Source organism: Chrysemys picta, chromosome 1 (assembly GCF_011386835.1).
Source record: "Chrysemys picta bellii isolate R12L10 chromosome 1, ASM1138683v2, whole genome shotgun sequence".
Classification (NCBI taxonomy): Eukaryota; Metazoa; Chordata; order Testudines; family Emydidae; genus Chrysemys; species Chrysemys picta.
The window spans coordinates 246,648,380-246,792,558 of record NC_088791.1 but is presented as its reverse complement, the minus strand read 5'-3'; the positions used below and the strand labels follow the sequence as shown (position 1 = coordinate 246,792,558).

Here is a 144,179-nt window from a genome sequence, read left to right as displayed (position 1 = left end):
TCCACGCTTGATACAAAGTTGATGAACACTGCAACCTATTTTTGCATTGAGATTTTGTTTAGTATCTGTTGCTGCTAGAGCATAAATTCATAACTGACTATTCCCCAGCAGAGCCTTGTTACAGATGCAGGACTGACACGTTCATTATAATTATTTCGTGAAAAAAATCAGGTACAAAACATTACAGACAATAAAATAATTAAAAAAGAGAACCTCTAGTTAAAAATATTGATATATTCTAGTCTGGTTTATTTTATATAATGAATGCATCTTAACACAGAAATAAACCGACCTTTGAAATGAGAAGGTAAATAAGGTGAATTAAGGTTAAGATTAATGTAAATGAAGATGAGAGAACTGTCACTATGTATTTTTACAGCATCTGCTATTCTTGCATTAACTTCATTTAGACCTTTTAATCCTTGATTTTCATGTGGTTTTGTGGTCACCTCGGCTGAATTAGATTTCAATCTAGAAAACAGAAGTGTGTTCAATATCAAGATGCATAGCTGAATATTATTTATTTATCTTTTAAACAGTCTTGGTTGCAGAATAGAACTGATGACTTTTGATTGTCTAAGATAAACTGAAGGAAAAAATGTGTTGAAATAATTTTCAATTATCATAATAACCAATGTCACAAATTGCAACACACATTGTGTGGGTAATTATCTGAAGAAAATTGCATCACAGAGTGTCCTTCTTTTACTCTTCTGATCCTTATGCTAGCTGAAACTTTGCAGGTTTGGGTTAACTGCTCTTTTCTACTGCTCTATGCAAATTGCATCTCTCAAGTTCGAAAATTTAGCACAAAGCCTGTCACCACTTTGTAGTTTCTCATTATTTCAGCTCTTGAAAATTAAGAGCTTGTTTGCAGGTGATTGCTTGTATGATGCCAAAATATAAGATTTTCGAATTTCAATTTTTAATTGCATTTTGAGCTTTCAATACACATTTCATGATCAATTTTCTTGAGTCCACATACTGTACAGAAAATGAACTGCCTCAGAGTATTTTTATTAATACAGTACTTAGTTTTTCAACTCTTTAAGGGTCAGATTGGTAAAAACCGAAACTTTAATGTATAACAATGTTAGTAATAAAAACTCGCATACCTAATATTCACACTGCATCTTTAAATGTAGAAATTCAAATGTAAATACTTCATTTTGAAATATAAATCTTATTACTTATGCTTAGGGTTTATGCCATGTAAAAGACCTCCAGTTTCTCCATTTTGCAATGTGCTACAGGCCATCAACGTTCTATAGTAGTGATTCATCTTATTTCACTAAGGCTTTTTGTGATAGTCATTGAAACAACATTTTTCTTGATTTTGGGCCCCCAGCTATAGTACAAGTACTTTAAAAAAATCTAGTGCAGAATACTAGGATTGCCACTTCTGTAGAGTTAAAAAAGGGTACCAAAATAGGGACTCAGCTAGGAAACAGGCAGAAATAAATTCTTCCTCCCACCATTACAAAAATAAACTGGGGTGTGTGTGTAATTTTTCCACTGTTTTGAACCGTGTGTTGTCCTTTGCAGATGTGCAAAGTGAGTGGAAAATTCTTCCATTCTGATTGGGTAGTGTTTTACACTCTGCACAAGTGCAAATCAGTGAAGGATCAGACTCTAGCTATTTAGGTTGGGATACTTGGTTAGGTAACATCCTCCCACCAAATGACTTTGACATCACTGTCCTGATGGTAAACATTAGAAAAAAAAATAGACATATATTTTTGTCCTGGGTGTTGTAGAGTATTCAGCGGAGGGTTTAGAAACTTGCCCCATTCCTTGAGAACTGGAGAAAAGTCCCTTGAAATGTAAAATCATTTCTGTTCTGAAAACTTGTGTTTGTGTAATAGAAGAGACCATATCTTTTTGTCACCTACCTGGATATCTTTTCTTTTTGTAATCTCACCTTCTATTAATTTCATTTATTACTATTAATGCCACTTCCTGATTTCCCAATCTATTCCATTACTCACATATTGCTGTAACTACTTTGAAATCGGATCTACACCAGGAGAAGTGATGGGACACATGGGGTGTCAGGCCCAGTGTCTTAGAGTAAAACAGGTTTAAAAAGCTTTTTCAGATCTTCTCTTTTATTGTCAAACATTACAGTGTCAAAGTTGTATGACTCTTCTTTAATGTCATGTAATCTAGTCTTCTTTGCAATTATGGTGGTTAGGGGTAAAAAACAACATTTACCCTAGTTGTCACACTGTAGTTCCTGAAGTACCAGCGATTTCCACATAATTAGAACAGGAAGTAATTATACTGTCTCAGGTTCCAATGAAGGTAAATATTGACTTTTTAATGGCAACTACTGTTCACTGCAGGGTTGGGAACCAAACTCAGATCCTGATAACCAGTATGAAGCTCTAAACATCCTCCTTTCCCTCCCCCACACCAGCATTTATACAGTAAGTTTTTCACATAATGTTTACATGGAGGCAAAAGCACACTTTATATTCTTATCAATCACCAAGGATAGAAAGTCTATACAGGATGACATAAATTATATTTTAGCACTCCATAAAACACAAAACCAAGTATCTTAGGAATTGGTTAGTGTGTATAATGAATGTACAAAACTCTTCAAATCAAATATGTTGGAGGCCTGGCAAAACACCTCTTGTTTTTGTGTTTGGGAGCTGATCTCTTCAACACCTGGCGTTTGTTCTGGCCTTCCATCAAGCAACTAAATTTTCTAAACATATAAAATATATCCAGAAAATCATATGACCTGTACTTCCCAATTAACATTCCTGGTATAAACTGACATTCCACTGCTTTTGGTCACAGATTTAACCAAACAAATACAAATGAGTGAACTTCAGAAAGTTCAGGAAGGCTAAAGTGGAATTTATTTTTGTTTGAATTTTATACTTACCTTACTACACTGTGTTTTATTATCTATTACTGTAACTGACACTCAATAAATACTTAAAATGCACAGGGGACCACTGATTTAAAATTGGTGTTATAGACTGAAACATTTCTACTCAGAAGCAAAGATATATGGAGAGCAATTTTACAACTATTTTGCTAGTTTATGAGAAGAAACATAATGATTAGCTTTAAAAAGAAATTGAATAATAATAGCAGAACACTGAAACCAGATTTTTAAATCTGAATGAGACTCTACATGAGTGTTACATGGCCTACAATCAGCTGGTATTTGGATTGTTTTATCAGAAATAAGAATCCATTATAGCTACACTGATTAAAATTACAAAGGTGGAACACCAAGTACTTTGGAGTTTTAGATATAGTATGCTAGGTCTTAAAGATTGAGACCATGGTCTTACTTTGGGGTTGGATCAAAACCAGGAAGGAGAGCCTATTTTCTGGGTATCCATCTGCAATCACCTAGAACTTGTTCAAATGAAATCTCCACCATTTTGAGCCAAAATCTTGTGAAAATAGCTTTTGAAATTTAGTTAATATTGAACCAAAGCATAAGCTCTAGCACTGATTTAGTTTAAAATCTGAACAATAGCCTTAAATCTAATCCAAAGTTTAACAGCATTTCCTCGGTCCATTTTAACTGCCACTTAAAATATCTGAATTTGCATGCTGACAAGATGTTCTTGGAAATTATCTTTATGATGTAGGCCCAGTCTAAGTTAACACTGCTATATCACCTTCAAATTCTGTCCGGTCAGGTCTTTGTAGTGAGGCTTGGATGAATAGGAGAAAGTAGACATTGATTCTCTTTCTCCATGTTCCTCAACTTTGAATGTGTAGCTGAGAAAGATGAACTTGAAAGATATTTTTAAAGCTAAAACAAAGTACTTAATTTAATAAGTGAACTTGTTATTTGGAACGTGCATTCACTTTGTCCATAGAAATTATGCTTTTGTGCATAAAAAAATGTGTCTTGGATGGCAGCATGGCAAAAGGATAAATTCTGTTTTTCAAAAAAACAAAAACAAACAACCCCCCCTCCCCCAAGAAATCTTTAAACTGTGAGTTTGTGTGTGCAGAATAAATTTTGTTGGTTTTAAAAGCATGGCTTATTGGGAAATATAGATCTAGTAGCAATCAAAGAACCTGGAACTAAAAAAAGTGTGTGTTAATTAAAAGGCATCTGATATTTCCATCCAAGAACCAGTGTTGAAATTGGCAACACTGCACAGTACGCTACATTTTTAAAACTTCATGTCAAATATTTTCAAAGAATGTGTCTTTCCATGGGAATTACACATCATTTTTCAGATTGGTTATGTGTTTTTAAAGCCTCTCTCTCTGTCTATCATGGTCAAAGGTGTCCAAACAGAGCATTCATTGTGACAAAAGAAAACAACAAGTGATAGTTAACATTGGAGCAAATACACACGAAAGCAATGCCATCAGTGCACAGTTTGTGAGCTGGTTTTCAGATGCGAGAAGACAAAGAAAGTTCCAAAATACTACTCCTGTATGGTGCATTGGAGATTCTATTCAAGTTTCATGATACAGGCAATGAATATAGCTGCTGTCCCGGCAACACAGTCCTAATCCCGGTAGGTGGAAGGGAGGTCTGGGGTGGTGGTGTGTGGAGCTGGAGAGTAAGCCTGCCTTCAACTTGCCCTCAGCGGTGGCTTCTGTCATGCGGGGTTGGGCCTGGCTCCCTGGTTAGAGCCTCAGTGGCCGGGCCAAGCCTGAGCAGTGCTGTGACCTCGTGTGCCAGGTCACAACACCCTGAGCAGGGAGCCAGGTCCACAGGACAGAAGACACTACTGTGGGGGAGGGGAGGTGACTGCAGGTTGGGCATGCTCTCCAGCCCCCTTTCCCTCCCCGCACCTGCCCCATAGCCTTACCTCCACACCAAGCCAGGATTAAGGTTGCAGCGTGGGGGCGGAAGGTGCTGTTGCGGTGGTTGGTGTCCCCAGGTCACACTGTCCAAGAGTGGGAAGCTGGGCCCAGCCCACTAGGACATAAGACCCCGCTGAGGAGTTTCTGTGCATGTAGTTGTAACCATGAACCCCTGCTAACACTGCACCTGCAGGCTCAGTACCTCTAGTTTGGGTTTATGCGAAGGTACATGTCTCCATGAGGTCTCTGACAAGTAGCTATAGCTTGCTGAGATGATGCCAAGGCACAGGCATTTATGAAGTTTCTGCCTCTCACTCCTAACTTGTAGGGCTGATGTTAAAGCACAGGTCTTTGTGCAGTTACAGATTCAGTTTAGTACAGAACATTTTGTGGCTGCTGTATTTGCCTGGATCTACTGACACTTGTTGCTCTGCAATAACCTGAGTGTGAAAGGTGAAATATGAAACCAAATTCTATTTTATTCTAAAGTTAAGGGAAATTCTTCAGTATCTGATAAGATCATTTTGAAGAAAAATAGTGTTCTTAGGAAATATCTAAATACCTGGATAGGAAATATCTGGCATTTTTTATTTATTGTTTTTTTTAAAAAAGCCGCACCTCATGGAAATGTAAGAGGAGCAGAGTGCATCTTCTGAATTTCACCAAACTGTCTGGTGGAGCCCCGTGTTAATATGTAAAAATGCCATCTTTTTTCAGAACTGATGGCAGTGCTCTATTTTCAATACTTATTAACTGGTTCAAACCAATCCAGTTCAGACAGTTTCAACAGTAATTGTGGAATTAACTTATGATTGACAGTGAAGTGGCTAGAGCAACTAGCTGTAAAAATGCCAATAATAACTTTATGTCTTGCTTTGGAACCTTACAATCAGAGGAGAGATTGTTAGTGTACTTATAATTATCACCTGGAATCCAGGACCTATACATTAGCAGAAGTACTGTGGCACAAAGCACCCCTGTCTTCACACTCTCCTCACAATTGCAATCATCTTTGTACAAAATATGCCTTGTGAGGTATCATTTGAAGACGAATAACTCCCTGATCATTAATATTCTTTTGTGATGTATGCACGCAGTGGGTATTAAGAATTATGAATATATGCTGGAATTATGACTAACGTGTGTGTAAACCAGCCAACTCAGAGGGAGGAATTAAACAGGTCTATCCTAAACAAAGGAATGTGTGTTTACCTCAATCTACACATAAGCAGTAAACCTACCCATCAAGCTAACAAGGAGTACAGGCAAACTTCACACTAGAAGACGGCTAAGTGTCTACACTCAGCAGGAAAGAGAACTTTGGTTTGGTTTAACTTTTCAGAAGAATCCATTTCAAAGGTTCATTGGTCTATAAAGACAGGGGGGGCCAGTGCTTTGTACTTTTGTGGAAGGTACTGACTGAGGGAAAGTCAGCCATGGCTGGGAAGAAGAATGAATGGTGAAAGAAACCATCTTGAACAAAGCCTGTAGCTTGCTAGGTTAAGTTTTAGACTTTTAGATGTGTATTTTCATTTTATTTGCTTGTAACTCTTTCTAACTTTATTCCTTTTACTTGGCATCACTTAAGCCTATATATATTTTGTTAATAAATTTCTTTCAGTTTTACCATAATCCAACTTAGTGCTGCGTTTAAAGGGAAGGATGTATTCATCCTAGTTAGTTGTGATGTATTTTTGTGTCTTTAAAGGAACAAATGAAACATTATTTCCCTGAGCTGTCCAGTAGAGGGCTGGACACATCAAGGCATATGGTTTTGGGGTTGGGAGTGTGTTGGGGTCACTGTGCTGGTTGTAACCCAGGCTGGCAGAAACCAGAGTGGGACTGTGGGGCTGTAGACAGGCTGCTGAGATCAGAGCGGCTGAACTAGGGGTGCCTAGCACATAGACACTCAGGGTGTGACCTGCATGCTGGTAGGCTGATTATGAGCAGCCCAGGTTGGGAGCTAAGCAGCAAAGCATTGTGAGGCACCCAGGTTATAGGGTAGGCAGAGACACAAACCGTCACTGAGGTGGATTGCCTCCTGAACCATGACACCCTGTGACAAGTAGCTTCTGTTTTTTGAAATGTGTTGGACCTAATTAGTATTACTGGATGATTTTGTATGCATTAGCTTGAAGGAGCTAAGTTTTTAATCACAGCTATATAAGAGGTTCATAATGGATTCCAACATCTGTTAGAAACAATTAGCTCTGATTTATAAATGGGAGGTTTATTACAGTTGACAATGAAAATAATTTTATTTTTCATTAAGACAGCCTAAGAAGTTGTTTTTTATTTTATTTGATCAGTTTCGGGACAGGCTGAAAGATATTCTAATTAATGGTGACCGGCTTATTAAAATGAGTAGTGATTGTAATCAATAATGAGCAAGGAAAATACCATGGGGAAATAGAGGCCTCTGCAATTACCAAAGAAAGATGCTACGTACATAATATTAAGGGTGACACTAATAAAAACAGAAACATTCAAAATTTAAAGCTGCAATGGAGCCCTATATTCAGGACCTTATTGTGTATTTATGATCTTTGCAAACCAGTCCCATTGATAACAATGGGAGCTGCTTTTGCAGATTTGGTTTCTTATGCCTATGCATTTCAGCAGATGTGGGATTGTGTTTCATGAAAATAAAATTGAAAATGTGAAGTGAGCATGTAACAGTCCTATTTCAATAATGTATGTGGCTCTATAACATGTTGCATATGTATTTGTTTATAGAGTGTGAGAAATTCACAGGTTTAAGCTGATTTTTTCCCCTCGTATGTGAGCTTTCATGATTTTTTCTGCAGACCTCACATGCAATGTGGATTCTGTGCACTTTGCCTGCATCCATAAAATCTAGTTTCCCCAACTCATAAATGGAAGAAAAAAATCTGTGCTTGTATTGTCTGTGACAACACAGCTCCCCTACGTTTGAGTAACATGGAAGCTCATTTATTGTTGCTAACTATGGCCAGTATTAATTATAAAATGGGAAATGTCTAATTGATTTGTCTTTCAATTTTTTTAAGCACCAAAGAGAATGAATTAATTGAGTGAGTGGATTCAGACCCCAATTCCACAAACATTTCTGCACATGTTTAGCTTTCAGCACAGGAATTGTCCTAATGATGTCAACGGGATTGCTCACAGACTTAGGTAAGCATACATGTAAGAGTTTGCAGGACTAGGGCCTTATAGCATGATTCATTGTCAATTGAATTTAATAGCAGGATTCCCATTCACTTCAGTGGATACTGGATGAAGTCTTGGTGCTTGCTAAATTGCATTTTACTTTTCCATTAGAAGTTTAATTTTCTGCAAATGTGATAAATCTCTCATAGAATAAAAAGCCATTTGTAGCTATTCATAGATTCATAGATTCTAGGACTGGAAGGGACCTTGAGAGGTCATCGAGTCCAGTCCCCTGCCCGCATGGCAGGACCAAATACCGTCTAGACCATCCCTGATAGACATTTATCTAACCTACTCTTAAATATCTCCAGAGATGGAGATTCCACAACCTCCCTAGGCAATTTATTCCAGTGTTTAACCACCCTGACAGTTAGGAACTTTTTCCTAATGTCCAACCTAGACCTCCCTTGCTGCAGTTTAAACCCATTGCTTCTGGTTCTATCCTTAGAGGCTAAGGTGAACAAGTTTTCTCCCTCCTCCTTATGACACCCTTTTAAATACCTGAAAACTGCTATCATGTCCCCTCTCAGTCTTCTCTTTTCCAAACAAAACAAACCCAATTCTTTCAGCCTTCCTTCATAGGTCATGTTCTCAAGACCTTTAATCATTCTTGTTGCTCTTCTCTGGACCCTTTCCAATTTCTCCACATCTTTTTTAAAATGCGGTGCCCAGAACTGGACACAATACTCCAGCTGAGGCCTAACCAGAGCAGAGTAGAGCGGAAGAATGACTTCTCGTGTCTTGCTCACAACACACCTGTTAATACATCCCAGAATCATGTTTGCTTTTTTTGCAACAGCATCACACTGTTGACTCATATTTAGCTTGTGGTCCACTATAACCCCTAGATCCCTTTCTGCCGTACTCCTTCCTAGACAGTCTCTTCCCATTCTGTATGTGTGAAACTGATTTTTCCTTCCTAAGTGGAGCACGTTGCATTTGTCTTTGTTAAACTTCATCCTGTTTACCTCAGCCCATTTCTCCAATTTGTCCAGATCATTTTGAATTATGACCCTGTCCTCCAAAGCAGTTGCAATCCCTCCCAGTTTGGTATCATCCGCAAACTTAATAAGCGCCGGTACCCCCTGCGGTGCCCCACTCGTTATGCCTTTCCAGCAGGATTGGGAACCATTAATAACAACTCTCTGAGTACGGTTATCCAGCCAGTTATGCACCCACCTTATAGTAGCCCCATCTAAATTGTATTTGCCTAGTTTATCGATAAGAATATCATGCGAGACTGTATCAAATGCCTTACTAAAGTCTAGGTATACCACATCCACAGCTTCACCCGTATCCACAAGGCTCGTTATCCTATCAAAGAAAGCTATCAGATTGGTTTGACATGATTTGTTCTTCACAAATCCATGCTGGCTGTTCCCTATCACCTTACCACCTTCCAAGTGTTTGCAGATGATTTCCTTAATTACTTGCTCCATTATCTTCCCTGGCACAGAAGTTAAACTAACTGGTCTGTAGTTTCCTGGGTTGTTTTTATTTCCCTTTTTATAGATGGGCACTATATTTGCCCTTTTCCAGTCTTCTGGAATCTCTCCCGTCTCCCATGATTTTCCAAAGATAATAGCTAGAGGCTCAGATACCTCCTCTATTAGCTCCTTGAGTATTCTAGGATGCATTTCATCAGGCCCTGGTGACTTGCAGGCATCTAACTTTTCTAAGTGATTTTTAACTTGTTCTTTTTGTATTTTATCTGCTAAACCTACCCCCTTCCCATTAGCATTCACTATGTTAGGCATTCCTTCAGACTTCTCGGTGAAGACCGAAACAAAGAAGTCATTAAGCATCTCCGCCATTTCCAAGTTTCCTGTTACTGTTTCTCCCTCTTCACTAAGCAGTGGGCCTACCCTGTCTTTGGTCTTCCTCTTGCTTCTAATGTATTGATAAAAAGTCTTCTTGTTTCCCTTTATTACCGTAGCTAGTTTGAGCTCATTTTGTGCCTTTGCCTTTCTAATCTTGCCCCTGCATTCCTGTGTTGTTTGCCTATATTCATCCTTTGTAATCTGTCCCAGTTTCCATTTTTTATATGACTCCTTTTTATTTTTTAGATCATGCAAGATCTCGTGGTTAAGCCAAGGTGGTCTTTTGCCACATTTTCTATCTTTCCTAACCAGCGGAATAGCTTGCTTTTGGGGTTTTAAAATTAAATTAATGGAGATGTCCCATCTCCTAGAACTGGAAGGGAAAGGTCATTGAGTCCAGCCTCCTGCCTTCACTAGCAGGACCAAGTACTGATTTTGCTGCAGATCCCAAAGTGGCCCCCTCAAGGATTGAACTCCTAACCCTGGGTTTAGGAGGCCAATGCTCAAGCCACTGAGCTATCCCTCCCCCTATGAATCCTTATTGCTGTTACCTCCTCTTGTAATGTATAATTAGCACTCAGGGGTTAGGCTGGTCAGGAGAGATGGCACAGCATTGTATTATCTGTGGACAGACTCTGCCAACGTTACTCGTACACCAAGTAGCACCTCAGTTAGGCCTGGTCTACACCTAAAACTTAGGCTGACCTGGTTATGTTGCTCAGGGGTGTGAAAAATTAACACCCCTGCGAGATGTAGCTAAGCTGACCTAAGCTCTGGTGTAGACACTGCTAGGTGGATGGAAGAGTTCTTTCATCAACCATCTCCTGAGGGGCTGGATTTAGTACTGTGATGCAACAAACCCTTCCATCGCTGTAGTGTCCACACTACAGTGCTATAGCAGCATAATTGCAGCACTGCAGCTGTAGCGCATGTAGTATAGACATACTGTTAGGCCACGTCTGTACTACAAACTTTGGTCAATGCAAGTTATGTTGGCATAAAGCACAATGCCTTTAGGGGAATTTTTGTTATCTGTACACAAATCACACAGGGGTGGGATGGGAGCAGGAGGTCAAGTTCCCATTATGCAACTTTCTCATCCCATAACAACACCCTATCTCTGAATTTTCTTGCCTTTTTTTAAAAATCCCACAAACTCGCCTGGCACTCTTCACTGTCCACCATCTCTGACAGAAGCATGGAGTCTGCACAGCTCTGCCCGATTGTCATGAACATTGCAAACACAGGACAAGTGACCATCCGGTATTTGCAGAGCCACAGGAAGTACTGCAACAATGGGGGACGAGATGATTACTCTGAGGACAGATTGCTAAGGACATAGAGAAAAACAATTCAATGTTGTTGTTGGGGTTCAGGGAGCAGCTGCACGTAGTGGAGCGCTGCTTCTGGGCCCAAGAAACAAGCACTGACTGGTGGGATCACATTGTAACCCTGGTTTGGGATGACGAGCAGTGGCTGCAGAACTTTTGGATGCAACAGATGACATTCCTGGAACTGTTTGCCGAGCTCACCCCAAAACTTCAGCACAGGGACACCACCAGAATAGCCCCACCCCTCTGCCCTACCCCTTTCCCAAGGCCCTGCCCCCACTCACTACATTCCCCCTCCCTTGGTGGCTCACTCTCCCTCACCCTCACTCATATTCATTGGGCAGGGGGTTGGGTGCAGGAGGGGGTGAGGGCTCTAAATGAGGGTGTGGGCTCTGGGGTGGGGCCAGAAATGGGGAGTTCACAGTGCGGGAGGAAGCTCCAGGCTGGGTCAGGGAGTTGGGGTGCGGGAGGGGGTGAGGGCTCCGGCTGTGGGTGTGGGCTCTGGGGTGTGGCCAGGGATGAGAGGTTTGAGATGCAGGAGGGGGCTCCAGGCTGGGGGGTGGGGCTAAGGGACTCAGAGTGCCGGAGGGGGCTGTGTTTTGAGGCGGGGGTTGGGGTGCAGGAGGAATTGAGGGCTCTAGTGTGGGGCCGGGGATGAGGGATTCAGGATATGGGAGGGGGCTTTGGTCTGGGGCTGGGGGTTGGGGTACGGGAGGGGGTATGGGCTCTGGGCTGGGGGTGCAGGCTCTGGGGTGGGGCCGGGGATGAGGGGTTTGGGATGCAGGAGGAGGCTCCAGGTTTGGGGGGGCTCCCTGTGCACATAAATAAACTTCTCCATAAGAACATAAGAACGGCCGTACTGGGTCAGACCAAAGGTCCATCTAGCCCAGTATCCTGTCTACCGGCAGTGACCCTCTCCCCCACATAACCCTACAGGGGAATGAAAAGCAGATAATGATCCCGCCTCTGTTTTTTGTACCACTATCTCTTCTCATATGGGTAAAACAATTCAAAGTAGATACCCGTGTCATGCTGTGGTGTTTAGATGCTGCTTGTATTATTGGAACTGGGAGCACTGGCTGTTGGGAGTCTGAAAGGACAGGAAACAGGAAGGACGGGGGAGGAGTTGAGGTGGCTGAGTGAGAGTTACAGAGGGTGCAGCTGCAGCTTGGTAAAGAGGTTTCTACTGTAAAAATAAAGTCCTGTTGAAGCTTGCCTGGCTGATACAACATTTTGGCGACGAGGCTGGGATCTTCTGCCTCTGAACCCACCTGCACCCTTTCTTCAAAGCCCAGGTGAGCCTCCAATTGCTTTTACTGTCTGGATCTGTATGTTTGAGACTTATCTGCTTGCAATCAGAGCTACAGAGGTTCTGAAGTAAGAAACAACAGAGAGTCCTGTGGCACCTTTAAGACTAAGAGACGTATTAGAGCATAAGCTTTCATGGGTGAATACCCACTTCGTCAGATGTATTCACCCACAAAAGCTTATGCTCCAATACATCTGTTAGTTTTAAAGGTGCCACAGGACTCTGTTGCTTTTTACAGATCCAGACTAACACAGCTACCCCTCTGATATCTGAAGTAAGAAAGAGTGCTCTGCTAATCCACTGCCTTGGAGCAGAAGGGCAGCGTATATTTTACACTGTTCCCCTTGCAGATGATAAATATGAGACTGCACTCACTGCATTAAAGAACTTTTTTGTGCCAAAAGTGAACGTAGAAGCTAATTGCTACAGATTTCGCCAGCGTGAGCAGAAACCAGGGGAGACTATAATAAAGTATATTGCTTCCCTGAGGAGTCTGATTGTAATTTGTGACTTTGGGAATATGGCAGATGAGATGATTAGAGACCAGCTCATTGAGAAAACAACCATGCTTCGTGTAAGAGAACGCTTTCTTCTAGAACCACAACTTACACTAGAAAAAGCAATAACCATTGCTACTCAGATTGAGTCAGCTACAGCTGAAGCCAAAATAATGAGCAGGGATACAGTCCAGGCTGTGACTTCTTTGCAGAAAAGTTCACTATCGCCTCAGACAAACAATTGCAAGAGGAAAATTAATGAAAAGCTACTGAATCAGCAAATTCAAAATACAGTAAAAGCATGCTTTTGCTGTGGATCCCCACAACATCTTGCAAGCTACACAGGATGTCCAGCAAAAGTAGCTGCAATCATTGCAAAAAGATTGGGCATTTTGCTAAAGTATGTCGCAGTAGCCAGTTCAATCAACAGGTGCATGCAGTTAAAATACCAGATGTTACTGTGCTGAGCATGGACAAAACCACTACTGCAGATATTCCAGAACAGATAAAGTGCACTGTAAACATTTCCGCCATACCCTCAGGCAAATCACACCCTATTCAGTTAATGTTGGACACTGGCTCAGTAGTATCTATACTACCTGATTCCATCTATTTGCATTACTTTAAAGATGTGCCTCTTACTGAACCCAAACTTCAGTTGGTGTGCTATTTGAAAAACCATATTCCAGTACATGGCTGCCTGCCAGCAATAGTTACTTTTGGTGATTGCTGTGTAACTGCAGAGTTCTACATTGTCCACAAAGGCACTCCTGTCCTTGGCAGAGATTTATTGGCTGCTTTAAATCTCAGGGTAGTTAATGGAGGAATTAATCTTCATCAGCTCAATTTAAACCAGAAATGACTAAAATACATCTTTGACTGGATCTATGAATAAATCTATGACTGGGTTTGGACAGTACTTGCTTTTTAGGCAAAACAATGAATGATGCAATCTGAAGCTGGTATTGCATCATACATTATATGAATTGCATCATGTTATTCCTAGAAGTCAGGGATGATGCAATCATAACAAAGCTTACATCACTCTGCTGAACAAATTGGCCTATATCAGCTCTAGAAATCATAAAATGTCGTGCTCTCTTATTTGTCAGTGTTTGATTTTGCAAAGGGACACATTTCTGTTTAGCCAAAGTGAGCAGAGATGCCTCATACTTGTGTGAACAGTGCAGATAACTTCTGCTATGTTTGTGGTGAAGTGACTTTTGCATCACAAAAGCGCAGTATAACCACTATGGTTAAGAAAGCCTATCACCTTCAATTTGGCTGCAAAATTGGAGATCAGGACAATAGGTGTGCCCCACACATATGCTGCAACACTTGTGCAACAAATCTTCGCCAGTGGTTGAACAGGAAAAGGAAATCTATGCCTTTTGCAGTGCCAATGATTTGGAGAGAGCCAACAGATCATACCAGCAATTGTTACTTCTGCATGGTGCCTCCAGTTGGGAAAGGTGTGTCAAAGAAGAAAAAGTGGACTGTGCATTATCCAAACATTCCATCAGCTATACGCCCAGTACCCCATGGAGAAGGACTGCCGGTTCCTGATGCACCAGAATCATTCTCACGTGAGTCAGACGAGGAAGAGGAAGAGGATGAAACTTCTGGTCCTGAACCATCAATGTCACAGGACCCACATTTTCTTCCATCCTCCTCCTCTGAACCACACCTCATAACACAAGGTGAACTGAATGACCTTGTCAGGGATTTGGAACTACCCAAGAGTAAGGCAGTGCTGTTGGGCTCCAGACTACAGCAGTGGAATCTCCTGGCAGGTGATGTTAGGGTTTCCATGTTCCGTGACCGTCAAAAGGATCTTGTCCCATTCTTCTTTATGGAAGGTGATCTTGTAGCATGCAACAACATCGATGGTGTGATGGCAGACCTCAACATCGTTCACGATCCAGATGAGTGGAGATTGTTCGTTGATTCATCGAAGACGAGTCTTAAAGCTGTTTTACTGCATAATGGCAATGTTTTGCCATCAATTCCAGTTGGTCATGCAGTCCATATGAAGGAAACCTATGACAACATGAAACAACTTTTGAGGTGCATAAACTATTACCAACATCAGTGGCAGCTTTGTGGCGATTTGAAGGTTGTTGCTCTCTTGCTTGGTCTGCAGACTGGATACACAAAGTACTGCTGTTTTCTCTGCGAATGGGATAGTCATGCAAGAGATTCCCACTACATCAAGAAAGATTGGCCACTCCGACAGTCATTGGAGCCTGGGAGGAAAAGTGTTCAGCATCCACCACTTGTTGCATCAAGGAAGATTTTGTTACCAACCTTACACATCAAGCTGGGTCTGATGAAGAACTTTGTCAAGACCATTGACAAAACACAGGCAGCTTTCAAGTACCTCCGTGGAAAATTTCCAAGCTTAAGTGAAGCTAAGATAAAGGAAGGTGTCTTTGTTGGTCCTCAGATTCATGAACTTCTTCGAGATGATGCATTTGACCATGCACTGCGTGGCAAGGAAAAGACGGCATGAAAAGCCTTCCAGTTAGTGGCAATACATTTTCTCGGAAACAACAAGGCAGACAACTACAGGTTGTTGGTGGAAAACCTCCTCAAGGCATACAAAAGCCTTGGTTGCAACATGTCACTAAAGATACATTTTTTGCACTCTCTTCTAGATTTTTTTCCACCGAACTGCGGAGCAGTGAGTGACGAGCACGGCGAGCGATTTCACCAGGACATTGCAACAATGGAGAAACGCTATCAGGGCAAATGGAGCCCATCAATGCTTGCAGACTATTGCTGGACAGTGACAAGAGATGCTCCATTTAATGAATACAAGAGACAAGCCAAGAAGCGCCAAGTAGACACTGAATAGGACTAAACTATGTACATAATAGTTTTTTGCCTTTTGTTTCATAATAAATTTTATTTATATAACCCTTTTGCTGATTTTTAAAGTTGACATAAACAGGACAGGTGAAATATTATCATGTAAAGCAACCATCAACACATGAAAAGACCTAGGTTTACAATTTATGATTAAAACTCTACTATCTACACAATATACATAGACATAAAATGTAAAAACTTAAATATCTTAGAAACAGTAGCCAATCAGTTGTTTTAATTGTCATATTTGAATTCAGCACATCAAAATACATAATAAATAGCACATTTTATCTCTGAAGCAGACGACTTCTCAAAAATTGTAGACCAGTGTAACAGGATGTGGTGGTGAGGGGGTGGGGTGGCTTCCAATCTCTGTGATCCCTGGACAATTGTGACCAGCGAGGTCACTGTTGGCCATTGTGGAACAGCTGCTGGAGGACTGTAAGGGTTAGCATAGGTCATGCACTATCTGCATTCACACTGCATCTACCGTAGTCTGTTGACCCTGGCTGAACACCTTTCTGGGAGGTGATGTTACTGTGTTGTTGTATCAGGGAGCTTACATTGGCAGGAGACAAATTTGAGTGTAGACACGTGCACAAATAAGTCAACGCAAGGTGGTTTACATTGACCTAACTTTATAGTTTAGACCAGGGCCTAGTGAATAGTCCAAGTAAAATCAGTAGGATTACTCACCAAGTAAAGTACTATTCATTGTGAACAACGGAGACAGTCTGGTTCTGTCTGAGCACTCACCTTATTCTGATTCTGCTCAGGCTTCTGGAAACAGCTAGGTCTTGAGTCTCCATTCATTACACCAATTATATTCTGGTGAAACTGCAAGGAAGTTGGTGCAGTTATATTGGTGCAACAAACAATGTAACAGTGTGTAGAATCAGGCCCAAAGGGTTAGCACATGTATTAGCATAGGATTAAGAGTGGCTAATATACATTTAGTTTAATTTGGCAAATGAAGATAAATTAATTTAAGATGGATTTAATTAAGTGTATCAACACAAGGGGATTTAAAAACTGATTGATTAAATTGGTGCAATATCTGCGTGTGGACCAGGCCATAACCCTAAAAGTAGCGACAGTTCGCTTACAGTACAAGATCAGAACTGGCAGCTAATGTAATTTAAAATACCTTAACTAATTATGAACAATGCTTTGAAAGCAGTTTTGAGTTGCTTTGAACTTGTGAAAATTGACAGAAACAAGCAGTTATTGAAGAAAGTCAGTGTTTCAGGCAGGATGGATTTTTTCCCTGCTGTCTTCATTAGGACTGGTTTGCGTTAATTGCAGACATAGTCCTCAAACATCATAGGTTTTAAACTTATTCACAGACTTGAACCTTTCTGAAAGATTTTGTTTCATGAAAATACATTTTAAAATAATTTCCCCAGCAGCCATAACATCCAATATATGATGAGGATTAACCAACGCTAGCACCTCAAAGCGTTATTGTAACAACACACTGAACTTGCCAGAAACTAGGATCTCGTCAAAATGTAGCACTAACATATGGAGAGTTTCATGGAAATGGAAAGGGGTTCACTTTGGGGGAAAATAAAATGGAGTGGGCACAGAGAGGGAAAAGCAAATGTCTTGGAACAAAACATAATACTTAATGCTTACAAATTATTATTTACTTGACAGTAGCATCTCGAAACTCCAATCAGAGCCCCATTTTGTTAGGTGCTGTACAGACAAGTAACAAAGGCAGTTATGCCCCAGAGTACTCACAGGCTACGTGCCAGACAAGGAGGTGACATGTGGATGAAACAGACAACCACGGTGCGTGTGGGCAGGAACATGAGGTAACAAACATGAAACAAACAAGAGTTTAACTGAAAAGCAGTTAGGCTCAGCTCACCAGTTGCCTAACCACTGCCCAAGGAGAGTGATTTAGGGACATCATGGCAGAAGTCGGTTTTAAAGAGGGATTTAAAAGGGAATAAAGTGGCAGTTTTATGAATTTTGATAGGGAGATTTTCCCATGCATGGGGGGCAGCATGGTAGAAAATGCAGAGGTGCTTGGGGAAGAAGCAGACAAGTATTTGGTTGAGATTAGGGTGATCAGATAGCAAGTGTGAAAAATTGGGACACTTTCTTTTTTGGGGGTGGGGAGGGTCCTGCCTGTATAAGACAAAAGTTCCTAATATCCAGATGGTCCAATAATTTTGGGATGTCTGGTCACCATAGTTGAGACTGACATCACTGGCAGAAAGATAGTCAATAGCTTGATAAGATAATACATCTGATAAGGTGGGGCTAAATGCTGGCAGGACTTAAAGGCAAAGATTAGGAGATTGTGTTGGATGTGGTGAAGAAAGGGGAGCAGTGGAGGGGGCTGATGTGGTCAGAGTGACAAGCCATGACGATGATCCCCACATTGATTTGAATAGATTTGAAGGGGAGTGAGGTGGCTGGTGTCAAGGCCACAGGGAAGGAGATTCCAGTGGTTGAAACATGAGATGATGTGGGCCTGAACAAGAGCCTTGGTAGTGTGGATAGACAGGAGAAGCTGAATTTTTGAAATATTAAGAAGGTAGAAGTGGCAAGACGTGGATATATATGGCTGTCCAACATCTTGACAGATGAAAGGATTCGTGACAAAGTCCATCTGTGTGTGGTACTTAGCCATGGTATGGGAAAGAGCCTGGTGTGCACGTGGCAAACCTTCCCACAATGTCTACGGGTCACTCGCCAGATGGAAATTGAAACACACTCTGCTTTCTGGCTTGCCTGCAGGCTTCAGCCTGGGCTCTCTGATGGTGCTCCATGGTGACTGCATCAGTCTTAATCCAGCTTCTCCAGATTGAACAATTGGAGCAGGATTTAATCCCAGTGGCCAGTGGTAATGCTGAATTTCTTGAGGCCTTGCTTGACTTTGTTGCTGTATTGGAGCTTTGGCTTTCCTCTGCATCGCGGGTGGTTCTTAAGTTGGCCATAGAGTGCCTATGGTAGACAATCTTGAGGCATGTGCTCCACGTTCCAACCAGCGAAGCCTGAGCATGTCCAGTGTAGTCTGCATAGACCGTAGGCTGGTTCTCTCATGGATCTTGATATTGGTGATCCGTTGGTCTCAGCAGAGGTGGAAACTGTTCAATCTCTGCTCCTGATTACTGTACATAACCCAGCTTTCCTAACCATAAAGGAGGGTACTAAGGACATAAGCCTGATAAACACACACCTTTGTGTTCAGGGTTAGCAACCTGTTGTTCCAAACATGTGAGGTAAGTTTGCCATAGGGAACAGGAGCTTTGCCGATTCCAGAATCAAGTTTCCTATCAAGGTTAAGTAAGTTGGTAACAATTGAGCTGAGATAGCAGAAGTGATCTACATTGTCCAGAACGTCATATGACCTGGATATATGTGCCTAGTGAAAGGGCAAGTTGAAGGTCGCTGAGAAACTCGAAGGATGGTGTTGGTATTCATGGTGACAGAAAAAGTGGAGTGAGGTCAAATGAATTTACGAACATTTTCAATCTTGGGAGCCTAAAGTTAGGCTCCTAAGACCATATTTAGGCACCCCCAAAAAAGTGTCCTGGTTTTCAAAGATGCTGAGCACCTCCAATTCTCACTGACTTCAGTGGGAGCTAGAGGTGGCTCAGCATTGTTGAATATCAGGATACTTTTCTTTAAGCATTTAAGTGTGGATTTGGGAGCTTAACTTTAGGTGCCCAAGTAAGAAAATGTTGGCACTGTATTTTCAAAGCACAGTAGAAATACATTAAAGATTGTGAGGTACTCAGAAACTTTATTAATGGGACCATTTAAATACCTGAAATAGATATAAATATGAATTCTCAGAACATCTCTGTGAAGTAGTTAAGTATTGTCCCCATTTTACAGATGAGAAAACAAAGAAAAAGAGTTTAAGGGAAGGTTTAGATTTAAACCGCTGGATTGGCACAGCTGCAATGAAGGTGCTCTATGCTGACGGGAGAGAGCTCTGCGAGAAGTGGTAGCTATGTTGGCGGGAGAAGATCTCCTGCTGATATAGCACTGTCTACACCGTGCTTAGTTTAGTATAACTACATTGCACAGGGCTGTGGCTTATTCATATCCCCAAGCGATATAATTATAACGAACTAATTCTGTAGTGTAGACCAGAGCTTAGACTCCAATTCAGCAAAGCACTTGTGAAATTTAAGCACGTGAAGCAGTCCCACTGACTTCAATTACATTACTTGTGCTTAAAGTTACACTTGAACTTGTGTTTTGCTGAATCAGGGCCACAGTGTCTTGCCCAGGATGAAAGAAGATCCACAGAATGGCTTCCAACAGGAATAAAATTGACTATGACACATAGATCCTGTAACATGACTCTTTTTGGTTCATATTGTTGTTTTCACAATGCTGTGAGGAAATGAAAGGCTGGGTGGCATGATTTTATGCGTGTTTTGCAATGATTTTATTACAATGTATAGTTTATTGCATTCTAATGAATCCATGCTTTGCAAATTAAATATTAATTAAATGAAAGTAGTTTCAATATGATAATCCTACTTGATACAGTATAATTTAAGCTAATTAAAACGTTTCTTATAACAACACTTTTTGCAGTATTTTAAAGAAAATTGAAGATCAGTAGAACTATTTCACAATTTACTTATCTACACTCCCCATGATTCATGAACAATACAGCACTCTCATCCCACTCCTCAACAAAGTGTGCACTAGAAGTGCCAGATTTCCAATTAGGCGCAGTAGGCACATGCCTAGAGGCATCATTTTTAGCTGTCGGTTTCCCGGGGGTTTTAGCAGCTGTGAGTTGCAGTATTTTGGTGCCCTGCTGCTACTGGCCACGCTGCTCGGGAGTTCTCTGGAGGGAGGGAACTTCCTGATCTGCCCCGCCCCCTGCCAAGATGCCCCACACGCCATTTGTCTCAGGTTGTGCCCCCTTCCCTTAGGTGACGTTTGCAGTATGCGCAGAATTCTTGTCCAAGAGAGGCAGAATTTTTTTCCCCCTGCAGATACTATGTTGCAGTTCACCTTTCACCCACCAGAGGCCACTGTGCTGGCAGAACAGCCTGAGCTGGCTGAGGTTAACTGGTCTGGTGGGCAGCGGCAAACAGCTAGCAGACGGGTGGCGGGTGCATTTTTTCCTCAAGTGAAAAGTCATAGCAGCCTTCTCGGAGCCAGGTTAGGAGGCAGAGCGGGCCACACAGGGCTGATGGGGTGCCACAGGGCCACATGGGGATACGGGAGGGGACTCCAGGCAGAGCCACATGGGCGGGGGCGGAAGCACTGAAGATGCTGTGCTTAAGGGCACAAAAGGTGTAAATCTGGCCCTGTGCATTAGTGAGTTTCTACTGCAGTGATGTGTAATGGATTACCCAGCATTTGTATGTACCGTTGCTCTTGTCATAAACAGACAGTTAAGGGTTAATTCCTCTTTTACCTGTAAATGGTTAAGAAGTTCACATAGCCTAGCTGACACCTGACCAGAGGAACCAATGGGGGGGACAAGATATTTTCAAAGAGGGAGGAGGGAAATCAGTCTTTTGTCTGTTCAGAAAAGTTTGTGCTGGAGTGAAGGATCCAGGAATCAGCCATCTAACATTTCTTAAAAGTAGTAAGTGTTTAGAGAAGGAATATATTAGATTATGTTTATTTTCTTTTGTGACTTATTTTTGCATAGAGGGAGAATCAAATTGAGTTTCTTTGTGTAACTAAGATTTTGCCCAGAGAGACATCCTCTGTGTTTTGAGTCTGTTGTCTGTGAGAGTAGCTTGCATGCTAATCTCCCAGAGGTATTCCTTTCACCCTTTTTCTTTAATGAAAAGTCTTCTTTTAAGAACCTGATTGATTTTTCCTGGTTTAAGATCTAAGGGTTTTGTGGATCTGGGCTCACCAGGAATTGGTGGGAGGTGAATCAGTCTCAATCCTGCCAGGAAAAGGGGGATAAAGACTTGGGAAATATTTGGGGGGAAGACAGAGTTTCCAAATGACTCTCCCATAAATGTTTGTTTAAACTATTTGGTGGTGGCAGCTACTAGATCTAAACTGGTAAATAAGCTTAAGGGTTATCTCATGCAGGTCCCCACATCTGTACCCTAAAGTTCAGAGTGGGGGTGACACCTTGACATGGTAGGCAGCGAAGTGGGATTCATTTTGAACCAAAAGCCAATAAGATTTTTTTTCTCTCCTTTTGGGCTGCTTGGCAAGCAGTGAAGAGAGACATAGATCGTTATCACTCTTTGCCTGAAGCAGGGCTGGCTCCAGGCACCAGCCTGGCAAGCAGGTGCTTGGGGCAGCCGCTCTGGAGAGGGGCGGCACGTCCAGATATTCGGTGGCAATTCGGCGGACGGTCCCTCACTCCCGCTGGGATCAAAGGACCTCCCGCCGAATTGCCGCCGCAGATCGTGATTGCGATCACGGCTTTTTTTTTTTTTTTGGCTGGTTGGGGTGGCCAAAATCCTGGAGCCAGCCCTGGCCTGAAGGCACAGAGGTTAAGTTTTCTAACAAGGGCTTTTGTTAGAGGAAAGTTTCCAGCTGTGAACAGCTGGAGAGTAATTAACTTTTAAGAAATGTTAGATGGCTGATTCCTGGATCCTTCACTCCGGCACAAACTTTTCTGAACAGACAAGACTGATTTCCCTCCTCCCTCTTTGAAAACAACTTGTCCCCTCATTGGTTCCGCTGGTCAGGTGTCAGCTAGGCTAGGTGAACTTCTTAACCCTTTACAGGTAAAAGAGGAATTAACCCTTAACTGTCTGTTTATGACAGCTCTATAATAGCTTGTTTACAAAAATAATGTCCCCTACTCATATTGGCCAGAGATTCTGCTTTTGCTCAAGTAGTAGAGCTCTGTATTTTGTAGCCATCAAACTTGGATTTTATCTCTGCTGCTGAGCTTACAGTGACCAGATCTCATAAGTTTCATAGATTTGCTTTGGTTTCAGCTAAGTATACAAAAGGTCAGGTGCTTGTTTAAATGTATGCATACTTTTGGGGCCTAAATACAGTAGATTTTAGGCCTTACAAATAAATAAAAGTTTAATAATTTACATAAGCAACTACCAACACTGTGTAGGACTTGATAAAATCATATTCCATTTAGGTTTTGAGCTTTTAAAAAATGTTTTTAAAATTTTTTAAATAAAATTGAAGAACATTTCAGAATGAAAAGTCATTTCTAATTGAAAAGTCAGAATATCTCATTTTAAAAATATCAAAATGAAATTTTAATATTTAAAAAAAATTGTTTATTTTTTCTGACTGAAACAATTCAGCAAATTGAACACAAATTTGCAAAACATTTCAGTCTACCTGAATCTGCATTTTTCATCAAAAAAATTCAGTAAAAAAAGTTTCATAGCTCCAGATGGATTTTATTTCTATCCTGGTTCTACGAGGCTGTAGCTAGAGAAAGATAAAGGAGTTCCACTGAAAGAATCAGTGTTTCTTTGTATCATCAATTAGAGCACATCACTTTTCATGGACTTGTCTATAGTTCTTAATTTGGTTTGTTGTATCAGATGGAAGATATTGCTGTTGGAAATACAAGTTTACCAGAACTGTTAGAATGTAAACTCTTCGGAGCAGAGATTCTATTATTTTGATATGATGTTTACTTTAGGTAACATACTATGTACTTATAGCCCTACACAATGATAGTATACGATCCTTTTTCATAAAAAGTTGTGGTTTAATAGTTAGACATGTGTAGAAGTAAATTTTTTATATGCATTTTTCCTTCGTCTTGCCAATTTCCCTCCAAAAAGTGTGTAATAAATTGACTTAATGCTGGTGTTGCACTGGCCTGTTTTGATGGCCATCATAAAAAGTATGGAGAAGGTATTCCAATGTGGTGCTAGTGAGCAGAATAAATAACAGCACCCTTCTCAGTGTAACTGCACATACACCTCTACCTCGACATAGCGCTGTCCTCGGGAGCCAAAACATCTTACCGCGTTATAGGTGAAATCACATTATATTGAACTTGCTTTGATCCACCGGAGTGCGCAGCCCTGCCCCCCTGGAGCACTGCTTTACCGCGTTATATCCGAATTCATGTTATAATGGGTCACATTATATCGAGGAAGTGGTGTATTTCATTTTATGGTTCTTTATGGCCAAGAATAAATTCAGCAATGGAAATAGGTAGAATTCAATTTCCTTTTTGTATCTTAATTAAACCAGATATTTTTACCTATCTGGATTCAAGCAAGACTCCCAAGTTTCTACAAAATAGTTAAAGTACTATAGGTCTAAATTCTATTTCTTACAGAGTCACTTGACAGTAGCTGTCAAGACTACACTGCACAATCTAATTTAAATAATGGCTGAAACAATGGCTGTGAGCGTGAATCCCTGTGTCTTTCTTATATTGCTTTCATTCATTGCAATGAGGAAGCCACATGGCACACCATGCCAAGGCATTCCAATATTAAACAGACACTTCAGCTGCTTTTCTGAATTGTCTATATGTGTGGGAAAAGTCCTATAGTTTCTCAGTATTACAGCGAGTCCTGTTGCTTCTGAGTCTATATGGCCGTGATGATAGAACTGCTATTGCTAGACCCAGAAGCATTTCTGAACAATACTTCATCCCTCTTTTCTAAGTCTAAAGTTAACCTAATGAGCCACAGGAGAAGGATATGTAACTGGCTGACTTCTTGGCCATATGTCAGTAATAAAACATATGTCTCCTACCCAAATCTCCTGTTTCCCTCATCAGCCACCCTCTCTTCATTCCACATAGCTGTGCCAGATGTTCTCATCTGAGTATCCCTCATCTCCCCAGGGGCAATTGCCACCGTTGATCTTTCAGCACAAATCCCCTTCCCCTCTAAATTCTGATTTAAGCTCCTGATTTCAGAGACTCCCAGGACTATCAGCATTTTTAAATTCCCCACAGCCTGCTGATAAGAAAGCTGTCAATGGGCCTGATCCAAAGCTCGTTGAAGCCAATATGAGTCTTTCCATCAACTTCAGTGATTTTTGGATCAGCCAGTTCACAGAAGATAGAGAGAGAGTCTCCTGCCCTTCGTAGTGCTGAGGACAAGCAGATGGAGGAGCTAGTGACACATCTGGACTCTCTACTATCTACTCTGCTCCTGGCCCAGGAGGGATTAGTCACAGATGACCAGGAGCCAACAGAAAAATGTGAGTTTCTAATGATGCCACAGGGGGCTAAAAGCTATGAAGGCCCCGGATGGGCTGTTCCCCTATTCCCACACCCAAAAGCTTCACTGTCACTGGCATGCAACTTTAGGCTCCCAGAGGTTTGGCCTTGCCCCTAGGAAACATTCTTCCAGGGAGCTGCTAGGAGCTTTATGTCCTTGGAGATGTTCCTTCTGCTGCTGGGATTTTGGCCCTATAGAAGCGATGAGTGATGAGACTGTGGCCTAACAGCACATATGCCCTGCTCAGATTACCAACATTTCCCCACTGAGCCATGTATATTTTACAGTAAGTACAGTGTCACGTGGATTGTTCTGGCTCAGGACTCCTAAATGCTGAGATTAAGTACCTGCATTGGGGAGAGTCTACTGATAAGAGTACTCTGTATGAGAGATTTTTGAATTAGAATGAATACAGGCCACTTCTGATTTCATGTTAATAACTATTTTTAAAAACATGTGTGAATTCTAGTCATATAATTATGGCATGTTAATATTTACAGAAAGCAATGAGTTTGTTAATAGCCATATGTAGTTAACATTAGCAATCAATTTTGAAAGTGCTGATTTTTTAGTCACAGATTCTTTAAAGTGACAGTAACCCATAGTATAGAGCTGTGGTTCCCAACCTTATTACACAGGAGGGCCACATAAACCTAAGCACAACCTCGTGTGGACCAAAGAGATTCTACATATTTTAATGAGATTTAAAGTCATTTATATTGATTTACATTTTAGTTCAGCCTGTTTCATTGTATTTAGACAGACAATACTGTAATAGAAACAACCCATTTAAAAACAAATCAAGAAATCAGTGCATAAAATTTGCACATGACAACAAAACGCTAATGAATCAGTAGTTAGTATATTGTGTTGAAGCAGGTCTTGGGCTTTACGCAATGCTCTGGTGGGCCGTATATGGCCCGCGGGTTGTAGGTTGGGCACACCTGGTATAGAATATTATGTGTGCAAGGTCCATGAAGACAATGACTATTTTCTTTTTTACTTCTAAACAAATTAATTGATTTTCATATATTTTCAGCATCAAATAAAAAGCCATGTTTTTGGAATGAACGCTTGACATTATTCCCCAGAGGTTTTAATAGACGTAGGTGGATGCTTGTGGATATTGCCTTATTTGTCCTGGACTAAGAACATACATTTAAGATTCTATTTAGTGATTTATATTGTGCTCCTCACTGTAGGATAGAAGTGCCTTGATCAAAGACCCCCCCAAAGTTTTAAAAAATATATATATAGCACAAAAATGTTATTAAAAAGTTGAGGAATATTCAGATAGGTGTAAAGTAACTGGGGTTCAGTACCTGAGATTCAAATCAAGTGCTCAAATCAGTATGGCTAGGGAAGCTCTTTTGTGTGTGGAAGAGGTTGCAGAAGTCCGTATGGGAACTAGATGTGCATGTGTGGTATCCATAGAAATATTGCCTCCAGATAAAGTACTTCCAGAAAATAATGTTGAGCACTCAAAAACTGATTGATTGATTGACTGATGGTGTGACATTATTCTTGGCAATACACTTCAGAAACAAAGTTAGTTTGGCTCTGCAGGAATCCTGTAGATCTTTCTGGGTATTCCTGTCTGGCAGGTGTTTTGAATCTGTCCCATCACTATAGAAATGAAATGGCAAAAAATTTAGTTAACACAGAGTTAAAGTTGCCCAGATATGGTTTGTGCCCTTCTAGAATGTCGAGTTCAGCAAAACTCAAACTTCTGAAAACCAGGAAACCATACTTAAGGCATGTGCCCATGCAACCTTAACTCAGCCCCCCTGGAGCTGGCAAAAGTCATATTAGCTTCATGTACTCCAGCTGCATTCACTGTGGTAGGTATAGCCATAATCAATGGTGGAGGAATAAATTAAAGCATCTTGAAAGAGTTGTGATTCTGACGTGAGGAGATCTGGGTCTGAGTCTCCTGTGTATTGTTTGTAAGGGCTAAAAGAGTTAAAGATGTTTATGTGACAGGTTGTCATGTCATCCCTGGGGTGCAGTCTGGGGGCCATGGGAATCGCTTTGCCCTCTAACCCTTCAGCTGGGCAGGCCTTTCTTACAGTGCTTTGATGGAAACAGCCACACTTTCCTGGCCCTGTTTTCACCCAACTTGATAGCAGGTGGTGCCACACACCCAACTGAATTATCTGAGTGCTTTACCTATGCCACTCAAGGACATACAGACAATTTCCCAGCTTCCCAGACTTGCATCCCTGCTGAAGTTAAAACCCAGAATTATACCATCTTACACTGCACAGGGATCTGTACAAGGTAAGCTCATTAATATAGTTTCCCTTCCCCTCGATGTGGGAAAGATATGCAACAGCCTTTGCTCACAGAGCTGAGATTTTCCCCAGACACTTCACTTAAAGGCACACTGGTTTAGATAAAACATAAAACAAGTTTATTAACTACTGAAAGATAGATTTTAAGTGATTATAAGTGATAGCAAGTTACCTAGGAAATTAAATAAAACACAAACTAAGCCTAAAATACTAGATAGGATTTGAATCAGTAATCTCTCACTCTGACTGATGATACAAGCAGTCCACCAAGTTTCCATACGCAGGCTAGAAATCCCTGTAGCCTGGGACTAGCACTTCCCCCAGTTCAGTCTTTGTTTCTCAGGTGTTTCCAGGTGTTCTCTTGTATGCAAAGTGAGGCCAAGAGATGATGTCACTCCCCACCTTATATAGCTTTTCCATATGGTGGGAATCCTTTGTTCCAAGCTCAGTTCCCAGTCCAGTTTGTGGAAAAATACAGGTACCGAAGTGGAGTTCAGTGTGATGTGGTCTGATCACATGCCCTAGCATGCCCTGCTGAGTCACGGCAGGCTGTCTGGAGCATTCACAGGAAGGCTAAGCTCTTCCATGGTCCATTGTCTTTGCTGATGGGCCATCAGCACTGTCTAGCTCAGGGGTGGCCAACTTGAGCCTGAGAAGGAGCCAGAATTTACCAATGTACATTGCCAAAGACCCACAGTAATAGGTCAGCAGCCCCCGCATCAGCTCCCCCGCCCCCAACTCCCAGTGCCTCCCACCCACCAGCAGCTCCGCCAATCAGTGCCACCCCCTCCTTTCCCGCACTTCCCGATAAGCTGTATTGTGGCATGCAGGAGGCTCTTTGTGGGGGGGAGTGAGGGTATGGCTGGCTCAGGGGAGGGGATGGGAAGGGGTGGAGTGAGGGCAGAGCCAGGGGTTGAGCAGTGAGCACCCATTGGAAAGTTGGCGCCTGTAGCTCCAGCCCAAGAGTCGATGCCTATACCAGGAGCTGCATATTAACCTCTGAAGAGCATGTGGCTCCGGAGCCACAGGTTGGCCACCCCTGGTCTAGCTTCTTTATTGTTGTACCTGAAAGGCTGGTTATGGGTGTTACCCAGAGTAAGCACATTTGAAATACAGATACATAGTCAATATTAATAATTTCAGATACAAAAAATGATTCATGCACACAGATAGGATAATCATATTTGGCAAATAACTTTTCTAATGACATGATCCATCCTGTACAAAATGCATCATAATTATGCCATAATCATACCATAATGATGAATATGCAGTGCAATGTCACAGTCTATACCCCCCCTTTTTTTTTTACTGTTTAATACTGTTCTTACAGTTAGGAAAAACTTCCAAACTGTAAGAACAGTAGGACAATGAATCAAATGACTAGGGAGGTCTTGGAAACTCCTTCACTGGAGGTTTTCAAATGGAGGCTGGATAGCCAATCATCTTGGATAGTTTAGACACAACAAATCCTGCATCCTGGCAGAGGATTAGGCCCGGTGACCCTTGTGGTCCCTTTTAATCCTATGATTCTATGATTTAAACAGTGATAGTTAGATTTGGAGTTTTTTTAATAGAGTTTTTGGTTATTTGCTTTGTTTGGCAAACACTAAAGTATTTAGTTTAAAGTTTATTGTTTAAATACAAGAAAGAACAAGAACTTAAAACAAGCATTTATATTGAAACTGAAATTGAGTGATTATGTAAAACAAACCATTAAAACTTATTAATGTTTGTTTTGGAGGAAAACATTAAGAGTTTTTTATTTTTTATTAACCACTTTTATTTTGTGAGAAGGAAAGGTACATTTTATTTTTAGGTTTGGTGTGTGAAGGGTATTTACTTTTTTGTTTGTAAACAAGCAGACAGACCCAAGATAGAGGAGAGACACGATAGAAAAGGTGGGGAAAATAAGGCTTTTTGGATGTTCTTTGAACATTAGACAGCTGGTCAATTATGAATTAATACTTTGACTGGTAGGTTGATTATGACACTTGTTGCTTGGACTTTGATTTATATTTTGGTTAGGGATTTTTGTTGTTGTTGATGCAGTACAGTTGATTTTAGGATTTGATGTAAAGCCAAGAGAGTCCTGCACTTAGGACGGAAGAATCCCATGTACTGCTACAAGCTGGGGACCGACTGGCTAAGCGGCAGTTCTGCAGAAAAGGACCTGGGGATTACAGTGGACAAGAAGCTGGATATGAGTCAACAATGTGCCCTTGTTGCCAAGAAGGCTAATGGCATATTGGGCTGCATTAGTAGGAGCATTGCCAGCAGATCGAGGAAAGTGATTATTCCCCTCTATTCGGCACTGGTGAGGCCACATCTGAAGTATCACATCCAGTTTTGGGCCCCCCACTACAGAAAGGATGTGGACAAATTGGAGATTCCAACGGAGGGCAACGAAAATGATTAGGGAGCTGGGGCACATGACTTATGAGAAGAGGCTGAGGAACTGGGCTTATTTAGTCTGCAGAAGAGAAGAGTGAGGAGGGATTTGATAGCAGTCTTCAACTACCTGAAGGGGGATTCCAAAGAGAATGGAGCTAGGTCAGGGATGGGCAAACTACGGCCTGTGGGCCGGATCCGGCCCCTCAGGGCTTTGGATCCAGCCCGCGGGATTGCCCCCCGTGTCGCTGCGGGCCCCGTGCCACTCTCGGAAGCAGCCGTCACCACTTCCCTGCAGCCCCCGGGCGGGGGGGGGGGCAGAGGGCTCCGTGTCTTCCTTTGCCTCCAGGCCCCGCTCCCCGCAGCTCCCATTGGCCGGGAATAGGGAACCCTGGCCAATGGGTGCTTCGGGGGAGGTACCTGGAGGCACAGCAAGGGCAGCGCACGTGGAGCTCTTGCCCCGCCCCCCCCAAGGGGCCATAGTGCTTCCTGGAGCGGCGCGGCTTGGGGTCAGGGCAGGCATGCAGGGAGCCTGCCCTGGCCCCGGTGTGCGCCGCTGCCACCCTGGAGCCGCTTTAGGTAAGCAGCCCCAGGCTGGAGCCCAAACCCCTCCTGCACCCCACCCCCAACTCCCTACCCTAAGCCTCCTGCCTGCACCTTGCATGTCTCCTGCACCCCAACTCCCTGCCCTGAGTCTCCTCATACACCCCGTACCCCTCCTGCACCTCAACCCCCTTCCCTGAGCTCCCTGCTGCACCCCTCTGCACCCTTCTCTGAGCCCCCTGCCGCACCCCGCACCCCTCCTGCACTCCAACCACTTGCCCTGAGCCCCCTCCCGCAGTCCACACCCCTCCTGCACCCCAACCTTTTCCCTGAGCCCCCTCATACACCCCGTACCCCTCCTCTGCCCCAATCCCTTGCCCTGAGCCCCTTCCTGCACACCGCACCTCCTCCCACACCCCGCACTCCCTCCCACACCCCAACCCCCTGCCCCAGCCCTGCATACAATTTCCCTACCCAGATGTGGCCCTTGGCCCAAAAAGTTTGCCCACGCCTGAGCTAGGCTGTTCTCAGTGGTGGCAGAGGACAGAACAAGGAGAAATGGTCTCAAGTTGCAATGGGGGAGGTCTAGGTTGGATATTAGGAAACACTATTTCACTAGGAGGGTGGTGAAGCACTGGAATGGGTTACCTAGGGAGGTGGTGGAATCTCCTTCCTTAGAAGAGACAGTATCTCTGTGCTGCTTGAACACTGAAGGGCAAACTTTCTAAGCATAAGCAAGGGATCCCCAGCTGTTTGGCTTGGGTTAGGCCTAGAGGACTTACAGAGCTTGCATATGACATCAGCTTCTATTACTCATTTCTTTTTCTTATAAATCTCTAGTTGATTTATTATAGGATTGACTTTTTTACAGGATCTGAGGTGCAATTGACCTGGGGTAAGTGAACAATACTTTGGGATGTGGAGTAACCCAAACATTGTTGTGATTTTTGGTGTAAGGGACCATCTATCACAAAAGCAAGCTTACCTGGGTGGCAAGACAGACCAGAGTACCCAAGGGGACTGTCCATGACTCTGTAGTTAGGTTGTTATAGCACTTGAGGAGTTTATAGCTGATAGGTGAAATTTAAGTATAGAACTCACAACCATTTTGGGATTGTGCCTTACTTCTTTCCAGTCTGCCTGGAAGTTGGTTCTCATGCTCATGAGCCACTCCAGACAGCTTGACACCCCTACCCCTTGCTGCAGATCACAACCTCTCTCCCCTGTTCCCATTTACTCTTCCACCCCTAATCACCCCCTAGTGAGCATTCACATGTGTAATTTATTTTCTTTTCAAAAATAGTTTCAGCACCTTCTGAATATTCTGCTGTACTCAGATTACATTTCATAAAAAAACCAAAAACTCAACCTTCACAGAAGCAGATTTTCCCCAAATGTTTAGAGTTCACTTTCAGATTTCTGCTTAGGGTGGGTTTCAAACTTCAGAATTGCTAGTCTCTGTGAACTTAATTAAATGCTTTTTTCCCTCTGGGGGGCTGTATCTGGGGGAACCACTTGCTCAAATGACCCCTTCTTTGGATCACTTACCTTCCCCTACACTCCCATGAGGCGTAACAAATTGCAAGACCGTTCGTGTAAGCACGCAGATTTTAGAGCACTTAAAAGAATTGTCCTTTTATTTATTGTCCCAGTTCCTGGCTTATATGAGAAGGGTAGAGAGAGGGGCTCAGACACCCTCAGAAAGGCAAGCCCTCCCCACCGGGCTTACATGAGGAGGGGCAGGAAGGGTGGTTAGACCCCCCAGATACTGACACACACACACACACACACACACACACACACACACACAGGAGGGAAGGGAGTGGGGCTCAGATACCCCCAGAAAGGCAAGCCTCCTTTAGAAGAACCTGGCTCACATGAGGGGACAGACCCTCATCAAAGGGCAGGGGCCTCCCAGATCCTGGCATAGATATGGGGCCAAGGAGCAGGGCTCTGACACTTCCAGAATGGCAAGGCTGCCACATATCCCAGCTCCCATGGGGAGGCAGGGAGAAGGACTCAGACCCCCCTCTGTCCAGGAAGGTAAGAGCCCCAGAACCTGGATCACATGAGGGGACACATAAAAGGGGGTCAGACCCCATAGATGGGCAGGAGTTTTTAGATCCTGGCACACACCCAGAGGTAGGGAGACAGCCTCAGACACCCCAGATCTTGTCATACACACAGAAGGGAGAATACAGGGCTGACAGGTGCTGCTGCCACTGTTCTCCCCAAGTCCACATGCCACTCACCCCCATTTTCCCTGTCCCACCCCACCCCTCCCTTCCCACTCCCCCCAGACATTCACATTTCCCCCCCGCATAATCACCCCCAGTCCCTCTCCCCTAGTCTCACCTACTCATCCAACCCAATCACCCTCCTCTCCTTCCCAGTGAGTATTTGCGTGATATTTATTTTCTTTAAAAAAAATAATAGTTCCAGTGCTTTCTCAATATTCTGCTGTACTCAGATTATATTTCCCCCCAATAAAAATCCCCCTTTCACAGAGGCAGATTGGAGCAACATGATTAGTTGTTGTGGTTTTTAAATTCTGGTTTCTATCCTGCTTTGGATGGGAACTCAGTGTACCTGGCGTGAAGCTCAAAATTGGTGACTCATATATCCTCAGAACCATGCAGGTCCACTGAGCGAGAGGTAGTTTTCCAGACAGTTAGCGTCTCTCTGCATGTGCACAGTATAATCATTTAGGCCTGTGAGCCTAGGTTTGGTGCGTTTCTAACTGAAGAAGCAAACTCTTTTCAAATAATGTTTTAATTTGATTCCCCCTGAGGGCTGGTGGTTGGCTTGCACATTGTAGGGGTAACCCTCAAGCATTTGAGATCCTGGTGTAATGTTTACCTGTGTGCAAAAAAAGTTGCCAAAAATGTCAACTTTAAGAAAAGCTGTTTTTGCTGGCGTCTGTATTTTGGAAATCTCTTAGGGCTTGTCTACACTACAAAATTAAGTTGACTTTATCTAATTCGACCTTGAGCCTCCGAATTAATTAAGTCGATTGTGCGTGGCTACACCGTGCTTATTATCTCGATGGAGCGTCTCCTCACTAGCAGTGCCTGAATCGATGCACAAAGCAGTGCATCATGGATAACTATCCCAAAGTGCAACTTGCCGCAGTGTGTTTTGGGAAGTTTGTGCAATGCCTCATGGGACCAAAACATTGTTGCAGGGGTGAATGGGAACATTGCGTCGGCATCCTATGATGCATTGTGCTCAATGGAAAACAACCCAGTGGTTTTCACACCTTAAAACCGCTGCATGTACGCCATAACCCCTGAAGCATGGAGCCTGCTCAGTTGTGCACTCTTGCTGTGAGCATCTCAAACACCTCGCGCCTTCCCCTGCAGTATTTCCAGAGCTGAAGTAGGGTCCGCTGTGCGGAACATACCAATGTCCTGCAAGCAGCCCTGCTGAAAGCCATTGAAAAAAACAATTCACAGTTGCTGCTGGCAGTCACAGAGCAGTTGCACTCAGTTGAGCACCTTTTCTGGTCCCGTGAAACCAGCACTGACTTGTGGGACCACATCGTTTTGCAGCTATGGGATGACGAGCAGTGGCTGCAGAACTTTTGAATGTGGAAGGCCATCTTACAGGAACTTTGTGCAGAGCTTTTCCCTTTCCTGCAGTTCAGCAATACAAAAATGAGAGCTGCTCTGACAGTGGAGAAGCAAGTGGCGATTGCTGTTTGGAAGCGTGCAACCCCAGAGAGTTACCTGTCAGTGGGGAATCAATTCGGAGTAGGTAAATCAACAGTGGGAGCTGCTGTGCTCCAAGTGTGTAGGGCCATTAATCAACTTCTGCTATGAAGGGTAGTGAGTCTGGGAAACGAGCAGGACATAGTGGATGGTTTTGCTGCGATGGGGTTTCCTAATTGTGGTGGGGCAACAGATGGCACGCATATCCCCCTCTTGGCACCAGATCACCTTGCCAAAGAGTACATAAACTGAAAGGGATATTTTTCAATGGTGTTGCAAGTGCTGATGGATCACAGGTGGCATTTCACTGATATCAGTGTAGGATGGTCGGGAAAGGTTTATGATGCATGCATCTTTAGGAACTCGTGTCTGTTCAAAAAGCTGCAATCTGGGACTTTCTTTAGAGACCACAAAATGAACATTGACAACGTTGAGATGCCTATAGTTATCCTGGGGGACCCAGCCTACCCCTTGCTCTCATGGCTCATGAAACCATACACTGGCTGTCTGGACAGCAGTATGGAATGGTTCAACTATAGGCTTAGCAAGTGCAGAATGGTGGTTGAATGTACCTTTGGTCATTTGAAAGGGTGCTGGAGAAGTTTGCTAACAAGGTTGGACCTTAGTGAAGAGAACATCCCCATTGTTACAGCTACCTGCTGTGTGCTCCATAATATCTGTGGGAAAAAAGGCGGGAAGTTTTCTGCAGGGGTGGGCAGCCATTTTTGAGCAGCCAGACACCAGGGCAATTAGAAGAGCACAGCAAGGGGTACTGTGTATTCACGAGGCTTTGAAAAGCTGTTTCAATAATAAGTTACAGTAACGTGAGCTGCTTGTCTGCATTGTGCTTTCCCAAACCTTCGCCTGCCTTGTGTCACTGTCCCCATAAAGCCAACCCTCCACCCCCGCCTACTGCTTCTACTCAATAAAGAAGATTTATTTCTTGAATCCATTTACTTTATTTAACAAACAAGTAAAGAGGGAGAACAGGAAAAAAGGTAACCTTGGGGAAAAGGGGTTGTAAAGTTGGAACGGGAGAAACATTTTCAGCTGTGTAACATAACACCGCATTCCAGACCATCAAAGGTCTGTGTATGGGTGCCTTCTGTTCCTTGTACCCTTCCCCTGAGTTAAGTGAAAGGGATAATGGACTTTTCCGCCCATGCCACAGGGAACACTTGGGACAGGATGATTCTGCGCCAGGCGATGCTGGCTGGCTGTCCACCAGGGTCTGCAGAGGGACTCTACCCTCCTGCTTCTGTTCCTGCAGTTCAACCCGATGCCTCAAGATGTCTGCTTGGTCCCTCATAATCCCATTCATCTCATCCTGCACTGCACGCTCTTGCTCATTGGAAGCTTTCCTGCTCTCCATGTCCATGTCTAACTTCTCAGACATGGAAATCCTCCACGCTCTCAGCTCTATGTCAGCTGTCATGGAGGCGTTCATTATCTCGGTGAATGTGTCCTCCCGTGTTCTCTTTCTCCTCCTTATAATCAGCGAAAGTCTGCTTTCAGGTTTTGATGACACTGTGACGTTATTGATATCATCTGGGACCATATAGATCATTGTTGCAATCAGGGTCCTGTAGTGGCCCCCAATTCTTGTATAAAGGGGGTCAAATGGGGTGTCTAAGACAAGGTTATGGTTTACTGGTTATGATTATGCTGTCTATATGTGTGTATCAATTTTGTAGTTGAAGTTATGAATATTGGCTCTATACTGTCTGTATTTCAAACTTATGCTTTGCTGCTGGGTGACATCCCAGACAAACTGGTGTTAGCTCTGCCTAGCCTGCTTGATGGCCCATTAAGGACCATTAGCTATACAATGGACCCACTGAGAGAAGGCAAATATGCCTTGAGACTCAGCAAAGTATGCAGGAACTTGCCCATGTGACTCCAGACTCCATTTTGCTGTAATTTTCCACAGTAAGAACAAAGAGGTGTCCTTACACCTGGAAAAGACTATATAAGGCTGATGCCTCATCTCCATCTTGTCTTCAATCCTGCTTCATACCTCTGGAGGAACTTTGTTACAAGCTGAAGCTTTGAACAAAGGACTGAGGACCCATCCCAGCGGGGGATGTATTCCAGAGACTTGATTTGAACCTGCAGTTTATTTTATCGCTGCTGCAAGCCTGAACCAAGAACTTTGCCATTACTGTATGTAATTGATTCCATTTAACCAATTCTAACTCTCATCTCTATCTTTTTCCTTTTATGAATAAACCTTTAGATTTTAGATTCTAAAGGATTGGCAACAGCGTGATTTGTGGGTAAGATCTGATTTGTATATTGACCTGGGTCTGGGGTTTGGTCCTTTGGGATCAGGAGAACCTTTTTCTTTTACTTGGGTATTGGTTTTCATAACCATTTGTCCCCATAACGAGTGGCACTGGTGGTAATACTGGGAAACTGGAGTGTCTACGGAGATTGCTTGTGAGACTTACGGTTAGCCAGTGGGGTGAGACTGAAGTCCTCTTAGTCTGGCTGGTTTGGTTTGCCTTAGGGGTGGAAAAAACCCCAGCCTTGGGCTGTAACTGCCCTGTTTGAGCAATTTGTCCTGAGTTGGCACTCTCAGTTGGGTTTCACCAGAACTGCATTGTCACAGACACGCCGAAGGACACATTTCCAGCTGTCAGTCATGGGGAAAAATAAAGGAGCCATTGTACATGAATAGAATGTTTCCATAGCAAGGCCATTTTCATAAAAAAACCCTTATTACACTAGGTGCAAGCCATAATGTAATCAGAATCTGTAACTGTTCACTGTGCCATTTTGCTGCTCCAGCCATGGTGAGTAGGCTCCCCCTGGGTCATGGATGACTGCACTTTTAATGAAGTTTATGGTAGGCTCAGGTCGGGAGCAGAGGTAGCTATCAGCCACTTCAAACTACTTGCTGACCCATGCCAAGCACAATAAAGGTACATTAGCAGCCGTGTGGTTTGGTGATCTGAAATGTGTGTGTGTGTGTGTGTGTGTTGCCCCTAGGCGACCCTATGTGATATCAGTCTCCTGAGGGTAACAGAGGTGGAAAGGGAGGAGATGCTGCAAGCGTCTGGGTATAGACCCAGTCCTTATGCTGCTATGCTGTGTACCGCAATGATGCCAGCAGAATTAATTCAGGAGTTGCATGGAAAGTGTCCTACTATGGTGGAAGAAATAAGATTGCCCTGCCCAGAAACCTTCTGCAAAGGATTGCAGAGTACCTCCATGAACATTTCCTAGAGATATCCATGGAGGATTCCCAGGTATCCCAATCCACATAAATAGTCTTTTTAGGGGGGCCACCCTCTGCGTAGCTGGAGCAGCCTCTTGTAAGCAGAGAACCATAGCACCTCGCTTTTTCTTCACAGTAAACATGCAATACCACTGAATGTGTGTGCCTGCTAAAGTTTAACTTGACTTTAATTGTAACTATATATTCACCAGAGGTACCTTCCCAGGCATTGCGGTCGACCACTGTGATGTCCTGTGACCCACAGGGCTCCAGGGTTAAAAATATTTCCTGGCTCTCAGGGAGAATGGATCCACCACTCGCCTGTCTCCAATTCTCCTCCTCCTCCTCATCTACCATATCGTCCTCCTTGTTGTCCCTAGACTCATACCCTATGAGGTGTCGACATTGCTTGTGGGGATGCTGGTAGGGTCACCCCCGAGAATCACGTGCAGCTCATTGTAGACCTGGCATATGTGGGGTTCAGCATCAGAATGACTGTTCACCTCCCTTGCCTTCTGGTACGCTTGGTGAAGTTCTTTTATTTTCACACGGTAATGCTGTGTGTCCCTCATGTAGCGCTTCTCTCCCATTCCACGAGCGATCTTTGCATAGATATCAGCATTTCTTCTGCTGGGTTGGAGCTCTGCCTGCACAGACTCTTCTTCCCACACAGTGATGAGATCCACCACCTCCTATGCAGACCAGGCTGGAGAGCATTTGGGGCATGTAGTCTCAATGATCAGCTGTGTTCAAGCTGGCATGCATCCAATGCTGATCAAACAGGAAATGGGAAATCAAAAATTCCCTGGCTTTAGCAAGAAATGGGCTATTTCCTGTGTACCTGGCTGCAGTGCAGCAGAGTTGAGAATGATCTCCAGAGCGGTCACAGATGAGCATTGTGGGACATCACCTGGAGGCCAATTAAGTCGAATTACACAACGCTGCATCTGCACCACCTCACAGTCGACCCATGAAAATCAATTAAGTGCTAAACCTCTTGCAGAGGTGGATTACAGAAGTCGACATTAGAGGCAACTTAGGTCGGCATAAAGCACTCGGTAGTGTAGACACATACATTAAACAGGTCGACTTAAGGCAGCTTCCTTCGACCTAACTTTTTAATGTAGGCCAGGCCTTAGTTAAATGCCCCCAAATTTGGAGCACTGACTGTACTCCAGAGCTCGATGAGGCACACCATATTTCAAGACCATCGATGTACCAAATGGATTTTAGAGCTCTTAGACCAGTCAAGATTTAAACTTAACTATAGCAATGTGACAGCTTTGCTATAACTGTACAAATCTTGTACTATGAAATTAAAATAAAAATATACTGTAGTTCGTTTTTAATACCTCATTTTAATTATTTGTTTCAAAATATATAACATGATAATTATAATGTATATATCATTATTGGGATGTTTGTTATGTAGCAGAATATTCCTGAGATGTATCTGGAAAGAAGTACCCTAGATAACAATTAAAAATTTTCAAAGACTCCTAAAACACTTAGGAGCTCACGTTCCATGGAAAGTAAGTGACTTAGACTCCTAAGTCCCACTGAAGTACCTCTTAAAAATCAACCCAAAGTTGCTAAATTCCCTCTGTTGCATTCTGAGCAGAAGTCCAGGAATTTCAGCCTCTTATATTCCTCTTAGTTTTAGATCAGTGATGCAACTTCACATTGCTCCATTTTTCAGGTGTTTGCTTTCCCCATCTCTACCATTTCGGTCGGTGAGGCAATTTTTTCTTACATTGTTTGTTTCCCTTTCTGCCTGTGTTATATTGTAGGGTCTGAAACCCAGGGTATGATTCACCACTGCGTGACCCCACTATTATGCCAGTGTAACACCACTGAAATCAATGGAGTGACACTGGCATAAAACTGGCGCCACACAGTGGTGAATCAGGCTCCTAATTCTAGTTTTGAAGCTCTGAGAGTGCCATTAAATTCAACTGACCTGAATGAATTTGAGTATATAGAGAAATAGGCATAGTTATAGCTAAGTAGAGCACTTAGCTTTGAAACCTGGATAGCATTTAATCATCATCCATTGCTATAAAATGGTCTCTTGTATGCATTTCTGCTATTTGATCAAAAGGGAAAATACCACTTTTAAATAATTTCTTAATGAATATCAGCTTGTGGGGTTTTCTGTACATGTGCTAACTGCCTTATATATACATCAAGTTAAAAAACGTGCTGTGCTTACAGTTATAAGATTTTACTTCTAAAAACAACATGTTTCTCTACAGCAAGAAGCCCAGAAACAAAATTTTATAGCCATTTTGTTGTGGGCAAGTATACAGACTCAAGCTATGAGCAATAGCTAAGGAGACCAGCTCATACAATCTACAGTAAAAGAGGTACCTAGAACTAAAGTGAAAAAAGCAATATGTTAGATACGTCTGAAAGAACTGAGGGTAAAGGAACAACTAAGAAAAATTAATGACAAAGAGCTTAAAAATACAAAGAAGCAGCACGGCATTGACATTTCCTTTATTTGCTGCATTTAATAGCCATGGGGATGGAGCAGTTGCTCAGCAATTCCACAAATGGACAAGCAGATTCAGAAATTTCTTGGCTGCACTTGAAACTGGAAATTCAAAGTAACACAAGATGTGGGTGGAGGCGGCAAATGACATCTGTGGTTAACCTCTCAACAATACATCTAGTAGAAATAAAGATCCCCTTTCACGGAGCCCTTAGTGTTTTCACTGTGACCACTGATGTAGTTTACAAAACATTTGGTTTCAGACATTTGACACAAGAACCAGGTGAGACATAGACCAGGTTTATACCAGGTAACATCAGCCAGCATTCACATGACAGTTTGCTATCTTGGATGGTGAAATCAACATGCAAACTGCAACATTGGTCATTGACCAAGCTCTTACGGAGCCACAGCTTACATGTCACTGAACTTTGAATGTACAATGAACTATGGAAGCAGCAAAGTTGTAGGCCCTGAGCATGGAAAACCAAGTACAGCTGTATATGTTTGCTAACTGCACACGAGTCTACGGTTTCAGTGGACCAAATCTCATGAAAGAAGATTGGGTCTCAAAACAGTTGTAGAATATGTGGTGTCATATTGCTACCCTGAAAGATACTTAACTTGTTCAGCCTTCAGAAATGAATGTCATAAATAGGGCAAGAAAAGCCAGTTCTGGCACAGTATCAGTCCCAGATGACCAAATTCAAACCCAAGGAAGGAAAAAGTGTTTTTTGGAATATACATGTGCAAAGGAAGCACACACAGAAAAAGGTGCTGTGAAGATGTTGAAAGTCAAAGAGAAGTAGCTAGAAGATGTGTGACAAAACAGAATGAATACTTCAGGCAGTTGCAAATTGAAAAGGGAATGCTTGAAAAGGAGCTCTGGAAGGTGAGTTTTTTCCTGTAATGGGCCTGGGAAAAGATGCTAACAATATGTAGAGATTCAGAATGTAAGTGAAGGTGAAGATCCAATGGCAAACACAGACAAAGTTAAAAAAAGAAAAACAAACTGCTACTGGAGGAGCTCTTGATTAGAGCTGGATGGGAAGCAGATTTCCCATACCGCAAAACTTTTCAAGATTTCTGAGATGTCCCTGTTCCTATTCAAACTGTCATCTAGGAAACTAAGACCTTGGGTGGAATGGTGAAGCAGGATGAGAAAGACATCAGAGAGAGGCAGAGCTCCTTCCATTGGAAAATAGCCAGTGGCCTGATGGTTAGGGCACTCACCTTGTAGCTGAGGCACTCAGGTTCAAGCCCTTGCTCTGAATCCCAACCAGCTCTACTTTTGATGTGCATTGATGGTCAGCAGGGTAGAGACAGATCCATCCAGGAGGACAAATACAGCCTACCTCTCATTCAGGATAATTCAATGACCCCCAAAAAGAAAATATGTGAGTTCTTTATGGAGGAAAAAATGCATAGACTCCAGGAAAACAGCCAGTGGTAAAATGACTGTCTCATACGACTCCATTAGAAACTCTGGAAAAGTAAGCCTCCTTAACTTATTGGACGTGGCAATGTTCTGAATCTGACCATAGTAAGATGACAAGCAGTGGAAATTTGCAGGACTATAATGCTTTGTAAGAGAACAAAACTGTATTGACCAAATCCTAAAGTTTAGTCCATCTGAGCTATACTTATTACAATATTCAGTCACCAGTGGGCAGACAGAATGACATTTTGGAATCTCCTCAAGAAAACATGCATGATGTAATTATGAAATTGTGTACTACTTGCTGTATCCTGTTGCTAAGTAGACATATGGCACTCAACCCAGAGAGAAATGTTTATAGGAACCTCCATACCCTCACTCTATTAATATTGTACCATCAACAAAACCTTCAGAAAACTAAAGAAAAACACTTTAGTTTCCCCTAGCTCATGCAGCCTTCTTATTTCTCACAGCAACCAGCTATTGGGAATCTATGAAGAAACACCGTCTGCTGCCCCTCTATCCAAATGTTCTCAGCCCTATTCACTATACTTCTAAAATTTCATACACAAAATTTAGAGAGAAAAAACCCTCTGAAAATAATTATTCCATTTGTTATTGGTGTATGTGAGTGGGGTTTACTTGAGATAACACATACCATATAGCCATTTTGGGAAACTAGTTGCTGGAATGTTATAAAGACAGTAGTTATCCAGGAACATGGGTTGATACAGTAAGGACAATGACTAAAACAAACTTGTGTATGTTTTAATGGATAGTTTTTTTACTAGTAGTTTGAACTACTTTGCTTAACCTGTTGGTGATAAGCAAGAAGCATGTCCTGTCAGATAGCTATCATAATACTAGTAGGTTTGGGGACAGTTGAAGATTTTTGAACTAGGGTTAAGCCTAAACTATATTGGCTCCATCAATAGGGTACTTAAGTTATTGTGATCAGGAAAGTTATATTATAGTTTGTTGAAAATTAGCTTGCATTTTCCATCAGCTGAATTTTGGGGTTGTTCTTGTTCATCTTCATTTTTAGGCTATATGTAAATTTGTTGTCTTAAAATATTGATTTCATTTACAATTTGTGCACTTGATTCTGAACTCGGTGTTACTTTGTTGATTTCCATAGAGTTATTCCTAATTCATAGTGGGATAAGTGAGATCAGAATCAGGTGTTTTGTCTGTAAAATCCTAGAGAGGAAGGATGGCACTGGGCTTGAGCACTAGTGTAGGATGAGAGACTTAGGCTTAACTGCCTGCTCTTCCTCAAACTTCCTGTGTGACCTTGGATGAGTTATGTAGCCTTGCTTTACCTCAATTCCCCATCTGTAAAATGGGAATAGTAGCAAGTATCTACCTCAGAGAGGTGTTATAAGGATAAATATATTAAAGTTTGTGAGGTGTTCAGATACTACAGGGGTCATATAAGTGCATAAAATAGATAAAACCTTGCTTTAACACTGCTCCATAGTTATAACTCATTATCTTTACCTCATTGCTGTTTGTGTTCATTAAAGTGCTTTGATGGGTTTAGGTTTATTTTAAGGAGTTTCACTACACTGGAGAGACATTGTATATTATGTACCATTGCGTAGAACTGCATTGACCGTCTTTCCTTTTCCCACCTCACGGAGCATAGCTGCAAGAGATTGTGTGCCCTTTGTCACATATTTGCTTGATGACTTGTTAATCTGCATTTTCATTTTTGCTACTTACCTGCCAGGTGCTTCTGCAGGGTAGATATGCATATACTGTACTTGGTAACGTAGATGCTTGCCTGATGCATCCACACAACAATTAGTGAGATATAGAAATTCACAAACATTATGATTACATACTTCTATCATATTGTTCAATATTTTTATAATTCCACATTTGATATGTATTTATTGCTCCATTTTAACATTAATTTGTCTTAAGCACAATTTGAATTACATTTAATTCATTTCAGAGTCTGTTCTGACACATCTGACATTTACAGCATCTTTACCGGGGATTCAAGAAAATATTGCATTAAGTATACAGTAGATGCAGAGCAACTGAAAAACCCTGTGTTTAAAAAACAGACAAACATACACAAAGAAGTTCAAAGGCTTTATAATCAATTCCCAGGTTGAACACTGAGTGGATAATAGGGAAAACCCCAGGTGTTACATCTGCTACTATACTTTCAGAAGTTTTATTAAAAATATAATTATGCATTTTTTTTTTTTAAAGCTTTCAGTCCAATCATAAAATTGGAAGTGATGGAAATTGTTGACTTTTACATACAGCTTTCTGTCATCTGAATCCTTGATCTTCCTGGTTTCCTCTGTCTCAGTTACTATGAACATTAAAAATTATTTTCTTGCGACTAGTCAGGTGCCATTTCCCCTTAAGTAGCAGGCATTGCTCATTTAATAGGCCATATGTGCCCCTTTGTGACCTCTCTAACTATTGCACTACACCAAATCTATAATTTCTTTCTTTGGCTTTGGAAAAAGTTGTTGCTAACTTATGGGCACAGGATGTTAGGCCCCCCCCTCATGCAAATACCCTTGTGAGTAACTACGAGTATGGACAGTCCCACTGAATCCTGAAAATGTTTGCAGACTGTAAGATCTCTACATATTAGACAGACAATATGGGTGAGACGAGAGTATCTTTTACTGGATAAGCTTCTGTTGGAGAGAGAGAAGCTTTCAAGCTTACAGAGTTCTTCTCTTTGTAAACTTAAAAGCTCATCTCTGTCACCAATAGAAGCTGGTCCAGTAAAAGATATTACCTCACCCACCTTGTCTCTCTAAATCCAGAGACCAACATGGCTACAACACTGCATACAGATCTCTGGATAGACAGAGTCCTCCCCAGACAGGTCACTTAGTTCAGACTCTTGTCTCCAAGACAATTCTTCCTCTACAGCTGGCTCCAGACAGGGGAATGATTCTTCCTTTCCTCCTTCTGCACCCCATCTGATGGTAAGGAAAAACAAAACAATATTTTGTGATGTTGCAAGCAGCTCGTCCAGGCTTTACTTGAGGGGTGCCAGGCTGCTGTGTTGGTGCTACTGTGGGTTAAATACCACCAAGCAGTTATATTGCAGTTTGCCACCAGATATTTCAAAGCACATAAAGGTTCAGCATGCCATGTGCCAGCAGTGTGCTAGAATTGCTGATTGTATTAGGCTTTCACCCAAAGCTTCTCCAATTTCTCCCTCCTTAGTTCTCTCCTATGGCCCCCACCCTCTTCTCTCTCAATCTGCCAAGATTAAAGGGTCTTTGTGTTCTGCTGTTGAGGCAAATGCAAAGAGAAACCATTATTTATATGCATGCTTCTTGCACTATTCCAGATTAAGAATATTAATAGATGTGAGTGTAGGCCATTGCTTGCCTGCGTCTGTTGGATCAGTAGTGGAGGAGCCAAACTATTTCTTCCTACAGAATTTCTTCCTCTCTCCCTTTTGCATACTTTATGGCAGGTAATATGTTCAACCTAAATTATTGCAGTGCTCCTCTAAATGAAAACATTGTATATAGTGAGGAGTATCTATGTGCCAAGTCCCTTTAATGAACTGCATTTCTTTGGGCCACTTCCCCATAGCTCATCTTAATTGAGTCCTAGCAGCCTGCCAGGAGCTATCCCCTCACTTTCCTGGTCCCTGTTAGCAACTACCTGCCTTAGCTCTTTCAGCCAGCCAGAAGCACCTCTTCCTCCTCTAGTCCCTTCAAGTAGACTGAACTCACCTTAGCCCTGCAGCTCCTTTTATATGAGCCTGCTGGTACCTCATTGGCTGCTCCCTGCAGACTCTCTGATTGGCTGCTTCCCCTGCAGCCACTCTAGCCCACTAAGAGGACCTCTCCACTGCTCCTTTCCTGGCCTGGGTGTGGCAGGATCCTGAGGCCTCCAGCAAGAGGCCTTTGGGCCTAGTCCACCCCATCACAGGGACCCTTACTTAAACTAATATCTTATTCCAGGAAATCAATATGACTGCTCATGAAGTAAGATACTACTAAGTGGGAATGTGTCGCAATCTGCCTGACAATGATTTGGAGTTTAGAATCTATTTTTTTTCAAATGTCAGACTGTGGATTTAAAAAGCATAATATAGCCCCACATTTGGGCTGGGGCTAAAGTATGGGCCACACAAGAATATGCATGGTGACAAAGTTCTTTCATAGAACCTACTGGACTCCAGGTCCAATATTTAAGATGTGTTTAACTGGAAATTATTGTTGCTTGAAATGTGTAAGGTGTGCTAGTGAGCTAACCAAGATCATAAGAATTTGTCCATAGATTACAATATTCTGTAATGAAATAGTAAATGTAATCAGGAATATTTGGGAAGTCCAGCCTATCAGAACTGGCACAGATCTTTCTGATATGACTAAGGGAGTAATATTTAACAATGGATGACAATATCTTTTTCTTGCATCAAGATACTATTTTTTTCACACAGATGGAGAACTGATGTGATGACACCAAGGGAGAGAGTTTGAGGTACTATATCAAATGGAGAAACAAACAGACACAAAACAATCACAACAAGGTGCCTTCATAATGATATTGCATGGCAACAAGTGGTGATGTCACAATAGCAAATCATCATGTTGTAAGGGCCAGAATGTCTTCCTGTGATTATTTTACGGCTCTTTTTTATTCCATTTGAAGACAAAGAGGTTTTTGTAGCTCTTCAATTTTGAGTAGCACCGTGATAGAGAAAACCACTTCAGGTGAATAAGTAACAAGGCTAAGCTGAAAACAATGGGAACAATCTCTTGCAGATGAACTGTAGGCAGAAGCAGAAGGACTGAGCCTGTAGTTGTTGGCCATACATGTAATATTTTCCTTTCTAATAAAATCAAGGGACTAAATCACTTCAAGTGGTAGAAGTTGTACATGAGACTAAAGGTCCAGTGGAATTGGGAGAGGTAGAGTGAGAGGTCTTATTGAATGGTGTATAGTAGGTATGTTGGGTCCTAAGTGGTACTTGTAGGTTCATAACCCCATATTCCCTTGTTCCCTTATGCCTATATTTATGATTAAGGATGGTTCAGTGGTTAGGGCAGTAGCCTGAGGCTTAGGAATCCAGGTTTAGTTCCCTGCTCTGTCACAGGCTGACTGTGGGCAAATCATTTAGTCTCTCTGTGCCACAATTCCCTGTCTGAAAATGGGAATCATAGCACTTTCCTACCTCACAGGGGTGTTGTGAGGATAAATACATTAACGATTGTGAGGTGCTCAGATACTATGGCAATGGGAGCCTGTGATGGGGTGTTCATCCCACACTAGCCTAGAAGGTGCTAATGAGTCTGAGAAGGGGCCAATTAAGCAGATAAGGTACACTTGAGGGGAATTAGGTGGCCTAAGTAACCCCTGATTGATGATGGAGGCCAGATGAGAAGGAACAGGTGTGAGTAGTATAAAGCCAGGAAGTTTGCAGCAGAAAAGGGCTACACTGTAGAATCCTCCAGCTATTCCCTGAGCGGTAGAGAGGGAAAGGAGGAAACAAATGGGGAGAATAGAAATGCAGGGGATCCAGACTCTGAAGGAAGAGTTTACCCCAAAGGGAAATAGAGCAGAAGCCTGAGAGAGCTGGAAAGAGAAATGGCAGCAAGGTGGGAGGTTATAGACCTTGGCTGCTGATTAGATTGTCCCTGAGCTGAAACCCAGAGTAGAGAGTGGGCCTGGGTTTCCCTGCCACACACTGGGGAAGTGGCACAGTCCAGACAGTGAATGGGAAGACTGCTTAAGACAGTTTTTATGGAGACACTTTTATACTCCAGAAGGGGCAAAACGTGTAGTGACCTGGCTGGAGGGCCAAGTGACAAAGAGAGTGCAGCCTGAGTCACAGAGAGAAAAGCAGTAGGGCGTGCAAAACAAGTGACAGAAGGGGGCATTGAATCTGGAAGGAGCTAATCCCCACAGCAGCCAGGTAGAGACATCCCAGCGGTGAGTAAACACCATGACAGGGCTATATTCATATCGAAGGTAGATGTGGCATTTAGGCTTTTTACAAGAGTGTCTTGCTGATGGTCATAAAAGCAAAAGGCGTGGCTGGGGCTATAGGAAAAAGATGGTGTGGCCTTAATGTGGTATCCCCTAGAAAAGCAAACTTTGATTTGGTTCTTAGTTTTGCTCTTCTTTTGGGGTATAACCATGTTTTGCTCTGTGGGCTATTTTAACTACCGGTGAGCAACCACCCACTTGTGATAGTAGAGTGGAGAAGCATTTAGCTGTGGAACAATATATTTCATACATAAAACCTATTTCTGTTCAGTTCACCCATATGCTTCCCCCAATGCGGTATTCTAACTATTGTCTTATCTCTAGCCTTCCTTTTCTCAAACACAAATGAGAGACAGTAAGAAAATGTGGCTGAATAAAATTCAGTGACTATATTTGACAAATTTCACAGGTATTTGTCAAATAACTTATTCAACAAATACTACAGCTGGCCAAATACTATTTGGAGAATATATCATTTGAGGGACACCAGTGATCATTGAATGATATGTTAAATCTTTATTTTTGTTATTCTATCAGCACTAGATTAAATTTGTAAATATTTAAGCCAAGATCTGTATGCCGGGGTGCCTAAAGTTGGGCTCCTAAATTGGTATTTAGGCACCAAATGAAGTGGCTGAGGACCCAGAATCTCTCATTGAAGTAAATAAGTTAGGGCTATGGGAATGGCTGGGTGCAAAGCACCTTTGAAAGCCTTACCACTACTTTAGTCATGTCAATATTGATTGAGGAGTCTTACTTTAGACACCTATTTTCTGGGTATCTTGCCATTATCAAATAGAAAGTTGGTTGTGAATCTTAAAATCAAAGATTGTGTACACTGCAGTGGAGGTGTGAGGTTATGAGAAGTGGTAGCACAGATATTTTCAGCCAGACTAGGAGGCATTGGGTAAAGTTTTCAAGACCTGGTTAAATATATAGGGTCATACAGAAAGTTCCTATGAGTACTTATTGAATTTGGCTGACTTGGGCTGCAAAGATAGCTACATAGCAGTGGTGGATGGAGTGAATCTTGTGTGTTGTTTACTGTTCATAACTTATGTCCCAATAAATGTATATGGGACTCTACAAAATATATATTTCAGTTTAAAGGCTGGATTTTGTGTGTGCGAAGAGATGGAGATGGATGCAACACTTTTGCTTATGCCTGTATGACTCACATAAAAGGCCAATGCAATTGCAGTCTCTGTGCTCAGAGGAGTGCAGGGTGTTCTTTCTCCATGTGCTACTTGTGGGGAAGCAGCTAAAGCAATCAGAAAAGAGGCAAGATCCACCTTTCCCTGTGCTTTTTGCCTGGGGAGCAGTCTGGGTGCAACAGGGAGGGAGGGAAAGGGGTCTTCTGATCTCTACCTAATGGTGGTGTTAATATGAGAGATGCAGCCTCACATTACGTGCAATTTCCCCCCTCTTAACTAAGACTCCCATTAATGATGCCCCAGCTGGATTGTGTGTGGGGAATGAACCTGGGATCTCTAGATCTAAAGCATGAGCCTCTGCAACCAGAGTTATTCGCTTAGGGGTGGTAGTAGATTCATAAACCTTTGTACATGGTCCAGCCTCTAGAAAGGGACAAAATCCACCTTGGGTGAATATGGGTTACCTTGAGAGGCAGGGTGGGCTGGTGGACAGGCCCTGGACAGGGGGTCAAGAGACTTGGGCATCACATCCAGCTCTGCCACTGACTGGCTGTGCAAGTCACTTCCCTCCCAAATGTTCCCCTTCCCACCCTTTGTCTCTTTTCTACTTGCACAGTAAGCTCTTCAGGCTCAGGACTGTCCTTTACTATGTTTTTGTGGCGTAAAAGGACCCCATTCTTGGTTGTGGCTAATAATAATAATAATTAATACTAGTTACATGAGTATATTAGCATTAGCAGAAAATTGGCTAATTGTTTCATCACAATCCATTTCTGGCACTGCAGGACTAGACTAGTTGAAAATTGCCTGAGTCCATTGTTGAGGTGACTAGGAAGATACAGATACACACAGCTGGATGCTTATGAAATTTATTGCTAATAACCAAAAATATCAAACATTAACAAGCCCCAGTTTATAAATATTTTGATTTTTTTTTTAATTATTAAAGGCAGAGTGAATCTGCCATGGAATGGAAGTGGAAGATTATTTCCCCCAAACCAGAGTTATCTAGAGAAACAAGAGCAAGGTGGGTGTTGGGGGGGGGGGCGGTAAAGTCCTATGGGAGGAAGAAGGACTGTAGCTTAGAATATTCTAGAATGGCCGGGCGGGGGAGGGGAGAGAAATACACATTTTCTTTTTAAACAATATCAACTCTAAGTGGTTTTTTTATATCTTTGGCAATATCTGATTGTACTATAATTTGAGGGAGCTCTCTGAGATGATCTACAGAAAGTCCTGATAAGCCCATTTCAGCTCCATAGGATAGGTTCATTGAAATTAATTTACATTTTGAATGTTGCACATTCCATAATAGCTCAGGTACAATAGGCTTTGGAGTGATATGCTGGTTACAAAATTCAGGGGGGTGGGGTGCAGAAGAGGGAGTGGGCTCCTGTGTGGGGCTGGGGATGAAGGGTTTTGGGGGCAGGAGGGGGCACCGGGCTGGAGCCAAGGGGTTTGGACTATGGGAGTGGGCTCAGGGCTGGTGGCTGGGGGTGTGGGCTCTGGGATTAGGATGGGGGGTGTTGGGGTGCTGGCAGGGCCGGCACTTCCACTAGGCAACCCTAGGCTGTTGCCTAGGGTGGCAGGATTTGGGGGGCGGCATTTTGCCGCCCTCGGCGGAAATTCGGCAGTGGGGGGTCCTTCCGCTCCAGATCTTCAGCGGAAATTAGGTGGCGGGTCCTTCACTCGCTCTGGGACCCGCCGCCAAAGTGCCCCGAAGACGCGGAGCGGAAGGACCCCTGCCGCCGAATGCTCAGAGGAGGAGCGCTGCTGCCTAGGGTGGCAAAAACCCTGGTGCCGCTCCTGGGTGCAGGAAGGGACTCAGGGCTGGTGCAGGTGGTTGGGGTGCGGGATCTGGGAGGGAGTTTGGGTGTGGGAGTGGGCTCAGGGCTGGGGCTGAGATACAGACCTCTATGCAGTGACCCCTGCATTAGTAGCCTCAGGACTTGAATGTTGAGGCTGGAAATGGAGCCACCCAATCTGAAAAGAGTTCTAACTGGTGTAAAACAGAGCAGCCCTCCTGCTCAGCTACACAGGTTACCATGAACAAATCACTGTTGGGCTCTGCTCTTTGCATTGCTTCCCCGTTAAATACAAAGTCTAGTTCAAGGTTTCTGTCATGAGTGACCTGTTCTGACTAGCTTTACTTGGATTATCTTTTTCCTGCTGAAAAGTTAATCTCTTCATTGAAGACCAAACATGTTTTGCCCACTATTTTTTAGTTTTGGAGATCTTGGTTTTTTCAATGAAAATTTTCAAGGAAAGTAGACGCTTTCTGAAAAAAGATTCGAAGCCCTACATGGGACTGGCTCTAATCACTGGAAAGATTGCCTCGCCCTCCCTGACCATTATATCTCATGATATCTCAATTGCCTTGAAACAATTAAACTAGTCATTAAAAGGGGATGGTTCATAAGCACTGAAGGCAAAACTTTAGCAGGAGTTGAACCTAGACTAGGGAACTCAGTTTTTCCATAGAGGAGAATGACCACTGACCTCATCACTTCCAGAACAAAATGCAAAACTTATTTCTTCAACTTAACTTTTCCTCATGCACATCTGCACAGACTCTTAAAAACTCGCAAACTAATCAAACTACTTCTTGCTGGGAAGGAAGAAAGAGGTTGCTACTGACATTTCTATTCTTAAATACTTGGATTGTGCTCAAGGTACATTGGTGATAAGGGCCATATGAACATAGGGATTTGTATTTCATAGAGTCCTTCAATTTGCAATTAAGTGTGTTCCCTTTTAACATCTTGGGACTTGATCCTGCACTTCTTCCACAGTTCATAATTCCCATTTATTTTAATAGGAGTAAAAAGAAGGTGGTATGAGCCCTTATTCCCATGCCTTCTGGCATCCCTTGGTTAAGGCCTCAGGCTCTGGATTCTATTCTGCAGTGTGTGTACTCCTCATTCCCAGATTGAACTGACTTGTTCACAGATTGCCCGCGCCTTCAGTGAAAGGACGTGGTTGCTGCTGTTAATGGGCTTCTGTAATTAAAAGAACTTGCACTTGTTAATAAGTAGAATAGGTCTCTTTAATAAGCTCATATATTAACTGTATTTCCTTTTATTGTGAATGGCCTTAATATATTCTAGTAGCACCACGCGGATTAGTAAAGGGGAAATTGAGAATGTGGCTCAAACCATATAGAACCGGAAGGGACCTTGAGAGGTCATCTAGTCCATTCCCCTGCACTCAAGGCAGGACTAAGCATTATCTAGACCATCCTCGACAAGTGTTTGTCCAACCTGCTCTTAAAAATCCCCAATGTTGGAGATTTTACCACCTCCCTAAGCAATTTATTCCAGGTTCTTATTTAACCACTATATATCTATATCCTAGATATACGCACATTTTAGGGAAGAATCTCTGCATAGCTTTCAGAGTAGCAGCCGTGTTAGTCTGTATCCGCAAAAAGAACAGGAGTACTTGTGGCACCTTAGAGACTAACAAATTTATTAGAGCATAAGCTTTCGTGGACTACAGCCCACTTCTTCGGATGCAACCGAAGAAGTGGGCTGTAGTTCACGAAAGCTTATGCTCTAATAAATTTGTTAGTCTCTAAGGTGCCACAAGTACTCCTGTTCTTTCTGCATAGCTTGACAATTAAAGGGTCCATCATTATTTTCTCCAGGCAGAACTTCTAGTCCTGTCTCTTATGTTAAATAGTAAATATTGCATAGCTGTGATTCCCTCTCTCCCCCGCCCCCATGCTTTATGCTAAACTAAAAGATCAGCATATCTTGTGTAAGATAAGGTGTTCTAAAACAGTAATTAATAACTTCTTATGCACAGTGAAAGATTGTACAGTTCTAAATAATGTTTTTTTAATATTGCAGCAGGACCCAAATAGCCATTTAAAAGTTGAAAATCCTACCAGCAAACTGAGGAACTGATTTACTAAGTGGTTACCAACTAACATCAGCATGATATTGTACAGGATAAATACAGCATAGCATTCCTTCTTTCGTCATTAGTACTTCTAGGATGAAAAGACACATTTTAAAGATAAATCAAAAAGTTAAATCCTAGGAAGGGCTATTTCTTCCTAGAAACTCAGTGCAAAGTATATTTTCAATAGTGTCCTACACCCTCATCCTGAAATCCGATCCACACATGTGGCCCCTTGCAGAGTCCCATTACCCTGGTCTGTTCTTGAATGTGTGCTTAATTAAGATGTAGTACTGCAATTATTGTATCTTCTAAATACAGATATTATATAAATGAACTATATTCTGTTATGTATACTGGCAAAAAACAGCTAATGTATTTTCTATCATTTCATATTAGTAGGCTGCATTAGATATGTAATCTTCCAGAAATTGGAATACCAGAAACACTTGTAAGTTTCTTCTCCTGAATATGGTTCCATTTATGTAAAGACCTAAATATATGTTTACATGTGTGTCATGATGACATAAATATTTGACATTTGTAATTTACACTAGTTGTAACAGGGCAGCCTGCCCCTCTAAGGGCTAGGAGATCTGGGTCCAGTCAGCCCTGTTCAGTTAGCCCTGTCCTGCTACACTTATCCTGGTGGTTGGACCTAAGAGAAGGAAATCCCAGCAGTTAGGCTGCTCCAGTGTGGGGCAGGAAGGCTGAGCTTGAGTGGGAGCTGGCTGAGGGACAAGGCCTGACAGAGGCCCCAGGTATACCTGACCCAGATGGTTGGGTTGATTGGTGCCAGTGGTTAGACAGACAGGATGTTGTTGCTGGAAACCTGCCTGCAAGGAAGATTGCTGAAGGCTGACCCCAACAGGGCCAGGTTGTTTAGGTGTTTTTGGACTTGGAGTAAGTGACTCTGTTTACTCCAGAAGAGGTTGAATGCTTTAAAGTGGCTTAGCCTCAGGGCAAGTCATAGTTATGGCTGGAGTAGGCCAAAGAGCATGATGGGGTAGCTGAGGTAGAAGTACGACAATACTACACAGTGAGGGGGCGCTTTGGGATAGTGAGTTGTTGTACATTATGTGCAAACACTTTAAAACTTTATTTAAGATTGTTTTGGTTTTTGGGAGGGGATGGGGGGGGTGAAAAGGACTCTCATCTATTTCTAGGATTTTAAGTTTTGGACTTCTAGATAACCAGTTTAGTCACAAACAGAACCAAATGTACTTCTCTCATATTAATGAAGTCCAGTCTAATTAGACTATATCTTGCCTTAATGCTCTCTAGATAGTGTCTTTAATTTCAATTTTTCTTGCTTATCATGTAACACAATAAATATGGTACAGATGTGACATTCCAGGATTGTGTGAATACATGGTGAAAGAACATGCCATCTGCACAACTGTTTTTCTTATTGTGTGCACTGTTGACAGTCATATGCTCAAACAGTCGCAGCACACTCTAAAATCCACAGATATGCAACAGATTTTTGGATGCATATGAAGTTCACAATTTCTTCACTTTACTATTCTTAGATTGTAATCTCTTTGGGGACTGTGACTATCACTTACCATGTGTTTGTACAATGCGACCAACACCCTAATGGGGGGCCTCTAGCTGCTGTCACAGTAGAAAGAATAACTTCCATACTCCTGTGAGCATACTTGTCAGCACCTCACAAGGTGTGCAGTGTGCATTTGTGTAATCAGCCACAGTGGCTGTGGGAAAAGGAACTATTCTCAGTTCTTAAGTTCACTTTTAATTTAGACCAAAAGGAAGAAATGGAAACGTACATTTTCTGAGACAGACCAAGTTTTGACGTTCTTTAAAAACAAGTTTCTTACAGAAGTAACACTTGCAGAGTCTCCTTCTGAGATATCATTACTTTAATCAGAAGCAATATAAATTTGAGTTGTTCTAGCTTTTCAGGGAGTAGTAGTGAATATAGCATTTAATCAGTTTGGGTGAGAAATTAGCCAATTTGTTTGGAGAGGTATTGACTCAAAAGTAAATGGGTGTAAGGCTTTTAGGTACAGTTTGGTATAGATAGGCTCTGCCTCATCTCCAGACCTCAAAATGAACATAAGGAAACACATGCTTTCTTATTCTGGTAATAAACTCTGAATCAACTTAAAATGTGACAAATGCTGCTTGTATTTCATTTTGTGAAGTAAGCCCAAATAGGGAGTGAAATCCTGAAGGGTGCATAGGCCCCCATTTTCTGCATAGAGCTAATCTTTGCATCAGCTGAACCAATTTTCAGAAGAGGGTGCAGAATAGCTAGTCTGATCCTTGGTCACATCTTGCAAAGTCCCAGAAGAGGACTTTGCTCATACAGTTTGCTCATACAGATTAACTCCTCATTGCCTTCACTGGCCTGTGTATATCTTGATTCCTTTTTCTCATATGGAGTGAGTTTTGCTTTGAAAATTCATCGTAAAATTAATGGAGACTGGAATTGAAATATATGGTTGTACAAAAGCTCAATTTTCCTTAATAGAAAAGTTCTAGAAAATGTAATAGTGATGAAACCAAGAGGGTTCTACAGTAAGTATTCTAACCATTAGTCTACAATTGAATAGGAATTATATCTCTGCTAGAGAATTCACTAGGTTGGTCTAAAGTTATAGCAAGGTTATCATTCCCTATTAAATTTGGCAGCTTTTTGTAAGGGTGGTGCACTCTAATAAATACTTCTTTCCTAAATGCCCACATTTAAAATAAATCTACTGAAGTTCCTAATTGTTTGTAATACAGGCATTTTACTGAATAGTGTGAATAGAAAAGTGGCACTAGTCAGTATTTAACGGGAGAAATGCAGAAGGTTAGCACATTTTGAGAATAAAGCTCTCATTGATTAGAAATTTGTGAAGGTCGCCGCCATCTAGTGATGAGATCTTGAAGATGTTGCTGAGAGCTAAACTGTACCAATATACTACTAGATATTAGTGGGCCCCTTTGTTTTTATACTCGCTTATCAGATTAGTTGCACACTGGACAATAGAACCATTGCTTCTTTTCTCTTATGTGCCTTCTGGCAGAAGAATTATTTGAGAAAGGGAGAGACTGGAAAAAGGTTTAAGGTATCTATACATGAGGATGAAGATTTTTTTTTTTTTTAGATACTCCTTAGTATCCTTACAATCCTAAACAGAAAGGAACTTTGTTTTAGTTGTGGGTTATTGACAAAAAAAATACTGTTCTGTTCCAAATTCTAAATCTTTAAGTAAGAAATGGTTAATAACAATACAAAGTGATAACCTAACTATATAAATACTGTTGTAAGGCAAGTCCTGAAGATGCTCACAAACAGAGAACTGATAATAAAAATCATAATTATAAGCTGCCCCCTACTGAAAGACTTGGGGAAACTTCACAATATAATGCAAACAAATATAATTAAATCTCTTTGGGGTCTTGATCCAGCAAAGCACTTTTAAGTACCTGCTTTGCTTTAAGGATGTGAGAAATCACAGTGCTTAACTGCTTTGGTGAAGCAGGGCCTAACATTTAAACAAAACTAATCAATGTTAATACAAAGAGAATATGATGTGTATAGGAATAGGGTAGTATCCCTTTAAATAGTTTGAGCCCTCTAATGGCATACTCTGCTTCAGAAGCTGTCAAGAACTAGTCAGAGCAGTAGTATGTGTGCAGTTAGGCCTTGCATGTTTGTAAATGTTTAGTAAACAGTTATTTGGGACCCAATTGTGCTGGTGTGATTTCTTCATTTGTCTTTTGTTGTGTAAAGAGCAAAAGACACAACGGAGAAGAAAACAAGGAGAGTGGTGCAAAGAGTTTGTGAAATATAAGACCATCAGTCGTCATACTAGAAACATCCTCACAAAAGAGGTTGAGGTAACTTTCAGATATGGAAGAAGATGAATTCAAGAATGTTAATGCAAACTGAGTTCTGTGCTCTATGGCTGCAGTGGGCCTATGCCACATTTGCCCGTGGACCTAAGATGTGAGGAATCCTCAAAAGATAAAAGGTGTCTGAACATTGATACCGATCAGGTATCCAGGAGAATTTTGTGGCTGTACAGCCCAGATCGAACTTTGCGACGTGGCTTTTTTTGTGCCTCCAGAGCGTTGCTCCAATTCAGAGGCCTCCTTAGGCATTGACTGTAGAGCTGCTCCGTTAAGAGATCTGAAGACCGTGTTGTCTCAAAGTCTGTCCATCATTTTATAGACCAAGTAAGAACTGAGGGTGAACATAAGGTTGTGGCTGCTCACACCAGTGAGCAAATGTGCTGCTGCATTCAGAACAAGCAGCAGGAATTGGAGATGTGCTGCTACGAGAGAATTACAATCATCATGCCTCATGACCACAAGGGATAATATGCTACTGTTGCTAGGTCATAGTGATCTAAATAAGGCTGCAACTTGTGCATCTGAAATCTACTTGCTTGCCAAAGCTGATGACCACCTGCCAGCCAATGTCTGCTGACCTTTGCATGAAAATGACATGATCAAAAGTATCACCACGAGGCTTCGGTTCATTCATTATCTCAAAATGAGTCCCTTCATAGCCAGGATATGAAGGAATAGAGCATCCTCAGAGCAATGGCCTTGACCAACCAACAAGACTTCTGAATTCCCGCGGTATGTATCCGAGCAATGTAATTTGGTCTAGTTTGTATATTTAGTCTAAATGTATTATAATTGATTTGCATTTCTGCCTGTGGCCCAAACATCTTGTCTTAACTTTCCTCTAGGTCAGACACTGGATGTGCAGGACCAAAGGGATGCTAAAGTGTGATGGAGACTATAGTCTCTTGGAACTGTCTGTAGGGAACCCAGATTTGTTTTTGGCAGTCTCTGTGATGCTGCACACCCCTGTGCGCATTGTTGGCAACAGGGATTGAATCTGGGATTTCTGTATCTAAAACACAAGTCTGTTACCTGAGCTAAAACACCAACCTCTATTAACCAGGACTGCAGCAGGCTTGACAACCTCTGTCTGTGGTCCAGTGACCACTAGAGCGGGACATAGCACCACATTGAATGGGTTACACCTACAGTACCTTTTCTAGTGTTTCTTCCAGTCCATGTAGCTAAACTTCTAGTGGCAATAATTTTATTAGGGAACAACATGCCTTCAACAGCATGAGAGGGTTACAGCCCACCACTGGCTTGGGTTCCCAGAAAAGACTGTAGGCATTACCAACAGGAGATCTAAGGAGCATTGGCCACCTGGTCCATATCTCATAGAATCATAGAATATCAGGGTTGGAAGGGACCTCAAGAGGTCATCTTGTCCAACCCCCTACTCAAAGCAGGACCAATTCCCAACTAAATCATCCCAGCCAGGGCTTTGTCAAGCTGGGCCTTAAAAACCTCCAAGGAAGGAGACTCCACCACCTCCCTAGGTAACGCATTCCAGTGTTTCACCACCCTCCTAGTGAAATAGTTTTTCCTAATATCCAACCTGGACCTCCCCCACTGCAACTTGAGACCATTGCTCCTTGTTCTGTCATCTGCCACCACTGAGAACAGCCGAGCTCCATCCTCTTTGGAACCCCCCTTCAGGTAGTTGAAGGCTGCTATCAAATCCCCCCTCATTCTTCTCTTCTGGAGACTAAACAATCCCAGTTCCCTCAGCCTCTCCTCATAAGTCATGTGCTCCAGACCCCCTAATCATTTTTGTTGCCCTCCGTTGGACTCTTTCCAATTTTTCCACATCCTTCTTGTAGTGTGGGGCCCAAAACTGGACACAGTATTCCAGATGAGGCCTCACCAATGTCAAATAAAGGGGAACAATCACGTTCCTCGATCTGCTGGCAATGCCCCTACTTATACAGCCCAAAATGCCATTAGCCTTCTTGGCAACAAGAGCACACTGTTGACTCATATCCAGCTTCTCGTCCACTGTGACCCCTAGGTCCTTTTCTGCAGAACTGCTACCTAGCCATTCGGTCCCTAGTCTGTAGCAGTGCATGGGATTCTTCCGTCCTAAGTGCAGGACTCTGCACTTGTCCTTGTTGAACCTCATCAGGTTTTTTTTGGCCCAATCCTCTAATTTGTCTAGGTCTCTCTGTATCCGATCTCTACCCTCTAGCGTATCTACCACGCCTCCTAGTTTAGTATCATCTGCAAACTTGCTGAGAGTGCAGTCCACACCATCCTCCAGATCATTAATAAAGATATTAAACAAAACCGGCCCCAGGACCAACCCTTGGGGCACTCCGCTTGAAACCGGCTGCCAACTAGACATGGAGCCATTGATCACTACGCGTTGAGCCCGACGATCCAGCCAGCTTTCTATCCACCTTACAGTCCATTCATCCAGCCCATACTTCTTTAACTTGGCGGCAAGAATACTGTGGGAGACCATATCAAAAGCTTTGCTAAAGTCAAGGAATAACACATCCACTGCTTTCCCCTCATCCACAGAGCCAGTTATCTCATCATAGAAGGCAATTAGGTTAGTCAGGCACGACTTCCCCTTCATGAATCCATGCTGACTGTTCCTGATCACTTTCCTCTCTTCTAAATGTTTCAGAATTGATTCCTTGAGGACCTGCTCCATGATTTTTCCAGGGACTGAGGTGAGGCTGACTGGCCTGTAGTTCCCCTGATCCTCCTCCTTCCCTTTTTTAAAGATGGGCACTACATTAGCCTTTTTCCAGTCATCTGGGTCCTCCCCCGATCGCCATGAGTTTTCAAAAATAATGGCTAATGACTCTGCAATCTCACCTGCCAACTCCTTTAGCACCCTCGGATGCAGCGCATCCGGCACCATGGACTTGTGCACGTCCAGTTTTTCTAAATAGTCCCGAACCACTTCTTTCTCCACAGAGGGCTGGTCACCTTCTCCCCATACTGTACTGCCCAGTGCAGCAATCTGGGAGCTGACCTTGTTCGTGAAGACTGAGGCAAAAAAATCATTGAGTACATTAGCTTTTTCCACATCCTCGGTCACTAGGTTGCCTCCCTCATTCAGTAAGGGGCCCACACTTTCCTTGATTTTCTTCTTGTTGCTAACATACCGGAAGAAACCCTTCTTGTTACTCTTAACATCTCTTGCTAACTGCAACTCCAAGTGTGATTTGGCCTTCCTGATTTCACTCCTGCATGCCTAAGCAATATTTTTATACTCCTCCCTGGTCATTTGTCCAATCTTCCACTTCTTGTAAGCTTCTTTTTTGCATTTAAGATCAGCAAGGATTTCACTGTTTAGCCAAGCTGGTCGCCTGCCATATTTACTATTCTTTCTACACATCGGGATGGTTTGTTCCTGCAAGCGCAATAAGGATTCTTTAAAATACAGCCAGCTCTCCTGGACCCCTTTGCCCTTCATGTTGTTCTCCCAGGGGATCCTGCCCATCTGTTCCCCGAGGGAGTCAAAGTCTGCTTTTCTGAAGTCCAGGGTCCGTATTCTGCTGCTCTCCTTCCTTCCTTGTGTCAGGAAGGGCACCTCTTCATAACCCCTCTTCTTCTGTTTCATCTCCCTGTGCTGATTATGACAGGCATTGAGAACAAAGTTCATGTTTTTACACTGTTGCTAGTGTTCAGTGCTGGCACATTTGATTGGATCCCTTTAAAACAGTGTACTGCCAAAGGGTATCTTTTTTTTCCCCTCCCACCCTTTTTCCTTTACAGATGGCAAGAGCTTTTAATGTGTTTTCAGTGTGAGACATGCCAGAATCTGTTGCTTAACAGATTGTATTCCACATGGAAAGTGCTTAATCATTTAATTAAGCAATAAGACACTAGGCAATTAATGCATGTCCTGAGTGTGCTGCAAGACACAGGGCAGAAGTCTGAGTGACTTCAATCACCCTAGAAGTGTATTAAAGCTTTGATAATGTGCATCCTGGAGTGTCCAATTGCTGTCCTAATATGGAGTTTCTTTATTTGAAGGGACTTTTAAAAAAATTAAAACACTCTTCTTTTGTTTTTTTGTAGTGACTATAATTTTCTTTGGGGAAAAATATTATTGATGCAGGACCCATGACATGCCTGGACTCTGTCTAATTCTCACTGATGATCTTGGCTCTTTTCTCTGCCAGTATAGTACTGCTAGTCTACCTGGCTCTCAGCCTTGCACAATAATAATTAGAGCTGTATATATTTTTTTCTAAATTTGAAATTTTTGTATGAAAAGGGACTCTCTTTGCACACAATTTTCCCATTTCTGACCAGCTCTCCTAACATATTCCTTGCATTAGAGGATTTCAAAGTGCTTCACAAACATTTATGAATTAGTCTCACAACACCTCTATCAGATGCACAGGAGTTGTTGATCTCATTTGAAACTAAGGCACTGAAAAGTTAAATGACTTATCCAAGGAAGTGAGGAAGTCCATGTCAGCCGTTTTCTAAAGGTGGGTGGAATAATAGAAAAACTATTCCTAAATACTTTTATATAGTCAACTTTTTGACTACTATTCTGCTTCATAATCTGGGTAATTAATGAAGAAAATTGTTGAATAGTTTCCTATAAAATATCGCGATCTGCTGAACAATTTTTTTTGTATTATTTGACCGGCTCTAATGGCATTTTGAAAATGCAATATAGGACAAAGCTATTATCGATAACTTTAAGTAGCAGATATAATTGTTCCAATTGTATCTCATAGCATCTAAAGTATTCAGATTAAGAGCAATTTCCTTGATCACTTAATGTCCTGGCAGATAGGCTAATATGGCAGATTTTCCCCAAAAACCTTTAACCATTCTTGCATATGACAAATTACTGCACTGAATTCCAAGTAACTGTGTTTAAAGTGCTACATACATTCCTTTGATTATGAAGTATTGTAACTAATGCACTACGGCAAACTTCATCTTTCTTTACTTTTACTGTGGGGAGTGGTTGTGGAAGGACTGGCCACCCATCATCTAGTTTGAGGCCCCTCCAACTTTTGTCTACCTGTTGACTATCATGACTGCACTTCCCTCCAAAGATAACTTCCCTAAGGAGGGCCAGTGCCGAAAGGGAACAACTTGGGGCTGTGGTAGAAATGGGGCAGGGTGCCAGATTGTGGTGGTAGACAACCTGTCTTTAAGACCAAACCTTCTTCAAATATTTCTTCATCAATCCAACCCACTTACCTCTGTAAGGAGCACTCTTGCTTCACAGGGCACTGTTGCACCCAGAGTTTTCAGTGTCCAATGCTGGATGCTCAGACACCACAATGATGAGGGCCATATAAGACTGTATATGGTAGGTAGATGTGATTATTACTTGTCTTCCTCATTTTGTTTCTACAGCCCAGTTTCTCAGGGTATGGCTACACTAGAAAGGCTACAGTAGAGACATTTATTACTGTGATGGAAGGAGTTCTTCTGTCACTGTAGTAAATCCACCTCCTGGGAGGCAAGAACTAGGTCAATGGAAGAATGTTTTTCTCTTGACCTAGCAGTGTCTACACTGGGGATTAGGTCAGTTTAATTAAATTGCACAGGTCATGAAACTTTTCTCAGTTCTGAGCAATGTAGGTAAGCCAGCCTAACTCTGCAGTGTAGACCAGTGCTCATTCTGGGCTACCAGGGCCTGACCCCTGCTGTAATCAGACTTATGGGTGTTCTCTCACTCTGTCAGTGCATCCAATATTCCTTCTCTCTCTCTTTCTGACTTGCCTTGTTTCAAGTACAGTCCCAACGATGTTCTCACAAGTAAATGAGGGAACTGTGGTCGAGATGAAATTACTATAAGGGGGGTGTGCACAAATGGTTGAAAGACTGTACTCAAAGAGTAGTTCTTGATAATTCTCTGAACTGGGAGGGTGTGTCTAGTGGCATCCCACATTCCTAGGTCTGATACTAGTCAGTATTTTAATTAATGACTCGTATAATGGGGTTTGCTTAAAAAAATTGCATATGACACCAAGATGGGAGGGGTTTCCTAGCACTTTTAAGCACAGGATTGGAATTCAAAATGATGGTAACAAATTGGAGAACTGGTCTGAAATGAAAAAGATGAAATTAAATAAGTACAAGAGCAAAGTACTTCACTTAGGAAGGAAAAATCAAATCCACAACTACAAAATGGGGAATAACTGCTAGACAACAGGTTTCAGAGTGGTAGCCGTGTTCGTCTGTATGAGCAAAAAGAACGAGGAGTACTTGTGGCACCTTAGAGACTAAACACATTTATTTGGGCATAAGCTTTCGTGGGCTAAAACCCACTTCATCAGATGCATGCAGTGGAAAATACAGTAGGAAGACCTATATACACAGAGAATGGCAACACCCATTTTTTCATGTTCTCTGTGTATATATATCTTCCTACTGTATTTTTCACTGCATGCATCTGATGAAGTGAGTTTTAGCCCACGAAAGCTTATGCCCAAATAAATGTTTAGTCTCTAAGATGCCACAAGTACTCCTTGTTCTTTTTGCTAGACAATAGTTCTACTGAAAAGGATCTGGGAATTATAGTGGATCACAAATTGTATGAGTCAACAATGTGATACGTCTGCAAAAAAAGGCTGTCATTCTGGGGTGTATTATTAATTGTCCTTCTCTACTTGGCATTGGTCAGGCCTCAGCTGGAGTACTGTGTCTAATTCTGGGCACACAATTTTGGAAGGATGTGGACAAATTGGAAAGAGTCCAGAGGAGAGCAACAAAAATGATAAAAAGTTTAGAAAACCTGACCCATGAGGAATGTTCTCTTCCTCCCCCCACCCCCCAAACTAACAAACCTGGGCACATTTGGTCTTGAGAAAAGAAGACTGAGGGGGGGGACCTTATAACAGTCTTCAAATATGTTAAGGGTTGTCAGAAAGCAGATGATCATTTCTCTATGTCCACAGATGGTTGGACAAGAAGTAATGGGCTTAGTCTGCAGCAAGGGAGATTTAGGTTAGATATTAGGAAACTCTTTCCAACTATGAGGGTAGTTAAGCTCTGGACTAGGCTTCCAAGAGTGGTTGTGGAACCCCCATCATTGGAGGCTTTAAAAAAACAGTCCGGACAACCACTGTCAGCGGTAGTCTAGGACTTGATCCTGCCCCAATTCAAAGGACTGGACTTGATGACTTCAGCCCTACACTTCTATAAGTCTGACTCTTTTTGTTTCTAAGTTATTACCCTTCTCTGGCAGGGGAGGTTATCAGTATCTTGAGGGTATATTACCTTTCAAGAATGGTAGAGAGAAATAATCATAGGTAAGGCTGCAAATTTGTCACAGAAGTCATGGATTCTGGGCCCTCTGGGACTTCTGCAGCGGCCAGTGCGGCTGGCCTGGGGCTGCCCGAACAGCCTGTGACCTGTCCGTGACTTTTTTCTAAAAATATCCATGACCAAAACGTAACCTTAATCATAGGAAATTCAGGAAAACCTGAGTTGAGTTGAAGTTGCTTCTTAAACAAGGCAACAGCTCACACTCAAATAACAACTGCAGCCTTAACTGGGCCCCATTAGAGACAAAGGCAAAAGTTCATTGTGGCAGGCATGAACATCTGCCTCCCACTATACCACGTAGTCAGCAGCAAGTGCAAGTAGAGTGTTTTGTAATGCTCCAGCAGGCATAAGGCTGTAATGCACTTTCTTATCAATGATTTTGTTGTAATTTGAGGCCCTGATTCTCTGAGATGGGGGTGGGGGAAGGTCCTGGGCTAGTCCCTCTACTGCAAGCTAGAGTAGCTTGAAGGCTACATTGATCTACACCCATAGTTCTCAAACTTTATCATGGTGAGCCTCCCTGAGCTATGAAAACAATGACTGCGCCTCCCCATAGTTTGCTAAAACAATATAACAAACTGCAAATACTATTTCAAAAAATGAAGAAAAAAAGTAGAAAGGATTTGAACAGTACAGATCAGTAGGAGTTTCAGAAGTATTTAAGTTCAAAAATAGTACAAATGGAAACAGCTAAAATAAAACTTCACAAACATTTTAAGAAACATATCCCTGTTTGGTGTCATATTAATTCAGTATAATATCCATCAGTCCTGTCTTATCAGTGGGAGGGGCGTGTTTGTTTCCTTGATGTACAAAGTAGTGGAATTTGGGGTTGTGGTGTAGAAAGGAAGAGACATAACTCATCTTCAACAGAAAGCCAGGAGCTGTACCTTGTTTTGATTGCACTTGCATAGGCAGGAGGATGAACAAGGAATGAGGGCTTTAAGTGCCTGGTGTGTTAACTCATGAAACTCCAATCCCACTGATAACCAAAAGTTTGCCATTGGCATTTGTGAAAAGTTGTGCTGCAGTTCCTTGTTGGTTGACAGGTCAATAAAGCTTTCCTCCCCTTTGAAGACAGTATATCTGTGGGGTTCGTTGTTAAGCTGAATGGGTTCCTGGTCCATTGATTACATTTGTCTTTGCCCACTTCAGGAAAATATTTGCAAAACTGCAGACCTCCTCAGAGCTGCACAGTTGCATCCTGGATAGTGTCAACTGACAGATCACCACTGTGGCAGAACTGTCTCCAGTGTTGAAAACATGCAAACAGATCCCTCTGGAACATGTGAAGACCTCAGTTCAAATTTGTTAATGAACGCTGCTATCCGATCACTAGCAATGAAAACTTTTGCATCTCATCCCTGAAGTGACACATTCAGAGAATTCAGTAGCTCGAATATGCCAGCCAGATATGACAACAAGGATATCCAATGAGTATCACTGAAATACTGTACACGTGGACAGTTATTATCAGCATGAAGAATACGGACTTTCTCTCGCAGTTCACAGAGTCTTGGCAGCACCTTGCCCCTGGACAGCCAACAAACTTCTGCATGTAACAACAATTATGTGAAGTTTGCCCCCATCTCTTGGCATAAAATGGCAAAAACCCTTGAATTAACTTGGCACAACTTTTATAAAGATTACCATTTTTACTGCAACTGAAAGAACATTGCTGAGCTCCTCTGGCATCTTCTTAGCAGTCAATGCCTGTCTGTGGATCATACAATGGTTGTTGTTGGGGCCACTTCTTGTACCTGTGTCACACGCCTGCTATGCCATCCTGTCATGAACCGTGCTCCATTGATGAAAATTCCAAAACAACATCCTCCATCAAGGCCTGTGTCTTGGACAAAATTATTTAATAGTTTAAAAACCTCTTTGCCAGTGGCTCCTGTTGGAAGTGGATTGGCAAAACAGAAATTCCTCTTTTAATTCTGTTCCTGTAGCAAAACTAATATACACCAGTAGCTGTGCAGCATTTGATATATTGGTAGACTCATCTATCTGAATTGAATAATATGGGCTCTGGCTACCACTTTCTTGGAGCTGCTCTTTTACATCAGTGGCCATCTCTGGAATACAGCAGGAAAGTGTGTTGTTAGAAAGCGAGATCGTGTCTAGCTATGATGTTGCTTTCTCTCCTATAATTACCGCACACGTATCCTTTGCAGCTGGAAGTAGTAACATCTCACCGATGTTGTACAGCTTACGAGGTTTAGCAATGTGCAAAGCCACATGGTAAGAAGCCTCAGTTGCCTTTATGTTAAGTGTTTGTACACTTCAACTTTTTTTGTCCTGTTAACTCGTTCAGCTTCCTCTGAAAAAACTCTGTGGGTTTAGATACTAAGGTAGGGTGTCTTTCGAGATGCCAGGGTAGCTTGCATGGTCCTTGACGCATGCTCATGCCTCCCTTGGCTGGTGTGCTCCCTAGTTTGAGAATCGCTGATCTCCCCCAATTGCCAGTAGCCTGGAAAGGCCACTTCAACAGCCAAGGATCACTAGTTTGGAAGGTACCCTAGTCACCTCTCCTCCTTTCTCCCCTCTCTTCACTATGCCCCAACTATGATAGAGAGAATTATGCAGTACTTTCTATTCCTGTTGTGACTGAATCATCCATAACAGCAAATCTGGTAGGACAGGGTCAAGGTTTTGTGATTATATGAGCGTGAATCATTCCTTTCTTTCACTAGAGGAACCTTAACTCTGCACTTCCTGCATTTCTAACTATTTTTTAATAACATCTAATGTTCCTGAAAGGTAATATACTCTCAAACACTAATATGTGCCTGTAACCTTAACTTCCCCTTAACAAAGATATTTTTTTTGTATGTAAATATCCTTGTTTTTTAAAAATAATCCTAAAATCTGCTGGCCAGGAACCTTATTTCTGCAGACTCTAGGGGATCCACAAAAGAGGAGGAGCAAACCATAAGACTTTTGGATGTCAGGCAAAGCATCTCCCCTTGTCTGCTGACTGCAAGTCTCCTGGTAACCAAAGTTCCCACCCAGGGCCCTGTGCAAGGAACTCCTGATACTGCAGACCACTTCAGGCATTTAAAAAGGGACTCTCACTCCTGCAAATCTTTAAAAGTCCTCATGATCAGGCCCTTTAGAGTATATCTATGCTTCAATTAGACACCCGCCAGCTGACTCAGACTCATGGGTCTCGGGCTAAAGGGCCGGGCCTGTAAGCTCTGGGACTGTCCTATCGCTCAGGGTTCTAGAGCCTGGGCTCCAGCCCCAACCTGAATGTCTACACCACAGTTAAACAGCCCTTTATCCCAAGCCCTACAAGCCTAAACCAGCTGGTACTGGCCAACCACGGGTTTTTAATTGCAGTGTAGACATACTGGTAGGTGCAGAGAAGTGCAGCTCCCACTTTGTTGACCTCCTTCTCAGACCTGAAGAAATGGGGCTCTCCTTCGAAGGTCAGCAAGAAGGTTGCTGGAGAGAATGTTGCTGAAAGAAGGCTTTGGGGTCAGCAGAACTGGTGGGGGAGAAAGAGTTTCCCTCACCTCTTACTGCTCCCTTGTCTTCGTGGAGGAGATTGCAGGTATGAACCCCTTCCCTAATGCCCTTCAGGTCCTGTGTATGGAGTTTGAGTCAAGCTCTTTGGGGCAGGGATTATCTCTCACTTAGTTTGTAGGGCACACCGCACAATGGCACTCCAATCTCAATTGTGGTTTGTAGGTGCTACGGTAATATAAATAACAGAGTTCTTCCACCTACACAACCCTAGTGCTTCTCCCTGACAGCCTCCAGTCCCCACCCACTTTGAGTCTTGTGGGGCTCGGTGGGAACTGTGTGTGGGGCAACTCTATCCATTGCAAGCCTTTGGCAGCTCATCAGATCCTCCTTGTGTTCTTTAGGGAGCTCATGGACTTCCCCAAATATGAACCTTAGTTTTCTTCTCAGGACCTCAAACCACCTGGTCTCCTCATTAGATTCCTTCAGCCTCCCCCCACAGCCATAGTAGCCTCTTCATCTCCAAATGATCCAGAATATTCTCCTGTGCCCCCAGATGATCCAAAATAGCCTTGTCAGTCCCCAATGAGACCAGATAGGAGTGGTGGGGACTAAGAAGCCTTCTGTGGGGGGAGTTTTTTTCTTAATTATTATGCGTCAACATGCTTCAGGGGCCCTTTCTTTTTTTTCTCTTTCCTCTTCCTACTTTTTTCCTGCCACTGTGGCCTATCATTCTTTGAAGACTGCTGACCAGTGTCACTGCAAGGAAGGGTGAACCTGTTGAGGATAATGAACAGCTGACCCAAACCTTTGCCCATCTCTTATACTGGACTCAGACTTTTCTGTAGTTTGAAAATGGGTTGGTAAGCTTTTTTTGTACAATATTTTTTTCATATTTGCAGGATTCTGTACTTTCTGGTTCCATCTGAAAGCACAAGCACCAAAACACTGCAAGGAAAGATTGGTCTCATGATTCTGACTTACATGTAGGAGAATCTCATGAGACCTCCAGCCCAGTTTTGCAGACTCAACAATTTCAGTTTAAGCATCCAGACTGCTGGAGGCTTGTCTGAATAGAGCCAAAGATTAAACTTCAGAACTTTTTGAAGTTAAATAATTGCTAGTTGGATTGCTATTCTTTGAAAAGACCCTCCACAAGCTGAGGGGGAAGACATATACATTCTGCTATGTGGGAAATTTGACAGAATTGTTCACACAATACGGAACTAGAACTTTGTGAACTATATAGCAGAACTCATTTTGAATTTGTTACAGGCTCAGATCCAATTAATCAATTGGTTTGTTGGTGTTCATGCACATTTGGAGAGGACATGAACTTGACTTAGTCTCACACAGGAATTCTATGAAATATACAGTTTCACTTGGTTTTAGCAGGAGTAACATAGCTCTTTTGGCTGAGATTTATTTCGTGGTAATGGAATCATGCAAAGGTGATATTCAAACAGAAACATATGGGCGGCAAACTCAGGTGGATAAAAGCCAAAGGCCATGTACATACAATCTTCTGCAAAGCAAAACGAGTTTTTTTTACATTTCTTTCTAACCTTGCTAAAAAGTTCATTGATATGTTTTGAATCCACAAAATCTGGTCAGGTTTGAAATGTACTTAAACATCAATTCCCATCCTATTTGTACTTTCAATAAAATTGAGGCTTTCTTTAGTCTACCTTTTAAAAAAAAATATGTTACTGAATTATTTTATGTTGAAACGCCCCATGCTGCCAGCAGTCAGGCATAAATCTGGTCAAAGGCAATATGCTTAATAGAGAGAGGTCCAAAATGTAACCCCCCAGTTTTGGTAAGTTATCCAAACCTTGGGTCTCAGGCCCATATCTCTACTAAATATGGTTTTGCTAAGGGCTTTAATTACAAAATTTATAAAAAGATAATTCTTAATACTGATCTCCAGAATCTCCTATGATGTTCAGTTTGTCTAGGTGACTTTTTTTAATAGCATACAGGGTAATCAACTTCCTCAATGTCCTCTTTCCAAAAGTCATCTTCATCATGTTGCCAATCCACTCCTTTCCCAACCCCTACTCTTTCACTGAAGTTTACCAGCTCTCAGAACTTACACAGGCCGATCTTTGTTTTGGTTTTGCTAACGTTAGGATTTTTTTTGTAAAGGTGAGTTTTCTCTTATTGCCACCAGATGTCACTAAAATCCCTGTTTAAAATAAATGTTCAGACTGGTAACATGATGAATGGGAGTGATCTACAGAAAGATGATACCTGAGTTTACAAGGGAATTGTTCAGTCTATGGAAGGTAAACTCTAGATCAGTCCTTCAGCAAGTCTCATAATAGAGCTCAGACGAGCAGGATTCAGGCACCAGTCTGTAGAGCTATCTTGCCTTATGATTTAAACCTGTGTATCATACGTTGGTTTATCCATCCACTGTGGTGGAAATGCAAGTTAAGATAGGATCTGTCGATTGATTCATCAGGGTTTCAAAGTCTAATATACCCAGCAAGTTTTTTGCTTTTCCCTGTGAGCCCGGAACGTGCCTGGGGATCGTCACCTCAGTTAAGCATAAGCCCTGAATTGCATCACTGAGATGGTCAGAATTGAAATTCCTTCAAATATGGGAGCCAAAAATTGAAAGGAAAGAACTGCGTGTCTTGACTAAAATCAGTGTCATGAGTTCACCTAGGATGTGATTTTTTTTTTCTCCCCCCCCTTTCTTGTGGTTCATTTGCAACCATCCAGGTGTCAGTCTCTCTGTGTTAGAGAGACCTAGGAGGGACGAGGGTGCTGGTAGCATGAGCCTCAAAAACAAATGTTAAAGAACTGTTGTCTACACTTCCACCTCCTTCCTTCGGAAGAAAGAAAATCATGGAAATTAAAGCAGCTAAAATCCAACCATGTCACTCATGAATTTCTTTAATGGCTTATTCTTCCTTTCTGCATCAAGTTCAAGAACCTCCACCTCACATTTATGGCTTTATACAACTCTATGCATACTTACAACTCAGCCTGCTTTTCTTCCCACACTTTCTCTAGTCCCTTCTCAACTTAATATTCTCTTTGCCACCTTTTCCAACTCTCAACTCTTTGCCTTTTTTTCCCGTACTGCTCAATTTGAAGCTCTGGCTATGAAATCTGCCTTTATTCTTTGAATTTTGGAAGAGTTCTGATCCTGAGCTTAGCTTCATGCCTATGTCTATAATGGGACCACTTTACCTCTGTGAAGGGAGGTTGCTTTTTTTTATGGTAGGGTTTTGTTACTCTTCTGTATCTTTTATCTCAGTGTTTGTGACATTTCTTCTTTTAAAAAAATCAGGAGCTACAACATGCAAATTAGAAGCAGCAAATTCTTTTAAAAATATGTGAGAACCAAGGCCCTAAGCTCAAGAATTTTAGTCATTGTAACGGCACGTCTGCTTACATTCTATAAATTGCTATCAAGGGCTAATGTTTAAATGTGGAAAAATTAGATTGCATTTTCTAGGTGTCTTTTCAATATGCAAGCTGGTTTATGAATGGCGACAGAGATATATAATCAGATAAATGACTTGTTCTTGAAGTTTTAGAATATGACTTTGTTCCTGCTGGAATTATATGAACACATGTCCCACCTGGTTGTGGAGAAAAATATAAAATAATGATGGGTGATTCTAACCGTTGAGCTCTCCCGCTGATATAAATAAGCCTGCAAAACCAGAGTGTCCTCTGAATTCATGCCTTTTCCCCCGCAGGTTGGCTCAGCAGCTTTTGCAATGTAGTGTTTGATACAAAATTTAAAGATAGAAAACAAGTTTTTAAAAGTTATATAGGAGCAGAGATGGCATCAGGCTTCTCCAGACACAAAGATCGTGGCCTGCTTGTATCCTATGGTGGCACAATTATGTAATCTTTCCTTGGACCCCCAAATAGAACTTCATTGAAAAGATGGGAATTTCTTTTATTGAACAAATGCTGTTGAAACAATTTGACATGCAAAAGGGCAGAGGCAAAGTTGCGTAAGCATCCTTAAGTTTGGCATTTCCTGACTTGTGGATGCTTAACAAGGCAAACTTAAGAGAATGTTAAGGGTTGGTGGGGTTTTTTTTTTTTTATGGAGTATTATATAGCTGTAAGATTATTGTGCCATCATGTCATAAAGCATTGGTCAGACTGAATTTGGAGCGCAGTGGATGTTTGCCTCTGTTTGAAGAAAGATTATAATGAAAGTGGAGAGAACGCTGTGTGTCAGGCAGTCATTCTCAAACAATAGTTTGTGACTCATTGAGCACATGCTGATGCCCACAAAGAACTAGAAGGTCATATGATACTGGCTGCTGCTTTTATGGGAGTCCAGTTTTAGAGCATGCTGCGAGACCCCCCTATTTAGTAAAGCTTTCCCACCTAACTGACCTCATTCTAAAATAAAGACGGACTTCCTAAAACCTCAGAAGGTTGTGGAGCAGAATCCTCTGTACATTGCTACAAGCACTGCCAGGCAGATCAGATTTACCTGTGCAGTCTTAGACGCTACAATCAAGGGCATTTTAGAAAAATCACAGGTAGATTAAAGAGAGAGTAAAATCCTGGCTCTACCGGAGGCAACTGGAGGTTTCACTTCAACCGGATTTGGATTTCATCTATAGCATAGTTAGTTTTATGCTTGTAAGTATCCAATTACACTTTCTGGGAAAGGAATTTGATTATACTTTTTTTAAAGATGTGTATTTGTCATGGGTTCTTCTGCATGGGAGTGTTCTTGCTCTACTTGAGCACAACACTCATTTCTACAAACTATTAGTAATTTTCATTTTTTAATGGTTAAAATATTTTGAAAGATAAAGAGGCTGGACTTGGAAGAGTTGGAGTCTGAGTTCTAGACATTAGGTGCTGCTGTCACAGAGAGGCCTTAGCTGAGATTGGAGCCTTATTGTTCTGGGCACTGTACAAACACATAGAGAGAGTCCCTGTCCCAAAGAGCTTACAACTGAAATAGACAAGACAGGCAAAAGATGATGATAATTGCCTAGAGTCAGCAAGTCAGTGGTAGAGCTGGAGGTAGAACCTAGGCCTCCTGACTTCCAGGCTTATTAGGCCAGCTGTCGTCCTGTAATGAGCAAATTCTCTGCCTAGCACCCAGCTTCAGTAGCAGTGATGGGCTCAGTGGAGAAGCTTGTGGGTTGGAGGCAGGAATCTTCGTCTGCTCCTCCGAGCTCCCCTGGGCATCTCTAATGCCACCCACAGACAGGGAGAAAGGGAGGATCAGGAGAGCAGCTACTCTCTAGCCTTAGTCTAGTCTCACCCTTATGGACTGTCAGTCAGGAGTCTCCATGGAGCAGGGTTCCATGCTGTGCAAGGGGTCCATATCTCCTGTATGGCTCCCTTATACTTGCAGAGTGGAATGGCATTAGTTCTATTGTTAGGGAGACCTCCATAGCCCCCCAAAAGATGCTTACATTTGCCCCAATGGCCTGCTACTTGGTTATACAACCGTGAAACACAGAACACCTTCCACTGGAGAGTTCTACAGAACAGCGATGGAAACCACTGTCAGGCAGCAGGAGTCAAATCCATGACACACAAAATATCCAATGGAAAATTAAACCTCATTATCATCAGCCAACTTCATACTGGAGGATCACATTCATAAGTACACTCTAGATATGTTTTCACTACATAATTTGTCTATTCTATATAGGTTCTTATCCTATGCTTGCCACTGTAGTATGAGTACTTTCCAGTAGTACGTTAACCAATGACTAGCCTCTTTTGTCATGTGGTGTTTTGTTCTTTCATCCTCTCCCCAGGAGAAGAAACGTGTCCAGTGGAGAGTTTTGTTTTAGGATTTATTATTTTTTGAGGGGGAGGGGAGAGTTGTTTTAAATATACACATTGCTATAGCTTTGTTAGAGAAAGCAAAATGAAAGAAATGCTCCTTGCATTTGGAGTGGAAGGTGGTGAGTTGTGCTAGCTCCTAGGGGAGTTCATTCCACAGTTGGACTGTCCCAAAGAGCTTACAACTGAAATAGACAAGACAGGCAAAAGATGATGATGAGAATTGCCTAGAGTCAGCAAGTCAGTGGTAGAGCTGGAGGTAGAACCTAGGCCTCCTGACTCCCAGGCTTATTAGGCCAGCTGTCGTTCTGTAATGAGCAAATTCTCTGTCTAGCACCCAGCTTCAGTAGCAGCGATGGGCTCAGTGGAGGAGCTTGTGGGTTGGAGGCAGGAATCTTCATCTTCAAGCCTGCAGCTCTGAATAGCCCTACAGCTGCTCCTCCGAGCTCCCCTGGGCTGGCCACCAAGGAAGTTCTGTCTCCTGCACAGACAAGCTTTATTGTTTATTGTAGAGTGTGCCATCATGCCAAAAGCATAGTTGTTGACCGGTCTTTAGGATATCCTGGGCCCAGAGCATAGAATGCCTTGAAGATAAGGACTATGACCTTGAATTTGATGTAAAATTCTATGAGAAGCCAGTAAAATTCTATGAGATGAGGACAGGTTTGATATGTTCAATGTAACCTGTGTTGCTGAGGATACGAGCTGCAGCATTCTGTAGTACTTAGCTTCCTAAATACTGAAGGCTTCATGCCCAGGTATATCACATTGCTGTTGTCCAGCTGAGAAGTAATGAAGGTTGAATAAGTGAGGCAAGGTTGTTTGTTCACCACGATGGATCAGAGTCTCTTAACCAACTGGGGATGATAGAAAGCATTACTCATTGATGCTGTTATGTGAGAGCTTAGCATCAGTGAGGAATCCAAGGGTACTCCCAAATGACAGACCAAATTGACCAATTGTAGATATGTACCTTCAACCAAAGGAGACGACTGACAACTATAGTGATGTAGGTGCAGTTTCTCAATGCTATGCGTTGGGTGCATCCCTCCAGGGACCTTTGCCACTTCTTGAAAGTAAGACAGCAGAATCTCATAGTCAACAGTGTCGAATATTGCAGAGAGGTCCATGCGGATGTAAATGGATGTCAGATAAAAATAAATAATAATGGCTTGTCCCTCTGAAGTGTCTGTCTTAATCAAAAAGCATTTTATAAACATTTTATTGAACCTCCCAGCACCTTTATAATGTGGATGAGGAAAGAGAGACACAGAAGTCTGGTGGCTTGCCCAATCACATAGGCAGGCTGGAGCAGAGCTGGAAATTGAATCAAGGTCTTCTGCACTGTGTGTCATCCACTTTATGGATTACATTAATCGACCTGAAAATCAAATAAAACCACCCCAAAAGCCTACCTTCACAAGCAATACAGTCCTCAGTTAAGATTACAACATCCTCAAGTATGTTTTCAACATTTGAATAAAGGGATGAGGTTACAAACATGCAGACTCTTCCCTTATACGCAATATTAAAACAGGGCTTTATAGAAAATTGGCAAGTTGCTTATGAAGTTATTGGGCATCCCCTTGTTCTGTGGCAGTTACTTTGGTTAAACAATGTGTAATGATTGCTGTAGATGTTAGTGATTAGAATAAAGCAAGATGAATAAATATCTGTAAATAAAAATAGACCTATGTGAATATAGGCTCCCTGTAAACAGAAGCAACAAACACAGTTCAGCTGAGCAAATATCCATGAAGGGATGTAGTTGACATAGAAATAGCCTTGAGGAACCAGGTTAATATGATGATCTGTCTGCTAAAATGTGGAATTAATTCCAGTAATATCTGTCTGGTTTAACCTGTGAATAAGAGAAGGTGGTTAATTAAAAATAAACATACCCAGACTAACAATGCACAGCATGTTGGGGTATCATTTACAGAATCTAGCATTTCCTATTTAAAATAAATAAAAGCAATATTAATTTTCTTGCTGCTTCCCAATGTCAATATTTAACATCAGAATTGCTTTGACATCTGGACAGGTAAGCAGATACACACACAACCCACATTTGTCTTTATTAAAAAAAAAGCCATCTAAACAAAATTTAAGTTCACCCATTTTTGCCATGGAACTCCCATTGCTACCATACCACCCACATTTGAACCTGCAGTCAGACATTTGCAGGTGCAAAACTACAACTACATATTCAGAACGGGAATTTGTGTGCAATTTGTTCTAGATCCTTAAATGCCACTCTTGTGTGCATAACACCATATGTGCAAATATATAAAGCCATAATAGGCCTGTGGCCTACTTCTCATGCAACAGTGGGTCAAATTTGCAAAAGGACATTTGGTCTGGGAGAAGCATGGAGTAAATAGTGCAGCAGCATTCAGCAGGATATCACACTGGAAATAAACTTTCCAGAAACATTATGCATGAGATGGAGGCAATTGATGAACGTAGCTTCTCCCTCTTCTCACTTCAAGGTCTCTAACAACTGGATCAGTTGTCCTCATGTCTTGCTTTGTATGCTTCCCAACTTTAGTTTTGCAGGAACTTCCTATGCATGTGTGAGCACACAACTCTATCAGATAGAACATGGAACATTTCTGCTCAAAATTTCACAAGTACAGCATTGCAAATGCACATCGTATCTATGCTTTCATTGGCGCTGATGCAAAAAAAAAAATGTACTGACATTGCAGGGGCCTGAAAATGATCAAAATGAAACTTAGCAAAAACTTAGAAACTTTTCCAGAATAATTTTCATTGCTTTTGCATAGCCCTTTGCTCCACACCAAGGCATTTACTGGGTGGATCTTATTGCGAGGAGAGGATGTGAAGACCAAAATATAACTGTTTAAAAAAAATAGATAAGTTCATGGAGGACAGGTCCATCAATGGCTATGTGATGGGGCGCCTGCCCCACACTGGGATCTAAGTGGTTAATAGAGTCCTAGTGAGGCTGCGCAGGAGGCAGCCAATCAGAAGGACTGAGGGAAACTGCCAGTGAGGGCCGGGCAGGCCCCTATAAAACGAGCTAGCACCCTGGACAGAGCAGTGCTGCAGGCAGAGACCCAGGGACCTAAAGGCAGCTCCTGGTGGGCTGCAGGGATCTGCATGCTGAGGCCCTGAGGCAAGGGCAAAGAGGTTGCTGGAGCCATGGGGAAGTAGCCCAGGGAAATCTACTGAGAAGTGAGAGGGAGTGTGGCAAGCTGGGGCCTTCTACAGCCCTCGCCCCCTCCCCCCACCACCACTGCAGATGAGGCTAGACAGTACACTGTAGTCACCACTGAGAGAAGTGGCTGGACAGGGATTGCACAGACATCCCCCGGAAGCGGGGAGCACAGTTGTGGCGTGGCCGGAGGGCTGTGTTACTGAAAAGGGCACTGCAGTCCTTGGAGGGACGTGGGTCCAGGAGCAGAAGAGGTGATGGGCGGAGTACCACCAGAGCAGGGCACACTGGCTACCAGAGCTAATTCCCATATCTGCTATGAGGAGGCACGAGAATGGTGGGTGAACCCATTACAGGTGACTAGCCAAGATGGTCAGTGACACTACCGCATACTCTGGTGTCCCTAAATCTCTGATTGCCAGAAGCTGGGACTGGATAATGGGATGGATTGCTTGATGATTGCCCAGTTCTGTTTATTCCTTCTGAAGCATTTGGTACTGGCCACTGATGGAAGACTGGCTATCCTGGATCGTTTACCCCAGTGATCTTTCTTATGTTCCTGTGTTACAAATGACACCTTTATTTTAATATTCTAAGAACTTTAAAAATCCTATTTTATTTTTAATCCCATGCAAAATCTAAATTTAGTCCATGGGATTGCAGTATCTGTCAGTTAGAAAACACAATTATTAGGACCCCACTGTGCCCATATGTTTCTCTCCAACCCCCCCCCCCCCCCCCAAGTCATGTTTTTTATGTGAAGAACAAAAGACAACACTAGACACAGGAGAATCAGGCCTAGAGATTGTTAAATGAAATATCCTTTGGACCATAGTGTAATAAATTTATGTATCACTCCTGGTAAGGGATTATATGCAACGCCAGGGAGGTCACCACTCCTCCAAGAACCAAAAACAACATGTGTGGAATGATTAAGGTGAATCACTCAAGGTTGTAAACACCTCAATAGTGGTACCACCCCTCGATGGTGTCTCTCAGATGGTAGTTCAAAGTAGGTTTCCCAGAGGCCAACAGACAAAGGGCTTTTGGCATAAAAAGGGTGCATTTAAACTGAGTCAGGACCTGCTTTCTGATCCAGCAAATGGATGGGGCCTTCTGTCTAAGGGGGTCCCAGTCTTTGCAGAAAGGTTGGAAAGATTTTGGCCTACTAGGGCCCCATAAGACTGATGGGTGCCCCCAGTAAGCTTGAAGTGTGCATATAGGAACTTTTTAAATTGTTTTTTTCTGTAATGCTACCTTAAGAATAAATGTGCTTGTTAGAAAGAGCTGGGTGGTAACTCATAACTGCAGGCAATGCACTGTTCATAGCCCTCCAAGAGAAAGAAAAGCACAGGCTCTGGCCTTTAGGCAGACTGGCTTTCTGGGAGTATCACAGTATAAGGCAGGGAGCTGTGCAGCCTTAAAATTCCTGGTCAGGAAGGAGAGACACAGTCCCCACCTAAGGCCAGGACGGCTGAGAGCCAGAAACTTAAATGGGTGCCCTGGAGGTGCGGAATACACATTAAATTATCAATAAAGTCAGGCACAACATGCAAGGCCTAGCGACTTGTATACACTGGGACTTCTAAAAATGTAAAGGAGAGTGAGAACCACTAGAGGGCTTCCAAACTATGCAAACTACTAAATTCCTATACACTGCATGTGGCACTTTGTGTAGTTATTTACATTTACATATAAAATGGGTATAAAATAATATCCAATTAGAATGGTAGTATTTTATATCCACTTTGCACAGAAAATGACTGTACAGGATCCAAGGCACTGGAACATAAGGCCCAATGACTTTATATTGTAATCATTATTCTTCAGAATTAACATCCAGTTGGGATGATTGTGGGAACATCTAAGAGGGACTGGAAGAAAAGGAACTCTCCTTCACAGCTCAGCAGTTTGCATGGAGTGGTTTCATAGCTACTCCACTGCCAATGCAGCTGGGACTTCTGTGTGCTCCCTACACAAGGGTTTTAATATGTGGATCCATGTAATGGCAGATCTACTGCCCCATTCTCTGCATTTCTCCAGCCATGCCACCGAATGCCTCTGTATGCTGGTTCCCTTGTGAAATGTAACTGGGATGGCTCTGTTTAAGTGATGAGATCATCACCATTTAAAAAATGGGACGCTGGTTGCTCCCCACCCAGTGGGGATAATGCTTCACGCACTAACCCTTCATCTCACCATCTGGGCTGGTGCTTCAACTGGCAGAGACCTATTCCCCTTGGCTTAGTGGTGCTAAGGGGCCATGGCAGTGGTGGTGATGTTGCTGTTGGCCTCTGCCTGGAAATGCAATGGCCTTTCCTGGAGCCTCAGGCTGGAGAGAAAGGCTTCCCAGATCCTGCTGAGGAGGAATGAGGGAAGCTGCTGAGCATAAAACCAGAAGCTTGGGTGTCCTATTTTAAGGTGCCAAATTTCCAGGTCAGACTGCTGAAAAATGGGAGACCTGGTCACTTTAGCTATGTGTTTTTCAGCCTGCAATTGAAGTGGAGAGGCCTGCATTTGGCTCTTGGTGGTGGGTTTTTTTTAATTTTTCTCCAATCTATCTGTAGTGTCAGCCCTGCATCCATTCATATTTGAAACAACAGCTGTGTGACATAAGGGCTGAAAATGTAATTAAAAAGAAACAGAGCTTAAATCCATCAGGGACAGTGGGGGACACTATAGAAGTGCTGATATATCTTACTATTGTCAGCTGTTTTAGTCCAGCTCCTGTAGCAAACTGCATCTAAAACACATATGCGTATGTAACCCACACACCTTGTGGGTGTGGTGTTTTGTCCTCGCTAGTGGCACTGAGACCACTTAGAGACTCATGAGTCTGCTACAGCCTTGAACTAAAAAGCACATGTCCTTAGCTATGCAGTAGTGGCTCATGCATTTCATTCAGTAGGCCCCAGGTTTGATCCTGCCTGTTGGTGTTACATGTGCACACAGATTCATTCAGGTTTTTGAATGGATATTCACATGATTGCACCTGTTTTAATGTCTTCATTGTTTGAATACCACAACATCAAAAATAGCTTGCTTTTCAGATCATTAACTTTACAAGTGTTTGCCTCTAGGATGAAATGACTGTTTGTTTATTGTGTGTGTTTGTTTCTTCCATTAATGGCTCTACTTTGCATGTCTTTAAAAAAAAAAAACTAAACGGCAGATGAGAATATTGGATATAGGCAACAGGAGAAAATCTTAAGCCACCATCCCCACCAACTGCTTGGGTCTTAAGGATACTGAACAGCCCCTTTGTGCCATCAGCTCCTCAAGAACATCTCTGCAAGCCAGTACTTCTGGGAATGTTACTACACAAATGACCAATCATTGTTGCTGTGGTTGTGTTCTGCTTTGGAAAGTGAGGAACTACATTTTAAAGTATAGCACAAAATATAGGGTACTGCTGTTCATATCTGAGAAGTGGTTGATTAGAAAAGTATCCATCAAAATCATATGGTTCCAAACTCTTATCTGGATAAGCACAAATGATTGTCTGCTCAACTAAAGGTTGTCATAGCATAGATAAAAACATGTTTTAGATAGCACCGTCGTTGTGTAGAGCCCTTGTGATTTTTGCCTATGATAAACAGGTCCATACACACCAGCCCAGGAGAAGCAGGTAGGAAAAGGTAATAAAGTAAAAAGTGTGCTTACCAGCCGTGAACAGGGAGTTTATCATGAGGTTCTGGAAAGTAGAAGGACCTTCATGACCCTAAGGATGTCTGACACAGACAGCATATGGAGGCCAGTCTAGGCAACAGAAGGAGAAGGCCAGCCAAAGGCCTAGGATAACTGCTGCATGGGTGGGTCTACTCAGATGACCCCTCTGAGTGTATTTATGTCATTATATTTCAGTGTTAGCTACACTCTTCTTAAATCACAATTTCTTTCTTGAGTAACTGAAAGGTATGGAGTGTAACAAGTGTGTGATTTCTGACTGTTAAATTACTTAACAAATAATCTGGGGAAGCTCTTCAGGAAGGTTTGGGAACTGTATCCTAGAGGACTAGAACTGTAGTCTGTTTTGAGCAGGAGCCCTTTCTTTCTCTCTCTCAGGGTATGTTTACAGAGCAAAGAAAAACCCGTGGCTGGCCCATACCAGCCAACTTGAGCTTATGGGGCTCATGCTGCGGGTTCATAGAATCATAGACTTTAAGGTCAGAAGGGAGCATTATGATCATCTAGTCTGACCTTCTGCACAACACAGGCCACAGAATCTCATCCACCCACTCCAGTATCAAACCCCTGACCTATGTCTGAGATATTGAAGTCCTTAAATCATGGTTTAATACTTCAAGGTGCAGAGAATCCTCCAGCAAGTGACCCATGCTCCATGCTGCAGAGGAAGGCGAAAAACCTCCAAGGCCTCTGCCAATCTGCCCTGGAGGAAAATTGCTTCCTGACCCCAAATATGGTGATCAGCTAAACCCTGAGCATGTGGGCAAGACTCACCAGACAGACACCCAGGAAAGAATTCTCTGTAGTAACTCAGATCCCACCCCATCTAATATCCCATCACAGGCCATTGGGCATATTTACCACTAATAGTCAAAGATCAATTAATTGCCAAAATTAGACTATCCCATCATACCATCCCCTCCATAAACTTATCAAGCTTAGCCTTGAAGCCAGATATGTCTTTCGCCCCCACTGCTCCCCTTGGAAGGCTGTTCTAGAATTTCACTCCTCTGATGGTTAGAAACCTTCATCTGATTGCAAGTCTAAACTTCCTGATGGCCAGTTTATATCCATTTGTTCTTGCGTCCCCATTGCTACTAAGCTTAAATAATTCCTCTCCCTCCCTGGTATTTATCCCTCTAATATATTTTTAGAGAGTAATTGTATTTGCCCTCAGCCTTCTTTTGGTTAGGCTAAACAAGCCAAGCTCTTTGAGTCTCCTTTCATAAGACAGGTTTTCCATTCCTCGGATCATCCTAATAGCCCTTCGCTGTACCTGTTCCAGTTTGAATTCATCTTTCTTAAACATGGAATACCAGAACTGCACACAATATTCCAGATAAGGTCTCACCAGTGCCTTGTACTATCACCTCCTTATCTCTACTGGAAATACCTCACCTGATGTATTCCAAGACCGCATTAGCTTTTTTCATGGCTATATCACATGGGCAGCTCATAGTCATCCTGTGATCAACCAAGTCCGAAGTCCTTCTCCTCCTTTGTTACTTCCAACTGATGCATCCCCAGCTTGGGTTGTTTCACTGCTGTGTAGACTTCCAGGCTTGGGCTCCAGCCCAAGCCCTGGGACCCTCCCACCTCACAGGATCCCCAAGCCTGGAGGTGCCGGTGCCTAACTCATTCCCTCAAAAAGCAGCGTAGGCATCTAAGCTGCCTTTCTTCTGGCAGTGAGTTCCCACCTGTGGGTTGATAAGCAGAGACAGGCACCTCTCTGCAGCCTGGACTTAGGTGCCTATCTCCAAGAAAGGGGCAAGACTTAGCATGCACCCCTGTTATTGGCATCTCCCATTGGCTAGCTTAGGTGGGGAACCATCTAACATGCTGGCATTTGTAGATTGTATTCTAAGGCACCTATCTCTCCCCATTCATGGTATAGTGATCCTAGGCATCTAACTTGGCTTTGTAGATCAGTGTTCCTCTGATTTCCCCAGGCCCCTAAAAGTTATGTGTTGAGATGACCAGAAATGTCCTCACAGAAGATGGGTGCTGAGCACCTTTGAAAAATTGGTCCTTTAGTCACTGAACAATATACTTCAAGAGAACATAGCGCTGCACCGCCTTCCTCTTGTTTCAATAGAGGCTAGATTAGGTAACTTTCAGGGCAGGCTGCAAAGCTGATCTGTGTTCCTGAGCTTTTAGTGAGGAAGCAGTTTGAGGAATATTGGGGGAGGGCCCCTTAGGGAAGTTGTACTATTTTGTCGGCTGCGTTTTTATTTTTGGGGAGTTGGTTTGGATAGGCTAGTCCTTACACGTTGGATTTTTATCCATTGGTATGTGTACTTTAAAGATCTGTATAGATGAGTAGCCCCTTAGAAGAGATGCTTTTCAACTCTATTTATATAAATACCATATTATACGTATTATTATATTGCCTATTTATTTTTGACACCTTTAACTATAGATGTGTAAAAAGAATCTAAACTATAGAATATATTTGAAATATGACACAACAGGGATTTCTGTGCCCTCCCCCATCCCCTGTTTGTTTATTATTCATTTTCATTTGACTTCTCAAATACTGCCACAACAAACAGTACGCTCAGTATACCAGGCTTTTTCCTGGTGACTAATCCATGTCCCTGTGAATGTAATAATGCATTTCAATAGATGTGAACCTACGTAATATTTAATTTTATAAAAAGACATAGATGGCCTTGCCCAGTCATCTAGTAGGAAGGAGAATGACAGTTAAAAGAGCTCTAATTTTGGACTGAGAGAGCTGTGGAGGCAGCACTGTTTTAGCTGCTGGTGGAACTGAATTTCCTTGTGTCTTTCTCTGGCACTTGGATACCCTCCTCATGCCTCCTGGTTGGCAGAAGAAACTGAACTCTGGAGAGAATTGCGTTCAGCCCATCTTGTGGGGGGATTTGTGTTTTGAGCATGGCTTGGGGTGGCTTTATGGAAAGGGAGTGTAAGAGGGAAACAGAAAAGGTTGCATCTTGGATTGGCATAATTCGCCCGAAATGAGAATATATTGGCATGAGAGTCCATGCATTTCTGGGCCTCTCCTGCCTGAAAATTACTAGATTGAAAGGCTGCTCATCTCTCTCTCTTTTTTTCTACACATCCACTTGTGCTTGAAGAAGAAAACATGCAGCTGGCTTTTTCTCTCTGGCTCACTAGTGGTGTCTGCTTCTGCTTGTTTTTGCATGCCGAGCACTGTTTTCTTGTTTTCTGGCCTTAGTCCAACCTCGGAGAGCACCACCTGCCCTTAATGTATAAACTTTAAAATCTACATTAAACTGTGCATGTATGCGCTCAATCTCTCTCCAATTGTACATCTAACAATAACAAAAAAAGCTTGATTTGTCTCTCTCCCCCCTCTTTCCCTCCTCCCCCTCCCCCGATGTGCTGGGTACTTGAAGCTCCCACTGACTTCAACTTAACTTTCAAATCAGGCCAAGGTATTTAAAGGAATCTGTTGCTGCTTAATGGCTTTTCTCCTAGAGTTGCCGCAGACTACAAGTGTATCACATATTTATCAAAAAAAGAACAGGAGTACTTGTGGCACCTTAGAGACTAACAAATTTATTAGAGCATAAGCTTTCGTGGACTACAGCCCACTTCTCTGCTCTAATAAATTTGTTAGTCTCTAAGGTGCCACAAGTACTCCTGTTCTTTTTGCGGATACAGACTAACACGGCTGCTACTCTGAAACATATTTATCAGTAACTTTAAGGATGACTAGATTTAATTTATATCATTCCTCCATAAAACAAGGAAATGAAAGTCAAATACTTTGTCTTTGCTCCTGGAATTGCACAATTAATCAGATTTCAAACAATGCAAACAAGATATAGATTAGCAAAATGTTCCCTTCGGTAAAATTACCTGTACTTCAGTGTCATTCAGTGAAACACATTGAGCAATTTGTCACATTAAAATGAGATAAACTAAAACACAAAATTAGGACTTTAACTCAAGTGAATATTGTAGATGTCTAGAAATTCACTGAGACGAGGTGGGGGAGGTAATATCTTTTATTGGACCAACTTCATTGCTTGAAAGTTTCTCTCTCACCCTACACAGAGCTCTTCGTCAGGTCTGGGAAAGGTGCTGAGAGTGTTACAGTTAAATACAAGGTGGAACAGATAGTTTAGCATAAGTAGTTAGCACATTGTCACATATTCACCACTTCACCTTGAATGGTCCCTTAGAATATGTGCTAACTATTTATGCTAAATTATATGTTCCACCTTGTATTTAGCTGTGGCACTCTCAGTATCTTTCCCAGACCCAAGGAAGAGCTCTGTGTAGCTTGAAAGCCTCTCTCTCACTAAGAGAAGTTGGTCCCACAAAAGATATTACCTCACCCACCTTGTCTCTAATCTCCTGGGATCCATACGGCTACAACAACACTGCATAGAAATTCACTGTTGATCAGTCAGTATGCAGGTAATCTGCTGCCTTTGATCAGCACACACTTCTTTTGTTTGATATCTGTGGGAACTGTAGCCAAGGATTATAGCTTTCTAATAATGCTTATCAACTCCACAGTACCATCCATCTGAAGATCTCAAAGTACTTTACATCTATGAATATAGTCACATAGCAACCTAGTGAGGTAGGTAGTGTTACACCCACGTTTACAGAAAGGAGGCACAGAGTTAGGGCTTGGCTACACTGGCGCTTTACAGCGCTGCAACTTTCTCGCCCAGGGGTGTGAAAAAACTGAGTGCAGCAAGTTACAGCTCTGTAAAGCGCCAGTGTAAACAGTGCCCCAGTGCTGGGAGCCCCGCTCCCAGCGCTGTAAACTAATCCCCTTGTGGAGGTGGAGTACGTGCAGTGCTGGGAGAGCGCTCTCCCAGCGCTGGCGCGGGACCACACTTGCACTTCAAAGCGCTGCTGTGGGAGCGCTCCCGCGGCAGCGCTTTGAAGTTTTGAGTGTAGCCACGGCCTTAGATAACTTGCTGATGGTAACAGAGGAAGTTTGTGGCACAGCACAGGGATAGAAGGCTACTCTCTTGACTCCTAGTGCAATGTCTTCACAACAAGAACATCTTTCTGACTGTGTGTATGGAAACTAAAGATGAACTGAGAATTTGGGACTAGACACTGGGAATCTTGCCTTGTTTCCTGAGTTCTCTAGCCCAGTGTTTTGTGCTTAAGAGAGGAAAAGTTTATAAAATAACTCCTACCATCACTGTTAGCATTCCTCCCTTTCTTTAGAACATATGCATTCTCCTCCAAAGCAGGGCATGTGTAATCTCAGCAAAGGTTACGTGCACCCTGCTAGGTCTGGATTAGGTACCAAAATGCGACGAAGTGGCTAGAATTACATTTCTACCTCTAGCCTTCTGAATTGGTTCCCTGCGGTCCCAGAATGGCAGGATGAAGTTCACAGAAAGCCCCTCCAAGGTACCAGCATCAACATTTTTACATGGGGAAGTTTTGTTGTTGTTTTTTATTTTAAATGTAAATCTGCTTTTGTGGTTTTAACATCTCTTCCCCTCTTGCCTTTCTTTATTATTATTTTTAAATGTTCTCTTATAATTCTGCCTTTGTGTTTACCGCACCAAGTGTGGCCTTTTGTCTCACAAGAGCAGGTTCACTCCCTTCCTTACTTGACACATGCTGCTGAACGTGGTTGTGTTCTTGCTGTGCAGCGGATCTATTCATGGTTTTACGAGTGGAGAGGACTGTTTGCCATGTGAAGCCCAGCAGGGCTAATAGCATATTTTTTTCCTGAGCTATTATCCCATCGGATTACCACCTGCCTTTTTACTATTCTGCAGGCTATTTACATGGTCAGCTGATAAGTGATAGGTAAGCTTATTACTAATTGAGTTCTTTTTTAGGAGCTCAATTTGGGATGGACAGACCACACATAATGCAGTGAGAGTAATTCTATAGCACCGTTGGAAACTTTTTAGTATTTGAGTCAAGTTGGGGAACAGACTGAACAGTTAACCCAGTAAATTAGAGGTAGCTGTAGACTAAATATTTTACCTAATGAAGAAGTCCTGTATTGCTGTGAGAGAGCGCTCCATAGATACATTGCTGTATGTAGCATAGAAGTGCTAATGAACGAGTGCTGTAACTGAGTTTGTGGAGTCATATGGATACTCTGTTTCCCAGATTTACATCTTCAGGCTGAAACTTCAGTGCTTTGTCTGTCTTTAGATGAATTCTCTTTTAAAAACTCCCCCGGTCTAGGACCGCTGCAGAGCCAGCTAAACTCTGCCCCATTCCTCTCATAGAAACCCCTGGCGAAGGGGATGTGTTGAGGGTAGGCTCCTATGCTCCATAACAACCACAGGGGCCATAGCAGCAGGAGATACAAATCAGGGCAGCCCTCAGGCTGCTGTAGTCTGCTCCAGGGGCCAGGCTTGGGAGGCTCCACAGCTGCACAGTGATGAATTCTCTTCACATCGCTATCATCATCATTACACTGTACTAGAAACACACTATGTATTCCTTAATACAATTAACTACATAGGTGAAAGTGTGCACGCATACATTTTTGTCATCTTATAGAAAACTCAACTAGTACTCTAACTTTCAGATTGGCAGTGTATAAAAGAAGCAGGCCGAGTCCTCATATTCAACGCCCTTAGCGGGCTAGGATTTGAATACTTAAAGAGCCACCACTTTCCTTCCACCACCCAATGGACACTTGTTCTATAGGTCTGATGCAGGCGATGGCACACAAGCAGAAGTTTATTGGAGCATGTGATGGGCTTTGAGTGAAGGAGACCGGTCTGTACAGGAGTGCCACAGGAGATCTGGATGGAGGATGTCATGTCACCAATTCAAGACTCCTTTTTTTGCATTAGCCTTCCCTCACTAGGGCACTGCATTGACAATGCAGGCAAACAGAGAGAAGAAAGATTAGATGATGGGAAAAAAGTATAGGGGGAAAAAGGGGGGAAGGGAGAGACCCTACAGCCCTACAGTACTACTTAGGGTGGTGCAGTAGTAGCAGATAATGTGCTCTCAGGAGTTGCTGAAGCTGAACATTTCTTATTTGGGCCCTGGATTCATAGACGGTATGACCAGAAGGGACCAAGCTGGTGATCTAGGATGATCTGCAAAATATTGGCCATTGGACTCCCTTGAATGTATATAGGGTGATCAGTGCACCTAGCCAATTGTGAAATACTGTACATGGGGTGGGGAAGGGGGAAATTCACTTCTTGGCTTCTTCAGGCTTTATCTCTGACACTTTGATTGCCCTTGTCATTATCCTAGTCTGCATAGCTACACATGTTGTAAATGGTCATAAAATTATTCATCCCTTTCTATTAAATTCAGCCACATTATTTGTCTTTTGCCTCAGTGATTTCACAAACTCAGTAAAGAAGAAAGAAAAATGCAATTTTCATTGGTGTTTTTTGAAGGCTACAGCTAGACGCATTGAAGGCATTTTCCTTTCACAGTAACATCACTCCGGCTGCAGTAAATGGAAAGTTACAAATCTTTTATCAAAAGTAGAGATGTGCACATTGTTTTTAGTGTATTATGAAAGTTCGAAGTGTGAAGCTCATTATTGAGCATACATTTGATTTCACTTCCCTATCAGAAGCTGCACGGGTCACATAATGATCAAACTCCATGAGAAAGGAAAGGAAGCCTGTGTTGTCTTCTGGTTGCTGCTTGAAAGTTCTGTTCCCGTGTGTCTAAGCAGCATGCTGGTTTCATTTTCATTGAAGTGACAGCCGTAATGCATCTTTAATCTAATTAACACAAAGTAGATATGAAAGGAAATGAGAAATATAATGTGGAGTTGCCATTTGAAGGCTCTTTTGAGCTGAGACATCTTTGCCACTTTTCTCTTCAGCAGCTATTTTGATCAGTCAATAGCACATTATACAAAAGAGCAGGCATGAAATTGTGACCCCCTTGAAGTCAATAGCAGTTTTGCCATTGTCTTCAAGGGGGTATGGGTTTCATCCCCGGTTCCTGATTGCCCCCCAGTAAATCATATAATTCCTATGTTAATGCATGAAAGTGTGGCTTAAAGTGGCGCCTGCAGCAGCCATATGCACATCACACCCAGTGAATACTGTGGGCATTAGCGAGGAGGAGCAGCACTGGCTGCTCCACTGCCCACTCAGCTTTGACCTTGCTGGCCCTTCCTCATGACAAGGGAGCAGTGGGGCCAAAACTGAGCAATGCTGTGACCCCTGTGCACTCACAAGGCCACTCACTCCATTTTGGCCTTGCCATGCTCATGCCCCTCCCCAAACCTGAAGGGGCTATGGGGTGGCTAGTGCTCCTAGTGTTTGTGGGGCCAGTTTCTGCACCAGGGTTCCCCCCACCCCCTGCGGGCCTGCCCAACCTCGCCTCTCTTCCAGCAGCCTGTGTCCCCTCTTAGGGATGGGAAGTGACACTGTACCTGGCAGGCCAGGCTTCAAGGTGGGGGCTGAGTGTGGTGTGGACTTGGCGGGCGAGGGGCTGAAGCCAGCAGCTACAGCAGGGAGGGTTCCACAGAGACTATCAACTTCTGGGCATGTTCCAGTGACTTAAGAGCATTTAACAAACCTATGGAAGCTGAGCCCCTTCAGGAAAATGAAATGAATCTTGCCCCACCTCGTCCTCCCCTTGACATATCGCCATGTGTTATTAAAGGACTCCCCATGATAATTCATGCATCTTTTGGGCCTCCCTGACCAGTTCTTTGTGCCTCAGGAGTCACGTCCCCACACTTCGGAAAGCAAAGATCTTCATAATATGATAAATCCTCTTCTTTCTCACATGCTTTGATCAGCACTGTAATAACTAACACTGTCATTTAAATCCTCATCATTGGCATTTGTATTCGCACCCACTAAAATGAATGGCGGTAGTTCACCCACTTGTTTCAGACTCTCTGAACACTCAAGCAGATATTTAAGGATCTGTTATACTCAGGTCCTATATTCAAAAATTTTCTTTTTAATCATAATAACTAGAGACTTACTTTTAAAAAAAAAGGAGCTGAATCTCTGGAGAACAACTGAGTCTTGTTTGTGGCCCACACTTTGGGAAATGCTGGTGTATGACTCAAATATCAAAGAAAGTGGATAGGTATCTTGTTCCCATAATACATTTGTGTAAGCACAGAGTGGGGGAAATAATTTGGGGAATTAAAATCTAATGCTGAAGCAGTACAATGAGATGAGGAACAAGGCACCATGGGAGAAGATAGTAAAGTGAGAATGGCCACATTAGAAAAGCTCCAATTAGACCTTCAAATGAAACTCTTGTCTTTGACTGCCTGCAAACTTCCTGTCCTTATCTTCTCATTTTTCCTTTAACCTTTGGATCTTTCTTTTTTTCTTCAAGAGAAACATGGTTTTCAATCTGGAAAAGTTCTGTTCTCCATTGTCCCCTGGACAAAGGTATCAGAGCTCAACCACTATGAGGGATTACTCACTTTGGGGCAAAATTCTAGTCCCACTGAAGTCCATTTTCCATCCTGGTTTCATTTCAAGGGACATAACTCCTTTTAGTGCCAAAGCCTTCTACCTTCCACCGTCCACAAACATTCAGTGTTCCCTCCCCTTGCACAGTGTAAAGTTATTGACATCATAAATAAATAAATTTAAAAAAATCATTTCACTTAAGCTATAGAAAGAGGTATTTATATTAAAAGAATAAATCACACAGGATTTTAAGATTCTGCACGAACACTTTTTGTCTTCCTTGGGTCTGCTATACATTGCATCCTACATTTGGGCCTTAGCAGGTTTAAAGCTATGCTGACATCAACAGCAAATCTCCTATCACTTGGGACCAGGATATGGCTATCTGAGAGTTATTAACATTCACCAGCGGTAGAATTCATACCCCTTTGTCTTCAACTAGCTTTAATCTCACACTTTGCACATCTCCAACTTGAGTGGAATGATTCAAGTTTCCGAATGCCGGAGTCTTCACTTTAAAATTTTCACCATTTTTAAAATATGAGAGAGCCGGAAAATAAAACATTTTAAAAAACAGCAGCTTAAGATGTTTGTCTGAGCTGCAAGAATCACATTCAACTAGATACCTCCCTGGTTCTGAACTGCAGGGGAGCTGGAACAAATTTTATAGTGGGGGTGCTGAGAGCCATTGAACCAAACTGTAAATCCTGTATATAATGGAATCCACTTCAAGCCAGGGGTCCAGCAGTACCCCTAGTTGCAGCACCAATACTGAACTGTGGAAAACCAATATATAGTTATCTCAGGCAATTTATACACACATCCATTCCAGCTACCCTATTCACATGTTAGTGAATCCCACAAGACTGGAAATGTGCTACATTGACTTGCATTGCATTGACTAGAAAACAGCATCTTCCCAATTAATGGCTTAGCCGCTGTTATCTTAACTCCCTTGAAGATGTTTACCCCAGATGTCTTATTACTACCATTGTTTTATTTCCTGCGTGCTACTCCTAACAGCCCTTTTTGATTTAACTCGGGAGAGTTACCCAAAAATATCAAGCAGGTACACTGATATATATGATATTCATATAAATAATGTAGCCAACTCCCTCATTCACCACACTTAGTAGTCACGTAAAATTGTGTTTCATGGAATATCTCAGAGCATTTGGAAAGACAGGGTCAATATAGATAGGTATAGTGAAAAGGAGCTTCTCTGTCCAGAGCTTTGGCATTCTACTGATTTGCAATAATGTTGGTAATAGCACATGTATTGTAAGCTCTTTACACAGATTGTAAACTCTTTGGGGGCATGGACCATCTTTATTCTGTGTTTGTACAGCACCTCGCACAATGGGGTGCTGGTCAATGAATGGGGCTCTTGGGTGCTACTGCATTACAAATAATATAAGTTCTCTCATCTGGAATTTTTAAGGTGCACCCTAGTAAGCCTGCAAGAGGGAGCTGTTAAAGAGAGAATCTCTCATACAGTCCTTGGGCCTATGTATTCTTCATTCTTCTCTCCCCCCACCCCTGTCCCCCTGCATTAAACAATATATTAATTCAGCGTCAATTAGTAAAGGACAAGGTAAGCCTCCCACAGCTTTGATTCTTTGCAATACAAGAAAAAAGCTGTTTATAATATCATTGTGGTGAGGGGAAAGGGGGCAACTACTCATAATGAGAAGGTACACCTAGTTTAATTAAAACAAACTGTCTCCATCTTTGCCACCAGAGTGGTGGCTCAAACTCTGCTGAAGCACACACGCACCAAAGAGAGAGGAAAAAAGAAAATCTCATTGGTGACAGCTGTATGGGGATGATTTTTCACTCATTGGAGAGACTGTCATAACTCACAGTCCTAAGAGAGTGTCTGTTTCTCACTGTCACCGGTGAGATAAGCTATATTTAATGCTGCAACATCAAAGCTGCCAATTTTATATTTGCATTTAGTGGTACAGTTACAAATTAAATGCATTGCCTGCCTGGTTTTGGTTTGTGGAGGGTAAATGGATGTAATTATATTATATTTAAAAAAAAAAAACTACTCACTTAAAGTTCCAAAGCACAGAGTTTGACATTCTAGGGAACGTTGGACAGCAGCATATTTGAATAATGTGAATTTATAAATCATTAGCAACATTTATTCTGCAAGAATGCTATATATTATACCTGGGTAACATGGTGCTAAACATTCATAAGGGGCAAAAATACAGTCAGCATCCAGCCTACAGTGAAGGGGACAGGAAAGGGAGTTTTCATATCAGTAATAATAAAGATCTAATATGTATGACTGTTCATTAATAGCTCTGGTCAATGGTAAGAGAATTAGTTAGCATTGTTAGATGAATTATCTGTCTGTTTAAAACTAAATAAAGAAAAAATGAATTAAATCCTTTTGATGTGGTGGGATATATAGTAAACTACTAATCAGAACAAACCTCTTCTTTTCTTTAAAAGGCCTGCGAGGTAATTGAAAAGCCCTGGATAGAGTCTGTTGTACTAAAACAGCATAAATCTAAAGTAGGGGTGACAAACATACAATGGTTACACTTCTTCACTATCTGTGTGTCCTATGTCTGAACTATTTATTAACTGAAATGTGAATGGGCAATGAAGGGCCAATTTATATGTTACACCAAGAGATGTATTATAACTGCCTTAAACATTGATTTCCTCCTTTGCCTATTCTTGATCAGGATATACACACATAGAACAGCAATAATGTGGGGTTTCCTTATCAGATCTTGGATATTTCCCGAGACTGTCTGCAACCATTAACCTTGCATATTATCTGACTTTAGTGATTAGTACAAGGCACATAAAACCGTATTGATGGCCAGTCTTGGGTTAGAATAGTGAGCTGAATTATTGGAGGCTAGATTTTGCTGACTTTGTGATACAAATGATAGTATTATGCTAGTCCCGTGAAATTGCTAATTTGTCATTTCTTTCATGGTGTAGTCAATGATGTGGTACTAATGAATGAGGCACATAATTGTGTGATACGGAATTGTAGCTTCTTGCTGATTCCTTCTATGCCTGTATTGAGAGGAAAGAATGTCAAGCATCTTTGTTCACTAATTCACTTCACATTTCTGTGCCATGCTACTGGACAATCACAAATATTGTCTGTAATTAATGCTGAGGCTATTGTAGTTACGCTTCTAATTCTAACTTTGTTTGCCCTGTTGTGTTCATTATTTTCACTGGGCATATTAGCAGGATTCTATCAGTACAAGTGCTTTCCTTTCCTTTTAAAGATATGCTTTTTTACATGTGCACATTACAGCTGCAGTGAACTTCAGCAAACCAGCTCAAAGTTCGCATGATGGCTGCCATTCTAAGGTTCCTGTCAAGTTCACTTTTTAAGGTTTGTTCTTTCAGAATGACATTGAAAGGGACTCCCCAAAGGTCTGGGACTCTGGATAGAGCAGTTGAAATGGGAGAGAATGTTTACACTTGCATCAGGCTTTCTTTCTCTACTTGCTTATCTTTGGTGAAATGTCCTGTATGTGTGAGGAGAGTTGTACTGGACCTCATTGGAATCAGAACTCTTCAACTGCATGCCATAGGTCCTGTAGTTCTAACATTTTGAGTTCTGTGGAGGACAAGCCCTATATAACTGGTAAGAATTATTTTAGAAATAATTCCTATATGTTAGAACTACAGGGTCTGTGGCACAAAGTTGAGTTCTAATTCTACTAATTAAATTACAATGGTATGTATACATGATAGTCAGTTCAGTATGTGGGTAGTGGTATGTTGGTGGGTGGTCGTTTAGTGTATTTGGATATTGCGAAAGTGCATTTATAATGAAGTAGAATAATAAAAGTCCCAAATTTAGTTATATACAGTTGAATTTTAAGTAGATGACCCACTATGCCTTTTTCAGGCCCTAAATTCTGTTCAATGATACTTTACAACATATAAATGATGATGTTAACAATAGTGAATTTATACTGAAGTTGTACATTGATGCCATTTTTATTCAAAGTACGAGTTTTCCATTGGACTTTATTGCATTAGGGTTCAAGCCGGCTGTGTGGCAGCAGTGCTGTTTCTAAAGGCTTTATCAGCACCTCTCAAAGCTTGGGATAAACCAATCTCAGATACTCAGAGGTCTCCCCCTATTCAGGCTGTCATCCCTTGACAGTGAAATGCTTGCAAATTACTGTTCTGACTTAAGCCCTTTAAAGGCAGCTAATCAGGAAGTGGCTGCCTTTTAGATCCATGTGCACCTCAACAGAAATGTCCTTTTGGGTAGATTCCAGCCTGTGTTCCAGAACGAGGAATCTTCCACTGGGGATCATGAATGATCTCTTGCTGGTTTTATGTCTGGGCCACCTGAATATTTTGTTTATACTGGATCTCTCAAACTTTGAGAACATTAAGATGTATGCGGACTGGTTAGAGAGTGACTACCACTATCAACACAAGCACAGCACAGACTAACTGACTCCTCACAAATCCAACTCCTCACCAGTGCACAGAGTATGCACAGGGTTCAGGGTGGGATGGTTTTTCTTTTACATATAGTGGTTTTGAGAGGTAAAACTAAAACAAGACATGCAGACAAACTGATTTGTATTAACATCCCATCAAGGTTTTCATAGATTCTAAGGCCAGAAGGGACTACTGTGGCCCTCTAGTCTGACTTCCTGCATGACACAGGCCATAAACCTTCCCCAAAATAATGACTGTTTTGAATTAAATCATCTCTCTTTTTCAAAAAACATCCAGTCTTGATTTAAAAATTGCTGATGATGGAGAATCCACCACAATCTTTGGTAAATTGTCCCAGTGATTAATTACTCGGACTGTTTAAAATGTACACCTTATTTCCAGTCTGAATTTGTCTAGCTTCAACTTCCAGCCATTGGATTGTGTTTATACCTTTCTCTGCTAGACTGAGGAGCCTATTATTAAATATTTGATCCCCATTTGGGTACTTATAAACAGTGATCAAGTCACCCTTTCATCTTCTCTTTGTTAAGCTACATAGATTGAGCTCTTAGAAAACTTGCCTTTTTAAGGATAGACTCAAACTCTTGAATCATTCTTGTAGCTCTTCTCTGAACCCCCTCCAATTTATCAACATCCTTCTGGAATTGTGGACACCAGAACTGGACACAGTATTCAAACAGCAGTTGCACTAGTGCCAAATACAAAAGTAAAATAACCTCTCTATTGCTACTCAAGATCCCCCTGTTTATGCCTCCAACGATCACGTTAGCTCTTTTAGCCACAGCATCACACTGGGATCTTATGTTCAGCTGATAATCCACCGTCATCCTCAAATATTTTTCAGAATCACTGCTTCCCAAGACAGAGTCCCCTTCCTGTAAGTATGGCCTACAGTTTTTTATTCCTAGATGTATATGTTTACATTTAGCCATACTAAAATGCATATTTGTGGCTAGCTTACCATATGATCCAGATCTCTCTGAATCAGTGACCTGTCTTCTTCATTATTTACCACTCTTCCAATTTTTGTGTAATCTGCAAACTTTATCAGTGATAATTGTTTTATTCCAAATCATTTGATATAAATGTTAAATAACATAAGGCCAAGAACCAACTCCTCAGGGGACGTCACTAGAAACACACCCACTTAATGGTGATGCCTTATTTATAATTACATTTTGAGACCCGTAAGGCGGTTTTTAATCAATGTTAATTTTTATCATTCTAGTGAATTGAAGCAATTATCACCTTTTTTAGTGTGAGCCCTTTCTCTTTGTGGTTATTGAGGACCTACAATTGTAGCATCACAATTGCAGTTCTGGTGCATAAGGTTGGGCTGGATTTGGAGAGCTTATGCAGGGAATGTCAGCCCTAGGCACTACAGAGCCCTTCTCCATTGTGGTTTGCCATCCACTGAGTCTGTGTGGCCTAATGGATTGGGGAACTGGACTGGGAGTCAATAGTTTTGGATTCTGTTCCTGACTCTGTTGCTGTGTCTCTCTTTTATTGTCTCTTTGTTTGTGCGATGCCTTGCACAATAGGATCCCTCCATATAAAAATGATCATCCCAACCCCCAACCACACACTATTTGTGAAAAATTAGCAGTGAGAGGAAAAGAAGAACATATCTTGTAACAACAAACTTGGGGACGAGAGAAATGACAAGGCTTGCAAACATTTGATTGCAGGCACCCCTATCAGTGATCTACGGTATGTGTGTTTTGGAGGAAAGTTCATGATGACATGAGATATATCTACCCACAGTTCCTTAGAGTATTTGTTTTCTTTAGTTGTATGGTGAACATGCATGTATATGTCTGTAGATATGTATATATTTGATAGCAATATTCCATGTTAGAAATAGAAAAAGTTAATACATCACCTAGTCCATCCCACAATCCAGGATGGTTCCCTACAATATTTTTCAGAGAGCTCAGCTCAGTGTAGCTCAATCATTATATGGCTTCCATCACTTTTGGCAGACTGTTCTATGGTTTATTAGACCAGACAATTAGGAAATATTTTCTGCTATTCAGTAAAATGTATAGCTTTTTAAGGCCAGAAAGAACCATTACCATCATCTAGTCTGACCTCTTGCATAAATTTCAACCAGTGATTCCTGCCAATAATGTGTGCATATCATTTAGAAAGATATCTGGTCTTGATTTACATATCTCAAGTGATGGAGTTTTAACTTGTGTAACTCAATCTTATTCTGCCCCCGACTGTGTTATACCAATTTAGCTTCCCCCACCCCGAGTGCCAATACCACAGCGCCCATTGGCCTGGAACTGCAGGGGCGATGCCTGCAAGCAGGGGCAGCACAAGGAGCCCCCTATCCCCGCCCCAGGGGCCGCAGGGATGTGCTGGCCCAGGGATAGGCAACCTATGGAATGCATGCCAAAGGCGGCACGCGAGCTGATTTTCAGTGGCACTCACACTGCCCGGGTCCTGGCCACCAGTCCGGGGGCTCTGCATTTTAATTTAATTTTAAATGAAGCTTCTTAAACATTTTAAAAACCTTATTTACTTTACATACAACAATAGTTTAGTTATATATTATAGACTTATAGAAAGAGACCTTCTAAAAACGTTAACATGTATTACTGGCACGCGAAACCTTAAATTAGAGTGAATAAATGAAGACTCGGCACACCACTTCTGAAAGGTTGCCGACCCCGTGCTGGCCACTTTTGGAAGCAGCATGAGGCCAGGGCAAGCAGGGAGCCTACCTTAGTCCCTCTGCACTGCCGGACTTTTAGCAGCCTAAAATCTCCCAGTTTGGCTTCAGCAGCCTCCGGGAGATAGGGCCTGATTCCAGGGGACTCCCGGCGAAACGAGGAGGGTTGGCCTTAGTCCTGCTGCGCCACTGACCAGGAGCCGCCTGTGGTAAGTGCCTGCCTGGCTGAAGCCCTCACCGCCTCCCGCACCCCACCTCCCTGCCCCAGCCCTGAGTCCCCTCCTGGAGCCTTCTCCTGCACTCCAAATCCCCACCTGTACCCCAACCCTCCCAGAGCCTGCACCCCAACCCCTTCCCACACCCCAACCCCTTGACCTAGCTCTGAGCCCCCTTCCACACCCAAACTCGCTCCCAGAGTCCACACGCCAAGCCCCCTCCCACACCCCAACCCCCTGCCCTAGCCCAGAGCCCCCTCCTGCACTTAAACTCTCTCCCAGAGCCTGCATCCTCTCCTACACCTCAATCTTCTACACCCCAACCCTTTACCCCAGTCTGGAGCCCCCTCTTACAGCCTGTACCCCCTCCTGCACCCCAACCCTCTGTCCCAGCCCTGAGCCCCCTCCAGCACCCAATTTCCCTCCTAAAGCTTGCACCCTGCACCTCCTCCTGCACCCTAATCCCCTGCCCCAGGCTCAGCCTGGAGCCCCAGCCCAGAGCCAGCACCCCCTCCCACACACTAACCCCCTGCCCCAGCCCAGTGAAAGTGAGTGAGGGTGGGGGACAGTGAGCGGCAGAGGGAGGGGGGATGGATTGAGAAGGGTGGGGCCTCTGAGAAGGGGCGGGGCATGGGGTGGGGCAAGGGTGTTTGGGTTTGTGTGATTTAGACAGTTGTCAACCCTATCACATGTGCACTGCCATGGCTTGGAGCAGTTGTTGCTGCCTCCTCCTGCTCCCAGGCATTTTCCCTCATCTGGGCCAGGGTAGGGAAATGTTTGCTTGGGTCAGAGAGTCCAAAGGTCCTTCTCACCTCCTAACCATGGGATGCCTGCTGGGACAAGAAGTTCTGAGAGCTCTCTTCTGTTCCCTCTCAGAACAGATCAAAGGGAGTGGGTGCTGGGCTCTCATTGGGTCTTTCTCACCCTCCCTTGCTTAGGACCTGCTTGTCAGAAGTGAATCTCTTGCTGACTGCAACAAGTGCTGCTGTCAATAGCCAACATTATGGATGAACCTAATATCTGGCAAATACATTGTACTATTTTCTGATCCATGGTCCTCACCAGTGGGTCATCCACATGTCCTGGAAGGGGTCACCTTTAAGAGTAAGGGGGTAGTTGAGTCTCTATGCCCAACCTGCTCTTGATCTCTCTATCAATACTGCCAATAGAATGCATGGTGTGTTGGTGCACTGTAGATGTTTGTTCAATAAGAGCTAATTTAACAGTAGATTAACAGTTTGTTTTAACAAAGAAAAGACCTTTTTGACCTGAAAGTTTGTGTATTACAACTTCTTTGTTGTACCAAATTATCTACTTTGCCCACCTTAAAATCAGGGCCGCCCAGAGGATTCAGGGGGCCTGGGGCAAAGCAATTTTGGGGGCCCCTTCCATAAAAAAAAGTTGCAATACTATAGAATACTATATTATCATGGGGGCCCCTGCGGGGCCCGAGGCCTGGAGCAAATTGCCCCACTTGCCCCCCGCTCTGGGCAGCCCTGCTTAAAATATAAAATATTTATGCTGAAAGCAAATATGGCACAATAAATAATTAAACCCATTCAATTGACTTTTTTGGTCATTTCTAGTCAGACCTTAAATCTCAGTGGTCAGCCTTTTTATTTTATTTTTTTAAACTACTGATTATTTAGAGAGATTAGCCTAGCAATTACTGGTTAATATCCTTAATAGTCATTTTACATGGAGAGCATCGCTGTGTTTCTACTGGGCCTGCTTGAGAAGTATAATACCCTGAATATCAGATCACATCCTACGTGGCCCAGTATTAAAAAGGACAAAATGAAACTAATATGTATTTCACTGATAAGGGCCACTTTTGTTGTGATTATGTTTCTATCAAAATGTACAAGTCCAATATTAAGCAGATTTTGCATATCTTAGAAATAATACAATTACTTATAAAAAAAAGTTGCTTTAGTGATTAAGACAATGAGAGCTACCCGAGAGGTTATGGGGAAAATTACCACTTTGATATGGACAGATATTTTTTTCTCTTTCATATTATTGAAAGTACATAAGGGAGCAAAACATTTTTTTTTCTTGAGAGTGACGATGGCTCTATCAGTGATACTTCAGGTTACATATTAAATGACCTTCTGGAGGTACCTGTTTTATTGTAATCAACCATTTAGCAACAGCTAGATAGTATATTTGTGCCTCACAGTTAGTTGTTTCACTCAGATTAAGGAACTATGTACCTTCTATATGTGCTATTATTTATTGAACCGTGTTTGAAGAAATTCGTCTACTGCTTTTCATTGATGGGAGCTTCTGGCTAACAGCACTTTAAATAAGTGGAAAATGCTCAGTTATCACCCAATGTGAACAGGATCAATAATAGTTTAGTAGTGTCTGATAATTGCATAGCTGTTATACACAAGAGCTTGCATCTTCTTGAGTGACTCTTATCAATCTATTGTCCGTCATCATCTGATAATCAGACCGAAAATATAGTGGAGAATTATCCCTTTTTGAATCAAGCTTGTGAAAAACATTTGAAATAATGGTTTTAAAAAAATCTCATTGTTCCACTCAGCAGGGAGAAAAAATTCAGTATCTGGGTGACTATACTGTGAAAGAAACAAACAAACAAAAAAACAATATGCACTTACTAAGTAGAAAGATATTTACGGCAGAATGATTGGGGCGGGGAGGGAACATATTTCAGTAGTATTTGGAGAGTATTTTGCAATATTTGGAATTGTATTCTGAAGCAGTAATGGCCATTAGCACCATTAAGAGCCCCACTGACAACTTGGAAGTAAACTGCAGGACAAGCATAGGAGGCAGAGGAGGCTAGAGCATGGTGGAGTGCAGCTCTCATTGCTTTGTCCTCAAAGACAGCAGCATTCCAGTCACACAACGCAAGTATCACAGCCAAGTGATGTGAGCATACATGTGGCAGTCCCCTCCTTCCTTTGGAGATAGTGTAACTCCTGGACCCGTCTACTTTATATGCAAAGAAGGCACCTTTTTTTACTTCTCCTATTCTCTCTCCCTCTCTGCCTCTGGGAGAGGTTTGTCCCTTTTAAGTGATCTCAGTCACCATTTCTCTTGTTGCTACAGTGTAGAGTGAAGTGCTTCCTTCTCCTAGCTGCTGAGAGGAACCTGTCTCTTCTCTTTTATATACAGAACAGTTCAGGTTCCTAGGGCTCTCTCCACCCGTAGAGTTGCCAGCAGCTTATATATGGTGGTAAATCTTTCTTATTGCTAGCTTTCCATTTGCTCATTAGAACATGATGGACTGGGTTACCACTTGTCCTTCTGGGCTTTTGTTCTGACAATGACAATATAGTTATACGCATGAAGAATGATGGACCAAAATGATTCTGAGATTTTGTTTTTGGATTTTTAAAGTATGAATTTAGCTTTGGTGAAAAGCGCTGGATGGAAAGCTCTGGAGAGTTCTTCACAATAGCGGTGCAGCACAGGCAGACAAAGGCTTTGTCTTTCACTAGAAGAAAGGAGCACCTCTAACTCAGGTTAACTAACATGTTAAAATCCTTGTCCAGGTGAGGCAAGTTGCAATTTTAACATGTTAGCTGGTCCAGCTAACCTGTTAACTAACACATGTTAAAAATACTAATGTAGAAATGGTCATAGTGTAAGGTAACCCACACTGCTCCTCCAAAGTGCTTCAGCCTTGATCCTCTAGGATTAAGAGGATAACTCAGTCTATCCTTGGTCTCTCCACCAGAACTGCCAACAAAGTTGCCAGTTAATGGCAGGAGTTATTAGCAGTGGATTTTGTGATATGAACATGTATCCTTTCAAGGGATGCATTTTAATAATGGTACGTTTTCACAAAGGTTAGGTTAATGGCACTGATGATGTATGCCCTCTTAAGAGCATTATAGTACTGCTTTTGTGTGTTCTAAGAGTAATAACTTCACATTTATGTATGTATCTATCTAGGTTCTTACCCTGGCACCCATCACTGTAAGATGTGAGCTCTTAAACTTCATCATGAGGTGCTTGAAATAATGATACCAGTTGTTCTTTGCAGTGAAAGGAAATCACCTTTGGTCTGGAAAAGTAAGAAGAGTCAAATAAAAAAAAAAGTGCATGAATAGTCCTCATCAGAAAGGAATATGTTTCCGGTGCTAGTGTATAGGGCTGAGTGTATTTGTGTGATGTGTGTGTGTGTGTGTGTGGGGGGGGGAATATGGGAGAGGGAGTGTGTGGAAATAGAGGGGGAATATGTACAAATACTACCACTCCCTCTTTCCGCACCTCATCTTAATTCTTTGCTGTAGCTCAGGTTAAAGTTCTGTCTTTTCAGAAAGCTTTGCCTGGGATCATGCCCCAAAAGTATTGTATTCAAAACCCTGAATTTAGATATTAATAGCTCCCAGTCAACTTCAAAAAGATAATACCACACAATTGCTTAATATGCATTGTTTACATTAATACACACAAATCTACATTTTTTTACTCTTAATAGCTTTTTTTATTCAAAAGATTATTTGGGTAGTAGATCTACCAGAGTGCTCTTCCTACACAGACTTTCACAAACTGTCTCTTCTGCTTCTTATACAATGCAAGCTCACTGAATAAAAACAGTTTGTAAAATGTGCATCACAGTGTAGGGGTTCAGTGTAACATATTTCTACATTCTGTTGCTCACACCCACATAAATATGTTCTTCCCACCAACCTTCTTCAGAGACGATTTCTTGGTCTAGAGAGTGAGATCTAAAGTGTAGTTTGTGTTCCCTGGATTCTTCAGAAATGGAATGAAACTACCGTGTCAGTCCAATTCCAAACACTTTTGACTTGTCAGCAAATAGTAAGTCTACTTGGTGGATCTTCCTAGCTAGCAGCATTTAGTCCTATGTTAGTAGTTGCCTTGCTCTCCTCAGTTTGTGCGTCAGAAAGGAAATCTGACTTGTAGTCAAAATGTTACAGCAGGGGTAGGCAACCTATGGCACGCCTGCCGAAGGCGGCATGCGAGCTGATTTTCAGTGGCACTCACACTGCCCAGGTCCTGGCCACCGGTCCGGGGGGCTCTGCATTTTAATTTAGTTTTAAATGAAACTTCTTAAGCATTTTAAAAACCTTATTTACTTTACATACAACAATAGTTTAGTTATGTACTATAGACTTATAGAAAGAGACCTTCTAAAAACTTTAACATGTATTACTGGCACACAAAACCTTAAATTAGAGTGAATAAATGAAGACTCGGCACACCACTTCTGAAAGGTTGCCTACCCCTGTGTTACAGGTTTCGAGACATCAGCATATCCACTCTCTGGATATCAGTAGGGCTCCCACACTACCGAGTACAGTCTCTGTCCTGAGTAGATACTCAGGTGGCTAGCCTGAGACACTGCCTGTGCTGCTGCAAATACTCTGCTATGTTTAGACGCTAGCTGGAGTAGAGCTAGCATGGGTATATCTATGTGAGTTGGGAATCACACAGACAGATTCTCAGTTTAAAGCAGTTAGTTAACAGCTAAATTAGACGTCCATACATCCTGTAGCCTGTAGGGGTAACAAAAGCTCTCCTCCCAGTTCTCTAACTCCATGAAATATGCCACAGTGGAACAACATCATTTTATCTAAGGGCTTCTCTAATAATTGAGGGCTGGAATAACACTCACCCGTAGCCAAAACGTTACAGATTTTGTGACCTACCCCTGATAGCTGATACATCTGGTCTTGGATCATCATTTTCAGCTGAGTACACTAGGACTCTCAGTAACTCCTACATTTGTAACATTTCCTGCCCCTTCTGAACTCGACTTGGCTCAGCTCTCAGAATGAGGAACAGTAGAAGATGCAGAATGGCTTGCCCATAATGGAGGCTTCCTATATGACTTCAAGAAAAACTACTGAACATGCTTAGTAACTATCACACCTTTCATCATGATGTTTCTCGGCATGGATAGTTGAGTCCCCTGCTCTACTTTCTGTAGGCATGCACTGAATGACTATCTTTAAATCATTTGTGTCTGTTGTGCCTTGCTTTGTACTGCAGCTTAAGTTGTTACATAGATAATGTGGTTGCACATGGCAAATGATATATGCTGCAGAAGTGTTACCAGCTCTGACGATTTTATTACAAGTCTCGTCCTATATGATGTTTCATTCAAAGCCCCATCCTTCAGGATTTAAAGTGTCCCTGGAAAGTGTTCTTATCTGATCTCAGACAAACCCATAAACCTGCAAAGGACCAGGGTCCCAGAATGGTAAAAAAAGGTTAAAATGGTAATGTCCATCCAAAATGATGCAGTAACAATAGTGAAAAAGGGTTAGGGAGAAATGATCATTAGTTCCCTTTTGAAACTACTCAGTTCAATCACATCATTAATTAAAGAGAGTGTAATTGGTCACATTTTATATTAGGGTTCCATCCATAGTTTATAAAGGGTTAATAAACAATCAATAGCTATTATAAGCCTGTTATAACACAAGCAAATGTTATAAATGGTGATAAGCACTTCACTCGAAGGTACTAGATGGCAAAAATCATAGTTCTAGACAACCTATTGGACTTTATAGCAATCGATTATTTATTAAAAGATCTTTGTCAGTTATTAACTCTTTATAAACTTTTTATAAATGGAATGTAAATATAAAGTGCATCTGTGTAAATGGTCATGTTATCAGCTCTGTCAAGCAGCAAGTTGTCAAACAACAATCACGTACAACCTTTCCCGCTTGACTGAAAAACTTCTGGAGGTACCAAAGAAGGGTGGGAGACTCTTCCTCTTCCCAGGGCTGATTTGGAAAGGGGCAAAAAGGGGGAACAGAGGTTTCTTTACCAGCTTTGCTTTTTAGTCCCTGTTGATTGATTGCAATAAGCCCCTTTTCCTTTTGCAGCTGTCCCCTTTGGCATGGAAGATTGGCTGAAGTTCCCTTTGGAACCTGTCACCATGTTCTTGGATAGCCAATGGGGCTACAGAGCAATGCCAGGCTTATCTTCTCCCATTCTCAAGGCCAAAACTGCCAGTGCTACAGCATTCCAATCCCATCTCTTGCCAGCTCAGGGCAGCAGAGAGAGCCCGAGAACTGTGCACAGGTTTTTAGCATAACACAGAGCAGGCATCAGGCGGCTGGACCACCCCCTTAGCACTTTCTTTATCCTTCAAAGTGGCAACTGCCTGGTGTCCAATATCCAGAAAATCAGTAGGAGTCATGTTCTTGTATTTTAAATCTAGATAAGTGGGTGTCAATATATAATCTCACAGCCTGTGAATCCTCTAGGATAAACACTAAATCTGAGCATTCTGAAATGTTGTACCACTGCCCTGGTCTTTAAGGCAGAATAGTCAAGTCTAGTGAACCTAAGATCCCTCAGAGTTAATAGCTACCCTTTTAAGAGAGGGAGGAGTTCATAGTGAATAGAGAACAATGTAAAATGCATCTAAAACTGGGACTGGATAATGGCTTTAGCACTAAGGGGCTAAAGTGGAGAGTCTAATGCTCTCAAGGATTGCAGTTCAATTCTGAGTTTTAATAGTTCATCAGGAGTCACAAAAGCAATGAATGGCAGTTTTCAGATATTATTACTCCAAGAGAAAGGGTTCCCCCTCCCTTTTTGTAAGAAATGGCAGGCTCCTTTTAAGAAGCAAAATACATGATGGGATAGTTACAGCTGAGTATATTGGTTGGTATATCCTCTGTCTTTGGGAAATTCCTTTATTTAACAAGGCATGCCAATGTACGAAGTCTTTAATTAATAATTCATTAGGAAGAGTTGTACGTGTTAATTGGTGGACAGCAAATACATACATTTAATGGTCTTATTCTTTCAACAATTCTAATAATCATACCTCCGGCTCAGTTGTTGAGTGGAGACGTCATTCGTTTATCTGGTTTATTCTGCTGGAAATAGGCTTGGAAGGTTTAGATTTTTATTGGTAAATGTCTGAAAACATCTTCTTCACCAAGCACACACAAACCGACCAAAACATTTCCGTCAATAATAATCTAAATGAGTTTGATTTGAGAATATTTCCTTTGTATATTTTGATGGGATGCTGATTGTTGTTGTTTTTTTAAAAGTTAAACCTTTAACTTTTTGAATTATTTATTCGTATTAAATATTGTCTGACCCACTGTAGCTGGCTTCCATACGGGCCAGCGGGCCTTGTGGTCAGGCTGTGGCCAAACTGTCTCTTGGGCTCTTCTGGGCAGTCCAGGGGGCCTGCTGGCCAAGTCACAGTGGAGTGCCCTCCATCCCTTCCCTCCGCAGAGTCCTCTGGGATTTCTCAGGTGGCTGGGGGAACAGAGAATGGTAGGGGGATCCCTCTCCAATAGCTTCTGGTCCAGGACCAGAGGTGAGGGGTGGCTTGGTCCTTTCTGGAGGCCACTCCAGATCAGCCCCCCGCCCTTTCCAGGATGTTTTCTACCTTCCCTATTTTGCCTTCCATTTGGAAAATGGCTCCTTCTGCTTGCACCATCTCAGTAATTCATCTGGCTGAAGGGGAGCTTCCCAGCTCACTTTGAATCCAATTGTTCCTCCTAGTCAGGGGAGAAGAAGGTAAAGGGCGAGCTCAGGCCCACAGCCTCCTGGCTGAGTCATATTCACAATCCCAGTTCTTCCCCTGTACATTGCACTGCTTCTGCAGCAGCTACCACCTCGCTGCCTTCCTGCAGCCAGTTTTCCCTTCACGCTCGCCCCACCCAACAGCCAGAGTTTCCTTTTAAGCATGTCCTCCATAGGGAGCATGCCTGGCAGCTGCTGAGAGATGGGGCCTTCTTGGCCCCATAATGCTCCACCACTCCTTTAGCCTTAGTCTGGGGTCTGAAAACCCCATCACACACCCTGCCTCTCAGGCTGGGTGCTGCAGGGTCAGTCTGCACATATGGGTCTCCTCTGTCCCATGAAAAGAAGTCTGTGTTCTTGTAGTCACATTCTGCTCGATATCGTACCTCAAACCTGTACAGCTGCAGCGAGAGGTATCTGTGCATAATCTGTGGGTTAGTCTTTCATGGCATTCAGCCACTGACGACGGGGTGCATGATCTGTCATGAGATGGAATGGTTGTCCCCACAAGTAATAGCAGAGGGCAGTAAAATGGGCCATTGAAGCAAAGGCCTGCTTCTCTATTATTGAGTATGCCACTTCCAAGGGGAACAATTTCCACCTCCACACCTTGGGACAACATGACCCCTACGGCTGACATCGGAGGCATCTGTCTGCAGGATGAAAAGTTTTGAAAAATCTCGTGGAACAGGACAGGCTCTTTAGTGGGTTGATCTTTCAATTTCTTGAAGGCCATGACATAGTCCCAAGACCACCAGATCTTCTTAGGGGCTGAGTCTTTCACCAGGTCCATTAGTGGGGCTGCAATCATGGCAAAATTCAGACTTAACTGCCTATAAAATCCTGCCAATTCCAGGCATTCTGCTAAAGCTTGGACCTGTCCTGACAACAGGCCCAGGTGCTTCCTAGCCACTGTAAAACCCAGGTTCATCACCTCTCCATTAGCTAGGTGGCACTTGGCGGGGTTAGCTGTAAGTACTGTACTTCTGAGGGTCTGCAAGACTCCTGCAACGTGATTTAAATGCTCATTTGCTATAGATTACAAGGTCATTGATGTATGAAGCTGCATACCGGTTGTAAGGCCGAAGCACCTTGTTCATCAGCCTTTGGAAGCTGGCTGCTGTGCCATCTAGGCCAAACAGCATCATCTTAAACTGCAGTTTCCAGGTGGGCTCAGTGGTATCCCAGTACATCAGGTGACACCTTAAAGGGGGGGCAACCCATCATAACCCCATCTACTTACCCTGCGAGACCGAGCTTGTGCAGGGAAAGGAGACAAAGCTGCACTCCAGGGCTGGAGTCAGCAGGGGGCACTGTCCAACAGGGGGCCAGTACTCATGGTTGCATCTTTCCACTCCCCTCCCGGCCCTGGCCCTTGAACATGACCCCAGTCTTTTTCCCTGCACTGAAAACACTGAAGGGCCAGGATCGGGAAAGATGCACCTCATGAGTACTGACTCCCTGCTGTTGAAATACAGGATAAAAAGGCTTTCCATATGGATTTAGTGTGGGACGGGCTATTTTCTATTTAAATAAGGAGCATGCCTTGTAATATGGGACCATTAGCTTCCCTACCACCACCCCCAAGTTCTCCAGGATCTCTCAGGTGGCTGGGGGAGGAGGGATGGGTGGGGGACCCAGGCCCCCTCTCTCTCTCTCCACCAGGTCTCCACCCAGGGCCCTAGTGGGGAGAGGCAAGGGGTGGCTCAGTCTATTCTGGCTGCCACTCCAGATCAGATCAGCCCCGTAGGCTGCTTCCTACCTTCAGTTCGGGGTGTGGACCCAGCTTTCTGCTTGCACCATCTCAGGTGGCTGTGGGGGAGCTCACGAGGAGACCAATTGTTTCCCCTAGTCAGGGAGAAGTGGGCAGAAAGGGGGTGGGGGAAGGGGCAGGTCCCTGGCATCCTAGCTAAGTCTTACTCATAGTCCTAGTCCTTCCCCTGTAGATCGCTCTGCCTCAGCAGCTACCATCTGTCTACCTTTCTGCAGCCAGTCTCTCCTTCACTATCCTCCCACCTGACTGCCAGAGCTTCTTTTTAAATAGGCCCTCCACAGGGATCATGTCCAGCAGCTGTTGAGAGGTGGGATTGTTTTGGCCCAATATTGCTCCACCACTCCTTTAACGTTTGTGTGGGCAGCCTGTAAACTGCACCACACACCCACATAATTTCCTGCTACTGGGAATATTTAAATAGATAAAAACCTAAAAAAATGCTTAAACATAAATATGTATATTATCCATCAAAAATATATAGAAATAAACTGAATTCTGCAAAGTCTAGGTACAATAAGTGCCCAGGTCTCTATAGCATCTATGAAGATTTTAAAGCCATCACCTGTATCCTTTAGATTACATTTTATATTTGCTATTCATTTTAATAGGTGTCCTTTCCCCCTATTTTGTTGACTTAGCATTAATCACTAGCCTTGCACCAATGCAAACAGTCGTAAGAGTGGTGTGGCAGGGTTTAGAATGAGGCTCAAGCGAATCTGAGCTAGCTGTGTGCCACTCGAGGAGGCAGGTAGCTTATATAGGCAGCCAGGTGAACCCCCTGTGGGTCCTGGTCACCTTATTCCCTGGTGCATGCTCAGTGGAGATTATTCCTGTCCTGGAACAACAGCGGTGGTTCTCAAACTTCTGTACTGGTGACCCCTTTCGCACAGCATGCCTCTGAGTGTGATCCCCCCCTTATAAATTAAAAACACTTTTAAATATATTTAACACCATTATAAATGTTGGAGGCAAAGCGGGGTTTGGGGTGGAGACTGACAGCTCGCAACCCCCAGGTAATAACCTCATGACCCCCTGTGGGGTCCTGACCCCCAGTTTGAGAACCCCTGAACTACAGCAACCCACCCAGGAAAGCCAGGGTGGGAAAAAGAGATTAGATTGGATCCCTATGTTTTACTATTCTTCCCCTACCACACACAAAAAATACCTTGGTTGGGCGTGTTTGTGGAATCCTGTGGGGTGTCTGTGTCCTCCTCCCTCCTCCTGCTCCAGATGCAATTGAGGATCTTCATTCCATTAGACACAATCCTTCTCCTAGCTGACAGGTCTTTTTTCAGAGCTGTCAGCTGGGGCAGTCTTCAGTGGTTACATTGAGTCTTTCCTGGCCATGTGGAACTGATTAGTTATAACCCTGGCTGGTTGACAAATGGCACTCCATGCAGTCACAAGGATGTGATATGCGGCTGTAGGAGTTCTTAGTACAAGAACAAAATTATGCAATGAAATCTGTGCTTATTTTAGTTACCACTGCTTTGTGTGTAGACCGCTGCTGTGCCATGAAAAAGATCAGAGCCACTTATTTGTATGTACAAACACAAGGCCTGATCCTGGAAACACTACTGGGTGCAGTGTTTATTACTCTGAGCAGTTCCACTTCTGTCTTTGGGATTACCTGGCTAGATCACAAGTGGCAAAATTGCAAGTAAACTGTGCCGCTTGTGAGTTGTATAAACATCGGAAACTGATACTAATAACAACCATGCCCCATCTCCCTTTATTCCGTGTATATGAATATATCTTTCTGAGTTAAACACAGATAGAAAAGTAAGCACTAACATTGAATTTTCAGGCCCTGGGTTCATTTTGTGTTAACAGTGTAATATTACTTTATCATATAGGTTTTTTGTGTTTAATTTACTTAGGAGATTTTTGCAGAAAAGAAAAATACTTCAGTGATGGATATGTAAAGAATATCATTCTGTCTCTTCGGTAAATACTATAACAAGGCAGGGATTTTTAAAATGCATTTCACAGACCTGAGAGATTGAAACGAATGCTTCAGAGTCATTCTGGTCTCTCAGATAAATACATAATTAGATAGTGTAAAAAATAATATTATGTAAAACCTAAGAGACCAGAATGGATCTTTATAATTAGAGAGATCTTTTTAAAATATTAAATTATAAATTGGAATAGGTCTTTTAGTGAAGAAACTACTGTATTCAAACTTTTCAAGGCACTTTAAAAAAGATTGGTTTAAGCATTAGAGCTATCATGTACAGTATAACTGCGGTATATTTAGAAGGGTTGATATTCATTACAGATTATGGGTGAAATTAACTTCTATATATATATGTGTGTGTGTGTGTGTGTGTATGTGTGTATAGAGAGAGAGAGAGAGAGAGAGAGCATTGAGGAGAAATACTTAAACATATCTAAAACGACTAAATAAGTGGTACAAAGGAAGGAGGTAATAAAGCAAATAAATAGCTTTTGGGTCACATCAGCCTTTAGTTTCATGGAATGTAATATCAAAGTACAAAGTTGATGATACCATACATGGAGTATTTGCTTCTGAGATCAAGCCCTAAGACTCTTAATCTAAGAATAATCTCTTCATCGAAAATACACAACCATTCAGAATTAGTCACCAAACCTGCAAGGTGCTGTATAGGCAGAATGTGCCCCTCCATCACCTCAACATTGACTTTAATATGGGTACAGTTCTTCTGTGGGGTGTGAATAGGGTGACCGGCCACCCCGATATTAGGGGCTTTGTCTTGTATAGGACCCTATTACCCCCCATTCCCTGTACTGATTTTTCAGACTTGCTATCTGGTCACCCTAGGCGGGGGTGAGGTGAGGGATTGGTGTAGAGCAGCATGCAGGACTGGGGCCGTAGTGGCCATTTTTGGAAATGTGCGCTTCAATCTCTGTTTTTCATTTTCCCCATCTGTGGGATACGACTGCTCCTCACCTCTATGAGCTTGTTGATATTAATAGGTTGGCATGTGTATAACTGAATACAAAATTGGCCCAACGTATAGACCCTGCTAGCACAGGAAGCTGTAAGTTATACATTTCCACCCTTCCTAATTAGGGTGACCATATTTCCCTGTGCTGAATATGGACACCTGGTAAAATTACTCATATTCAAGTGAGTTCAATGGCAATCAATCAGAACTATGCAGTATAAATGTTCAAATTAACATCAAATTGATTGAGCCCCTGTTAAAAGAAATACTGCATAGTTGGATTCTTTTTATTTACCTTCTTATCTTTAAGGCTTTAGGGTTCACATAGGAAGAGGTGACGCACACACACTTCCGTATATCTCTCTCACACAGGGGCGGTGACCGACCGACCCGACCCTCCCTGCCTGGTGCTCTCAGCTCTCCATGCCTGGCTGGGCCCCCGGGACAGATCTGCCTCTCCTGATACCTGGTGCCGCATCTTCCTGAGGCAACACATGCGGGAGCACACAGGGTCATATGCCCCACTCCCCAGATTTCTGCCAGGGGTCACACCACAGTGTGGCCAGCAGCAGCCTTTAGGCACTGGAAGGGACGGGAGCTGCTTCCAGCCACAGGAGAGGAGGAGCAAGGAAAGAGATGACCTAGGCCCAGGGCCGGCTTTAGGAAGTGCGGGGCCCGATTTGAACAGTTTCGACGGGGCCCCGACAGGTATGACTAAAAAAAAAAAAAACCACGTTAAAAAAAACACGTGGGGCTTGTACTCACTGGGCCGCACTCCTAGTCTTTGGCGGCGGGTCCTTCACACGCTCCGGGTCTTTGGCGGCACTGAAGGACCCGCCACCAAAGTGCCGCCAAAGACCCGGAGCTAGTGAAGGACCCGCTGCCAAAGACCTGGAGCGCCGCCGGGTGAGTAAAAATTAAAAAGGTGCCTCTAGCCAGGGAAGGGATTCTCTGCCACTTGCCCCCCACTCTGGGCGACCCTGCCACTGGGCGCGGGGCCCTCTTAAGCGTGGGGCCCGATTCGGGGGAATTGGTGGAATTGGCCTAAAGCTGGCCTTGGACCTAGCCCATGTCTTTGCAGAGCTCATTTCTTCCCCGCACCCCGTCCCCACCCCACACGCTCCCCTGTGTCTGGAAGCAGCTTGTCCCTTCTGGCCCGCACAGTGTTGAAAGGCAGCTAACACCTCCAGGCTGCTGCTGGTCACCGACATAACCCAGCCGCCTCCTGTCCCCCCGGCTACAGCGCAGGCAGGAAGGGGTTAAGGCCTAAGGATGCATTGTGCAACAGGACCCAGGAAACCTGACTGCAGGGGCTTCAGCGAACCCAGCCAGAGAGGTGGCTCAGCAGGGGAGGGTGCCTAGGGGATGGAGCAGCCCCATGCTCCCTGGGGACAGGACCCATGGCAGGCAAGGTGGGTGAAGAGGGTGCTAAGCCTCTGCTCCAGGGGCTGCTGTGGAGCCTGCAGGGTCGCAGTGCAAACGGGCTGGAAACCACTCCCCCTTCTCTTGCCACTCCAGAGCTTAGCTGAGGGGCAGAGAGGCTTCCCTGTGCCAGTGCTGTGCGGGGCTTTGGCACATGCAGGGATCAGGTCCTCCTGGCCAGTGTCCCAGGCCAGAGGGTTTTGGGTTTTCCTGGGTGCAGGCCCAGCCCGAGGCAGTGGGGGAAGGAAGGAGCCTGCTGGCCAGGCTGTTGGTGAGCTGAGCATTTTGACCAGGGGCTGGTTCTCCACACAGCGCAGGACGTGCTCTGCCCGGGGGGAATATGGAGGAGCAGCTGGGCTGGGGGCAGGTGAAGGGGCAAAGCAGGGAGAGGACGGTGAGAGAGAGAGCATGTAAAGGGCTGCTGGGTGGGCAGCAGAGGAGACATGTAACTAGCCGCTGCCTCGTACCTGCCCGCACTCCCCAGCCACTGCTGCTCGCAGTACGCTGGAAATGGGATGGGGGGTGGGGCCCTGCTGGCCAAGAGCCGGCACACAGCAGGGGCTGTGCTGATGGACCAGCAGGGGAGCGGCCGGCCCCGCACACTGCAGCTTTGCCCCACCACTGGCCTTCCACACCTACCCCGATCATCGGCCACTGGACCCCCCCACTCACTGCTGGTGGGTGGGCGGCTAGTGAGCAGGGATCCAGCCAGCAGCAGGACCTGCCAGTACTGATGGGAAGACGACAAAAAATAGGAGACAATTTGCCCGTTTTTAAGAAAAAGTCAGGACACCTGCAGGAGGGCTTAAATACAGGACTGTCCCTTTAAAAAGGGGACTTCTGGTCATGCTAATCCTCCTGTGCCGGACAAACATTCACCTGGGAGGAGAGCAGATGGTGTTACTGCCAATTTCATCTCTTTGGTCTTCCACATGGGACAGCTTTAATTCTCACTGGAGCTCTACAGGAGCTTTGCTGGTGAGAGCTGCCCAGGGAAGGCCCGGACTCTGCACACTTTCTGGCCTACAGAGTGCATGGCTATTCCTTCTTGTTCCACCCACTTTTCAGTCTTGTAAAAGCTCACCATTTCCCCCAGCATATCTAAGCAGCGGCTACTTTGCTTCACTACAAACTAGTTTCTCATGTGGGCTGTCCACCCGGGAGATCACCACAAGGGTTTACACTGGCATAAGCCCCACATGACTCTGGCCCATATAACACTGAGAAGAATCCAGCCCTGGCAGGTAGATGGATTAGATAGAGAAGGCCTATCGTAGTTTATCTCCAGTTTCTATGTTTCTTGGAATTCATGCTGGCCTGGATCCTGATGCCTTTATTTATCTGGGTATTTCCACTGCAGTAAATGGATGGAACAACTCATGCAAATAAAGCTTCTAAGACTGGGCCCTCACTTTGAACAATCAGTGACCAAGGGAGATACGGAACTTGGGTGGAGGGACTCCCTCTCACCTCTACAGAAATGCAATCCCCTGGGGATGGCAGCCTCATCACTTTGGCAGCCTATTCTCTTAATCCTCTGAGAATGAACAGAGGATTTATTTTTAGCACCTCTAATTATTTATATTTTACAAACCACTCAGAGAATGGATTTTTACACAGGCCCCCATATGTGTTGTTGAATGCTTCTGGGAAGATGTCCCTGAAATGTTCAACCAAAAAAAACAAACAAACTTGGGTGACTTGGTGCATGGCTCTGATTGTGGTGCAAGCTAAATGATTTGCCTGCTGTGACATGCAAGATACTGGTAGCACAGCATACACAATCACATCACAACTTGTGCGTACAGTGTGATCAGTCAGGCCAACCATCTCACAGAAGTGAGATTAATGAGATGTCCGGTAGAAATGCAATCACTAAAATTAGCAGAAACAAGTAGTATAATGTAAAAGGTAAAAGTCTCTCCCCCCCCCCCCCCGCCCTCCCCTGCTCCAGGTTTGGGTAATGAATAATGCTAGGCCTGTTAATGAAACGTTTAAATAGGAGGAGTGCAGTGTCCTTTGCTTATTATTGCAAATAATCTACAGAAGAATGGGGCTTGGCGTTAAATACAAGGACTGTGTCCTTAAGGTTTCTTGCCTGGACATTTATATATATATTGCTCTAGGTCAGGATGCTTTTTTTGGTTAAACATAAAAATTATCTGAAGAGAGAAGCAGCAAATGCCCAGATGAATACAAGGCACAGTGAAGGTCTCAAACTTCAAGAAAAGTGTAGTTTGGGTTTTTTTCTTTTATTATACCCACATATACCTGACATAGGTACAGTATCGATCCACCTACTGGTGGTGTAGCTGGCTTTTTGTTCATCTAGTGGTTGTGTTCCCCTCCAGCTGCATGTCAGTTCATCAAAATCAATTCCCTTTTGATTTTTGCAACAGCAGAGATGGGTCAGCTAACAAATGACAAAGGGCCCTATTCATGACAAAGCGATTGTTGCATTACAAGTACAATTTTGCAGGAATTTAACAAAAAAAGAAGCACAAGAAGACAATTTTCCTGCATCATTTACTATCTCACATGATTCATCAAACCCCTTGAATGCCACATAATACAGTATTTAGGCTGTCTTCAGAGTAGAACAATCACCTTCTTAAAGAGCAACACAAGATCCAAACTTTGTTTTTTTTTTTTTTTCAGTATCTGGAGAAAAATATGTATTTCAATTGCCCACACATTTACACTTTAATGATACACTCAAACTGACTTTGCAAATATTTCAACCTTTCAGAAAGACCTCCCCTCCCTCCCTTTGTACACAATATTAGTTTGTATTTTCTTTTCTCTTTTGATGTAGATTACGTGCAATGGTCAAAAGCAGATGGAGACTCACTGATTGTAATGAGTTAATTGTACCATTATTGCCTGATAACTACTAAGCAATTACATGTGTCTCTTTGAAGGCTGGCTTGACTACAAGCCCATATAAAATTTGAAAGGAATTATTGAGATCAATTTGATAAAATTGCAGAAAGATTTTTGCTAACCCACGGGCCACATTCTAGCACTCTTACGCTGAATACTCCTCAAGTACTCCCACTGACATTCGTGAGCTATTATTTGAGGAGTAAGGCAATATTCAACCTGAGTAATGGTGGCAGGACAGGAATGTCTTCTTTAAACTTTGTGTGCATGAATGAACACAGGACAAAGTTTCAGAAGATTCAGTTTTTAAGTCCAAAATTTGTGCACATGTAAAACCATAGATTTCTGCATACATGTGTGCATTTGTCAGATGCCTCACTAACCTGAACATACAGATGCGGTTTAAACATAAATCCACGTTTTGGTTTGGGCGCAAGCTTGGGTGTGAAAAACTTCATTAGAAAAAAAAAGTGTGCACAATTTTATGGCAAGAGCTTTCTGGCTCCTTTGCACTGTAGCAATGATGCAAAAAGGTTGGAAAGCTGCCCTGGTAAGGCAGCTGGGGGTTCTCCTTGCTTGGAAAAATCCCTGGCTGGTGCAGAACTGTCATAGCTGCTTTTATTTTGTCCCTATTTGAGCACCCCCGGGTGTGGAGAGGTTGAAGCAAGAGAGGGTGTGGCCACAGTGTCTTTCATTCCAGTGGTTTCCAGCTGCATAATGGCCCCTGGTTGGCAGCAGATAGCCTAGCTTCAGGACTTCATTTACTTGTACCAGGGACCAAACCACTTATTAGCTGCCTGTAAGAATGTGTAAAAATGATCTGTCCCTTAGAAACCAGGTTATGGCCTCTTTTTGAAAATTTGTCCTACAGTGATATGTTCAAATACCTCTTCAGTGCATTTATTCTTGAGGATGTATTGTATTTATTTAGATAAGGACTTGAAAAACTTCATTATCAATAAATGTGTGTGTGAGAGTAATTTACAAGCATTCCCAGGTAGGATCCAGGAGTATTAATTCTTTTCTTTTAAAGGGATGAGAGAGGAATTCTGTGTAGCTTTCTGTGAGCATGTAACTTGTCTTCCATCCTCCAGCTCTGCACTCTGTTTTGGAAAATTCCCACTCTCTTCTTAGCTCAGCGGCTCAGCCTGAAAATCCCCGGTGGCCTGCAGAGTTTTAAAATGAGGGTCTGTCCTCTTCCTATAATGACATGGAAGGGATAATGGTGATCAACTCTAATTTAATTGCTAGAGAAGCAGTTGCTGTTTGCCCATCAAAGGGAATAGAAGTGCAAACAATTACAGTATTATGCTTGTATACATATATAACTTTGCATTTAGAATTATGGAGATATATATATAAATGGTTAATAATGTGACGTGGAATTACAAGATTTGGACCCGCATGTTTCAGCTTCTTGATCAGGGCAGCTCTGTCCTATGAGTCAGTAAGCTCATCACTGTTCAGTTTGATCAAACATACTGAGGTTCTCTAACTTTTATATTGGCACACAAACAGGGCCGGCTCTAGCTTTTTTGACGCCCCAAGCAAAAAAAAAAAGGGGGGGGGTCCGGACTGCTGAAGCAAAACAAACAAACAAAAAAAATGGCAGCCACAGGGAGTGCGTGGAGGGCGGCCAAGGCAGCTCGCAGGGGGGTGAAGGGCGGCACCTGCCTGCTCCGCCCGTGGGCAGCCAGGCGCTGCAGCCCACACGCAGCCAGGCGAGAGGGGCTCCCTCCTCCAGCCTTGGGGTGCCTCTCCCGGCCGGGCAGGCAGAGCCCCTGGGGGCTGCAGGAGGTGCTGGCTCAGCCGCTCCTTTAAAGACGGCTGGGCCGGGCCGGGCTCAGAGCGGCGGGGGAGCGGAGGCCGGTGCAGGGGGTGGGGAGTGGCACGTCTGGGGCGCCCAACGGCACGGTGAGCAGCGGGGATTGCTAGTTCCTGCCCCCCCTCCCCCGGCCGGGGTCCGTTCCCCTGCAGGGCTTGGCTGGGAGCAGAGCGCGGAGAGCTGGCAAGGGGTTCGGGTGGGGCTGTCAAAGTGCAAAAAAAAAAAAAGAACCACGGCAGGGCGGCGGGAATGTGCTGCCCCAAGATTGGCTGGAATGCTGCCCCTTACAATGTGCCGCCCCAGGCATGTGCTTTCTCGTCTGGTGCCTGGAGCCGGCCCTGCATACAAATATAGTTTAACTCAGAGTCTCCCAGTGATTCAGAGATGCTGTCAGTTTATCAGGGAATTTTCTGTGGCAAAAGTTGCTTTGATTGTGTATGCTTTAATGACGTGTGTTAAAAGAAAAAGGGTACTTTATTAGTGGTGGGAGCTAGAATGCAGTAGACTTTTGTATCAGCTGTGGTTGATAGCAGGTCCTTTTAAAAGACAGATTATTTTCTGCACTTCTGTTTCCAGTGATATCAGCAGCAGGATTTTCTCTGTAAGACCACTTCCTATCTCACTTTTCTGCTTATAGATCCCTGTTGCTTTTGGTTTCCCTGTTTCACTTTGCCATGTTATATTTTTTTCAACCTTCCCCCACTTGAAGGTTGTAGGATGCTTGAGGTCTCCTCTAAAATGGGAGACACAACTGGAGTAACCACTTTTCAAAGTCACCTGATTCTCATTCACATTAAAAAGAGCTCTTCCTCCTGTTTGGAGGCTGTATGATGATGAACGTGAAATCTTCACAAACCCTTAAATGCTAAAGAACTAGGATTAGAAATGGAAATTTATTATTGACACTTTTCATTGTACCATAAACTTGATGAAAAAGTATGTAAATACATATACATCTTTCTCTACTCATTTCTTTTTTTGCTATTAAATAAAATGGTTTTGGAAGGTAAAGTGCAGAACTATTCAAATCATTGTCCTCCATAATATGAGGCAAGATCCCCAGATTAGTCAGAAATAAGCTTTTTCTACACTTGAAAGGACAGATGATGCGGAATCAGTTAAAAGTTATATAGAATTGCTGTATTTAGGGTGACCAGATGTCCCGATTTTATAGGGACAGTCCCGATTTTTGGGTCTTTTTCTTATATAGCCTCCTATTACCTCCCACTCCCTGTCCCGATTTTTCACCCTTGCTGTCTGGTCACCCTAGCTGTATTTCTTTTCAATGTAATGACCATGGTGTAGCTAACTGTATGCTCTGAATGGAATTTTGTGTGTGCTTTTCATGTTAAATCTGTCATGCCTGTTGCCAATCTTTCCCCTCTCATGTTAGTGATCCACATTAGGAAAGTAGCAGGTCGGAGAGGCATGTGGCTATCTAAAATCCTCAACTATAGTACTGGCCTCCGGTGCATTTCTATCTTTTACAAATAGATGGCACTTTTGACTTGTACTAGAGCAGTTCAGTTGGTGGGAGCACAATACGTGAAAAACACTAGCTATGGTTTTCATAAAAGTCAGACCTATATTTATTACTCATATGGAGGCAGAAGAAATTAAAGCATATGCAGATAGTAGACTGCATAGATCTGAGATGTTGAAACCTAAAAAAACAAAAATAGCAAAATAAATAGTCCATTTGATTTTAAGCTTGTAATGTACTTTGGAACTTAGATGTATATTATCCCCCACATAAACTGGAACAAGCTTAAAGAGAGTTTTGTTTTAATACTGGATTGTTTTAAAAATGTTAACTAAGCAACTGCGATTAAAGTGTCTTATTTGCCTGTGTTTTGGTCCACACCCATGGACACACAGACACATACACACATAGGGGGAAAAATCAGCCTGTTGTCTTGCAAGTGTTACTTATCATATTAATTAAAATCTGGTGACACGATAACACTAGCAGCTGTGTGGGAAAGCGAGGGAAATTAACAAACGTTTGATTTGTTGTGTTGCTAATGTGACACTTATTATACAGGTCACAATAAAACAATACCTCAGCCAAAATATGCTAATGCTGGCGGAGAACTGTTGCAGTTGTAAAAACATTGGTGTTTATTATACCGACGCAAAATAGCACATTACCTTTAGTAGAGTGGATTGATATTTTTCAATTTTAAAAAAAGTACATATGAAGCTTTTATAATGAGTAAAATGTAGAGTAATAATAAAGTGAAATTGTTACAATTTTACTCAAAAGGGCCACTAAAAAGGAACCAAACAAAGAAATGGACGTAGAGCTATAGAAATCAAAATACAAATTATTTATGTATTTATTTTAAATCAAGGATTAAATGGAGTATACCTGTGATTCCTTAGTTTGGCTTTACAGGGAACTTTATAATTAGAAAAACAGAATAAAAATACTCATCAACATAAACTATGCTACAGAATACCACTTTGGTACTGAAAATTTAATTCAGTTCTAAAGGAGGTTTTATACTCTTAAATAAATATTCATAGTTATTTTTCCTAAAGAAATACTATAATATATAAATGTATTTGTAATGGTGGCTGGTATCCATTCAACTATTTTGATTTCATTTCTTTTAGACAAAGGAGTTCAGACTTGAAATAATTATTCCTTCCTTGCATGTATACACACTTCTGAGTATCTCTTATCAAACTCATTTTCACTATGCTCTGGCTCAATCGAGGTTTTGGTGCCTAAATAAGTGAACAAAATCCAAATGTTGAAATAAGCCGAATTCCTCCCACAATTCAAGTAGAAAGCACAAGTTTCATGGACATGCATTCAGCATTTTGCATCTGCTTAAATTCTCCCAGGAATAATTTGATTTTTACCTTTTTCAAAGGTTCTTTCACTTACAGTGTATTTTTCAATCTTTGTACTATATTTTTTCCAGCACAGGAAAGGTGTTTTTTTCCCTCCTCCTTCTTCCTTTCTGATGTTTTGATCATTTTACTGAAATGGGGTGTATGAAGTCAACCATTTGTTTGACAGTCTTTGACAGCAGATTATGTAGATTTTGCCTGACAGAACACTAGTCATTCGGAACTGAATTCTGAGTGAGCAATCTAGATCAAAGGTCAGACTACAGGGTACAAATTGGGACAGATATTTCACCTTACCATGTGAAAGGACACAAAAAAGCATATGAATCAAATATTGGTGAGAACTAAAAGGTTAAAGCAGAGGTGATTCAATTCCACAATATTTACAGCCCAAGATTGTGCTGAAGTCCTTTTGAACCCTGTATACCTCCAGTATGCAGAGGAAGCAGACTATGCTTTGGAAGTCTTTCCTGAGGAAATGTAAATACACTCTTTAAAGATATAACCAAACCAAAATATAATGATGTACTTTTACCTGTAGCTCCTCTTTACTGGTAGTTCCCCTCAATTACCTTGGGGACTAAACTGTGTTTCAAATGTGATATTAAAGTAGGACTAGAAAATGTACTGATGCAGGAGAATAATATGCCATCCAACCATCCTTTTCTGAATGATTCCATTAAGAAAAATGTAGCAGAAGAGTAGACAGTTAAGTCAAAAATGGTATGCAGAACCCTAAGACCCCCATCTTTTAACTCTCAGGATCAAAATTTCAATTTTGAAAAGGTAGTCCAGAGAGAATTAATTCAATTATTGGGGTTTTTTTGGGTGTATTAGAGCAGTTCTTTAACACCCCCCCCCAAGTCCTAACTTAAATGGAAGACCATTTAAAATACTCACTATATCTGTTTTTCCTTAAGATAACTGGACCATAATGAGAAGAAAACAAATTCACAAATATTGGAAGTTATCAGGGGAGCTGAGTCCCCTCCTCCCTCCCCGATATTCAATAGCTTTAATCCTATGCAACAAAAATTATAAGGACATTAGATATACAGACAAAATATTTTTATTTAGCTTTGACTCAGTGATTGGGTTTTGTTTACCATTGACCTTATTGTGATAGAATGTGTTTTACACAGGGATTTTACATTATTAATGAAAGAGTGACACCAATAAATGAGGAACAATAATATTATACTAGTATTTGCCAGACACACCAACAGGCAAAGCAGAAGAGGTTAAAGAAAAATACCAATCAGTCATTAAGTTCTGCTTCTGTTACTGAAAGATCTGTGTAAATCAGATGGAGTTGTTGTGTAAACTTTCCACCTTGTGCTAATATGGAAGAATGTATGTAGAGAGGGGGAATTGCATGTATGGTCGGTGAAATTAAGGACACCTAAATCAATAGTAAAGATGCCCAGAGTAAAATCTGAATCTATTAAATAACTAAAATCCCATCACCATTATGTAGAGGGAAAAAAACAAAATAAAAACCAACCAAACAACAAAAAACACTTCAGGTTGATGAAATAGCTAGCTTTATTAATTCTGTTAGATTTTAACAATGAAATTAAAAACAGACATTTAACAATGTTCTTAAACATAGAATTTTAAAACTTGATTTTCAATCATGCAGTCAAAGAAAGAGAGACATTTTACGTTAGTATCATTTAGAGTATAAGAAAGTTCTCTGTCAAAGCTGTGTAACATTTTGATTTACACTGACTGCTTGATAGATTACAAATATAAACCACAGCTAGCAAGATAGTCTAATGAATGAGTCTTCTAAGAATGACTTGTGATCAATTTCATATGATAGCTATAGCTTATATTATCTGTCATATCTATATATCTCAAAATGTTATATACATATCTAATTGTCTGCATGTGTACACACACACTATATATATGCCCATTTATTCACGTGTATATACTTTTTAAGAAGAGGGCCCAATCCTGCAAGTTTTTTCATATGAGTAGTCCTTATTCATGCCAGTAGACCCATTGAAGTCAAGGGGACGACTTGGCCTGATTAGGTGTTGCAGAATCAGGCCATAAAGCAAAGATGATTGTACAGTTAGTGGCAAAGCAATGCTACAGGGAGGGTTGTGCATGGTTTTCCTGAATGGATATAATGAATAGCAGAACATACTGTTTTTTGTTTGTGTGCCTTGTTTTTCATTTTAGCTTTGTTTTGTAAGATTTCTTGGGGGCAAATATTTTAGTGGGGATCAGGCAATACTTTAATTACTTTAACTTTTTGTTATTATTATATTTAGTAGGAATAATATAAATGTACTGCTAGATTAGATTACATCTCATGTGAATTGTTTAAAAGCAATCAGTTTAAGCACTTTTGATCTATACCTTGCTTTATAGGCCATTGCTATAGTACTGTCTTTGTTACCTACTCTTTCTGCCCCTAAGTACATTAATCCTAATAATTACAATCACATTCATGATAACATACTTTATGTAATACCTACAATAGTTGACTCTTAGCTTGAATTAATTTGTCATTATCTTGTACTGAACTAGAAAACTAGTCTAGCAAAAAGACTAAGGAAAACTAAAAAAATTCCAAAGGATCTATAAGAAAGAGGAAAATTTGTTCATGGATGGTTATAATGCACACCAGGTTTTAAAGGCTTACATTCAGTACTGCAATAAGTTTGCAGTCAATTGTTGGTTCAAATGTAATTAGTCGTGAATTTTATATAGGGCTTCTTTTTCTATGAATAAATCTCTAAAGTATGCAGGATTTCATTTATCAGAAATACAGACCTGCATACAATTTATTGAGAAAGAGTCATTATCAACTCAAGCCAAACAAATTTGGCAAATAGAGTGTTGCTAATAATTGTTTGTTTTAATTTGTATTAATTTATTGTTTAGATTATTTTAACATGCTGCACAGTATATTTGTAATAAACATTAGTGTAGCAATAATAGTAACTATCCTTTAAAAATGTCAGTTACATGCTATTCCCTTAAATTCTCTATAAATATGGGAGGTGGTGGTAGAGAGGGGGGATTCATATCATGCAATTTGGAGTTTAGAGGCAATTTTTAAAAAGAGCAATTTCCATATATCAATACTTTTTGGTGAGTTCCATGAAACATTTTGATATGATTTACCAAAAACAGTTTTTTGCATCAGGAACATTATAGCAGCTAATCTGCATCTGTAAAGAGTGGGAAATGGAATTACATTAGATTATAAATTTAATGCAAAAAAAGTTAATGCAGCATTATGGTAGAGAACTTAAACATACAATAGTCAGGATATTCAAAGTTATGGTTCCCACAGAAACTGTAACTTGGCTATATTTACATTGTAGCATTATATGTTTTTAAGCTTTATTCCTTAAAGGAAAACTGCCTTATTTTTGCTCATCCAACCAGGATAATGTTTGTACATTAAGAAACGTTTGTCCCCGTGATGAAATTGTGAACATTAAGTATACATATATTTAATTTCAAGGGACATTTCTGAGCCCAGTGAAGGAAATGACCATTGTACTGAAAAGTGATGTAAATCTATTACCCAGGCAGGTTAGGAGCCCAGCAGAAGACAGTTTAAATCAGTTTGTAATAATTCAGAAATGGAAATTCTGATTAAATAGTTTTACTAATGACTTTAACAGAAGAAAAACTAGAATGTTGAACATTTTAGATGTTCAACTTTTTGTTTAAATGTTATGTCCTTTTAGGATTTTATTATTAACCAATATTAAAGTAGACTGGAAACTTGTTTTTGGAGTCTTCCTTTGGGCTTCCAGACTGCGAAGATCATCTATGACATAAACTTTCAGCAAGGGATGGCTGCCTCCATTACAAAGCTCAGAAAGACCAACTCTACTGACAGTAGCTCTCAACTTTCAGACCTGCAAACGTGTGACCTCAGCAATCAAATTGCGTGATAAATTGCAGAAACATGTAACACTTATATTTTGTTGTGTGTTACCCTGTAATTTACAGATTATATTTTTAACTATACAATCTGTTTTAAAGGGTGTTTTCTCCATGTTTGAATTAAATAAACCAGGTTTTTAATGATAGAAAACTGGAAACACAAATGTTATCACACCAGCCATAAGATTTCCCCACATGGACCATCAACATCATTTGAAACCTGGACCTTCAGATCCCTAACACAAACCTTTCCTACTTGAGCTGCAGGAGTAATTGCTGACCTTTCTTTGGGGATCAATCACTAGACAGGTACTTGAAACACACTTTGCCAATAGGTTACACAAATGTTTACTAGACAGGAGTAGAATATTGAACGTCCGGAATCCTGACTTCTGTCTCTGGGAGGGAATTGTAGTGGAGTGATTAGTGACAGGATAACTAAAATGCATACATTTAGTACATTCCGTCTTGAGCTACAAGGTGTACTGGGTGCTCTTTGTTTCATTTTTCCCTCCTTTTGCCTCCTGCAGAACATTGCCTATCTTTTTGTGGTGCAAAAGTCAGCATACTTGAGAGGTCTGGTTCTTGCCAAAGCAGGCTTGGTGGGGCTCTAGTGATTCCACAGACTTGATCTACACGACAGACCTATATCAGTATAATTATGGTGTTCAGGGGTGTGAAAAAGCCATACCCCTGAGCGGCACAGTTATACTAACCTAAACCCCCATGTAAACAGCGCTATGTCAATGGGAGAGCTTCTCTGGTCAACATAGCTGCTGCCTCTTGGGGCAGCGGATTAACTACATTGGCAGATGAAGCTCTCCCAGTGGGGCAGGAGTGTCTTCACTTAAGTGCTACAGTGATGCAGCTTGAATCATTGCACCTGCCCATAGTATAAGACCTGGTCTAGACCTTAAAAATTAGATCAACCCAGCCACGTCACTGAGGGCTGGGGAAAATGTTGCACTTAATGTGACGTTGTAGTTAGGTCGACCTAATCCCCACTGTGGATGCAGCTAGGTCAATGGAAGAGTTCTTCTGTTGACCTAGTTACTGCCTCTCGAAGAGATGGATTACCTCATCAGTGGAAAAACCCTGTAAAAAACATTTACGCTGCAGCGCAGTAGCTCTGCTGTTGTAGCCACTATAGTGTAGATGTGTCCAAAGACTGGCATATTGCAGTTCAGTTTAAACTGAGACCTGATCAAGTTAGCTAAAGAGTTATTTCTATTTTAAACTGAAATAAGGGTGTCCACTCAGTCTATTGCACAACTTTAATTAATCAGTTTAAAATCACAAGTTAAGTTAAACTGGTGCACCTTTCTTGTGCAGACAAGCCTTTCAGGGCTGTTTTAGTTAAACTAGTTCGTATCACTGTATGGACCCTCCTATATCCATTTTAACCCTGATTTATGTTGATTTAGATTAACTTGGTAAGGAAGCATTTGAGATTAAATGTATATAAAACAAAAATAAAATTGTTTTCAGGGTTTGCACCAATGTAATTAAATCAGCTTTGAATTGATTTTAATTTAACTGGTGCAAATGTTGTGGGTAAATATGGACTAGGTTCTTGCATAAGAAAGCAGGGTTCCTCTGGCAAGCCCCACCCTAACCCTCATTCTAAAAACCTGCTTAAAGATTCAGGGCAACTTCTGCTGAGAGAAAGTGGAAGAGGCATTTTGTTAACTCCAGACAGGATATAAGAAGGGTGGGAGTACCATAAAGACAGAGGGAACTAGAGGCACAGGTCTTGCAGAGAAATTCTTGGCAGAGCAAATTTGGAGTGGAAAGCTAGGTTGAAGTTTTTGGAATGTTTTGCTATTGTCCTTTGAGCTACCAGTGAAACCAAACCATAGGAAGGGGTTAAGCTTGACCTATACACAATGTCTATAACTTCTTAGGAGCAGGATGGGAATTTCATCTCCTCACAGAATGTACAGTCCCCACATTTCAGAGGAACATGTTTGTCTTGAAAAAGACACATCTGAGAGAACTCCCTATACATTGAGGCCTGGTTTTTTTTGCCATCAGATCCCCATGCAGCGCTTGCTATAGTATTTTTTGCTAGAATAGCAAAAAAAAAAAAAAAAAAAAAGTCCCCTCTCTCTCCCACCCCCCAAAAAACTACTGACTCCTGTCCTACCCCACTCAAAGCACCTTACTAATTCTTGCCTGCCATGCTCAGAACCTGCTCTGGATTAATGTGAATGAAACGGTGTTCTCCATAAAGCCTCTGAGTGACCACCCCCTTAGCCCTCCCTCCAAAGATCCATGTGGAGCGTGAGACTGAGCACTGCTGCAAGTTATGAGCCTGCAATAGGGTGACCAGATGTCCCGATTTTATAGGGACAGTCCCGATTTTTGGGTCTTTTTCTTATATAGGCTCCTATTACCCCCCACCCTTGTCCCGATTTTTCACATTTGCTGTCTGGTCACCCTAGCCTGCAATCAACACAGATGTACTGACACCATATGTAGGTGGCTACTGAGCCAGAGTGGGGTTGTTGTCCATACTTCTGGTGCTTTCGCCTGCCCTGCACCACACATGAGCACTAGATTGTAACAGGGTGTAGGGGGAACAGCAAAAAAGGGATAAAGGACTGACGGTGGAGATGACAGAGAATGTATGGGAGAGGGAGTCGTGAGCATGAGAACTATGGAGATAAAAAACAAAAGGGAGAAAACTGAAGCAAGGAGAAGTAAAGAGAAGGGAGCAGAGGAGGAGTGAGGTAAAGGAAAAACAAAAGAAGCAAAGAAAAGGTATTTGTTTCTAAAAATATACTATTGCTCAAGCAAAAATTGTGGGCTTGATGCAGGGACTACAGGATGATATTTATGGCTGATGTTATGCAGGCGATCAGACTAGATGTTTAGAATGGTCCCTTTTGGCCTTAAAATCTATGAATATGGGGTGCCTTTCTTCTACCCTTCCAGCTGGCAGTGCTCTTGTGGACAGCTCTTTGACCCTAAGTTAAACCATCCCTATGAACCTTCCTCCCCCAGAATTAAGGCCCCCATTTTGCACTTGGAAAATCTTGACACCTTATAAACAAACTTTTTATTTTAAAACATAAATACTGTCTCAAATTATTAAACTATTGTCAACAGTTGCAGCAGTTCAAACTCTGGGAGCTTCACATTTCTAAGAAACCTTTTTTATGTTATTTTTTGCATATGAATTCATCTATCAGACTGCTGTACTTAAGGCTTTTGACAGTTCATGTTCTGCTGATATCATTGCTAATCCTGAGAGTCTGTTTTGACTCAGTGAAGACCTCAAGTAGTTCTTGATCATTTAAGTCTCAAAAAGCTAGACTAGGCAGAAGCCACAAAAAGAGGCACAAGCAGAAAAATGTGCAGCACAATAGAGTTGTGTGGGTAAATCTGCTCCAGTCTGTTCTTCACAATAAAAACGGCTTCTCTGGCTATGATGTAGTCTGTAATGTTTCAACAAGATTTTGTACTGTCGCTCCTCTGGCAGCTCATAATGATTAAAGTCAGAGGAGTAGATCCTTAGCTGGTGCAAATTATCATAGCTCCATTGAAATCAAAATTAATGATTGACTTCAATGCAGTTATGACAGTTTATCCCAGCTGAGGATCTACCTTAGAATGATTGTTTCGTTTGTTAATATTTCTTTGTGAACACTACACCAGAGCCAGCATTTAGGAGAGGGCCTGCAAAACTGTGAAGGATTTCTGTGTGACAGGATCACACCACCCAGCACATGGCCAACCTGGGGATTTTGGAGAGGAGAGTGAGATTATTTTTTGACACCCCCCCCCAAATGTAACTGGCCTTTCACAATCCTTCTCACTACTTACCTGCTCTGTTCTCTTGCGTATCCCCACCCCACTCCTTCTGCAGCCAAACTGCTGTCAGCTTCAGCCACTTGTTCCCTGTGTCTCCAACAAACCATAGGCCACTTCTGCTGTTTATCTCCTTGCTACACTTTTATGGTGAATTTAAATACATCCACTAAGGCTCACCACATACTACAGGCCTGAAGAAAACATGGACATGAACGATAGACCTTCATGTGCATAGAGGTTGGTGAATTATGTTTCTTATAAATTGTTGGCCGTAACATCTGAATGTGGCTTATGCAGGTGTGGTGAGGAGAGGTAAGATGAGCCTGAAACTAGACTAGTTCTACCAGTGACCAAAAAAGAACAAGGAAAAAAAGAGAATAAAGGAGAAAACACAGACAACTAAGGGTGATATCTTGCCCCATTGAAGTCAATAACAAAACTCCTATTGATTTCAGTGGGGACAGGATTTCACCCTAGAAATCTAGATGCAGCACTATTAAGTGGACACTAGGTCAAAGTACAAAGAGTGAGTATAAACAAATACTACAAGTATGTAGGGACAAAATTAGAAAAGCCAAGACACAAAATGAGATTAAACTAACTAAAGACATAAAGGGTAACAAGAAAACATTCTACAAATACATTAGAAGCAAGAGGAAGACCAAGGACTCAATAAGAGGGAAAAAACAATAGCAAAAAATGTGGAAATGGCAGAAGTGCTAAATTACTTTTTTGTTTCAGTTTTCACCAAAAAGTTTAGTAGCAATTGGACTTCTAATATAATAATACCGGGAAAAATGAAGTAGGATCAGAGGCTAAAATAGGGAACGAACAAGCTAAAAATCACTTAGACAAGTTAGATGTCTTCAAGTCACAGGGCCTGATGAAATACCTCCTAGACTACTCAAGGAGCTGAGAGAGGCGATATCTGAGCCATTAGCAATTATCTTTGAAAAGTCATGGAAGCTGGGAGAGATTCCAGAGGACTGGAAAAGAGCAAATATAGTGCCCGTCTATAAAAAAGGGGAATAAGGACAATCCAGGGAATTACGGACCAGTCAGCTTAACTTCAGTACCTGGAAAAATAATAGAGCAAATAATTAAGCAATCAGTTTGCAAATAACAGAATATAATAAGGTGATAAGTAATAGTCAGCTTGGATTTGTCAAGAACAAATCATGTCAAACCAAGCTAATAGTTTTCTTTGACAGAGTAACAAGCCTTGTTGATGGAGAGAAGCAGTAGATGGAGCTACTGTAAGGCAGGTGCATAACTGGTTGGTAAACCGTTCCCAGAGAGTAGTTATCAGTGGTTCACAGTCATGCTGGAAGGGCATATCAAATGGGGTCTTTCAGGGACCAGTTTGGGGTCCAGTTCTGTTCAATATCTTCATTAATGATTTAGATAATGGCAGAGAGAGTACTCTTATGAAGTTTATGGACAATACCAAACTGGGAAGGGTTGCAAGTGCTTTGCCTTTATAAAAGTTAATGTTGACTATTCCCCAACAAATTGGATTTATCTATGTATCTGATAATTCTGTTCTTTATTATAGTTTCAACCAGTTTGCCTGGTATTGAAGTTAGACTTACCCATCTGTAATTGCCAGTATCACCTCTGAAGTCCTTTTTTAAAAATTGGCATTACATTAGCTACCCTCCAGTCATCTGGTACAGAAGCTGATTTAAGCGAGAGGTTGCATGCCACTGTTAATAGTTCTGCAATTTCACATTTGAGTTCCTTCAGAACTCTTGGGTGAATACCATCTGGTCCTGGTGACTTATTAATGTTTAATTTAACAATTTGTTCCAAAATCTCCTCTATTGACACCTCAATCTGGGACAGTACCTCAGATTTGTCACCTAAAAAGAATGGCTCAGGTGTGGAAATCTCCCTCACATCCTCTGCAGTGAAGACTGATGCAGAGAATTCATTTAGCTTCTCTGCAATGGTCTTGTCTTTTTTGAGTGCTCCTTTTTTATCAGACCAATCTTCTAGTGACCCCAGTGCTTCTGATGCACTTAGTTTTTTGCTGTTTGTTGTTGTTTCCTTAGCTAGTTACCATTCAGATTCTTTTTAGGCCTGCTAACTGTACTTAAAGATTTGACTGGCCAGAGTTTATGTTCCTTTATATTTTCCTCAGTAATATCTGACTTCCAATTTTTTACTCTGATGTTTAGCTATGGTGGCTTTTTTTTTTTTTTTGGTCCTCTTACTGTTTTTTTTAATTGAGGCATACATTTATTTTGAGCCTCTATTATGGTATTTTTAAATAGTTTCTATGCAGTTTGCAGGCATTTCACCCTTGTGACTGTTCCTTTTAATTTCCATTTAACTGGCTTCCTCATTTTTGTGTAGTTCCTCTTTCTGAAATGAAATGCTACAGTGTTGGGCTGCTGTGGTGTTTTCCCTGCCAATGGTGGGTTTCTTTGGCATTTCCCACCCTATAAGTATGTTAAATTTAGTACTGAGCTGTTCAGCTATATTCTTCTCATGGACCAGGTCCTGTGCTCCATTTAGGATTAAGTCAAGAATTGCCTCTCCCCTGTGGGTTCCAGGTCTATCTGCTCCAAGCAGCAGTCATTTATGGTATCTAGAAATTTTATCTCTGCCTCCCTTCCTGAGATGACTACATATACCCAATATCAGGATAGTTGAAATTATTTTCTGCCTTTCTAGCCTCTCTAATCTCCCAAGTATTTCACAGTCACCATCACCAGCCTGGTCAGATGGTTGGTAGTATATTCCCACTACTATACTCACATTGTTGAAGCATGGCAAATCTGTCTATAGAGATTCTATGGGACAGTTTGATTCATTTAAGATTTTTATTATATTTGACTCTATGCTTTCTTTCACATATAGTGCCACTCTCCGATCAGCACAACCTACTCTGTTATTGCTATGTATTTTGTACTTTGGTATTACCGTGTTCCATTGATTAGCCTCATTAGACCAAGTTTCCATGATGCCTATTATATCAATATCCCCATTTAGTGCCAGGCACTCTAGTTCACCCATCTTAGAAATTAGACTTCTAGCATTTGTATATAAGGATTTGCACAATATTCAAATGCTTGCCTGTGTGTTATATTTAAATGGGATTATTCTACCATTGACTGTTCCTCACTAGTTCCTACCTGTACTTTACCGATTTCTTTCCTATCCTCTTTATTAGGGTATAGAGTTCCCCGTTTGATAAATTCATCCCTAAGGGCATAGGCGCCAACTTCTACTGGTGCCGGTGGGTGTTCGACCACCCTCTGCCTCCGGCCCCGCCCCGACTCCAACCCAACCCCGTCCCCTCCCATCCCCATTCCAACCCCTTCCCCAAATCCCTGCCCCGGCCCCGCCTCTTCCCTGCCTCCTCCCCTGAGTGCGCACATTCCCGCTCCTTCCCCCTCCCTCCTTGCTACAGCTGTTTGGTGGCGGCAAGCGCTGGGAGGTAGGGGAAGGAGCAGGGACGCGGCGCACTCAGTGGAGGAGGTGGAGGCGGAGATGAGGTGGGGCAGGGAGGTTGGCTGCTGGTGGGTGCTAAGCACCCACTAATTTTTCCCTGTGGGTGCTCCAGCAATCTTTTTAAATTTTACATGCCAGCAGTCTGTTTCTATCCTTCCTGTATAGGCTTCTTCTTTCCCAAAAGATTCCCCAGTTCCTAAAAACCTAAAACTTCCTCCTTAAACCATTGTCTCACCCGTGCATTTAGATCTTGCAGTTCTGCCTGTCTCTCTGGCCCAGTGCGTTGAACTGGAAGCATTTCAGAAAATGCTACAGTGGAGATCCTGGGCTTTAATCTTTTACCAAGCAGGCTAAATTTCACCTCTAGGACCTCTCTCCTACCTTTCCCTATGTCATTGGTACCTACATGTACCACGACCTTCTTCCCAAGCATTGCACATGAGTCTGTCTAGCTTTCTCATGAGATCTACAACCTCCACAATTGGTATGCAATTTACTATGCAGTTCTCCTGGTCATCATAAACCCAACTATCTGTATTTCTAATAATTGAATCCCACTATTACTATTATCTGGCTCTTCCTAGTAACTGGGGTTTCCTTCCCAGGAGGGTATCAGTGCGAGAAGATATCATGAAATCAACTGGAAGGAGGGTCCCAACTATGGGATTGTTTCCCTTCACTACAGCTTTGATGTTCTCCTCCTTCACCAAGAATTTCATTCTCCTTTACAGCACAGAGGCTGTCAGAGCAGGTGTGGGCCTGCCCTACGGTGTCTCTGAAAGTCTTGTCTATGTACCTCTCTCTCGCCCTCAGCTCATCCAGTTGAGTCACTCTGACATCAAGAGCCTATACTTGGTCTCTGAGGGTCATGAGCTTTGTATGCACACATACGCCACCTGCCTACAAGGCAGGTAATTGTACATGGCCCATTCAGTGCAATAAACTAGATAGCTCATACTCTGCTGCTGGACTCGTACCTACATTATTTTTACTTTTGCTGGGTGTTTGTGGGTTGTTTGGCTTGTTTGCTAGCTCCTCTGGTTGCGTAGGAGCTGAGCTTTTTAAATCTCTGTTCTTCCTGAGTTAGCCCCGCCCCCTTGTCAAGAGATCCTAAAGGGGTTAGGGATCAAAGGATAGCAGGCTAAAGTCTCATTAGTAAACTCTCAGCCTAGCCTAGCAGGCTGCTTGACTCAGCACACAGTCCTCAGAACAGACCACACTATAATTTTCAAGCAAGCAAACACACGCACGACAAACGAACAAAGGATCATGCAGTCTCTCCTTCTGGAGAACTCCTAGTTCTGAATTATGAATTTTCACAAGTCCAAAGTTAAGTGATTAAATGACTCACTAATCTTAGTACCTCCGTCCAATAACTTACAGGAAACCATGGTGTTAAATAAAATGTGCAGACGATTAAAAGTTTTAAATATAAGGATAATGTTAATCATGTGCATTGCTTCCATCTAACCTAAAAACAAAATAATGGCAATCTGTGAAATGTCATTTATAGCCCAAAGGGAGAGTTGATCTTCTTTTATAATAACCGTTAATAATTTTATGCTACGGCATCTAGATTTTAAAGGGTCCAAAAAGCCCATATAATCCCTGCCTACTCCACTGTACAATTGCCAAAAATCAGTGATACCAATAGAGCAAAATCTTGGTTTTAAATAGATTTAGTAGGATTTCATTTTTAATTTTTATTAGTTTCAAAGGATCAATGCTTATGTTCAGTTTTTTAACAACTTTAATTTTTATACTAGCATAAAATTCAAACAAAACCCCTCCAATGAAATTCTTTTAAGTTAAAAGACTATAAAAACTGAGATGCCTGACAGATTCAGAAATCATGTTTGATCATCATATTTCAGAGTATTAATTTCTTACTAATTGATTGCCAGAAAGAATGGATAGCAAAAGAATTCATTAGCTGTCTATAAGTAAAGCATGTGCATTTTTAAATGTTTGTACATTTCAGTTATTAACAATGGGATTTCCTCCCCTCCCCATTGACTTTTACATAGAAGGAAAATTCAGCAACTCCTCACTTCTACCAAGTAAAATCTATTCCTTCCAATGCTAGTGTTAAAGTAGTTCTGGATACAGCAAATTGTCAATGGAGGTACTGCATTAATATTAATTTGCCATACCAACTTTGTCTTCATATTGGTAACATTTTTCATGAAAAAGAAACATAACTAGTGGTCAAATGAACTCTAGCAAGATTGATATATGCACATAAAATTATTCTCTCTGATAATGTAAGGTCAGTAGATAATCTTGAAAACAGAATTTTACAAGCTGCATTGACTGAAACCCTCATAAATGAGAACTCATCAAAAGAGACTTTAAAATTTCACCTAGGTTGAGAGCCAATTATCTAAATTTCTCTTTGAAATGATGTAAGTTGTTTTAACAAATTAAAGATTTTTGCACTTAAGTATTCAAGACTGAGTCTGCTTCTGGATAGAAGAGACTGACTATATTGGCTGAAGGCGGGAATCCAGGGTTATGAGTGCTGTAACCAAAAGTGCAAGTAATCAAGAGGTTGGCAGAGCCTAAGAAAATGGCAGCTTGATTGAGTGAAGTATTTCTTATTTCACTTTGTTAGACCAGGAAGATGTTTCCATCATAGAACCAAATACTGTACAAAGATGCCCTCTTTTAGTTGGTATTTGAAGGAGTGAATACTACAAACTTTAATTTATTTTTGTGCAACCTGATTTATATTAAAATATCACAAAACCTCTCTCAGATGGTTACAGTCTATACCTAACTGCACAGATCCAAGTGAATAATGTAGGTTACAGTTACCCTCTGCAGACCTGGAATTAAAGGGGCGTGTGATGACCAAGGTAAAGACTGAACACAGAGAAACTGAGAGGTAAAATGAATAAAGTTTGAAGGGGTTGGAATGAGGATTAGAATCTAGAATCTTGGAAAAATCAGAGTCAATGAGGACAGACAGGCAGTGAAGCTACTCCAATTTGGAGGGAGGCTACTGTGAAGAACGATCTGTCGTGTACTTTTGAGGAAAGGCAGAAAGAAGACTGGTATTTGAGGCATGTGAGGCACAAGCTAGACAATAAAAAGGGAGTTGCAGAGATGGAGATGGGGGGAAGAAGGAAGAAGTCCATAGAAGCTGTTGAAGAGAGAATAGGAGATGTGCTGTAGGATTTTGAAATGGCCAGTGAAAATTTCAGATGATGGTGGTGACATGTTCCCATTTCCAGGGGTGGGAGAGCTACTGCACTTGGGCAAGTTGAAATTTTGAAGAAAACAAATTTGGGGGGGGGCATAAAACTGTGATTTTCAATGGTAAAAATATGGGGAGATAAAAGCATTCAAGGAGGCAAACAATAACAAAGGATTTAGACAAGAGATACAATAGGTGCAACAGAACTTATAAAATTAAGCTCAATTATGTAGTTACTAAAGCCCCCAAATTGAGAGTCATTACCTCCATGGGCAATCTTCTTAGGAAAGAAAGGGGTTGTGTGTATATTGATTTCTTTTTGTTTAAGTGATAAAGTGAAGAAATAAGGTTAATGTTTGCAATCAAGCATGCTTATGCTATGGAGTTAGTGAAATACACCTTAAAGGAGCATAAATAAAAGGAACCGAAGCCAAAGAGTGTGTTTATAAGGACACTTGACCCCAGAGTGGAGTAATCAAAGAGGTTATTATTTGATTAATAATGCACAGACATATTCAGGTCTCACCATTGTTCTTAAAACAAGGAGAACAGAAATGGAATATTTATACAGCTGTTCCAGTGTTCTGGAGAACAATAGTTCTTGAAGTGACTTTGCACAATATAATGGACTGTTAAAGCAAGTTTAAAGAGCATCAAAGAATACTGAGGGACTTAGTGTAAATTATATGAATTCTCAACTGGCCATTTCAACAGCTAGCAGTGTTGATGGAGAAACTGCTGCTTGAGCAAGCATAACGGCCAAATTGGCCAAGGGATGCAATGCAAAGTGACTTGCGGGAGGTAAGTCGCTGACTGGAGCAAACCAGTTGGTGTTCAAGGTATGTTCCAAGATGTTTTGTACCAACAGTTATGGTCTAACTTGCCTTATATAAGCTGGTGTGATGAGATGTGTTGCACAAAGAGAGTGGAAAATTCCAGTCACAGTTGCAAGAACTCAAAAGTTAATGTCTCATTCCCTGACTGGATGGTGAGAGAGGACGACTCTCATTTTCATTGGATAATTCAAGTCTTTGGAAGAAGTATGGGGCACCATTGGATTGGTCCACACTAGCACCTCCAAGAAGTTGGACAACCCAGCAGAAATAGAATAAAGCGGCCTGTCTCCTTCAGCACATCACTTCCTAAAAGCCAAAGGTGGAAGACTGAGGTCCTGGGTAAGCCACCTGGGAGTCCTCCTAGTAACATCAAGTACCTATCTCTGATAGGCACCTTTAATTGTCTCTTTCTGTTTTCCAGCAATTCAGGTTTCCTTCTAGTGCACCAGAAAAGGACTATACAGTTGTGTCTGTCCTTAGCTCCATCTGTGTTTATAGTGTCAACTGCTACTGTGAACAATAACTGAGCTGAAAGCTTATGGCTGAACAAAGATCTGTTGATAAGTAACTCATGGACTTTCTCCTGAGTGATGACCCAAATCAGTCAATTGACCATTTTCCTGAAACTGAGTACCTAATTAATAAGGAAATGTACACGCTTGTGTAGGTGCACTAAAGATTGTCAGAGTTACTATGTCTGTCTTTGTTTTGTAACAGCTTCCAATCAAGATAGTTTTAAAGCTACTTTATAACAGAACAAATTACTGTTGTTGTTTTTTGTACATATGTATACCATAGATAATATTTTCATATTGCCTTTTAAGTTCTCGGTGTATACTGACATGCATGAGCCCAAGTGTGCAAGCTTCTTAAACTGCCCTAGGTCTATACCAGAGGTCGGCAACCTTTCAGAAGTGGTGTGCCGAGTCTTCATTTATTCACTCTAATTTATGGTTTCGCGTGCCAGTAATACATTTTAACCTTTTTAGAAGGTCTCTTTCTATAAGTTTATAATATATAACTAAACTATTGTTGTATGTAAAGTAAATAAGGTTTCAAAATGTTTAAGAAGCTTCATTTAAAATTAAATTAAAATGCAGAGCCCCCGGATTGGTGGCCAGGACCTGGGCAGTGTGAGTGCCACTGAAAATCAGCTTGTGTGCCACCTTCGGCAAACGTGCCATAGGTTGCCTACCCCTGGTCTATACAGTCTGTCATAAATATAGGAATTTATCATTGGTAGTTAGAAAAGTTAATTGATTCTGGGGGTAATATAATTCATTGGGAAATAGGTTAAAAGGGTTGACTACAATAGAACCATTGGGAAGGAGACCTTGGTGAATTGGCAATAAGTAATTGATCAAATTGTTTTGTGATCTAGCTTTGGATTCTGTGTGTATGTATGTTTTTTCCCCCTCTGTATTATCAACATTGGAGCTAATAACCAATTGGCACAAGTGAGGCCCTATTCTGAGGGACTCTTAGTCAAAAATCTAAACAGTCACCATGCCAAGATAGTGATTGGGCATAAGTGTTATTTTCTATTGTGTTATGTGATTTGATACTGGAAATCTGAATGCTCATCAACCAGTGTTCTAGTTTATTAGAGAAATCATAGTCCAATACTATTTTTGCCATCTTATATCCCATACTGTTATTTGCCATTGTTAAGGATATTAATAAGCTCTACAAAATCTAAATTCAACTCTTGTCTTTTTTTTTCTTTAGTTAAGCAATTGAAATTAAAAGATTCCTAAGAAAGGTGGTATGGACAATCTGTTTTATATTCTAACTTTAATTAAGCAACTATCTTTCTTACAAATGTCTTCTCACTAATTTGTACACATAGCTCCTTTGATGTCATAGACATACAGCAGGTCACCGAAGAGGTAGAACTCTGCCATGGTATTATGTTATGTGGGCCATTAGAAGCCTCCTATCCTCAGCAGTGAGGTGATCCCTTACAAAACCTCACACAAAGGCAGTCGGTTTAGCCTCATAATCAATTAGAGCTGGGGACCTTCAGATCACATCTTGTTTATCCATGCCCTCAAATTGTACTTGAGTTTGATAGAGGTTTTAAACTTCAGGAAAGGAAGTTCACACAATGGGAGATATGTGACCCCTGTGGAAACATCCCCAGCTGACTGATTCCCCACACCAATCTGCCTTCCCTGAGCTTCTGTAACAGCTGCCTTCCCTCCCGCAGCAAAATCCAAGATTCAAGAAGAGATCTTTGATATTCTGAATTTTTTTTTTCAGTTTTGGATGAGGTTCAGAAGGTCTCCTTCCTGTTCATCACCTCTCACCATATTTAATTCCTCTGGCACTTTTTTCAGAGGAAAGTTTAGTAGTTGTTTCTGGCCTTCGTTCCCCCCTAAATTCAACTCTTGTCTTTTTTTTTCTTTAGTTAAGCAATTGAAATTAAAAGATTGTCAAACCAATCTGATAGCTTTCTTTGATAGAATAACGAGCCTTGTGGATAAGGGTGAAGCGGTGGATGTGGTATACCTAGACTTTAGTAAGGCATTTGATACGGTCTCGCATGATATTCTTATCGATAAACTAGGCAAATACAAATTAGATGGGGCTACTATAAGGTGGGTGCATAACTGGCTGGATAACCGTACTCAGAGAGTTGTTATTAATGGTTCCCAATCCTGCTGGAAAGGCGTAACGAGTGGGGTTCCGCAGGGGTCTGTTTTGGGACCGGCTCTGTTCAATATCTTCATCAACGACTTAGATATTGGCATAGAAAGTACGCTTATTAAGTTTGCGGATGATACCAAACTGGGAGGGATTGCAACTACTTTGGAGGACAGGGTCATAATTCAAAATGATCTGGACAAATTGGAGAAATGGTCTGAGTTAAACAGGATGAAGTTTAACAAAGACAAATGCAAAGTGCTCCACTTAGGAAGGAAAAATCAATTTCACACATACAGAATGGGAAAAGACTGTCTAGGAAGGAGTACGGCAGAAAGGGATCTAGGGGTTATAGTGGACCACAAGCTAAATATGAGTCAACAGTATGATGCTGTTGCAAAAAAAGCAAACATGATTCTGGGATGCATTAACAGGTGTGTTGTGAGCAAGACACGAGAAGTCATTCTTCCGCTCTACTCTGCTCTGGTTAGGCCTCAGCTGGAGTATTGTGTCCAGTTCTGGGCGCCGCATTTTAAAAAAGATGTGGAGAAATTGGAAAGGGTCCAAAGAAGAGCAACAAGAATGATTAAAGGTCTTGAGAACATGACCTATGAAGGAAGGCTGAAAGAACTGGGTTTGTTTAGTTTGGAGAAGAGAAGACTGAGAGGGGACATGATAGCAGTTTACAGGTATCTAAAAGGGTGTCATGAGGAGGAGGGAGAGAACTTGTTCACCTTAGCCTCTAAGGATAGAACCAGAAACAATGGGTTTAAACTGCAGCAAGGGAGGTCTAGGTTGGACATTAGGAAAAAGTTCCTAACTGTCAGGGTGGTTAAACACTGGAATAAATTGCCTAGGGAGGTTGTGGAATCTCCGTCTCTGGAGATATTTAAGAGTAGGTTAGATAAATGTCTATCAGGGATGGTCTAGACAGTATTTGGTCCTGCCATGCGGGCAGGGGACTGGACTCGATGACCTCTCGAGGTCCCTTCCAGTCCTATAATCTATGATTCTATGATTCTATGATTCTAAACAGACACCTCCTAATGACAGAGATTGCTACAAGTAGTGGGAGCTGGGCTTAATATGGGAAGATGCTTTTGTATCACAGGGAAGAAAGAAGCAAGAAATGGTGACCTATCTTTCTTTTTTCTCTTGAGGTTCCTAAGAGCCCCTATAGTTTCCCTTTTCCCCCTAATTTCTTCCTCTCAAAACCTTCTTCATAATGAGCTAACTCCATTTAACCCTCATCAATATTATTGGGCTCAATATAGAGGAGAACTGAGTGAAATTCTGCAGCCTTTGTTATACAGGTCAGATTAGATAATCTAATGGTCACACTAGCCTTAAACTCTATGAATCCCTATGAGTACTGCTCTGTGTGCATGCTAGAGAATGATACCAGGACTTCTTCCCAGAGGCTGAGTACGCTTCACCTGCAAAGCTTTCAACTCTTGCAAACAGGGCCAGCCCTTAGGTGTTTTGCTGTCCGGGGCAGAAAACGTTTTCAGTGTCCCCCAAGTATCTGAATACAAACAAACCAGCACATCAACAAAAAAGAAAAAGTAGCAAGTTACTGGGTGCTGTGGTGCCCCCTCTCTGCTGATATGGTACCCCAAAAGTTGGCGCCCAAGCTGACTGCCCTAATTGCCTGCTCCTAAGGCCAGTTCTGCTGCAGGGCATTGGATCTGAACTCTGATGTCCCCAGTCAACCTATAATGGGGCCATTAGCTCAGAAGTGGTGTCAATGGGGTAATATCCACTGTGAAGATTGCTGCTTTTGTCTTCTTAAAGTACAGTGCAGTCTGATCTTTGTGAAGTTCCAAATGGTTTCAGAAGACACTTGACACCCTCATAAAATGGAGTTTGGGTAAAGCAATGGAGTAATTTATGGTATACTTTGCTGTGGAGAAGCATAACAGATGTACAGTTAACCATGAATTTCAGTTAACTGGAAATGATACAAATGGGTTTACATGGAATACAATAGGTAATTAATTTATTAATTAGTAAATGTTTATACAGCACCTGGGCGATAAAAAGCACTATTGCTACATACTGTGGTGTTGCAATTAACCCATAATGCAATCAGTTACATCTGAACTCTAGTGGCACCCTTTTAAAGTTTTATAATTGTTTATGGGATAGAGATCCATTAATTTTTATTATTGACATTATTATTTTTTGTATTATTCTTTACTTAACTTCCACTTTTTGGGGGGGTTGGCAAGAGAGGCCACTTGTCCTGTGGGAGCTATTAAGAAGTCCCAGAAATGTGTGCTCTTATTGCAAAAAGTGCTTCCCTCATAGTGAATCCTACAGAAATGCTGGGTGGGACCCCAAGATTGCAATACTTATTTTACATAAAACATCAGGTTGGTCTTTAAATAGCAGTCCCAGAAGCACAAGGCATTTTATTATCCATTAAGTTACTTAGCATCCACTATATTTTTTTAAAAGTTATTTTTCCCAGAGGAGTCCCTAATATATAAGATTCCTGCAAAGAGAAAAAGATAGACGTATCTACTTCAGATAATCTCCTGCTAGTCACTTGATAATTTAGGAAAAAAATGCAGATCACAGAGTTGAGACCAGAAGGGGTGCTGAGAGATCTCTGATACAATGTAAGCTAGGACTCTGTCCTGTGGTCCTCAAGTGGGATATCTTATAGCAGGAACAATAAATATATCCCTGTTCCCTTTAATATTTGGACAGCCAGTGCTCTTCTATCTGGGTTATCATGTGCAACTCTAATCCAATTACTGGTATGTGATGGGGTAAAAGGGTAGGTGGGCATTCTGGGAAATGGGAGAGGTTTAAGCCAAAACGAATGTAGGGGTTAGAGCTGTGCAGCGTGTTTGCAGTGACACCACAAAAATCTCGCCTGTGTTGGGGGTTTATTACAGACTCAGTCAGGGCTCCCATCAAGCTGATTACATTTGCTAGAGGACAAAGATTGGCCTGCAATATCAATGTCACTCATTTCTGGACACTGCTTCTGCTCATAACCACACTGCACAACAGGTTTAGGTCAGAAAAAGAGAAGATGACAACAGCACCTAGTGGAAACTACAAAGAATTTTAGTTACATTTGGCAAAGTGTAGTATCCAAACTGGAATTTGACCAGAACACTATACACCTTCCCTTTTGCTAAAAATGCCACAGGATCTTTAAGTGACTTGTGGTGAGGACCTCACATATACTTGTCTTCTGAAAGACACCACCTTCACAGCTTCACGGGTTTTATATGTGCTCAAAAGGAAGAGCACCTCCTCCTGTATCACCAACACTACTACTTGCAGCATCTGTATTCTCTTTAGAGGTTCACCATCCAAGTGGTCGCCAGGCTCGGTTTTGCTTAGCTTATGAGAGCTGACAACATCGCAACCTAAGAACTATAGAAAGAAGAATATGTAGACCTGAGGCCAAAGAACATATTAAAGTAGAACTAGCCAAAAATGTGAAAATAAGCAAAAACTTTGTCACCTTTCAGAGTAGCAGCCATGTTAGTCTGTATCCTGTTTCACTCTATATGCATCCGAAGAAGTGGGTTGTAGCCCACGAAAGCTTATGCTCTAATAAATTTGTTAGTCTCTAAGGTGCCACAAGTACTCCTGTTCTTTTTGTCACCTTTGTTTTCCATTATTTGTCAAATTTTGAAATGTTGATTGAAAAAATTTATAAAAATGTCAAAAATTGAAAAATTTTAAGCAGCTCTACACGACACTCCTACATGTTTAGAGTAATGTTGTACATATCTTTTTATTCAAGCCCCAAATCAGGGCTTGAAAAAAAATATGCATTTCCTCTTCATGCAGTGCATTGGGCCCAAGAATAAGATAAAATGCCTCAAAAGGAGCAGAAGCCAAATTGGAAAGGCATTTCTCAGTCCCATTGACTGCTCAGTGGTGGGCAGGCAAGAAATAAGATCTTTCAGTGGATTATGAATAGACTGGGTCTACTAGTTGTCCTCCTATCTCCTAAAATCTCTGCACAGGGAAGGTTTTGGCCACATAGGACTAGATTCACAAAAGGAGTACTGGATCAGGCCCCTTCAGAGAAGACAGGCTGGGGAATGTCTTGTTGGAGAATCCTGCCAGGGCACAGGGCATGATCTAAGGCTCCAAGCATCTCCTTAGCTTTGAGGCAGTCTGAGGACTTAGGCAGTTTTGCACAGGCCCACTGGCAGAAACTTAGATACCTGCAGCGTTAGATGGCAATTGAGGAGTGGATTTGAAAATGTCAGTAGTACCTAAATATTGGACTTATGTGCCTAAAGTGGCAAGTCCCTTTGTGAATCTAGCCCTTGCTAAAGATCCTGGAAATGATGAAGGCCAGCTATTATTTAACCCCCAAAATAGTGAAAGAGTCAAAACCACTGAGATCCTGACTTCAAATTAAAGGAGCAACCCATGCCTTTTGGAGAGATTCTAAGTGAGCTCTTGGGGATGGGGGACATTGCTTGTCTAATGATGGCTGAACTCAACCGTTTCATTACAAAATGGAAGATACATATTTTTTTAAGGTTTTCTCAGTTTTGGGGAGTGCGTGACCTGCAGGCAGTGCAAACCGACAGTTCAGGTTCATTGGGACACTGCACAGCCAGCAGGCTTCAGACCATCCTAATTTTAAGCACATTCTTCTCTGCACCTATCTAAGCCTTTGCAGATTGCACAGCACTAGCATATCTAATCACGAATTCATAATGAGAATATAGGCTCTTCGCCACATTTGGAATTATCATTTTGTTTTAAAAAAAGGCACACAAAGCTTTTGTTCTCCTTATTTTTAAACAGTTTGAAGTTGAAATGACTCGATTCAGCACGAATCTTTCAGCACAACCTTTTCCTTTCAGGTTCATTTCTTTACGACGTTACAAGAAGAATAACTTTCTGCTTCTAGCCACTCACGGAAGGTGCAATGTAGTGCGTCTGTTTTATGTGCTTTGTGTACACAGCAACTGCTGATTATATATTATTCACCAACATGCAAAGTACAAAGGCGGATAGTTGCCATGTTTGATAGGTTAATTTTAAATGGGTTTTGTTAGCAAACAAACCTTAAAATTAAACCAGAACGAAACAAGTTTAGGGTATTTTTTTTCTTCTCCTTTTTTTCCTTTAGGGGATGAGTTTCCTGCCTCTTTAGCAAGAATTCAAATGAATTGAGAATTCCTTTAGAACTGACAGCCCAAAGTGTAAGAATGATAAACAGCTTTGGCCTTGATAATTTTTATTAAGCACTAAATGTCACATTTAACCTGCATTACCGAAAGCAATTACCCATGTATCAACAGTCAAGCAGTGCCGAGCTAGGCGCCTGAAACAGCAGCATTATGCTCCATCTGGGAATACGGATTTTCAATTAGAAGGCAAATAGCTGGAGAGGGGATCAAGTCCTCCAGTGGCTCCCAAAGGAGGTCTATGAGAAGTAAAGTCTTCATATCCAAGTAATCGCAGGCAATGTCAACAGAGCATTCCAAACCATCTGCTGCCAGAGTAGCGTTTACTTTATCAAATCTCAATATTTACAGAATGCTGATCAGCTCCTGGGACCAGGATGGCTCACTGCCAGGGTGTTTTGGGAAATTCATTTTAAGGTGTGTTTCAGTAGGCTAATTAAATTACAAGCACCTGTTTCATCACTGGGAGCTGTTAGCACACCAGATGAGCTGCAGCAGGGGAAGGAGACTTTTTATCCCAGCTAAATTGATTTCAATTGATTTCCTTTTACTGATGGCACAGTTGTAGGTTTACTATGAGCATAGCCTAAAGGCTTTATTTAAATGCCAATTAGATGGTTTACTATCTGTGGATATTCTACTGATGCAACATGATTTTTAGGTTCTTGTGTGTCACTAAATATAGCACACACCTTCCACAGGTAATGCTTTCATTAGAGCCAACTCTCTCTTGGGTAGTTTCTAACTAAACTACAGCTTGTTAAATTCTACATCTAAAAAAAGAGAGAAAGGCTTTTTTTGTCCAGTGTTGGAAGAAGATAGGCCTGATCCTGCTATTGTTTCATGCAGAAAACCCCTGTTGAGGGAAACAGCATGGTCTAAGAGTCCGAGTACACAGAACCAGGAACTCCTGAATTCTAATCCTGACATTGACATGCTCAGTGGAATTAAACAAATATAACCTCTCTGCCTCAGTTTCCCCTGTCTATAAAGTGTGCGTAAAAATTCTTACATTCCTGCTTCACATCGGGGCATTGTGAGAGTTAATTAAGTAATGTTTGCGTGGCACTTTGAAAATGGAAAGTGCTGGATGCTTCCAGTTAAGATGTGACAAGGGGCTCAATGGAGAGACTGTGAAACCAAATGTAACTTTAATAAATCTGATCATTTTTGTTTGTTAACAGCTGAGGGTGTCCCTATGTAATACCTAGAATGGAGGTACTCTCCCCTGGCTGGCTGCGGAGCTCAGGGGCTGCAATGTAGAGGGAGAATTCTCTCCTTTGTATCCAGTCAAAAAAGCTTGAATTTTGAATATGCAGTATTCGTGCCAAGCTGCTGGCAAATGAAAATCAATCAAAAAATTATTCAGCTGATCATGTGGAATAACAAATTTTGAGAACATTCAAGATTTGAGTTTAATTCACAACTAAGTTCTTTGGGAGTGGAGGACGGAGAGCCTGGTGATTAAGGCATTAGCTTGGGACATGGGAGATCTGGGTACAATTCCACTTCTTACTCTCTCTGTGCCTCAGATCCCCATCTGTAAAATGGGGTAAAACCACTTTCTTTCTCTCATTCTTTGTCTTGTAAGTTTACATGAGGGCAGGGACTGTTTCTTACTATGCATTTTTCACAATGGTGCTCCAGTATTTGTTGGGACTTCTTGATGCTACTGCAATACAAAAAATAATAATAATTACTATGAATTATTAGCCCAGCTCTCCTATTTATGCCATGAAATGTATATCATAAAAGGATGTGGACTGCTGCTAAAGTATGTAAGTACCTGCATGAGGAGAAGGTCTCTCATATTAGAAAGCAATTTAGTCTAGCAGACAAAGGCATAACAAGTTCCAATGGCTAGAAGCTGAAGCTAGACACATTTAAACTGGAAATAAGGGGCACATTTTTAACATTGAGGGTAATTAGCTGTTAGATCAACTTACCTATACATTTGGTGCAGAGATGACCCATACCTGCTGGTAGTGTGGGGGGGGGGCACAACGTAAAAGTTCAGCTGCCCCTGGAACAGCTCAAGTCACTCCCCAGGCAGCCCTTACCCTCAGTCTCCTTTCCTAGAAAGTAGCAGCCCCTCCCATCAGCTCTGAGCTGTTGTTCCTACCTCTCACAACAGGGTGCAGCTCACTGGCTCTGGCGGGCTGTGGCTCTGGGAAGGGGTCAGAGCAGTGGCGTAGCCAGGATCTAAGAGCAGGGGGAGCAAACATAAAAAGGTGCCCCCCCTTGGCTCCTCCTCTGGCCACGCCCCCTTGGCTCCTCCTCCGGCCGCTCCACACCCCCCCTTGGCTGGCTCCTCCAGCCATGCTGCCCCCCCTTGCCTGCAGGTGGGCAGCGCCGGCCAGCAGGCATGCCACTTTTTGAAAACGTGCTGAGGGGAAGTGGCTGCTTCCCCTGCACCCCACTAGCTACGCTACTAGGTCAGGGGGGTAACCAAGTGGGGCCGGCAAACCCTGGTAGAAATCTGGGGGGGGGCATGTGACCCCATGTGCCCCCCCACACACACACATGTCGCTGCTGATTTGGTGGATCACTTGATGTCTTTAAATCAAGATGGCATGTCTCTGGAAAAGATAAGCTCTAGCTCAGTGGTTTTCAACCTGTGATCAGGGGACCCCATGGAGGTCCACAGACTATGTCTAAGATTTCCAAAGGGGTCCGCCCCTCCATTTGAAATTTTTTAGGGATCCTTAAATGAAAAAGGTTGAAAACCACTGCTGTAGCTCAACCGGAAGTTATGGCCTTGATGCAGAAGTTACTGGATGAAATTCTGTGGCCTG

At 42.2% G+C, this 144,179-nt stretch overlaps 1 long non-coding RNA gene across 1 annotated transcript; it reads right to left on the bottom strand.

Annotated features, from left to right (window-relative positions):
• Positions 1–42,883: 42,883 nt before the first annotated feature.
• LOC122174789 (uncharacterized) lies at positions 42,884–107,738 on the bottom strand. The gene is made up of 3 exons (XR_006177096.2): positions 107,565–107,738; positions 104,489–104,600; positions 42,884–44,016 (listed from the first exon to the last, which is right to left on the bottom strand). It is a non-coding gene; the product is annotated as an uncharacterized LOC122174789 (long non-coding RNA).
• Between the last annotated feature and the right edge of the window lie 36,441 nt (positions 107,739–144,179).